General features: G+C 38.9%; 1 protein-coding gene across 1 annotated transcript; it reads right to left on the reverse strand.

Moving 5' to 3' along the window:
- Positions 1-8,822: 8,822 nt before the first annotated feature.
- LOC137261736 (uncharacterized) lies at positions 8,823-92,103 on the reverse strand. The gene is made up of 3 exons (XM_067799519.1): positions 91,605-92,103; positions 11,882-12,025; positions 8,823-11,514 (listed from the first exon to the last, which is right to left on the reverse strand). The coding sequence occupies exons 1-3, from the start codon at positions 91,654-91,656 to the stop codon at positions 11,279-11,281; spliced, it is 432 nt and encodes a 143-aa protein (XP_067655620.1). The 5' UTR covers positions 91,657-92,103; the 3' UTR covers positions 8,823-11,278.
- Positions 92,104-144,179: the final 52,076 nt, after the last annotated feature.

The raw sequence follows: 144,179 nt of genomic DNA on the forward strand, positions 1-144,179 counted from the left end.
TGTATCAATGGGGCAGTATATTTACTTGCTGTCTATCGACCAAAAAGGTAACATTATGTCTCATGCTTTACATCCTATAAAAAACCCAACTAACACGGTAACACTGTAAATGTTGTGACTCCATCCTCTGAACTGGAACATATGAAGCAGGACCTGAGTGGTGGACAGACAAGAGTCCCACAAGACAGAAGCCCCACAGGCAGAAGCCCCCATATATATCTTGTGCGGCTTTTGTCTGACAGGTGTACATGTGGGGCTCCTGTCTTGTGGGACTTTTGTACACACATACACACACACACACACACATACATACATACATAAACAATTTAGATTCCGTAAGATGTATTTACATCAATAATCCACAGCACTAACTGATACTTGTCACATCATACAGCTCTAATCCTAATTATCCATGTACAGTACACTGCCTGCTGCTAAATGCATCTGAGAATTCCCTGTTGCAAAGACTGTCACACGTTCAGATGGACCTGTGTCAGAGTCGTGGATAAGGAAAGGCCTTGGATTAGCACCACCCGTCATGGTTCATTCTCCTTCAAAATGAAGATCTGTTGGAGACGACGGCTCAGGGGGCATGGCTGCTGATTGATGACGATTAATGGAGCGCTTAGTAGAGTCAATGCTTCAAAGTTTGGCTCGGACTTCACAAGATGCTGACTGTACTGCCTTGGCTAGAATTTGACCAGGTTTACCAAGGGAACTTGGAGCTTGTTCTTTTTGCGGAACCTTGCGACTTCTACTGCTGTTGTGTCTGCAGGGTGACTGTGCTTACATGTCAGCTGAGGATTCTCCATCTAAAAATTAACTATTACATATTCTATGAATATTATGAATAAAAAAACATAATTAAGGTAAGGTACTAAATTATTAAACGATTTAGAGGTTTATAAAAAGATGAACAAGTACATAGAGAGTTTTAAGGAAAGAAACTTACCTCCAATATGGTACTGTGCTCTCCATTACAGTTAAATGCTTTCCTGCGTGAACAATCCCATCGAATGGTCGTCTTATTTGCACTCCTTTTAGTGTACATAAAGCCCTGAAAGCTATGTTTGACACAACCTTTGTTATTCCTTAAGATTTCCATTTTCACTGGTGGTAAATGTCAGCCGCATGTTAGATAATCTTGAGTTTAAAGTCAAGACATTGAGCAGATCCTGTTAACACTATTTTAATTGATCCTTCCTCCTTACGACCATCATTGGAAAACAACACTTGACACTTGTTAAGTGTCTTAATTAGTCCCCAAGATCATAAGAGCAAGCCCCTCCACCTTGAGAAAACGTGGAGCTGCTGTCTCATGCGTGTTTTTAAGCTATGGGGGCTTATGTCTGCTGGGGCTTTTGTCTGTGGGGCTTCTGTCTTGTGGGGCTTTTGACAGGCAATCGCCTGAGGTGAGATATTTGTTTTCCTCTACAGAGAAAGGGAAAATGTAACCAAGTTGATCACAACAAGGCTTGACGGCAAACAGATGGTGCAAAGGGTGTTTGCTCTATTTTAGATCTCGATGTCGGTGAATGAGAAGAGTCCTAGTTCATTGACTGGCACAGCATCTTTGCCATCCTCGTCGTCCCACACACTCTGCATCATAATACAAATATAATGCATACAATGCTTAGTTAAACACAAACTCAGCAAAGACACGCGTATGCATATTCAAATGTGATTTTGACTAAGACAAAACGGTCTATTCTACGTATTTAATTAGTGTTGACTTGCTTTTGACCAAAGGCTAAACGAATAAAGACATTGTACTTTTTGTAATACGGTCTGTGAATCAAATGCTTGAAAGAATGATTCTTTTAGAAATGTTAGATGTGTCAATGCATTGTAAGGCTTTGGTTTGATAATTGATTACAAAACTTATTTACACAAAGTTAAAGGATATGTAATGATGATTTTAATGATTATAAAACGATAAGATAGATGAAATAGGATTGTGATAAGTACCTGTAGATTTCTGATATTTACGCTATTTTTTATATATATATTTTTATATTTTACGCTAAACACTGTGTAGAGTTATATACGTCATGTTTTATGTATGGTTGTGATAAGTAATTTATCAACATATGTACGCTGAACACAAAAATGGAGATGACAGTCAACTCGTGTCTTTCTTTGCTTGGTCATCTCCTCCGTGGTCACCAAACCTCCCCACCAGGCCGTGTGGGATTAGTAAACAAACATCCCATGTCAGACTGACAAAAGAGGACACCATCCTTGACACTGAGAAACATATATTTGAGTCCCTAATTCAAAAAGACCCTTAAGCCCTTAACCCGTAAGAGCCCAATGTAGTCACGATGCGTACTCACATTCACTCTGCTGATTTCCACCTTGAACGGTGCCCTCTGATGTCGGCAATGTAAACATATAACAACATGGCGACCGGATCACGTCCATGTGAGAGACGTCCTAAATCATTACAAAGACAGACAAGTGATATTTCGTGTCTATAGTGTAAGTTTGATTTGTTGTTAAATGCTTAAAGCTATTGCCAAAAGGGAACATTAAATTTAGATTTAAAAAAATACCAAAAAAACAACAACAAAAAACTAAAACAAAAACAAAACAAAAAACCTCCAACAAACTGTATTTCCAGTGAGTCTTTGCGAGACGCGGTTTGACGGGAACAGAAGGTGTAAGCGCTCATACAGACACATAATGTTTTCACATAAAGATACCTTCACATCCATAAACCTTCTTGTCTAGTGCTATTCGTTTCTAAATGGCGTAGACTTATTTTATTCAATGGAGACATTGAACAGGGATCAGTAAACAAGCCAAAATACCTTTCCACTATAACAAATGAAACAAAATACATGGAACACGCTGCTTCACTTAAAACCTGAAACATATAATTCTCTTATATTGCAGAGAAGCATTTTGGGGAGTTGCGGAAGAGGCGTGATGATTTGAAGAGGCAAGATCACACAGAACAACAATAAAAGAACCAAGTCTGTAAATACATCTGTTTAAATAACATTTAATATAAAATGTTGCTCTTTGTCTGTGTATCTATTTTAATAATAACACTTAATGTAAAATGTTGCTCTTTGTCATCACAAGGGCTAATGACAGATGATTATTTCTATGCATGATCAATCACGACAACTTGTGGGCGGGGAAAACAAATATGCGTCTTGAAATTTGAAGAATATTTTCTTTCTCAAAGGAGAGTTGCTATCCAATGTTTAAGAGTATACTGACATTTCGCTCATATACATGTTTGGAAACTAAATTCAGAAGCTTGCATCAAACAAGTTCAATATGGACTGATAATAATATAAACTTACAAAACATTCGCGTGAAAACAATTCTTTATTCAAGATACGTTTTACCTAGTACAATAGATCTCTGAAATGCTTTACCAAATGACGTTAAAATGATACAATCCCAAAAAATAATTTATTGAAAAAATAACCCCACAAGCTGGACATACATTTGGATTTGATGTGAATTATGGAAATCGATTTTGTCAAATTATTCACTGCAGGCTGATTTGAACTATCATAAATTTGAATGACATCTTTCAAACGATCCTTCCTCTCCTTGTGGTGCTCATCGTGAAGATACCCAACGCTATCTACTTGTCTGTCCAAATTAAACTGTACTAGGAAATGATGGAGAACATTTCAAACATGGATACCTCTTAAAAGACAATCTTATATGGAAATAGTGAGTTATCTTGATAAACTAGCCATCTTAAAATCTGTCTAACTCTTCGTCACTGATTCATCTAGATTTGATACTAAATATGGTTGAGAATTACTAGCTCAATTGGTTATTTTTGAAACATTAACCATTAACTAGTTCCATGTGCATTTACCTTGTGAATTGTAATGTGACTATCCTGTATTAGAACTTTGGTTTATTTGACACCCATGAAGAGCCACCTCCTCGTTGTGGGTGCTGGGTAACGCCAAGTGTTCTTCTCCCGTGTGGACCCGGGGCAGAATGTGTCCACAGCACCCCATTGCTGGTCGTAAGAGGCGACCAAATTTGGGCAACCTGTTTGGTGTCGGTGGAGGACGGGATCCTGGTGGTTGAGGGCATTGGGCTTTTTAACTGCGTTCCATTGCCCAACACACCACTTTGGCCTTTACTTCACCTAGACGGGTGGTTGTATGGGCCCGATTCAGCCAATCGGCTAGTCATGCCAAGCCCTGTGCATGGACTGTATATGTGTCATTGCACAAATTTGATTTGGAATTGTTTTGAATTTCGGCTTTGGCACTAGTTGCGATCTGTAAGTTTTTGATTGTGAATTCTAATATGAACTTTGCCAGAAGGCGATGGCTCATGGGCCAATCTGGTAGTTTAATTATTTAGAATTCTTCTACTGAAGTATATCATCCGGATATCCTTGGTGCTGCAAGCTGGAGGCCCGCTTGCTTTAGCATTGTCCTTGTGATACTCCGTGGTGGGTGGGGTGCTCGGATGATGAACCATATGACACCAACCATGGCTTATGAAGTACCCCCCACAAAACAACAAAAAACAAAACGTCCACTTGAAATTGATCCTGTTGATACTGACCACAGACCGTCTCTATCGATTGAGTATTGGCCACGTTTCCTTGTTATTGAGACTCCGGACAAGACACCATTAAAGCTGAACCCTTTCGCAGTATCTAAGTGCATTCAAGGTATTGCTGGGGATGTTAAGAACATTCGACGCTTACGTTCGGGTGCGCTACTAGTTGAATGCGACAAGAAACAACAAGCATCCAATCTGATGAGTATAGAATCTTTTGTGGGCATTCCGGTCACGGTCTCTGCTCACATGACCTTGAACACTAGTAAAAGTATCACCAGAGATCGTGATGGATTGTTTGTTGATATGTCCGAAATTGCCATTGCATCAGAAATGAAAGATCAAGGTGTGCTGTATGTGAAGTGCTTTTCAACCCGACAAAACAATGAAACATTCCAAACTAATACCTATCTGTTTACTTTTTCATGTATAAAAACTCACCAATCAGTGAAGGCAGGCTGTTGTAACATACAAGTTGATACCTACATCCCCTACCCGCTCAGGTGTTTTAAATGTCAGAAATATGGACATGGCGTGAATACCTGCACATTGTTGTGTGTGCTCAATGTGGCGAGAAAACACACACAACAGAAGATTGTGACAGTGATTTGAAAAAATGCACCAACTGTTCAGGCGATCATTCACCTTCCTAAACAATGTCCTATTTGGAAAGAACAAATGGAGATAAACAGAATAAAGTTTACTCAAAATATCTCCTTTTCTCAAGGAAAAAAACTGGTAAAGAGGTCTGATCTTCCAGAAAGTTAAGCTACAGTAGACAAAACATCATCGGAGTCTACCTCTAAAATAACAAAAATCATTCACAGGATGTCAGACTACCTTGACTTGGGTAAACTGTGATTCTCCACAGCTTTTGTACTCTGCTATATCATTTCAGACTGAGGAATCACTTCCTAGTACATCAAAGTCTTCTTCTGATCACAAATCATCATCATCTCAGTCACACTCAAAGTCTCAATCGACAGCTGATAGTCAACAAACTGTGCAATGTAAACCGAAGCCTAAGCCTGATGCTTCAAAACAACAAAGTGACAGAGCTCCTAAAGGGTAACAAAATAAATTCAGTTGTTTAATAAATATGGGTCTCTTGGAGACATGGACGTTTCTGAAATGGTTCCAGCACATATTTACACCCTGCTACAGGGACCTATTCTGCTCTCGACTTGTCACCCATAAATTCAGAACTACTAAATGAATTTGAATGGTCAGTCCACGACTTCTGTGGAAGTGACCATTTTCCTACTATACTTAAATCTGTCACTCCAACTGATGTTCCTCCATCATCAAGGCGGAATTTTAAAAAGGCTAACTGGGCTTTATATGAAGCACTGTGTGCTGAAAAACTTAAACCCGCACGGTTTATTGACATTAAGTGTTTTTCTGATGAGGTGAATTCCATAGCTGATGAGTGTATACCACATTCTTCTGCAGTTCCACACATTCGAAAACCATGAATGCAAACTAGCTAGGAAGCCAAGGAAAAAAGCACAACATTATTTCCGTCGCCATCCTATGGTGCATGATATAAATAAATTTAAAATTTTAAATGCTAAAGCGCGGCGTACTTTTAAACAGAACAAACGAAATCTTGGCAAAATTATGTATCCAAAATAAATTCTCGGACACCCATGTCCAGGGTATGGAACATGGTCCAGAAAATTAAAAGTAAGGGTACTAAATCTAGTTTCCATCATCTTAAACATGGAGATCAATTACTTACTGATAAATCAGATATTACGAATAAACTGGGTGAAACTCTCGCTAAACATTCTTCCTCTTCTAATTATATACCTAAATTTCAGCAGTATCAAAAACAACAAGAAAAGAAAACTATTAATTTCAATTCTGATAATGGGGAAGATTATAATGAAACGTTTTGTATTCATGAGCTCCATACTGCTCTTGATCATGCTCATGACACTGCTACAGGAGCTGATAACATACATTATCAACTCCTGAAGCACTTACCAGAATCCTGTTTAGAGACGCTCTTATCATTTTTTGATGATATTTGGACTTCCGGGAAATTTCAATCTTCATGGCGTGATGCCATAGTAGTACCAATACCTAAACCTGGACGTGATCATACGGATCCATCCAATTATCGTCCGATATCACTAACTAGCTGTGTTTGCAAGACCATGGAACGCATGATAAATAATCGACTAGTTTGGTACTTGGAAACAAATAACCTTATAACAGATATACAATGTGGTTTCCGTAAAAATAGAAGTACTGTCGATCACATAGTGCGTTTAGAATCATTTGTTAAAAACGCACTGATCAATAACAACACGCCGTATCTGTCTTTTTTGATCTTGAGAAGGCATATGATGCAACTTGGAAATATGGCATTTTAAGGGATTGACATGACTTCGGCTTGCGAGGTCGTTTGCCTGAATTCATTGCCAACTTTTTAAATGACAGACAGTTCCAGGTCCGCGTAGGTTCTACCCTGTCTGATCATTACAATCAGGATCAGGGTGTTGCACAAGGCAGTATTTTGTTTGTCACTCTTTTTAGCATCAAGATCAACAGTTTATCTAAAGTTTTAAACGATTCAATTGATGGATCGTTATTTCTGGATGATTTTAATATTTCTTGTCCTGGAAAAAATATGCATACTAATGAACGGCAACTGCAGCTGTGTTTAAACAAAATAGATAATTATAAATGGTGTCTTGAAAATGGCTTTAAATTTTCTAAATCAAAAACCAATTGTGTACACTTCTGCCGTAAATATAAACCCCATAAAGACCTAGAACTATTTCTAAGTGACAACCCTATCAAAGTTGTCAAGGAGGCTAAGTTCTTGGGACTTATTTTTGATTCACATTTGACCTTTTTGCCGCTATTAAGTCCCTAAAAGGCAGATGCTTGAAGGCTCTTGATTGATTAAACTTTAAGTTTGTTTCTAATTAAAAATGGGGAGGGGATCTGACTACCCTCATTTATATAGATCAGTCGTCCGCTCAAAACGTGACTATGGCTCCATCATATATGGTGGAGCTTGTCAAAACAACCTAAAACTATTTGATCCTGTGCACCACCAAGGCCTAGGACTTTGTCTCGGTTCTTTTAGAACTTTAATCGACAGTCTATACGTCGAGGCTGATGAGCCTTCTCTCAACCAACGCTGTATAAAACTATCTTTACAGTACATTACAAAACTAGCTTCGAATGAGTCTTATCCTGCATTTATTTGTGTCTTTAAACCTCTTTATGAGGATTTGTATAACAATAAGTCTTCCCTTGTTCCGCCTCTTGGGCTCCGAATTAAGCCATTTCTTGCTGCTTCTAGTATTGAGTTGGAAAATATAGCTCCTTCCCGACTTCTTTCTTCTCCTCCTTGGCAACTGGTCAGGCCCCAAGTGGACCTAACATTAACTACATTTAAAAAATCAGAAACTAATGAATTACAATACAAACAAGAATATAATAAATTAAATCATAAATATAGCAAATATAAATCCTTATTTACAGATGGATCCAAGGACGGTGGCGCAGTGGCTTGTGCCACTGTCATTGGATCGAGAACAACATCTTCTAGATTACCAGACAACAGCTCTATTTTTATAGCTGAAGCTAACGCCATACTAACGGCTCTTAAATATATTCATCCTAAACATAAACAGTATATAATCTATTCCGACTCTAATTCTAATTGATATTATTGAATTGTGTAATAATCTTGCTACTGGCCAGTGCGACATTGTCTTCTGTTGGTTACCCAGCCATGTAGGAATCTCTGGTAACACATTGGCTGCATATGGTGATCTACTTCCAGGCGTTGGAGATCTATAGTCTGTTTTTATATTGTTTTGTCCAGATAGTGATATTAGTTTTAACTTTCCACACTAGTTTTAAATTGTAACTGTGATATTCTAGTTGTTTTACTGTCCTTTGACGACAGGTTTATTTATGAAATACATATCTTCCATTTCAGTATTAAATGTTCTCGTCACGATATGGCTGAAATGTTGCCGTTGTCGTACATTTGGCGATACGCATGAAACAGTATTGCAGTCATTTGGACGTGGGAGCTTAATGTGGGGACAATTCCAAAGTGACTGAAGATTGGATAAGATCTAGAAGCAAGAGTGTGCACTGAGAAACTGTGGTTCACATTATGAATGCCAATTTAGGATCAAATTGAGAAAGCTGGAATACAGTGAATTAACATGTTTACTGCTTCGTCAAAATATTTTTTGTTTCCAAAGTATGTGACAACGAGGAACACGACAAGAGTGTTATCACTTTATTTACAAATGGCGACAGATCACAAAACCAGGGCTCCTTCTGTTGGATCACAATGGATACAAAAGTTGATTGTCCAATACATATAATGGGCTAAGGATACTATAAAACTGTTGACGTGATTATATACATCAATATAAATAGTTTACCATAAAACATATGTCTGAGAATCTCGTAAGTGATCCAAAGCAGAGGTTTCGTCACTTACATAACTTAAGAAAATCATTTGTCTCCCATTTCTGGCTTCACTTTCAAAGTGTTCACAACCTTATTGGAGTTATTCTAGCTGGGTTTTATGTTTTTTAACACCAAAATACACCTTTGCCAATGCTCAGGAAAATACAACATTCCAGTGGAGAGGTATCCACTACTCAAATTACAATTAAAGCGACCAAGTCTTTGATATGATCACAAGGAAAAGCGCTCAGACTAATTTCAGTAATCGTTAAAGGAAACTGAAGACTGACACTGTGCTATGCATCATGACTTGCTACTTCATATGGCTAGTTCTTTTCAAACGGAGGAGACATAGTAAAGCAGAACATTTACACAGAGAACTTATATGAAATGCTGACGATCAAATGGATTCAGAGAATTTGTGTATACATACACAATGATAGACGTACAAAACACGACAAATCTTTACATCGCACCAATATTGCCACTTCTGCTTCACTGATACACCCCGTATATCCGAACTTGTGGTGCGAGTTGAAGGTAACTAGCTCCCTTTGAATTAAATACAAGATTCTCAAAAACACCGATTCAAGTCAATTTCCATTCGCTTAGAAACACAATGAATGGAAGTGAAAAGTGAAAATACGCCGTCAATAGCGCCAAGACCAATATTTCTAGTGCATTTTATGTACCATCCAACGTTTCATCTTGCAGAACTGGATTGCTTGTATTTGGTAAGAACATGCATTGCAATCACACCCGGGGAGTAACCATGTATACAACTGCCACACTTCTAATTAACAGCCGTTATATAGTACACCTTGAGATGAAATGTTAATGTATAAAAGATGTTATACTTCTCATATGGACCATGTCATCCTTTGAGCTAGCATAAGGCGACACTTTTCTGAGTTTATGTAAGTTCAACTGATGAACCTACTCATATACAAGATCAGTGGCAGAACATCCCATTTGATCACCTGCCCAGGTGTAATCTCGACAACCATTCAAAGAACTCCTCACGGCATTCCATACTGTAAGGATATTGACAGGAGCATATAAACAGTTTCATATCTCCTTTTGTAGTTACATTGGGTGGACATTTGTATACTGCATTCTAATACCCACAAGTTACGCGAGATACGGCGTTGCGGTTATTATACATTTATGTAAGTAATGTAGATGTAAAAATCGCATTGGAAGAACAGGAAAATACACCCAGAAACAGTTAACAGTGATAGAAGCACACTTGAATACATCCGGTATCGAAAAACGAAAACTATTTCAATGTACTTCATCCAGATTAATTAGCATGATCACATTCAAAATAGAAAGCATAACTTTGTGGGAACAAGACTGCCATCAAACGAGAAAATAATGACACTCAAATGCCTGATTATTACCAAGATGACATGCGTGAGTTTGAGGAAGCCAAAGAAAATTCGCCCGATAATAATAAATGAAAAAAAAAACATGTAAATTTAAGTACGTCAGTGGTACAATAGAAGTTGTTTATAAGCAAACATATGTACTCAGCAAACGTAGAAACGTGACCAGGGTGTGTGTCATACACTGACCCTTTCCACCCACTTGAACCCGACCGATCACATTTTGAATCAGCTGAGAGGAGGAGTGCAAAAGCAGATGAATCGACTATAGGCCTTTTTGTTGGACACTGATCAGACATTCTATGAGGTGAACGATGTTTTGGGGTGTTTTTGGCATCGCAGATGTCCTGGGAAGTTACAGTTCTTAATGATGACTTCTTTTCCACATGGTGCGTGTGTGTGTGTGCGTGTGTGTGTGTGGGAGGGGGTGGGGAAGGTAGGAGAGCGAGAACGAAAATGTGCTTTATCCATTGGGCCAATGGGTGGGATTTTTGACCTTTGAACCCTGATCCTCGAAGTGAGCGCTTTAACCACAAGACTATCCAACGCTCAACATCTGTACTAGGACGCCTAGGGTAAGTGATATATGTATAGGAATAAACGAAAGCCATTGCTTGATGTCACAATACATCAAAATGCAATATCCATTTGAATCGGGCAAGACGTTCAAGACAAATTACAGAGATAATCCATGAATAAACTGCCTCTTTCAGTTTTATTTGTAGTTCTTTTTTTCAATGGTTTGTCAACTTACTACTCTATATTTTTTGCCATGTCAAGGTTGGAGCTTTACTTACACCTGTGATATATATTGTTATCCGTTGCGAAATATTAACATACATAGATACTATTTAAAAGGAGACAACCATGTTCCTTTCTCAAGACCACAGGAAACTTTGCATAAGGATGATAACTGCACTTAATATTAATGTAAAGGTAATTGCTTCTGACGCAAGGCCCTGCTTACTGCCTACATTGCACATGTCAGTGTCACAAAAGCACATGAGAGCAGTAAAATTGTCAGTGGGGTTAGTCCAGTAGTGACAGCCATTGGTTTCGTTGATCCCAGGTAGGGAACCGAGATGGTAGCAGCTCCGTATGACGCCAACCCAACCTGAAAGAAAATCACCAATATCTGCTTTGTTGTTTGTATAACTCACATCATTTCAGTAGTGTTAATGAAACAATTACTTTTATTCCTCAAAGCTGGCTATTTTGCATTTTGTTCTCCTAGTATTACTGTAAAATGCCGATGACTCTTACATTTTAACCCAGTGTACTCAATCGATCTATTTTTCACTCAATACTGCCGTCCTTGTGTATGGCCGTCTTACATTGCTATCTGTAACTGTGTGGAAAACACACCTTACTGGCGTTAGTATGAACCTTACACCAGGTAAGGAATAAGGGTAAAAAGGAAAACACACACACACACTCACACACATATATATATATAAGTAAATGAAAATGTTTAGTTGTACCATCTTCCAAAGGCAACTGGGTCTGTTTGCCGCATTTCATGCTTTTGCCAACACAATCGTAGGCTGTAAACTGGTACGATTTAAATTCCTCTCCACACGCTCCATTCTTGTCGTTGTCACACCTGTAACACTTGATACAAGTACCTGGAACAGAGGAAAAGGTACAGTAAAACTTCACAATCAGAAAGCATTTCCGTGAACCAACATTGTGCTTTATGCATGATGGTGGTTAGGAATAAATTCAATAAAGTCAAGGTACAAGATTTCGAGCTCCAGGGGCGTCATGTTTATGTGTATATGGAGACTTCAAACCAGCTGCAAGAGGTATATTACTATATGTTCCAAGGATATGGGTATATATCTACTGCAACGATCTGACCTACCCATGCAGATCCCTTAGTGACAAAATAGGATTAATGTTGTGTGTAAACAGAAACCACGAAAGCTATTCTAGATCTTCAGATTTCACTTGCGGAAATGCTCCATGAAAGAGGACACATTCATGAAGCATTGTGATTGTGTATAGCATAACCCCTGCAAGAGAATGTAGCCATAAATACCTTGCAAGCATATCTGCATTGTGGCCATCACAAACAATGGTTTGATAGCAGATGACAGATGCGCTTTAAACATCAAAGACCCCGTGAAAACTGCTAAACAGCCACACACTCTGTGGATGCATTCTTGGTCCTTCATGTTGAGGAGAAGTTTCCAGTGGTCAAAGCACAGAAAAGTGAATTTACATACTAGACCCTTGCCAGCTTGTTTGGAATTTCGTGTTTTGGACTCGGCGTTATCAGTGGCTTTGACAACTTTGTGTAACGTATATGCTCATTGTCCTTCTATTTTACCACTTAAAATTCAGCTAGGTTTGAGTTCCTGTCAAGATGACCTGAAACTTTTTCACAAGCATAAATCCCACTTTCCCTCTCAGACACTGATATAATGCGGAATGTAACTCTACACTTTAGTATATTGATTTCATCACATTAATATATTTACAACTATATTAGTGAATGCCCATTGGATCCTTCACATATTCTGCAGACACGTGAAAGCTGCATGACAGTCAGCGTACTGTTTACAAACAGGACTTTGATTTCGTTTGACTAATAGGTCCAGTTTAGTTGAGCAAATGTTGATACTGGACGTACATAGGCAGTAAACAGTGTTTAACTGCCACGGGTGTAGAGTGTTTACATGGTTAACATGAAATGCGAGATTCAGGTGAGAATGTACTTAAAGTGATTAGTTCAACAGATGCCTGGTGATTGACGTTACTGTACGATTCCCACACTATGACTATTGACATAACAACCTTGATAGCATATGCCACTGACTTCACCACAATTTAGACTAGGTATTGCAAAATATAGTATACTACGAAGATATTGGTAAGGTATCAAAATGTTTCCAAATTACGTACCAGGGGTTTTACCGCAGCCATTAGGTTTTCAAGTGAAGACTCTTGGCTTCTGGCACAATAGATCCGATAAAGAGAATATCCACATTGTGTGCAACAATAATGATGAAATTATGAAATTAAGGGGTCAAATAACAGCTACGGGTCTGAAGGTTTCTGTGATGTGTTAGAACCATAAGTGGCCTCTTGGGCCATGACATTGTGCTGCGAAGTCCAGACACCCATGGGTCTGAGCGGATGCGAAAAAATATATTCCAGCAGCAATTATCTTCATTGTTTCCGCATCAAGGGGTTTGATATGTGTACCTACTCACCCCGGGAACCATTCAAACTGATAAATTGTTTGGGGATTAGCCTGGTGTATAGTGAGCTGAAACCGCGGTTAACAGAAGTACAAGTATATGTAATACAAGGTAAGCCACCTTGGTTTGAGTGAACATTGATGGGAGACCATGTTCGCATCATGGATACATGTAAACAAAGCTGGTGATCGTCTGACCGCCAATAGATCGTCAAGTGAAGTATCAGCTTCAAAGGTCAGTGTTGAGTGGTGAAATGAATTACCAAATAATTATATTCTGTGAAAAAGTACCTGCTGGGAAAGATCGACAACTTTTTCTGGTCATAAATTTGCAGTCACACATGATATAATTTCATCTTTACATAAACACAACCCATAAAGTAAGCGTCCTTAAGTGCTGAATAATATAGTAGAAGGCTGCTTTGAACAAAAACGAAATACAATAAATTTTAAAAAAAAAACGTAGGGAATTGCCACCAAACATTGAACATTAAACGGAATGAATAGTCATGTGTGGTGGAGTCATACCGTAACTGGATATGTGTGGTTATGTCCGATAGGAGGGCACAAAATGCTAAAATCGTACATTCCCGATCCTAGATCAGCTCTGATTCTGTTGTCCGCATCATGCCCTTGCCCGATACAATGGTTTGGAGTAAAGCGGTGATTTATATGAAACACTGTGCAAAATGGCCGACACAGACAGTGAGATATTAGCTTTGGTCATTCAAAGGTTTTACAATACTTCAGCTCCCTTTGAGGGTACAGCCACTAACAATCAAAGTTGATAATCCAACCTATTATTTATTTACAAAACATTTACCAAATTTCATTTACCAAATCTGTTTCCTTTAAAAACTCAATAATCAAATGATTAACATTATTTTAAAAATCCTTCATTGTTTTGAAAGTGAAATATAAATGCTTCAAAGCCAAACAGAGGTGCAATAGTCGCTGCATCAACATTTTTAACTGTTTGTGACAATAAGTAATGTTCAAATCGTAATCCACTTTTGTAGATTATGTGCAATTTCTGAAATGATTGAAGTATATTGACTGTTGTTGTAGAAAATGGCAGGCCCTCTCAGTCATTTCACGAAATGACCGATTTCACAATCTATAACATATATAACTAAATAAAACTATAAAGCTCATACTGTAGCAGACTGTCATCTTCTCTCAATGTTCCTTTAGTTTTCAGTGCCCTGTATATGATGAGCTGGTAGGAACTGGGCGGATGAATAGAAAGATAGATGGATACGTCAGCACGTACGAGGGGTGTATGTCTGTATTCCTGAAATGTGCTTCTTCATAACGAAAGAACCTCTTCCACCTTCACACTGAATTCCGTCAGACAGATTCAGTAGATGTACCTTTCTCTTTTCCAAGCAACATGATATTACACACCAAGAATCTAATCTACCTTCGCACGGAATTCCTGGCAGCAATTGCAAATGTCCTTTTGCAGCTCATAAAGGATCTTCGAAAGATAAGAAACTGATCAGTCTCTGTGCATCAAACGGATCCAAGTAGATGCTGCTGCACACAAGCGTTTCTGTGATGTGTTATAATGTCATTTGTTCTCCTTCAAGTTCTTGGATAGTGACTGTTTCCTAAGTCTGGGATTTCCCTTGTGTCCATGGGCTGAGCCACGACATGACGCATAAGTCCAGATACGAATTACACTGAGAGAATGGCATGTATGTCGTAAAAAGAGTAAAAGGTTGAAAGTAATTATCTCCTTTGTTACTGTTACCGCTTCAAGGGATATTGTACACACGGTTACTCTCTCCTCTCGGCTACTCTCTCTCACTCCCTCTCTCTCGGAACCATTGAGAGCATCAAGTCGTTGATTGGTTTGGGGATTACGGCCTTGTATTGAGACACATGGCCCGTTAGGAATAGACGTATAAGCATATACGATACAAGGTAAACCACCTAGGTTAAAGTGATCATCAGTTCTGGGACTCTTCTATCCTGCATAGTATAACAAGAAAGCTGCGAATCTCCTGAGCTTCAAGTGAGGTATACGTTTGATAGCTCATTGTTACAGGCGGAAACAAACTTGAGGACACGGATGATGCATATACAAATAACAATACTGTCTTACAGTGGATTCTGGTAGTAAGGGCAAAATCAGTATTGCATTCTTCCAAAGTGAAACTGTATATTATGGAAATGCCCAGCAAGATTTAGAGAGGTTCGGTTTTTATTCTTTTGGCTTTCATACAAGAGTTTAATTTGACGTGACCATTGTCCTTATGCAGTAAGCAGTATTACCCTTGTGGTCTAATGAAAATGAATTGGTTTCTTTAGTTGTTTGTTTTCTTTATGTATCACCTGGAAGACCCGTGCTCGATTACCCACATGTTTACACTGTGAAGCCCATTTAAGGTGTTCCCTGCTGTGACTTTGTAAGAATGTTGCTAAAAATGCCCTAAAACCAAATTCACTCACTCTTCTGGCTCACCGTGACATAACCGGACCACTGTTGAAAGTGACATGCAATAAACTGCACTTACTATTAAGTTCCAATACCGGTACTTACACTGACACATCATACAATTTTGAAACAGTATCCCACCTACTATAAAACACTTTCAAACCAGGTCGATTGAGATATATATTCAACGGTATATTACTTTTTGAGAATAAAGCTAAATCTCTCGAGATGAAGAAAACAATTCTTCCCCCGAAGTGAAAGAGAACGTAATATTCATCAAATCAAAGAAGTAGATAAAAATAAACTTGGCATGGCAATCGCGAGACTCACTCCTTCACAACTGAGAATTCAATTATGGGCAAATCGAACCAGCAAACAAATATAACTGCAAAACTCGTAACACACACGCAGTGTAATCAGCTAATCCTTTTAAACCTTAGATAAAACCCTACGATTCTATTAACAGAAGTGGAAATAGTCACCAGTTTCTTGCCCTTGGCATCAAATGTCATGATATTAATATATTGAAGCCTTACAATATTAACAGAGGTATTTCTGCAAAACGCAATCATGACAGATATGTACCAATCATTGTCTACTTCACATCGCGTCGAACCATATTTGCTGAGCGATTATACAGGAGTTTGGAAATACTGCATACACGTTGGTAATGGAGCAAGAAGAGAACATGTAATACCCCCTTCCTTTGTCAGCACTCTACTCGCACTCGTGCGTTTCACCAGTGTTGTAAATATCTATGACTGCATATCACACGTCATAGATGTGACGTGAGTGTGGCATTTCAGACTATTCTATGAATTGTTGTCATACAGTTGTCGTTGAAAAAGGTTTTCAAGAAATGATTACTTTGTTTTTTCCCCTTTATTACCATTATTAGGTCCCCACACAACGATCTGGATAAGACAATGCAGTGATTGATATAAGAAGCTCTTGGACGCAAAACATTACATTACCTGGATACATTACCTAACTAGAATATGTAATACATATACGTCTCTCACGACACCTCTAGTTCCACACGGAAAAACTGTCACTGATGCGAAAAGATTGTCGATACCAGCAAAACGTGATAATGCAAAACCAGACAAGTTAAAGAGTGTTATCTATTTGACAATGATGGACAAAATTAACTTCTATGAATGACCGTGTGCAAGGGAATGACTGACAGCGTATATGGTCTCAGTTCCATGGTGAAAACAATTTTGTTACATTTCAAGTTGAAGCCGAAACCAGTCGATGTTGTGCAAGGCAGAAAATTGAACATTTAACAGCCTTATGTCGATATTGCTGGGTGTCAATTCTTTAGTACGACATTTTTTATGTTTCACGAAGCCGAACAATTCAATTCAGAAGTAATGATCCAACAGCTCATATTGTTGGTATTGATCCACGTCAGTAATTTGCATTGTTACGATGTTAGCTCTCCAGCAGAATAGAATACCAAGAAATGACGACTCTATAAACTGTCGCTGTAAACATGTGGCCACAAAAAACATATTATATCCTCCCCAATCTGGAGTTTAAAATAAGGTATCTGAAAATATCCAGCTTTATTCTTGCTTTATGTGACGTGTGTGTGTCAATTCTTTCCGTTTGGAAAGCATGGCGTAACGTCAGTGTTAAATATACTCTGGCTAAATTTACGTCAGGAATAGATTAATTGGATTCCACAAGGGTGTCAGTGTAACACATCTGTCTCCTTTTCGAGACTTCATCGAGAGATATTTGCATGACCTTTGGGCTTGACAAATGCAATGACCTCTATCTAAAACTTGGCATGGCTGAGGAATTCTCATAACAGCTAGAGTTGCGTTACATGGGAAGAAGAGATTGGATATTTTCAGGGACAATGTTTATATCGCCGAGAAACATTGGGGTATTACACTATTTATATATGACATATCTTCGACAGAAAGTGTTGACTTTAGTGCTGTCAATCAGTTCAGAGTCGCGAATGAATATGCCACCCCATCCTTATTATTTCTGGTGTCAGTGAATGCAAGAAACAAGAAATTTCAAAGGATTTTACCCACTAATATTCGTTTGATCGCGGATGCGAATCTAGGATCGCCATAATTTTATTCGTGAGCACCATACTGTTCCTCGGATGCTCCTACAAAGGCCAGAATTTGTGAGACCCACAACACTAGGGGATTTTCTTCCACACAAAGCGGACACCCCGTCATATACATGGAATGCTGAAAGTCCTCGTTGTTAACATCCATAAACAATATCAGGCTAGTTGGCATCCGCATTGGCATCGGTTCAGCTATCCCTTGTGCAGATCTGTTTCTTTATGTATTATAAATCCAAATGTCAGCTCGAAATGACAAAGTCGAAACGAAATAATCTGTCCCAAAGGTTATGTACAACATGTACGATCTATCTGAACTAGAAATAAATGAGCCCAGTGGGACAGCCTCATCCGTTTGTAATTTAGATCTGTTCGTAAACATTCAATGTGACAAAACCTGAACTCTTCGCAATACCATGTGACAAGAGGGAAGACTTCAACTGTGCAATGGTCGTATGTTTGTCTTTATTTTGTTTGGAGCTTTATTGAAGTATCGTCAGCCTCAGGAGATTGCATTTCACAACTTAAGGGATACTTTTGAACCTGCTCTTTTTACCAAGATTTCAAATAGCGCCATATCGATAATTGATTCACTCAGAGGATGTGTTTATCATGTTTGTAAAGCGACACAATCCTATTAACACCAATACTGGATCCCAAGTATAGGTAGAAAACAGAATCTGACGTGTTATTTATGAAAATAACAACACAGGATCATGTGGTGCATACAGCATTTACCGAAACCTCAAATTTTGATTGATTATAAACGTTCTGAGCAAGAATTTCAAGTCACGCTTTGAAATCTTCAGTTGAAAGAAAAAAAATGTGCATTTGATTGAGCCACCACAGGCTAAGAGCAATAGTGGTTTTGAATCACGTACTTGTGGCACGGATATTGAAACACATTCATTAATTTAAGAAAAAAACATATCATTCTTACAACATGTTCCTTCATCATCAGATCTCTACAACGTAAAATCATCCACACGACGAATTGGAAATGTTCTGACACTGTTTCAAAATGAGTGTGTTTAAATCAAAATAATTGTTCCACGTGATGATTGGTCAACGTAAATCGTTCCAACACACGACGACGATGAAATCTTTATAGATAATGTATTTTGGTTCATAGTGTCAACGCAACAAACTGTCTTGACCATGCATGATAGTTTAAAGCGTGGTTGTTATCTCATTTGATCTGGCTTGCCCAGTTTCGTTCCACCCGTGAATATCCGGGTTAGAATTGAACTTCAGCAACCCATAAGGAGTGATTAAAGGGATCAGGTGGTCACATGTCATATCATTCCAAATGATCGATGCTCATGCCGTCTATCACGGAGTTGCCTGGCCCACTGTTTGCTGATTCATGAGTATAAACCACCTCATGTAATGAAAGTACCGCCGTCGAGGATACTTGCAACCCGAAGGTAAATCGATTTTCAAGCAGTCTATTTTAAAATCGTCCCTCCCATTTTTTTGAATACCTCAGATATCAATCAGTACGATACATTGTGAATATGTGAGTGAGTTTAGCAATACACCAGCATTATTATGACAGGGGACATCAGAGATGGGCTTCACATATTATTCCCACGTGGGGAATCGAATCCTGATCGTCATCTTGACGTGCGAATAAAGCACAAACCTACCCAACCACCCCAGTGAATATGCAAAATGTATAGCAGGTGTATAGTGTTTAATATATTTGACTGGTTGTGCTTATCTATTCAATCTGCTGTACTGAATTCCTGATTTTACCTTACTGATATGATGTACATGTTAACGGTGCAAATCGTTCACATTACTCTTTGGATGGTGCTGATTCAGACACTCTCAATATAATTTACGAAATGCTACGTGTGTCCAGTGGTTTGCATTGTCACTGCTCGAGAGGGTTCCTACCGGAACAACCTGCAGGAATCCTTGGCAGAATAAGCATTATTACTGCCGGAGCACTTACGGAATTCTCATTCTAGGCTTACACATGTAACAAGCACTAGTATAAAACTGAAGAAACGCTTTAGGCATTTGTCAGGCGGTATGCTACACTATGCGCCATATTTTGAGTGGGTGTTTGTCTGGAGTCTTGTTATATGGAGGTACTTACGTGTTACCTTAGAGTCTGTGATGACACCATTACTCATCATTATAAGAGTCTTTGACTGCTTCACTACCCCCGGCATCTCGGCGCTTGTAAGTAGCAGGTTACCACTGCAACCAAATGGGCCGGATAACATGACGATTTAAGCGCTTGGCGTGTTAATTGTATGCCCTTTGCAAAATACGACACTGTGGCGCATGCTGTGAGTGGTGTGTTTGTGAATATACAGTAGGGTATTAGGAATGTGTGACGCTAAATCTGAAAGTAGATACAGGTTCTTGTCAGCCTTTAGCAAATCACAAGTGGAAATAAATTGACGGTCATTTGTAATTGATGTGCATATTAGTGTTTCAGGATAATACATTTACCAGTGGAGCCACATCCGTGGTGTAGTGGATAGATTGTCTGAACAGAAGGTTATAGGTTGGATGTTCTGTCTGCACCGTACCAGACAGATTTCATTATGGGCCACTATAATGTCTTGGAGGGATATCCATCAACCTTCGAATGATATCTCGGTATTCTAGTACAAAATGTGTTTGTTTGTGGATTAACCCAACACTCAGCAATATTTCAGCTGTATGGCATTCGTGTGGACCAGACAATAGACCTCATTTCTTTAAGAACTCATATTTTTTCTGTACTTATTTTAACCATTACATGTGAGAGACTTGTCATTAGTTTTAAGCGGAAAAAACGTGTGGTTAAGGGAAGTTGGCTGGTTCAGTTCACTCGCATGAAACGACTTTTTGTGGCGTATACACACACATGAGCTGTATTTAGGAGATAAACATCATGTGGTGGCTAATTTCCGGGCGTTATTGAGTATTTGAAGCACGGGAATACATTTGGAAACGACGGCGTCTGCAGCTGGAGGTTTCAAATGAAATATTCCCGTGAAATTGGCCAACGCATGATGTTTATGGACATTGTAAACAAAAATGTAAACCAAAGGGTTTTACTGTTGGCACTCGTTAACATCGAGTACGAGTACTGCAGTGAATTGTCGTGAGCTGGCCGTTTGAGCTGGTTCCCATGGTAGCATCTGGAGTTGCTCATTTGTGATGTAATTCTAACTTTACGTCACAATATGATCTGAATGACGTCACCACTGTTGATGACACAACAAAACAATTGTTTCTATGTGTCAATACACAGTGAATAGTCTTGCAGTTTCCGAGAATCTAATACCATTTGATCATGTTTTTCAACCAATCAGATTACAGAACACAGTGACTTTTGGTTTACAATTCGTTTTCGACTTTTGTAGGGGTGTAGCGGTGGGGATTTGCCACAATGGGTTCGGTTGTTTATACAAGGACCCTAATCCTAGAGGAAGGCGACAACCACAAGACGCCTATGTTAATTTTATTCATACATATGTATAATTCTAATAATAACTGACTTCTTAATCATTATCATGTGTTACAAAGTATCATCTGACATGTAAATCATCGCATCATCTTATAATACATTTCACTCAAACAAGGAACAAATTTCATATCCACTCTCCTCCCGAATCATTACAATATTTACAGAGTATCGTCTAACATTTCAGTTTTAAAACATAAGAATCATGTGAAAATAATTAAGGCATAGCATGTTAAAAATGTAGTGTATATACTACAAACAAAATGTATGGGAACACCCTAAAATTCGATAGTCATGCATAGATTTAACGTGATTGCTCATTTATACCTCTATGGTGAATGAAACTTTTTGTGTGTCAGGTCTTGAAGTGAAGCAACTGATTCAAAAAGTCGGTCTATAGACAGTATTAAAGCCACACAATTTCTTCTACATGCCACAGCACAAACATGGGCTCACGTAAAAAACAGGACCAGTGCATGGTTACAAGATAATGAATATTTAAGAACATATGTCATATTTGGGATTTCACTTTCTTAGTAAAGTACAAATTCTAGTACTTTTTTCGGTTGAATCCCATCCGGGATTCGAACCCGCACCCTCAGAGTCAGGCACCTAATCGCCAGCACACAAAGTCAGCCGCCTAGCCCGCTCAGCCACCGCGACTTCCACTTGTGGCGATTAGGTGCCTGACTCTGAGGGTGCGGGTTCGAATCCCGGATGGGACTCAACCGAAAAAAGTACTAGAATTTGTACTTTACTAAGAAAGTGAAATCCCAAATATGACATATGTTGCATTTGACCACTTTCTAAATGGCATCGTGTAATCAATATTTAAGAAGTGTCATTCGCCGCCCACAGTGTGAGGGACAGATTCGCCAAAAACTGTTTATGAAATCGGTGTCAGCATGAACGACCCAACACCTGTGTTCACGTCCAAATATAGTCGCCATCCGTACGCTAATCCACCGTTAATCCCCAGTAATCCCTTATATAAACATTACTGTAACAACACTAAACATCAAAAGTGCCCTGTTTCGCCTTTGCGCGTGATGTCATGTGAGGAACTATTTTCAGTTAGTTGCATATAAAATGTGTAAATCGTCAAATGTGTAAATCGTCAATGTGCTCATTCCTCGAAGTAAACAAGGATGTGCCGAATCTTTGTGCTGACGTCAATTACTCCCAGGTATAATATTTCCCACGTACCCCTCAGTTTGTGCTAAATATGTTGTTTCTGAGTGCGAAGCGAGCGTTGTGGGAGTCTGTACGAATTAAATCGGGTGGTTTGACACCTACCTTGCCTCCGAGATAGAAGATGTTATTTAAAATTGTTTTCATCTACATGAAAAACTCAAAACGACTTACTAGTTGTAGTAAATGATTGATGACAAAAACGATTTGGCATGACACTGCTTGTACCAGAAACAGGTATAACCATTATGACAAACGATTTTGACAGATTTCTCTATGAAAACAAGTTGTATCTCGGAAAATAAGCAGGACACGTGACAAGATTAAATGGTAGTAGAATATGAAAACATAAAGCCTTCACTTTTCAAACCAATTGTCACGATTGCATGTTTAAGAAACCTATAACAAGATAGTCCACCCACGGAATTAAACATGAATACTACAGCAACCTACATATTTATACGTAACATTACGTCATGGAGGCGCGCCCCTCTGATTGGCTGAAATTTCGTTCGCGGGAGCGAAATGTCCACTGTTGTCAAAGAAGTCGACTTAAGGTAATTAAATGTCGAAATGAGTAGTTTCAATGGCGGGGTTTCATCTATAACGATGTCAATAACTGAATTATGTACTTTTATCCCCTAGGGTATATGTGATCTTTTATGTTCATGTGCATCTGAATCTTCACTCTTGACATTAAAATATGACTAGGTAGTTTTGTTACGGATATGCCTATAAACGAAATTAAACCTGACCTTCTCTCATCTAACAAGAGAAGTTCTTATGTCTGTTACTTCGTGCAACGCATTGCAAACATTATTCCTTTCGTCGTCATTGAAAATCACCTGTATAATTCTGAAGTAGAAGCGCACTATTGTTGACGTCATGTTTACATGTCGTCTGTACAGTGTGGGAGAGTGCTAAATATACTCCCCGGTATAACGTTGGTGGCAGTCTTTCGTCATTTGCAAGCACTGTGAAGATTCGGGATAGAATTTATCTTCTGTAACCCATGCCTGACGTATGAGGAGACTTACGGGATCGGATGGGAAGAATCGCTGTCATAGGTTCCCAGTCCCGCAGATCTGTGCTGTTGATCACTGGACTGACTGGTTCAGACACTATTATTTACAGACCGCCGCCATATAGCTGAAATATCTATGAATACACCCTCTCATCCACTCTCTATTTACAAACATCTATCAAACATGTACCTAGACGACCCTGTGACCATACATACAGCATATACGACACGTCACTCAACAGGTCCATTAAACACCACCACATACATTACATATTGGTTGACAGTTGTATGTGCTATTTCAGTTGTATTCTTCCGTTTCTAAAACCAACAAAACATATTCTGTGTTAGTGTACATAAAGTATCCGTGACGTTTTAGTTCAACACAATTAGAACTACACATACAGCCATCCAAAGCCCTTATCGAAAGCTGGCGTTTCAGTTGCACAGGACAGTGAAACAGTGTCATTACAAGGTATAATTATTTTATGTTTCCAAATAGGTCCTGGGATAACCAATAACCAGTTTACTTGGAGTAACCTTAATGTCCGTTATCTGAATGTATTAGAGATGTTTCCGGAGGCTACTTTTCATCGATTAGAACGGTGTTGAGATTATTGATAAATGAAAGTCCGTGCCTAGATTCTGCCTTGATTCGATAGCATGGGCTGTAATAAGCAAGATTGTCAATCCCTTGAAATGATTGGTATAATTCTGTTAGTTTTCGAAGGAGACGTAGGATAAATCCTTTCGATTTATAACAGCTCTTAAGAGGCCTAGTGCTCAGACATTAAACGTTTGAGTAAGCTCTGAGATCCCGCAAATATTTCATTTTATGAAGAAAACGAGAAAGCAGTATGGTGCCGTTTCTCAATTCTGAGATCATGAACTTGAAGTGCTTGATTTACGAGAAAGATCCGTTTGATTAATCAGGTCATCCTAAAGTGATTCAGTGCTCTGGCAGTTCCATTATAATGTATGGATCCAAATAAATCTGAAAGGAAATGGAGTGAAAACCCACAGAAAACAAACCGAGCATTTCTAAAAGTGCGATGAATAAGATATTTGTTTTTAATTGATGAAGGCTGTTGTCCGTGGGGAATACGCCCAACTCACTTTAAATATTATTACTTTCACGATAAAATAATTTAGACTATTAGTAAACATCATCAACTAGAAAACATACATGTCCGATCTTTGTTTTCAGGGTAGCGGATAGGTGGGCCAGGATTTATACACAGTGCATGGACGAACGGTCATTTTGTCATTTACCGCGACCTTTTCTTGAACGCTGATCAGATTTAGAAAATGGCTTCACACACATTGTAAACCAAAAGTCACTGTGTTCTGTAATCTGATCAAATGGTATTAGATTCTCGGAAACTGCAAGACTATTTACTGCGTACTGACACGTAGAAACCTCGCAAACGATTGTTTTGTTGCGTCATCAACAGTGGTGACGTCATTCAAATCATATTGTGACGTAAAGTTAGAATGACGTCACAAATGAGCAACTCCAGATGTTACCATGGGAACGAGCTGAAACGGCCAGCTGATGACACTTCACTGCTGTACGTGTTCTCGATGTAAACGGGTGCAGACAGTAAAACCCTTTGGTTTACTTTTGTGTTTACAATGTCCATAAACATCATGTGTTGGCCAATTTCCGGGTGTTATTGAGTATTTGAAGCACGTGAATATTTTATTTGAAACACCCGGAAATTGTCCAACACATGATGTTTATCTCCTAATTGTACCCCCGTGGGAATCGAACCCGTGTCGTCGGCGTGACGAGGAAACGCTGTAAACACTATGCTACCCCATCGCCCAGCGCCAGCTAGAACTTCCGTATGTCAGCACAGTATGGTACAACATTACATAGTTGACAAAAAGGACTAGAGAAAGGATCCTCAAAGATTGTGAAGACCCCTGGCTTAAGTGTATGCACCGAGTACTATTCCTGACGGTGATTTTTTCCTTTTAACTGAACCTCGAGAAACTTCATTTTTAAATAAAAGAGGAATGTTACTTGTTACTTGAGATGTCTTGTGTGATACGATCCTAACTGCCAGGATCAGCTGTCCGAATAGTTTATTCAGGCCGATTATGACCTTTAGTCTACCCGATACCTGTTGTCATAATGATACGGGCACCCGTGGCGAGCCACCTCCTCGTGGTGGGTGCTGGGTAACGCCAAGAGCTCGCCGACACCCCCGTAGTGGACCCGGGGGGATATTTGGTCCACCAACCCGTTTGCCGTGGGTTGCGTCCCGTGTCGGTGGAGGACGGGATCCTGGTGGTTGAGGGCACTGGGGCTTTTAACTGCGTTCCATTGCCCAACACACCACTTTGGCCCTTACTTCACCTAGACGGGTGGTCGAATGGGCCCGGTTCGACCAATCGGCTGGTCATGCCAAGCCCTGTGCATGGAGTATATATATCATTGCACAAATTTTATTTGGTTTTTTACTTTCGGTCTTGGCCTATTTGTTCATTGAGCTTTTCGAATTTTAAAATGCATTTTTGAAGTTCTAAATTTTTGCCTAGAGTCTTATGCCCAGAAGGCGGTGGCTCATGGGCCAATCTGGTAGACTAATTATTTCTAATTCTTCTGCTGGAGTATATCATCCGGGTATCCTTGGTGCTGTAAGCTGGAGGCCCGCTTACTTTAGCATTGTCCTTGTGATACTCCGTGGTGGGTGGGGAGCTCGGATGATGAACCGTATTACACTAACCATGGCTTATGAAACTCCAACCAAAAAAACAAAACGTCCACTTGATATTGACCCTGTTGATACTGACCATAGACCGTCTACATCGATTGAGTATTGGCCACGTTTCATTGTGATTGAGACTCCTGATAAGACACCTTTGAAGTTGAACCCCTTTGCTGTATCCAAAGGTATTCAAGGCATTGCTGGGGATGTGAAGAACATCAGACGCTTACGTTCGGGTGCCCTGCTAGTCGAGTGTGGGAAAAAGCAGCAAGCAACAAATCTGATGAATATTAAATCTTTCGTGGGCATTCCCGTCTCGGTTTCTGCACACAAAACCTTGAATACAAGTAAAGGTATCGTGAGAGATAGAGATCGATTGTTTGATGACATGTCGGAACTTGATATAGGATCTGAAATGAAGGATCAAGGTGTTCTATATGTCAAGCGCTTTTCAACTCGCAGAAACAATGAAACCGTCAAAACAAATACGTATCTGTTTACTTTCTCATGTCCAAATGCTCCAAAATCAGTGAAGGAAGGCTACTGCAACATACAAGTTGATACCTACATCCCCAACCCGCTCAGGTGTTTTAAATGCCAGAAATATGGACACGGTGTATCTACCTGCACGTTGTCTGTTGTGTGTGCTCACTGTGGTGAGAAGACACACACAACAGAAGATTGTGACAGCGATTATAAAAAATGCACCAATTGCGCAGGCGACCATTCGTCCTTTTCTAAACAGTGTCCTATTTGGAAAGAGCAAATGGAGATCAATAAAATAAAATTTACACAAAATATCTCTTTTGCGGAGGCCAAAAAACTGGTAAAGACATCTGATCTTACAGAAAGTTATGCAACAGTAGCAAAAACATCATCGGTTTCTAGCTCTAAAACAACATCAACCACAGGCTGCCAAACTACCTTGACTTGGGTAAATTGCGATTCTCCACAGCATTTGTGCACTGCTATATCATCACAGACTGAGGAATCACTTCCTAGTACCTCAAGGTCTTATGATCACAAATCATCATCTCAGTCACACTCAAAGTCTCAATCGACATCTGATAGTCAGCAAACGGTGAAAAGTAAACCGAAGCCAAAGCCTGATGCTTCAAAACATCAAAGTGGTAGAACTCCTAAAGGGTCACAGAACAAAATTCAATTGTTCAATAAATACGGATCTCTTGAAGACATGGACGTTTCTGAAAACGTCCATTCTAGGGCACATAGCTTGTCGCCCTCTAAAAGAGTGCGGGGTAGATCCCCAATAAATCCCCCCAAAAGATAGTTTATTCCAATAATATTGTACAGTGGAACTGCAGAGGATTGAGGACTAATTTACACGAATTACAGCTATTAGTCCAAGATTTTACACCTTCAGCGTTATGTCTCCAAGAGACATATTTAAAACAAACAGATACATTTGACCTTCGTCACTTTAATACATATCATTGTTTTTCACCTCCGGGTGATAGAGCCACTGGCGGAGCATCCATTCTAGTCAGACAAAACGTTATTCAAAGCCCCGTTTCACTTAATACTAATATGCAGGCTGTTGCTGTGAGAATTACTTTACATGTAGCATTTACGCTATGCTCCCTCTATATTTCGCCATCTTCGACATTTGCCAAAACTGATCTTCAAGCTCTATATGACAAACTCCCAAAGCCCTGTATTATAATGGGAGACTTAAATGGGCACAACCCACTCTGGGGTAGTGTAAATATAAACACTAAAGGGAAATTGTTGGAGGACTTTTGTTCTGACAATGATTTGTGTATTTATAATGATGGTTCCAACACATATTTACATCCTGGTACAGGGACTTATTCTGCTCTCGACTTGTCAATTACAAATTCAGAACTATTAAATGAATTCGAATGGTCAGTCCACGATGACCTCTGTGGAAGTGACCATTTTCCTACTATATTAAAAGCTGTAACTCCATCTGATGTTCCTCCATCATCAAGACGGAATTTTAAAAAGGCTAACTGGGCTTTATATGAAACACTGTGTGCTGAAAAACTTAAACCCGAACGTTTTATTGACGTTCCTGATGCTATTAAATGTTTTTCTGAGGAACTGAATTCCATAGCTGATGAGTGTATACCAAAGTCCTCTGCAGTTCCACATATTCGAAAACCATGGTTCAGCGATGAATGCAAACAAGCTAGGAAGGCAAGGAAAAAAGCAGAACATTATTTCCGTCGCCATCCTATGGTGCATAATTTAAATAAATTTAAAATTTTAAATGCTAAAGCACGGCGTACATTTAAACAGAATAAACGCCAATCTTGGCAAAATTATGTATCCAAAATAAATTCACGGACACCCATGTCCAAGGTATGGAACATGGTCCAGAAAATTAAAGGTAAGGGTACTAAATCTACAGTCCATCATCTTAAACATGGAGATCAGTTACTTACGGATAAATCAGATATTGCGAATAAACTGGGTGAAACCCTCGCTAAACACTCTTCCTCTTCTAATTATTTACCTAAATTCCAGCAGTATCAAAAACAAGAAGAAAAGAAAACTATTAATTTCAATTCAGATAATGGGGAAGATTATAATGAAACATTTTCTATTCATGAACTCCATACTGCTCTTGATCAAGCTCATGACACTGCTACTGGAGCTGATAACATACATTATCAACTCCTGAAGCATTTACCAGAATTCTGTTTAGAGACGCTCTTATCAATATTTGATGATATTTGGACATCCGGGAAATTTCCTTCTTCGTGGCGTGATGCTATAGTGGTACCAATACCTAAACCTGGACGTGATCATACGGATCCATCCAGTTATCGTCCGATTTCATTAACCAGCTGTGTTTGCAAGACCATGGAACGCATGATAAATAATCGACTTGTTTGGTACTTGGAAACAAATAACCTTATCACAGATATACAATGTGGTTTCCGTAAAAACAGAAGTACAGTCGATCACTTAGTGCGTTTAGAATCATTTGTGAAAAACGCGCTGATTAATAAGCAACATGCTGTGTCTATCTTTTTTGATCTTGAGAAGGCATATGACACAACCTGGAGGTATGGCATTCTGAGAGATCTACATGATTTCGGTTTGCGTGGTCGTTTGCCTCATTTCATAGGCAAATTTTTAAATAACCGACAATTTCAAGTCCGCGTGGGTTCTACCCTGTCTGATCATTACAATCAGGATCAGGGTGTTCCACAAGGCAGTATTTTGTCAGTCACACTTTTTAGTATAAAGATCAACAGTTTATCAAAAGTTTTAAACGATTCCATTGATGGATCCTTATTTGTGGATGATTTTAATATTTCTTGTCGTGGTAAAAATATGCATACCATAGAGCGGCAGTTGCAGTTATGTTTAAACAAAATAAATAAATGGTGTCTTGAAAACGGCTTTAAATTTTCTAAATCGAAAACTAATTGCATACATTTTTGTCGTAAGTACAAACCACATAAAGACCCTGAACTATCTCTAGATGGCACTCCCATTAAAGTTGTCAAGGAAGCCAAGTTCTTGGGATTAATTTTTGACTCACACCTTACGTTTCTGCCTCATATTAAATCTCTGAAAACTAAATGCCTGAAAGCACTTGATTTGTTGAAAGTGGTATCAAATTCTAAATGGGGAGGTGATCAAGCTACCCTTCTCCATCTATATCGATCACTTGTCCGTTCTAAACTTGATTATGGCTCCATCGTATATGGTGGAGCCTGCAACAGCAACTTAAAAGTATTAGATTCTGTTCATCATCAAGGTCTAAGACTTTGTCTTGGGTCCTTTAGAACCTCTCCTGTTGACAGTCTATATGTTGAAGCCGATGAACCATCTGTTACACAACGTCGTATAAAATTATCTTTACAATATATCACGAAGCTATACTCTAACGAATCTAACCCTGCATATAACTGTGTGTTCAATCCTCTCTACGAGGACTTGTACAACAAAAAGTCTTCTCTTGTTCCACCTCTCGGGCACAGAATTAAACCCTTTCTTTCTTCGGCTGGCATTGAGCTGGAAAACATAGCTCCTTCCCGTCTTCTTTCTTCTCCTCCTTGGCAGTTGGTTAGGCCACAAGTTGACCTAACATTAACGACTTTTAAAAAATCAGAAACGAATGAATTACAGTATAAACAAGAATATAATCAACTGAAACATCAATATAGCAATTACAAACCCTTATTTACAGATGGATCCAAGGACGGTGGCGCAGTGGCTTGTGCCACTGTCATTGGATCCAGAACAATATCTTCTAGATTACCAGATAATAGTTCTATTTTTACAGCAGAAGCTAACGCCATATTAACAGCTCTTAAATATATTCAAAGACACCCGAAACGTAAACAGTATATAATCTATTCAGACTCTCTTTCTTGCCTTCAGGCTATTAAAAATCTTTCTTGTAAACATCCACTTTTAATTGAAATTATTGAACTGTATAATAATCTTGCTACTGGCCAATACGACATCGTCTTCTGTTGGTTACCCAGCCATGTAGGCATTTCCGGTAACGCAATGGCCGATCTTGCTGCCAAGGCAGCACTCAACAAATCTGTGACACCACTTCTTCTTCCCTACACTGATTATAAAGCTACCATTAGATCTTATATCCATGATCTGATGCAGAAGAAGTGGGACACCCAAGTTGGTATAAATAAATTACATGAGATAAAACCTTACATTGGTTATACCCACTTGGGTTGTCAGTCCAGATTTGAAGAGGTCATACTACGACGATGTCGTATTGGCCACACTAGATATACTCATGCGTACCTGTTAAAAGGTGAGGATCCTCCATTTTGTATCCCTTGTGATGAGAGAGTCACGGTCAAGCATATTCTGCTTGACTGTGTCGAATTCTCTATCACAAGGGATATGTATTTTACAGTTAAAACGATGAAGGATCTTTTTACCAGCGTTAGTTTTCATTTAATTATTGGTTTTTTAAAAGAAATTGATTTTTTGATTGAATTGTGAGCAATATGTTTCTGTAGAAAGATATATTTTAATAATTGGTAGTTTGGATTCGTAACTAGAATTGTTAGTGGCTGTACCCTCAAAGGGGGTTGAAGTATTGTAAAAATATTGTCCTCCTGAGAGGGTACGTAAGTCCAAAAACATTCATAGTAAATTTAATTCTACCAGGCTTTTAATCGTAGTATTCCTGTTGTTTTAATTGTGGCTAGCATATTGTACACTCGCCAGCGGCTGAAGGGATGGTGTAAATCCAACTAGGGTCCATGCAGGTAGCAAAGGTACTGTAAGTCCCCATGGCCCCTAGTATGGTGACCTACCTTCTGTTGCTGGCGATCTATAGTCTGTTTTTATATTGTACTGTCTGAATATTGATATTAGTTTTAACTTTCCAAGCTAGTTTTAATTCAAATTGTGATACTGTAGTTGTTTTACTGTCCTTTGTCGATAGGTTTTATAACACACATTCGTTTTCAGTGGTCTGTTCCCGTCACGATATGGCTGAAATATTGCCGATGTGACATTAAATATTAACTCACTCACTCACTCACTCATAATGATACGTGTTAACGTTTCACAACTGACCTATCTCCCACATATTGACATATTGTGATCTCTACATGTAACAGAACTATATTCTTAATGTGCCCCCCCCCAAAAATAGAAATTCATTTACAAAACGCCTGATATCCATCTGACTCGAACTCACTGGACGCTATAATCAAAATTTGATTATTATTATGTATCACGTGTGCTTCGTTGTGGGGCAGGACTAACATCCTACGAACTCCCCAGACCAGCACCATCACGCACCCAAAGGCTCTCCGTGCTCAACGTTGTTTAACGTCAACTGATTTGGGACCCGAGTTCTATGCACGATGACCACATACCACCACACTACTGAAATATTGAAATAAAATAAAAAATGCCCTAAACCTTAACAGTGGTACGTGGGAGTGTAATTCTGTTTGAAAAGGTAATTGTCTGCACTGCTATTGTAAGTGGGGGCGGTGTGCTAGTTACTACATATAGATTCCGAGTGAAGGACAATGCTGAATTATCTACCGTACCTGGATTGGTCAGTCCATCATGGAACAGAACCTCCCAGACGTTATTGATGCCATTTTAGTGTTACATGTGCATATCTCACCTCAGTTTACTTCAAACCCATTCTTGGAAGTTTTACTTCGTTGTTACCAAGTTAATATTCTTATGACGGATGTTATTGCCTATGTCTCTGTTTTCAAAGCTGACACTGTCATTGAAAATTTATTGTCAGTCTATTTCATATTTTTGTACTGTTATTTTCAATTGCGTTAATATGTTCATTCAAAAGGGGTTATTTATTCAATTAGTTTACAGGTTTCTGGTGAGCCTATTTTTCAACCAAGAAATCAACCGTTAAACTACAGAATGAATATATAGGAGATTCGTATTAACGTTTCTATTTACGTAACCCTATTCATCACATGTCCGTATCATGTCTGTCTAAAACGCAACCTAATTAAAGGCACTTCTGGATGGAGGGTATTTTGATTGCGTTGATTCTTTATATCACGAAACCTGCAACAATGCGCAATGCGCTCCAATTAACTGACATTCGATGCTCTTGTCTTTAACGGTTCACGATATTACCGTGCTCTGTTCAGTTGCCGTGAAAAGACATGGTACCACCTTGTGATCCCCATGACGGGCCAGTCAGTGCGGCGGCTGTACCAGTCGATAACTCAACTCCAAATTAGAATACACCACACTCCACCAGTCTGTGCAAAGTAATGAAGCAACAAAACATCAGGTGATCATGTAAATTACATTGCATTCATAGTAAAACAAAGTCAGGCCACTTTGTGGTGCAGTAAAGACACGAAAGTACATCCGACAAGAACTTTGGTCACTGATGAAGCACACTTTGAAATTTCATCCACATGTTATCTAAGAACATTTAGAAAACGTTATCATTCCCAGTGTGTTGAATAAGAATCGGACATTGCGATGGCGTTCTAGGACCGGGGGCAGTAATGCACGCAACGTCAATAGCAAGTAATGCTCCTGGATACAATTGTCATATAATTAATATATAAGCGGACTGGCACCCGTGAACGGCCACCTCCTCGTGGTGGGTGCTGGGTAACGCTGAGAGTCCTTCACCCCCGTTGTGGACCCGAGGGATGTTTGGTCCACCAACCCGTTTGCCGTTGGTGTATCCCTGTGTCGGTGGAGGAATGGACCCTGATGGTTGAGGGCATGGGAGCAGGACCATTGTTCCTATTGCTCAACACACCACTTTGGCCCTGTCTTCACCTAGGCGGGTGGTTGAATGGGCCCAATTCAATCAATCAGCTGGTGATGCTAAGCCCTGTACATGTACATTTTGCTGCATAAATGTTTAGAAATTATTTAAGACTTTTGTCAGCTGTCATGGTCTCGTGACCATAGATACATCTATTCTGTGATTGTATAACTCCGATTTCTTACCTTGCCTTGAGTCCTATACCCAGAAGGCAGTGGATCATGGGCCAATCTGGTGACATAATTACTTGTTGATTATTCTGCTTGAGTATATCATCCGGGTATCCTTGGTGTTGCAGGCTGGAAACCCGCCTGCTCTTAGCATTGTCCTTGTGATACTCCGTGGAGGTTGGGGAGCTCGGATGACGAATCCATACTAACTTACCATGGAATACCAAAACCCAAACCAAAAGACGAAAAACCAACTCGATAATGATGACGATGAACAGCGACCCTCCAAATCCATTGATTACTGGCCTCGTTTTCTGATCCTTGAGACTCTCGTTAATACTCCCTTAAAGCTGAATCGGTTTGCGATATCTAAGGGTATCCACGGACTAGCAGGAGACATTAAAGATGTGAAACGCTTGCGTTCAGGATGTTTATTACTTGAATGCAAACAACTAACCTGTTGTCCACTGAAACGTTTGTTGGAGTTCCGGTTAAGGTCTCTGCACACAGAACTCTGAACACCAGTAAAGTTATTGTAAGAGATCGAGATCGCCTATTTGCAGATATGGCTGAGATTGACATTGCATCAGAAATGAAGGATCAAGGTGTGATGTATGTAAACAGATTTTCCACTCGGAAAAACAATGTGAGTGTTCCAACTAACACATACCTGTTTTCTTTTTCTGCACCGAATCCGCCCAAATCAATCAGGGCTGGTCACTACCGTGTAAATGTTGATGTATACATCCCCAATCCTCTGAGATGTTTCAAATGCCAGAAGTTTGGACATGGAGTGAGCACTTCTACATTGTCTGTTACATGTGCTCACTGTGCTGAGAATACTCATGTAACAGAAGATTGTGAAAGTAGCTAAACAATGTGCCAACTGCCTGCCATGGAAATCACTCAGCCCCACTTGGAAAAAGCAGATGGAGATCAAAAGCATCACTAAAACTATCAGTTTTGCTGAAGCCAAAAAGTTGATACAGTCAAGGGACACTAGTGAAACTTATGCCTCCATCGCCAGGAAACCATCAGAAATCACCACCAGAGAAAATACTTCTCCAGTCATTACTTTGTCACACGCCTGGCAAATAGACTTGACATGGATAAATACAGACACTCCTAAAAACCTTTCTCCTGCGCAATCAGCACAGGCAGCAGAATCACTTCCTGATCAGCAGAACCTCTCTCAGCAACAACCTCTATCACAACCAGAGAAAATGAGAAGCAGACAGGTGAAACAAAGATCAAATCAAGATCAGACACTTCTAGAACAAATCGAGCCCCTAAAGGGTCAGACAAGATCAAATAATTTAATAAGTTTGGACCACTGGATGTGTCTGATAACATCCAACCTCGGGCAATACCTTGTCGCCCTCTAAGAAGATGCGGGGTAGATCCCCAATCAACCCACCACAAACATAGTTTCTTCCCAAAATATGATATACAGTGGAATTGTATAGGATTAACTACAAATTTTAATGAATTACAGCTATTAGTCCAAGATTGTGCACCATCAGCTTTCTGCGTGCCTACATGAAACTTACCTCAAACAGACAGACAGGGCCACTGGAGGATCTTCAATCCTCGTTAAACAAGATGTTGCCCATAGTTCTGTAGCTCTTACACCAACCTCCAAACCGTTGCAGTGAGACTTACTTTTCACGTTACTTTTACACTATTCTCTTTGTATGTACCGCCTTCCTCAACACTCCAACAATCTGATATTCAAGGTCTCTATTACCAACTTACTAAGCAATGTATCATAATGGGTGATCTCAATGGCCATAACCCGCTATGGGGTGGTACAAACACTAACTCGAAAGGTCAAATACTGGAAGACGTTTTCTCCAATAATGACTTATGTTTACACAATGATAATTCAAGCACTTATCTGCACCCTGCAACCGGCACCTACTCTTCTCTGGATCTGACTCTTGCAGACTTTTCACAACTTAATGAATTTGATTGGTCAGTCTACAACGATCTCTGTGGAAGTGACCACTTTCCAACTGTATTATCAGAACTTAATCCATCTGTCTGTCCATCATATACGAGATGGAATTGTTCCAGGGCAGACTGGTCCTTATTTCAGACTCTAAGCTAAGACCCGAATATTTCAGTGACATAGCTGATCCTATTCAGTGTTTTTCAGACGTTTTAAATGAAATTGCTGATGAATGTGTACCAAAGCCCTCTACAACTCCACATATACGGAAACCATGGTTTAATGCAGATTGTAGACAAGCCAGGAAAGCGAGGAAAAAATAGCAGAAAACTGTTTCCGACATCTCCCATCTGTCCACAACTTACATAAATTTAAGATACTCAATGCAAAGGCACGCCGTACCTTCAAACAAAAATAAACAGCAATCTTGGAGGAACCAAAATTATTTCATGTACACCAATGTCCAAGGTATGGAACATGGTTCAAAGAATTAATGGCAAAGTTTCAAGAGCTCCTACTCACCATCTTATAGATGGTGACAATTTAATTACTGACACATCTAAAATTGTAAATAAAATTAGCAAAACCCTTGCCAAAAGTTCATCATCGGCAAATTATATTCCTGAGTTTCAGAAATACTAGAAACAACAGGAAAACATGAAAGGTAATTTCGAATGAAATAAAGGTGGAGATTACAGAGAAGTGTTTTCATTATATGAGTTACATACGGCTCATGAGCAAGCTCATGACACTGCAACTGGTGATGATAATATCCATTCCCAGCTTCTGAAACACTTACCTGAACCATGTCTGACGACATTTTTAGATATATTTGATCAAATATGGACGTCTGGGGAATTTCCTCCTTCATTGCGTAATGACATTGTAATCCCAATAACAAAGCCTGGTAGGGATCATACAGATTCGTCAAACTACAGACCGTATCTCGGACTCGGTGTGTCTGTAAAATCATGGAGCGTATGGTGAATAATAGATTAACTTGGTATCTTGAAACAAATAACCTGCTCACAAATATTCAGTGTGGTTTCAGGAAAAACCGTAGTACCATTGATCATTTGGTACGTTTAGAATCCTTCGTTAAAATGCTATAGTAAATAAACAACATGCTATATCGATTTTCTTTGATCTCGAGAAAACGTATGATACAACCTGGATCCATGGCATTTTGGAGGATTTACATGAGTTTGGGTTGAGAGGCCGTTTGTCTCTTTTCATATCAGAGTTTTAAAAGACAGGCAATTTCAAGACCGAGTAGGTTCAACCCTGTCTGATCATTACCATCAGGATCAGGGTGTCCGCCAAGGCAGTATTTTGTCTGTCACTTTATTTAGTATTACAATCAACAGTTTATCCAAAGTTTTAAATTATTCAATTTGTGGATCACTTTAAATTTATGTGGCTGATTTTAATATTTCCGGTCGTGGTAAAAATATGCATACTATTGAACGGCAATTACAGTTAAATAAATAGAAATGGTGTCTTGAAAACGGCTTTAAATTTTCTACGTCCAAAAGTAATTGTATACAATTTTGTAGAAAATATAAGCCGCATAAGGACCCTGAACTATCTTTAAATGGCACACCTATCAAAGTTGTAAGAAAGCATTGGGGTTCGATTCTCATTTAACCTTCTTACCGCACATTAAATCTCTTATAGCTAAATGCCTGAAGGCACTAGATTTGTTGAAAGTTGTTTCCAACTCAAAGTGGGGAGGGGATCAAACTACCCTCTTCGATCACTTGTCCGTTCAAAACTCGATTATGGCTCCATCGTATATGGTGGAGCCTGCAACAGCAACCTTAGACTTCTTGACACTGTCCACCATCAAGGCTTAAGACTTTGTCTTGGGTCTTTCAGAACTTCACCTATTGACTGTCGTTACATTGAGGCTGACGAACCATCTTTTACACAACGTCATACCAAAATTATCCTTACAATACATTACTAAATTACACTCTAATGAATCTAACCCTGTATATAACTGTGTGTTCAATCCACTTTATAAGGATTTCTACGACATGAAGTCTTCTCTTGTTCCGAATCTAGAGCACAGAATTAATCCCTTTCTTTCTTCTCCCGGCATTGAGCTGGAAAACATGACTCCCTCCCGTCTTCTTTCTTCTCCTCCTTGGCAGTTGCTTAGGACATAAGTCGACCTAACATTATCTTCATTTAAAAAATCAGAAAATAATTACTTACAATATAAACAAAAATATAATCAATTAAGAACTAAAAATAGAAATTACAAACCCTTATTTACAGATGGTTCCAAGGACGGTGGTGTAGTAGCTTGTGCCACTGTAACTGGATCGAGAACAATACCTTCTAGAATTCCAGATAACAGCTCTAGTTTTACTGCAGATGCAGACGCCATATTAACAGCTCTTAAATATATTCAACGACACCCTAAACATAAACAGTATATAATCTATTCCGACTCTCTTTCTTGCCTTCAGGCTATTAAAAAAATTGTCTTGTAAACATCCACTTTTAATTGAAATTATTGAAATGTATAATAATCGTGCTACTGGCCAATACGGTATCGTGTTTTGTTGGTTACCCAGCCACGTAGGCATTTCAGGGAATACACTGGCTGATCTTGCTGCCAAGGCAGTACTCAACAAATCTGTGACTCCACTTCTAATTCCATACTCAGACTATAAAACTGCTATTGGATCTTATATCCATGATCTGATGCAGAAGAAGTGGGACACCCAAGTAGGTATAAATAAATTACATGAGATAACACCTTACATTGGTTATACCCACTTGGGTTGTCAGTCCAGATTTGAAGAGGTCATTCTACGACGATGTCGCATTGGTCATACAAGGTATACATAAGCATACCTGTTGAAAGGTGAAGATCCTCCGTTTTGGATCCCTTGTGATGAGACAGTCACGGTCAAGCATATTTTGCTTGACTGTGTTGAATTCTCCATCACAAGGGATACGTATTTTACAGTTAAAACAATTAATGATCTTTTTGCCAGCGTTAGTTCTCATTTAATTATTGTTTTTGTAAAAGGAAATTGATTTTATGGTTGAATTTTGAATACTATGTAAATAGATGTATTTTAATGATTGGTAGTTTGGATTAGTAATTTGAATTCTTGGTGGCTGTACCCTTGAAGGCGGTTGAAGTATTGTAAAATGATTGTCCTCCTGAGAGGATACGTAAGTTCAAAAACTTTCAGGTCTATGTGAACTTCCCAGGCTTTGTAAACGAAGAATTCTTGTTATTTTAATTTTGGCGATTCTTTCGTACAATCGCCATCTGCTGAAGGGATGGTTTAAATCCAGCTGGGGTCCATGTAGGTAGCAATGGTACTGTAAGTCCCCATGGGCCCTAGTGTGGTGATCTACCTTCTGTTGTTGGCGATCTATAGACTGCTTTTATCTTGTATTGTTTAAATAGTGATATTAGTTATAACTTTCCATGCTAGTGTTAATTCCAATTGTGATTTCTAGTTGTTTTACTGTCCTTCGTTAACAGGTTTTTAATGTACATATGGTCTTTTTCATTGTTGAATGTTCTCGTCACAATATGGCTGAAATATTGTCGATGTGACGTTAAATATTAAACCACTCACTCACTATAAGCGGACTATTATTACTATTGCTATATTGGGATCTTGTAAACATGTAAACACTGATCTGTACGCGTTAAGCAACAACCACAGCCTTTAAGAGGATGCAGACACCATCGGCTTTTGAGATTTCTCAAATTCGTCAACATCCCACCCATCATGATAGAGTTATCTGCTACTTTGTAAGAAAAAACACAAATGTCATCGACGAGTCACACCCCATGATCATCACCTATCTTTAATGCCTTTATCCATGTCTCAGTTTCAAATTAGGATAAAGTGTTGTTTGTTCACGCCGGTTTACAGATAAGTCTGGACTTAGCTAACCATGAGGACGATCCATGCTGTCCGTCAGAGGACGAGCACATATTAGTCTCGTTACAGAATCAGCAATAAGCAGTAGAAAGGTGCACTAATCTGAACTCTGAGTCCAGAGGCAGGCAGTTGAATTTTTGCGGTATATTCTTCACGGTCATCAGAAACACCTCATTCACAGCCAGCCTTGTAAAATTGATGGCGACATCAAGTCCACACGATGTTTGCACCTTGGGATTTGTATAGCTTTATTGACAACGCAGTTGTGTTTGAAGGGTCTGACAGTTCCTGTCAGAAACAGAGGTTGTTGTCAAGCTGAATCGAAATATTTGTCAAACTGTCAGTTACCATGAATCTTTAGCATCTTTACTCAAAGTTATTTTAGCATAGGAAGGAACATCAACAGTGTACATGTAATAGTTGAATGTGTTTGTGGGTAGACAGAGACAGCAGACGATTATGCAAATTGGTACATTGCTCATCTCGGTGGCAACAGAACGGCAAGGAAGTCTTATACCAATCAGGTACTAGTGTGAAAACCAACAATCTATCCCTTATAAACTCGTCTATGCAACCTCCCAGAGTATGGCTCTATTACGGTAATGTCAAATGTTCGCGTCTGAATCAAGGCATTACATGCCCAGGCACAATTCTGTTGGTGCGGATATCCTGACAGCAGGAAGGTCATCTATTACCGTCTGGCACATCTCTGGACTGGCTAATAATTAGGGAATGGTCATTGTTGGGATACATTTATGATGTGCAAGTAATAATGATTGGGGCAATGATTATATTACTAATTTAGCCACAAGAATAAATACCCATATCAAAATCGTTGACAGATATGAATTACCTTATCAGCGATCGATTTTAAAGACTCTGCTCCAGCCACTTTGAACGGTAAGATACCAGTACCAATAATTATGTACTTAGTAAAACAAGATTCCATTTTGTGAGCAAAACCCTCCGTCAAGACTGGTGACATCCTCATTTTACCCTATATTGGCGGCAACTGTGTATGTTGCTAAACCATTCTATCACATTTGTAAATGATATTGCATGCGTGTTTTCGATGAGTTGATATGTCAACAAATGGTGTAATGTATGATATATTTGATAACTTACATTATATCAAGATAATACTTTGCACTGCACCACTCCTATTGATAGTAAAGATGGTCCCAAATTTCAAAACAATCCATTCATGTGTGTTAAAGATATTGATTGAACACTAATTCCCATGAATATCAGTATTCATCTCCCTCTAAAGAAATACTGTTGTCCCCAATAATCCAGCCCACAAGTTATTGGTTGAATAAAACGTCTTCAAATACTGTACTCACAGTCCTAAATAATAGAAGCAAAAAAATTGTTTCCACACTGAGAAATCTGTGCCAACAACAGAGTAGATTGTACAATTATGAATATATCATGATCAAATTATTTGTATCATAATGTCATATGATGCCGGTCCGTACATAATGGGTCAGACCAGACGAACCCGTGATTAACACCAAAGCAGGGTGACATCGTTAATGGGGTCAATCACCGGAACCTCACATAACTCTAACCAGTGAATCATTCGTCTTTGGTCATATTGCCTTAAAGAATGTCATATACGTCACTTGCACGGTTAATGCTTCGTTGGAAATGTGGGTTTAAATGATACCATTTTCATGATTGGAGTTCTTAGCATACACATTCAGCGTCAGAAATGACAATTTGTCCTTCCTAACTATGACAAAAGACATATGGAACACCAGAAAAATGTCAATGTTAGACCAGTGAGACGAATAAACACAAAACGTAACTAGGACGCGCTGTTTATTTCCCTCTTACACGAACAGTCTTGACAATCTACGTATACTTAAACCACTGACAAATGAACTTAATTGTGAACCATTGCGCTTCAGGGATAACATTACCACTCACTCATTAACTAACTGGTACCGTATACGGAAGGAAGGAAGCCTAAATCAACGACTTTCACTTTCTTAATATGGTTAATGGTTCAGCAAATGCTTAGATGCAAAACAGTGTCTTCAGGTGAGACACACACTAGATCACTTTCAAATTACGTTGAAAATATGTAGAAGTTTCTAACAAACACTGGTGTCTAAGGAGATAAAGGTTCCTCAACTCCAGCCAGTTGACATGGCATATCCACTCTACAGCGTTTAAACACATATACATATTCAGCTGTGTCAGAGTGTTGAGTTTAATTTAAGCTTCTTGCAGCATTCTTCTGCAATATCACGACGAGTGACACCAGAAATAGTCTTCATGCATTGTACCCTTGTCTGGAATCGATCCCGGATATTTAGCGCGAAGAGCGAACGCTCCACCCATTACATTACCCCACCGTCTCTCATACTCGGAGAGTAAAGGACGCTCTGTCAATGTTTCTTATGAACAAAGACGTTCAAGCCATTTGTGTTTCTTGTTTGGGAGCTGTTTGATCATATACCGAGAATAAAACGTTAAGCGCCAGCCTATTTCAAAACTAAGATGTGAAGCTGAGGACATGTTTGGCTGAACGTATTGGGAAGAGCAAACTAGAAGGTTCGTCTGGTAACTGGTTTAGGGATGTCATTATCATTTGCATTTACAATTAAAGAAACGATTGTTACAAATATGATGATACTGCTTATAAATCAAAATAACTATTCCTTTTGTGCTTACACAAGACTATTAAATATAGCTTTCACTATTTAAAAATGACAATCATGTGACCATATAACAGTCATTTCTGATTTTCACTTTTCTTAAAAGAAGGTAACCTTTTCGAGGAATACAAAATGCATGTTTTTCAAAAGCGCATGTATCCTGTTGAAAGTAAAAGATAAGTTCCATTACGGATTTGCTATCAAACTGAAAGTACTAAACCAAATTATGATAGCTCGTTTTTTCTGAAAAATTTCCTATGTGCCCACCTATATTTTTGCAAAATATACTGAGTGGCGCTTAACTTTTTATTCACGTTATAGTTGCCATACATTCTTGCCAGTATTAAACATTGCCTTCTTTGAAACACACAACCGACGTAGATTCCCGACGTTGATTCAATAGAATGTTCACTTATATGGCAGTACCTTTCACTTTTGTACATAATTATGTCATAGGTTTAAGGTTTCATACAGAAATGAAGGAATCAATGTAAACGAGAATAACCTCGGAAAAAAACAGTCCCATTACTCATAATAAGTGAGGTTATTTTCACGCCAATACGTTTAGCAATAGCCCACCTTCACACATTTTTCCATTTGCATAATGGAACCCGGGTCCTCGAAACTTGCTTACCTCTCCTCTACCCAGCCGCGCCTTCTTAATGAGTTCTTAACTGTTCAATCAAAGTTCAGTGTGAGGTTCCAGCTACCAAACGCATGTGCATATGAATCTCTGTGCACTAGAGACGATGACAGGTGCGCGCACATTGTTGGAAGTCCAATGAAAGAATGTATCTAGTAGTCCAATGAAAGAATGTATAGAGTAGTCCAATGAAAGAATGCATATAGTATTATTAATCAATGCATACCTGTATAAAATGGATGCGTATTGTAACATATACAAGATGAACAATCCTAGTTTGGTCCGTGTGAGGTTCCATGCATGCCCCAGTTAGTCTCTGTTCACTAGCGACGATAACAGGTATTCGCAAATTGTCCGGTGAAAGAATGTATAGAGTATTAATGAATGCATCAATGCTAACAAAGAATTCAAAAGTGAACATATACACTACAACTGCATCAACAGACAATGCATACAGATGTGGCAAAACACTATCGCGACCTAAAGGTTGCCTCTAACCATTGTCAGAACAAAAGTGCCATAGGTTGCAATTTTGCCGTGCTCTTTATGATAACCTAGGGCGCAACATCAAAGCTATGTGACCTTTCGCAGCAAATGTATCAAATAGGATCGAAATGCTGAGACGTCTGCAGCCTATTTTGACTGCAAGTTAAATGCCGATGTGCGCTGGGCTTGTGTAAAGATGGTTCTGGTTTGTGAACGACGCCAAAGTCAAAATCTGCGATAATGGATACAATGTCAGATCAATTGCTAAAATGGTAATCCTTTTCAAAGCAAAGCGCAGTTTTCGTTACCGTCAATACCTCATAGGCAGTCTTGCATTTAATATCCAATGGTGTGTTGTCTCTCATCATTAGCTGAAATAAGGACTTGTTGGCGATCATTCTGTCACAGAAATGAGGAATTATTGGTGATCACAAAATGAATGCAACACAAGTATTTACGGGCTAATGTTTTGTGATAACTGAAGTGAAGCGTATTATACAAGAAATTCAGATTATGCAGCATGAAAGGATATCAAAGAAAACATTTAAAAACAAATCCATCGCATCCGCATAGTTTCATGAAAAACGTTATAAATGTTATAACAATTTCAAGTATTGTTTTGAATATATTGGACTTCAAAATCAGATATCTGAGCCCTCTGTCCCGCATATTTACTATTACTGGATATTATTCATGTGATGTTTAATGCCTTGCCCAGCACCATACACGCTTCACTTCAGTCTGTAAATAACCGCTGAGACAAGCCACAGATTAACAAATTAACATCGTGAGCATCATGACCAATTGCAAGTCAACGGTTCTAACCAATCGATTTCGTGTAACCCATTTTTGTCGTAAGAGGCAACTAACGGTATCAGGTGGTCAGGCTCGCTGACATGGAGTGATAAAATCCCAAATGCGTTGATCGATTATCATGCTCATGTTGTTGATCACTGGATTGTCTGCTTCAGATTCCATTATTTACAGACCGCCGCCATATGGCTGGGATATTGCTGAGTGCGGCGTTAACCCACAAACCATCTAAAATGTATGCTGCTTAAGATCAATTCTGACTAAATTGAATTCAAACATATTCCATTTAAAGACACACAATGAAATGACTGCTGTGCATTCGGATATAGTGTTGATTTCTACCTCTAGTTTCCGGTTATAAGATAAGCCGTGCCCGCAACACTATGTTATCCGCGATGATACATCCGACTCCTAAATGTCTATTTCCATGTCAACAAATTCATGGAACATCTTCTCAAGGAAAGCTGGCTGACTCACCTTCAACTAAACAGCAAAGTAACAAGAAGAGAAATGCCACCTGACGGACATACGAAGTGTGAATTGAATATTTCCTGTCGCGGTGTTTACGTCAATACAAATTGTATTTCTGGAAAAGCAATTGAAGGGAAACGTGCTCGGAACGCAGTCGGAATCTGGAAATTGTGCAAATAAATTTTGATTATCGGAAATGGCCTCCCCAAAAGTATTGAGAAATTGCATTAGCTCACGTTCACTGCATACTAAATGTGAAGGATTCTGGCGTTGAATGTCAAACATTTGTTGACATCAATTTGTGGACGTCATGCTGCAAAATGTATTCTCTACAGAGGTAACACGGCAGGTTTCTAATTTTATTGGTAAACGTTTCCAGTGTATGTCTCAGATTGGCTAAAACATACATTGCAGAAAAAACACGGTCACTAAACATAAGGAATCTTTTGAGTGCAAATAATTGTAATCTGTTTAATGCAAATAATAATTGTAGTCTGTTGAATACAGATCGTTGAATTGTGCTAAATGCAGATAAATATTGTCTGATACAAGCAGTTCATTATAATCTGCCTGTTAAATCCTGATCACTGTAATCTGTTGAATGCAGATCCTGGTTTTCTGTTTAAAGCAGGGCATTAAATGCACCTTATGTAATCTGCTAAATGTAGATCTTTGTAATATGTTCACATCAGACTGCAGATCGATGTAATCTGTTCAATGCCGATCTCTGTAATCCGCCTAATGCCGTCTATTGATTGGTTAAATGCAGATTAGTGTAGTAAAATACAGATCATAGTACGGCTGTAGCCTTAACTACTGCATGGAGCATTCAGTAAGATAGGCGTATCCAATCCTACTCGAGGTACCCGTCACAAGCACGTGAGGAAGGAATCGTCTTAACATTGACGAGAATGTATGGTGTAAGAAAACAGATCAGATACCACCGGTGATCATTTTAGTGCGTACGATTAACGATATCGTCCATATGGCTGTGTGTGCCCTTGAAAGCGTTACCAAGGTCATGGATGGTGCATCGCTGATCAAACATCTTTTTGCTCTGGGGTGTTTGTGAGCTTCGTAGAAAGAGCTTGTTCAATTGTACCTAAAACATTGCGAAATGTACACACCTGCACTGTACATCTAAACTAGCATCGGAGCTGATAAAACCTTGCTCGATATGAAGGAACAGTCGATCTTAGGACGGTAATCACTGTTGTCGTAAGTCTCGTAGATGGCTGTCTTCGCGCTGAATATATTTGCTAAGATCTAAAAATGGAACGCTGACATGTTTTAATTTTAGCTCAGTTTGGTAAGCTGGTGGAAGGAAACACCACACATTGTGCAAACGGAGGAACCTTCTGAGTACCTAAATGCCCTCTCCACAGATGCCACACAGTGGTTATCTGTATAACAACCATATGTGGATCCTTATCCTACCCAGGGAGGAAACTCTGACTCTGGATGGTATCATATTTTTGTTAAAGAGGCAAATACTTGCTCAGTCAATCATTATCACTGAATTATATAATGGGGAGAGAAATGTATGAAATGAAATATTAAATACATAAGTTAAAGCGGACAGACAACATATAGGCGGTTGATAAACAATCCTTGACGGAGGAATACACATTATGATGTGTACATGGCGGTTGTTCTATTTATGCACATACCTCGAGAACTGGTTTCCTAAGAACGGGAAGACAATGCTGAAAATGTTACTTAGAAACTAAGGCCTTAACTTACATGTATGCCTTCTAAAGTGGTTTGAGCGATCCTGAGTATATTGGAATATCTCTAAACGTCCCTGTGCACGAATGATACGGGCAAACAGAAAGAGATTTGCCCCACTGTTAACAAAGTAGTCCACTTTGTTGGACGTGGCATATTTTCCAACATTCATTTTGAAATGAATGCTATCACACCTGACCAGTTCAGCCAATAAGAATGCAGAACACCATGACAATTTAATCACATCTGAAAGATTAAGACGCTTAACCATACCATTGAGTAACGTAACACGTACCAGGATCCTATGCAACAATGATATATATGGGAAAATATCCGTACATTGTCCTAAATGTTTAAACAACACATTGACTGCGGATAGTATGTGCTGAAAAATTGGACATCCTATGCGTCTCACAGCGCAACTTTAAGACTAATTAAAGAATGAAATTGATGTTGCTCTACACTTATTGTGTGACTTTACATATATAAATGAATGACGTTATACATATTCAGAACAGGTGATATCAGGCCATGACCTGATTCTTTTACGATATATTCGAATGTAGGACATGGCATTTCATAAGGTGAAACGCTGGTGTATGAGACACGTTAGCTGAGCAAAGCAAAGGGTCATAAATTGAAACATTATTTCATTTCCAATCTCGGACAACGATAAATTGCCATCCCATCGACATCTTTCATCTGAGATTGCACAGTACTGATACATCCCATCTCCCAGTCTGCAATTGGCGATTCCTTGATTGATATGCCTTGGGCATAGACTCCAAGGCAGTCTCCTGGGAATAGTCGGTCTTCTGTAATAGGATCATGCTATTCCAATGTTTCAAGATTTTCCGAGTAGGGACAAATCGTAAAAGTTATCAAGGTTGGTTCCAATGATTTATGGATATTATTGCCCGTATATTCTGGCACCAGAACGGTAAACCTTCACGGTATATTTGTGTGCTAATAACACTTGGCGGATGCGAAGTAAGATCGTGCCCTCATTGATTGTCTACGTTTTATTCAATTTGAGTCAATTTAATATAACCTACTTGTGGCCTTTCGAAGCATGATGAGTCGAAACAAAATGTCTGACTCTAGCAGATGCACATTCTGATACACTGAAGGAACTTTTGACATACTTTCAATCCAAGGAAATAGATATGTGTGTATACATTCTTCCATGGCACATGATACGTTTGGTACCCCCTGTTGCAAGTTCCATTATTAATTACAGGTCATAACAGTTAACACCAATAGGAATGTGTTTCTGATGATACCCAAGACTTGGCATTCTTTTGAACTGACGTTACATATTTAGTTCATCTGGGTCGACCTTTCTGCACTTACGTCGACGATATTCATCATATGATGTGTAGTAAGTTTAGTCAACTACAAAAGAAGTGTTTGATCCGAGACATTAAAAATTATCTCAGTGTGTTTAAAACAAATGTACTTCCTGAACCTTTTTTCTATCCTCGTAAAACTAAACACACTCACTAACCCACTCATTATATGCCTCGTAATTCAAAATTATCTAAATCGACTTTCCGTTCCATTCTATATTTATATTAAATTATGAATTTTGTCGTGTTGTAATGTAATAATGTCATTCATTGTTTTGAAATCTACAAAAGCTATACGATATCGAAGTATTAGGACTGTCTTGTAAAATCACAACAATGACATAAAGAGATTTGCATGATAATGTCATTACTTGGCCGCCGTGATATTCCAGTTTAGTGTTGTGAAGTTATGCAACAATATACTGAATCACCAAAAAGCAATCTGTTTAATATTTTGGGGGAAAATCTATTTTAACATTCAGACCTAGCCACCATTATATATCACAATACAGAAATCACATGAAAAGGCCAAGACGTCTTTTTTTTTACCAAGACGTAAAAGGTACCTGATTCTGAACGGAATTGTCTTTCTTTAATGAAAGATGATATAGATGCTGGACAGTAGGAATTCTCACTTGATAGAGGGTCAGTGAGGTAAAGAGGTGGTATAGGCAGCGGTCTCTCGTCACGCCAAACACACGGACTGTCTTCCACACGTGAGTACAATGTATGAAACCCATCCGAGAGGTACCCCGTGATTACATCATTAACTGTCTGAATGAATGAGGGCAGCGACTTTCGGAGCTCACAAGTTCACACGGAAGTATGCTCAATCGTGTTTCATTTATTTAGATACACTCTCTCTTGGATGACAGTCTTCTGGGAAAACTGCAGAAGGAACAGGGATATTCGCTGACATGAAATTGAGATTTCAAGCATCCAGACAAACAAAAATACACACAGATATTTTACTAGTTAGTTTAATAGCGACAATATCTCGAGTCTTTAAAAAAATTAGAAACTGGGTGACTGTCAACATAAGGATTATTGACAACAGTTTCCTTTACACATTCACAGATTTCCATGGCTACTTAAAGCTTCTTGTCGATTCTTGAGAGGAATGACAAGACGGTATTACATTACGCATACAGAAGACGCCAGTTTAGTTGAATGTAGGTGAAACTAACGAGCTATGAGATTCTCCCCTTTCATTGAAGAAGGAAATGGGGAACATGACAGCTGTTTAAAGTTCTTGAATGCGTTGAGTTGAGTTTTACGTCACACCGACACTATTCCAGAGATCAAGTTAGCATCCATTACCATTTTAAGTACGTGGTTTAGCTTTTATTTTCATTTCACCACCATTTAAAAACAGAAGATGTCATAGCATCGACTACAAAGCAATTCGTTATTATCTCTATGAAACTACAATTTATGATATAAGTCGCCCCTAGTATGGTAATCTACTTTCAGTTGTTGAAGATCTATAGCCCGTGTTTCATATTGTATTGTTCTCTTTAATTGCAATGTTTTAGCTTTCAATGTTAGTTTTATCTTCATATCAGTGATAGGCTATTCTTTTACTGTCCTTCGATGGCAAGTTTTACGTTTTCAATTAATGCTTTTAATACTGGCATAAATTAAACTGTTCTCGTCACGATGTGACGATATATATTAACTCACTCACTCACTCATAGGTCAACTTCCTTCAGGAACTTTACGATCACAGTCAGGTGCCCGCTCGCACGGGAAAACAGATCTTTCAGATTTCTCGCAACACCATTGGATTTCCTTGGAGTTGAAACGTCCACACAGTCAAGCAAAGCATGCTTGATGGCGAACACCTCATTGCAGGAGATACACATGACACCCTCCGTTTACAGAAGATACTCCTGAGCAAAACTACTTCATCACGTCTTATATACGTGATGCACATAAAGAAAGATATATGGTTACTTCTCTGTTGGAATATACTTATGGGGAACTATATTCCTACTGAAGGAGTAAGCATACATACTGATCCTTGGTCTACAAGCTCTCTCTGCGCTCATATATATAGTCGCAAATTGATGTTAATGAATGGCACTTACGACTATCTAAGAGAGCTTCGGAAATCTAGACCTTGTTCCTGATAATACAGAAGACATCCATGAGGTAAAGAAAACGTACAAGCTATTGGATTTATACAATAGATTCATTGAGTTGGTATCGGCATAAAAATACAACGGCACATTCACTAGGGAGGAAATCTCAGTGATCATGACTCACTGATGCGTTGGCTTCTCTTGTGTGTCCATTCCAATATACGACAGGTCTTGAGGTACTGTTTAATTAGTATCTGTGAAAAGAGGCTAGTGTTACGGGGCTATGCTCACTTGAAGAAGAGCTGTAGTTCTGGTCGGTGTAATTAGGCTTCCGTTTTAACTTGCGCTGCCGTTTTATGATGATGTAATTATGATCACATACTTCCAGTTATAAAACTGAGTTAGTGAGCGAGTTAAAAGTAGACTCAGTGATCTAACTTTGTAAATTAACAACAGCACTTATCAGTCCTAAATCACATTCAAACCTTTAGTTTAGGAATGGTATCCAATGCAGTGGTGTAGTTCTAATATTCATTGCTTGTTCGTGGCCATTTCTATCCCGCTGCAGTTTTTAAGCAAATGTAAATTGAACGAAACAAGCTGAATAGAAAGTTCCAAGCTGAAAATGATTTTCCTTCGGATGGTTGAGTAATGGATTCTTTTATTCTGTCTTGTCAGTTGTCTAAAGATGTATTACCATGTACTGAATTAATTCTGGCCTTTACATAAATCATGCATTTGTATAGAGCGTATTAATGAACCTTTCAGGAAATTCAATTGATGTTGAATGTAAATTGCCTTCAAATAATTACGATTGTATTTTTACGCTGTTATTTTGTAGGAAATAGGATCTGATATTAAAACATCCAGTGTGACAATTCAATATCGTATGGTAACCGTTACGGATATAAAATCAATTCTTTTGCATTGTATTTCACTAAATGCAATTCCATTCCAGATTCAGATGTGGACATAGGGTATTCATAGTCGTAACATTCATGAGGGATGTACTTTGCTCTATATCTTTTTTTGCTGTGATTGATTATTTCTGAGACGTCTAAAGACGTCTTCGTAGGCATGTGTTTTCTATATTTAGATTTGAAACATGCTACGGAATATATTATCCTTTCACGCTCTTGTATTATTAAAAGAACAATACTTTTTACTGACTATAATGTTTCATGCATCCACTTTGGAATATTAGGTGTTGAACCTTACTGAGTCTACCTGCTCAATATTAGTTAGTGTAAGTCTTGGGCGCAACTGTACAATCAGGATACTCTTCCTACTTATTCACGCATGATGCCAAGGCTTCAAAGTGAATGGTCAGTATATTGTAAACATTTCCAACTTGAGTATCTGGACAAAACGTTTTAGAAAGATTAAGAGTGAGTGTCCTTAAGAACAGCCTCGTCTAAATATATATCAACATATACCTTTGCTGATGATGCCTTCAGCAAAATGGAATCTTTTCTAACAAGGAACATGGAGAATATAGTGAGGCCGACCACTTCTGGGACACCCCTCGTAAAAGGGTAATTTTGATTCTTGGGACCATGAAATTGTATCGAGATATCCAAAATGTCGAGACATGCATATCGAGTTAAAAGAGCTTGAATAATGATAGACTAAAATGGTTTTGCCGGGACCTATATCATATATCGAGACAACCGAGATCTCAAGGTATCAGAGTTCGACACAAAAGTGCTAAACTGTATGTGTGGGTACATCGAAGAAAGTAAAATGAAGATGGAATACTACAGCAACCTACATATGTATACCTCTCAATACGTCGCGGAGGCGCGACCCTCTGATTGGTTGAAATTTCGTTCCTTGGACAGAAGTGTGTACTGTTGCCAAAAATGTCGGCTTAAGGTAATTAAATGTCACTGACGGGGTTTCATTTGAAACATCGGACATCGAGCATATTGTGGGGCCGACCACTTTTGGCACACCCCACATATATACCACTGCTTTGCGAGTTGTAAGTTTCATTGTTTGTTATTCACTGTTTTGGTTTTTTGTTTGTTTGGTTGGTTTGGTTTGGGTTGGGTGTTTTTCGAACGCTGGTCTGTATACAATTCAGAAAAAGTAGGAATATTCAATAAAAAAGTGTCACGAATAGTGACATATAATTTTGAAACATTAATGATATAATTAGGTGAACAGTGTAAATGGGTCAGTTGTGCTTTATAGCCGCGACTGCATTTCAGTAAAAGCTAAAACTGTACTTGTCTCGACTAACACTGTACCTAAACATGTCACTTCGATTTACTGTAAATCAATACACAGTCAGTATTTGCAGACGGCTGTTCTCAAGTATATTATTTGTCACAATCTGTGACAAGAATATTGTATGGGTCAATAACAGTTTTTCTATCGAGACGTTAAGTTACTGGTAAAATTCTTTTCTTATATGGCATACTGCCCCGAACGCATCGAACAGCAAATCGTAAATTTCGCGCAATCATGGAGTTTCTTTCTTTAGAAGCATGTGGAGGTTACACTATCATCAGAATCGCCAATTTCACTGATTGAAATAAATGTTTATACATGCTCCCATGTGGATGTCTAGTAGTCACTTAGATTCCCCCCTTGCATCCTGCGTATTACCCATTGATTGAACACGGGCATCAGCTTGAGATCCAACAAATAGGATGTCAACGACTTGAAAGACGGGATGTGATACCCTCATCCAAGAAGTGTTTGTTATAGAGAAGACCTGATAGTACAAGCATTGACTACAAATCCCCAATAATGACAACTGTTTATTCTACATGTTTCCATTTCCATCGCCAAATGGATGTTGATCAGACTTTTGAAGCACCAAGTTCAATTGATGCTGATTGTTACTGATCATGACGGAGTCTTTTAAGGTTTGTTTGTGGAGTTATAGTAGCCCGAGTTCTTGCTTTATGTGGATGCTGCTCCGTTCATTATTCGGCTTATTGTGAAACCTTTGTGCTTCGAAAGGCAGTGCATTGACGTCCAACGATCAACTTAATTGCTCAAAGCATTTAGGCTATCTACACCCAGCACCAAGAAAAGGACACTTTAGGTAATCGATAACTTTTGTTTTTAGCGGTTGCATTTAGAAACTTTTGGTTATAAAACCAGCTTTCGGCATTTGAGCAATACATGTTGGGTTTTGCTGACGGTATGTTCTTAACTACAGGCACTCAAAGGAAAACCGTTTTGCCGTATAGACAATGGGGAACCAGTTTTAAGATAGGGGAGTGGGTAGGGTAAGTTTAAAAGAAATGATCATTCCACTGTATTACAGACATAAATTCAAATACCTTGGAACAGAAAATGAAAAATAAAAACCTTATGTCTTCTGTTTTTGAAGACAAGAATCCAAGGAATGCAGTTCGCTATTTTAATTATTAGAAAAAAACGATGAGATCCCTTGTTTTGTTTGAAAATATAATTCGGTTCCTAATTAAAAGCACAAACTACCAGCTCACTTCTGAAAATCAAGTTTTTTTTTTTTTTCGCACACCGTTGTCAGTTCATCGTGAAGGGTTGTCACCTTAGCGTCCTTCAACAGTCTGCAATGAACATTGTAAACACTTAAACGTATTACCGTGTAAACCAAGCGCCTTGAGAACGGATTTTAGGAACACTCAACAACTACTCTCCGCTCATTTATGAGCTGGCAAATACCTAGCGATGACACACTAGCCACAAAACTAAGCTGACAAAATCTGTGCAACGAAACACATTATTGAGTTGAAGCACATTAATCTGCCGTCTTACGCCAAGAGGAGATCTGTACACCGCCATGTTTCCTAGATATTGCATCTGGGGCATTTTAAACACGTGGATAAATTGATGCAATTATTGTGTCACACCGGGCAGGATTTTCTGTCTGGAACACCATCTTGAACCCCAACCTGCAATAATACGACATCGAGGTCCAGGCGGTTACAACGTAACAAGGTTTCCATGGCCTCAGTGATGGACCAGTGATGCTTTTGGCACCTCGTGAAATGCAATAAAACCGAGGCTTGGGAAGATACGATACATATATATATATATATACAGTAGCAGAGGTTGTAATGATGTAATACAATGGCCTAGTTGTAGCGATGTAACACTTTGGGCTGGTTGTAGTGACGCAATGATCGACCTGTGATGCATTTAGCACCGCAAGCAATGCTATAAAACCGAGGTTTTGTAAATAAAAATGTAATGATGTAAAGCAATGACATAGTTGTAATGATGTTTCAGTTTGGTCTAGTAATCGACCAGCGACACAGTTAGTGGCGCTTGGAATGCTATAAATCCGGGATGATATATAATGTCATATGAGCTTGTAATGTAACACCGTTGCCTGGTTGTAATGATGTAACACTGTGGTCTGGGTATAATGATTAACACTGTGGACTGTAATGATGTAACAATGCACCCTGTTTGTAATGTAATACTGTGACCTTTTAGTTATGATGCTACACTGTAGAGTGGTTGTAACGATGTAACACCTTGACCTGCTTGTAATGATGTAACACTGTGGCATGGTTATAATGATGAAAGGCATTAGCCTTCTTGTAATTGTGTAACACCTTGACCTGCTTGTAATGATGTAACACTGTGGCATGGTTGTAACGATGTAACACTGTGGCATGGTTGTAATGATGAAACGCATTAGCCTTCTTGTAATTGTGTAACATCTTGACCTGCTTGTAATGATGTAACACTGTGGCATTGTTGTAATGATGTAACACTGTGGCATGGTTGTAATGATGTAACCTGTGGCATGGTTGTAATGATGAAACGCATTAGCCTTCTTGTAATTGTGTAACACCTTGACCTGCTTGTAATGATGTAACACTGTGGCATGGTTGTAATGATGTAACACTGTGGCATGGTTGTAATGATGTAACACTGTGGCATGGTTGTAATGATGAAACGCATTAGCCTTCTTGTAATTGTGTAACACCTTGACCTGCTTGTAATGATGTAACACTGTGGCATTGTTGTAACGATGTAACACTGTGGCATGGTTGTAATGATGTAACACTGTGGCATGGTTGTAATGATGAAACGCTTTAGCCTTCTTGTAATTGTGTAACACCTTGACCTGCTTGTAATGATGTAACACTGTGGCATGGTTGTAATGATGTAACACTGTGGCTTGGTTGACATGATACCTTGGCCTGGTTGTAAGCATGTAACACATTTGTCTATTTGTAATAATGCAACACCATGACATTGGATGATATGCTATAACACAGCGATCCTCGTTTTAATGCCGTAACATAATGGCTTGGTTTTAGGATGTAACAAAGTGGTCTGGTTGTAGTAATGTATTGTGGTGGCCCTGGTTGTAGCGATGTAACATCGTCGTCGTGTCCATAATAATGTATCGTCGTAGCCTTGGAAACTATGACAGAACACAGTTTTCCTGCGTGTGATGATGTAACATAGTGGGCCTGGAAACAAACATGTGAGATCCTGGTCCGTCCTTTAACAGCGCCGTACTGATTGTAATTCTGTTACCGTGTGGTCATGGTTGTAACGATGTACCGTCGTAGCCATCCATATAAGATAGGCTACCACTATAAGTCTAGTTGCTGTATTCTGACAGTTGTTTTTAGCTCGCATTCGGCTGCATCGTTCAATAAACCTGTCAGTGGGAACGGGCTGACATATTCATATGCGCAGCGAGAAATATAAGTTTTAAATATATGGGAAAATACAAAAGATTAAAACTGCTGTAAACTGTCATGGCAATAGGAGTTATTCAAATGCATCTTGAGAGGATCTTAAAGTGATTTCCACATCTACCGAAAATAGAATGACAATGTTAACGCAGTTTCAGTGAACCCTCGGGCCAAAGCTTGAGGCATGCTACCTCTAACCTTTGGGGACGATTGGGTAGCCGAGGGGGTGAAGCGTTCGATCGTCAAGATCCGGGTTCGATTCCCCACATGCGTACAATGTGTGGTTCACATTTCTTGTGTCCCCCTCAATGATATTGTCGGAACAGTCGTACAAACTGCGTAGAACCATACTCACTCACTCGAACCTATGATTTGAAAAGCGTTTCCAGACTTCAACGAACAACGCCAACAAACGTTCAGTCTAATACAAAATGTAAATGCTACGTTTTGAATTACATGTTGTCGCAGTTTGGGTACAATCTGGTCAGTGACCAGCACCAGTAGATCCATATCGGATCACGAACACGTATTACACTGTGATTGATTACAGCTATTGAATTGTAACATTTGAAGTACGCCGTAGAGTATCTGTCTCAATGAACCGATCAAAAGTGATCTATATTCTGTTGCGTGACGTAGTTAGATAGATCGGCAATGACAACCTAGTGCAAAGAGTGTATTAGTGTGGTTTTGAATAGTATTTCGATTACATGACACAGTGGACTTGATCGATGTGGGAGGAATGATCTTTGACGTAATTACCACCGTATGGAAAGGCACACATCAACTTTGAACCATAATCAGAATGATTTCAACCCACAGTTGGTAGGGTAGCCTAGTGGTTAAAGCGTTCGCTCGTCCTGCCGAAGACTCGGGTCAAGCAAACACATCTTTGATGAGCTTGAAAGTTTAATTAATTAGATACCAGCATGCTAGCTGCGAAGACGTGAGGTATAACAAGTCATGGTTTCCATCTCTACAGAAAACAGAATCGCACAAGTATTGACATTGTAAATAACATCAGTTTCAGAGAACGCTCGACGAAAACCGTGGCACACGCTTCTTCTAACATATGGTGGCGGTGTGGAAGAGCAGTGGTTAAAGCGATTGCTCGTCACACCGAAACCCGGGTTTCAATCCTCACGTGGATACAATATAAGTTGTTCACTGGTCAATGGGCTCATGTACCCTCGAGGTTTGTTTATGTTCCCCGAGCCCTGCCCATTAAACAAACCTCGAGGGTACATGAGCCCATGGACCCCTCGCGACCAGAGAACAACGTATTTATCTTACCGAACACCTGAGATTCAATTTTGAACTGTTTGAAACACTTGTGTTGAATGCAAGACGAATCGCCATTTTGCAGACGACACAAGGTAAACAGATTTAGAGTTATCTCCATTCCATCGATTTTCAATCGCAAAACATCGGTAATTTCCGGTAAATCACATTTTTTATTAGTTCGCATTTTGTTATTTATCCATGCACAAAAGAGCCTTCCACTTACACAACTGTTCCTTAAATTTTTCTGGGCAGTATATGTTCTCATCTGTAGTAATAATAAATCAATGGCAGCAGGGTGGTATTTGATGACAAACGTGTATTGCGTTTACATAAAGTCATGGTAACGACAATCTGTCATCTTAATAAAAGCGACAAAACCTTCCCAGAGACACATGAAAGAAGCAAGTGCCGTAATACAGAACACGTGAACATTGAATTATCTACAAATATGACAGCCTAGACGGGTTTGACAAAACTCAGTTGTCCATCTCAGTGCGGTTGGAGAGGCAAAAACCGTGCCATAATCACATAACCCTCACTGCTGAAAACAGCGTGTTTCGTATTCCGACAGAATTGCAAACATGCGATATGTCTCTTAGTCCATTTCATACTTGTTACTCCACAACGGAATGCTGTCGACAGTCAGTAGTCATGGGGTCCCAAACTGATTAACGGAAAGATCGATTCCCCATTCATCTGTGATATTGCTTAACGCGTCGTGAATATGTCCGTACTCGCTAAGAAATTTATTTACACACATATGGCAATATCAAAATATCTTGATATGTTTGACCGCTCTCCGTAAGCAGGAGAAATGGCAGCATTTCTCTACATGAATGAAAGTTTGTTTCTTCACAACGAACGTGTACTGGAGTAGGTCAAAAGCAAAGTATGACATTTGGACACGAAATGGAAGCGACAACCCTTTGCACATGCTAAAAGCATCGTCTAATGTACAACTGTGGCTACACCATGCATATGTATGTGCATGCGTCTATATTTCAGCAGTATTTCAGCTGAATGACGTTGTTTGTAAACAAATCGAGTCTGAACCACACCACCCAGTGATTATCGCTATGCAATACTGTGAGAGAGCATGTGTTTATGAATCACACTGAAGCAATAATGATATCAAGTGTTCGCGAAAAGGTGAACGTGTCCTGCCCCACAGGTGGCACCCGTCATAAACATATGCAATGTCTCATCATTTTGTTCACCTGAAATAATTCGGGAACGTATGGTACATGTCAAATAGGAAATTAAATCTGACATCATTGGCATCAAATTTCGAAATTTAACCTTTTGAAAACTTTACTGAGTGTTGTAAAGGAAGGGTGGTATGACACCAGAAATGGACTTCACACATTGTACCCATGTGGGGAATCGAACCCGGATCTTAAGTACGACGAGTGGACGCCATAACTAATAGACAACCCCATCACCCTCAAAATACCGGATACGTTCAACCTTACGTCGCATAATCGTTTTTATAGCATTTTCATTATTTGTGATCCCGAAAATCTTTTAAGCTCTTTTTGGAAAAAAATGTTTTAAGTCCGTCCTTCACAAAAGATATTTGTCCAAATTCGGTAGCCGTTCGATCACTGATATCATCAGTCAAATTGCTACATGTGTATTGATCCATCTCTACGACATTATCACCCAGTAATGGGAGCTTCCTTATCGATATCGTTTCTGCCATGGCGTGCTGGGTTTGATTCCACGAAACACAGATTTCATGATGTACGTGACTGCCACGCCAATGTCGTCATCCGGTTTTCGTTTGAAACAGGAAATAAGTATGACAGTTAGCGTCAACCAACTGGGATTTAACCCGAATTCATGTCTGTATAATATCTTTTCTGTCCGCTTACTCTCCACTCAACCCCTGAACTGATTCCACACGCTCAAGTCCCCTATCGCATGGAGAGACAAATGTTCCATAACATTTTATTTTGAGGGTATCCATTAAGAAAATGTGATAAGCGTGAAATCGAAAAGTACTCTTGGTTGCACCGTGAAATCTATGTGATCGACGACACACAGAGAGCAATAGGTTTAGCGCAGGAGCGTATCGAGTGAATCAACACATGGTGATGTGTACTCCATGGAAAAGTGACAACTACGTAAATCCTCGGGAGGGTGAGACGAGATCAAAGGCAGATTGTAGCGTTGCCAAATATTGACTACGTTTTTGTTTACCCAGCGGAAACTGAATTTGTTGTACACTTTCTGATGAATGACCTGTAACTGTTTTTTGCTTTTTGTTTCCGAATTAGATGTCTTATTGGTGTACGCTAATCGTGTGTATATTATTAGGGAGCATGCAACCTCAGAGATGACAGAGATTGTAGGATTTACAAAAGCTCATCTAACTATCTCAGTACGGTTGGACAGACCAAATACATGAACGCGACAAAAGTGTTTCATGATAATGTAACCATGTGTGTTCATAACAGCATGTTTCCTATTACCATTGTACCATAAGCATGGAATATAGCTCTGTTCCATTTCATACTGAGGAGTCACGGAACCGTCAATTAATTTAAGCGACGATCGATTTGCCCATTCATCCGTGATATTGCCTGTTGCTTCGTGAATATGTCCATCACTTCAATAGTTACACTTAATATTTGGCGATATTCAAATATCCTCATCTGTTTCTACGCCTGTCAATAAGTATGTGGCATTGCAAACATTCCTCTGAAAGCTTGCTTTTTTCCCACTTTTTATTTGGATTGGCACAGTTATATCATTCATATAGGACACTGCTTGTAAAGGAAGCACAATGAGAACAAACAGGTAGGTTATGTGTATAGATAGGTCAGATACGTTATGCATATAGGTTGTGGAACTTACTGTAATTGCATGAAAGTTTGTTTCTTCAAAAAGAGTATGAACACAAGCAAATTGCATATATGTACAATTTCTCGTATAGACACATAAACACAGTGTGAATTCTACAGTGAATAAATAGGAGTTTACGCTACCTTCAGTAACATTCCAGCAATATCACTGCTGGGATACCAGAGACTAACCTCCATCATCGTACATAGAATAGAAACCGGGCTCCCCACTCTCTGACTGACTGGTTCAACACTAATACCTATTTTAGTCATACCTCATCATACAACAGAAACAGGAATAAGAATGATCTGGCAATATGAATGATCCATAGACCGTGTTCGGGTTCATTTGCCTTATCATCTGTACTCCTTCCTGGGGCTATACGAATATAGCACAAAAACCATGAGCAAGCATCCAAGCATTTTAAACTCCCAGATCGATAAGTTGATGTCATACATTCATTTAAAAGTAACATATGCCCCCGTCGTCGTTGACAGTTTTATACGAGCACAGTTGGCAGATTTGTGCAGGAAATGATTTGCCCTGGAAATTGTTTGTCAGATGCAACCATCAATGTGTTCTTTTTTATAAAAGAGGAGCGTTTTAACGGTAACATTAAATGGATGATTTACCCTCTATTTTACAGATGAAACATTAGTTTGGAAATCCTATTGACAGATTGTTTTCAATGAAGATTTAAATGAGAACGTGTAAAATACATTGACCTCAGAAAAGGAAATCCTTCTCCGTCACCTAGAACCCGATATTCCCTTACGAGAAAGTCCCCTGGATGCCATTAATTTTTTTTTGATTTGCTACACTTTCTAATTTTTTTAACTACGCTTAGTCCTATCCCAAGATCGTAGTTCGTCATAGGAATGACAAAAGTGGAGAGTAAAAATGGTTGCGCAATCATGTTGAATGTCGTGAAGAGCAAAACAAAAAATCTGAGCCTTGGCACAAAATACGAGCTACAACAGTTATGGTGAGGTCATAACTTTTAGGATCATCAAAATATTTGTAAATGTTAATGGTTGCAATTGTTATGGATATTAATATATCGATTCTCATTGTGGGTTTCGACCCGCGGCACATCTGACAAGTGGTTGGAAGCCATGTCCACAAGAAAGGAGGTTAAGATCGTCAGACCAAAGATTTCCCAGCGTCTGTGGACTGCCTCATAAAACCTCGTCCACGGAAATCACGCAACAGGGCGTAGAGATGCATTATGAAGCGTTCAATATGATCAGACTCTGCCACACCTAGGACACCAATAAAGCGGTCATAACAGATTTTTCTGATTGGGAACATTAACTCTCTGGGTCTAATACAATGTCTGACGTTGTGTCCACATGACCGAAGCTGTTAAACCCGTCATAAAGCGTACAAGGTATCAGTGCCATATGGGGATTGAAACAACGCCCTGTTACACAGGAATACTAAATGTCATGATGTGAGACCAGTACATATGCACCGAGGATATTCAGAAAATAGTATTTCAGCAAAGATTATTGCTGTAATCAAGATTGTCGCCATTTTTGTATCCTTTGAGGTCCTGAAAATTGTCTCCTCAACACTATTATACCCACAAAAGGAGCTCACGTTATTTAATCTTCGTTTCTTTTTCTCGTGGACTAATACATCTGTCAAAGAGAGACAACAGTCCATCTCAAATCTGGATAGTGGATGAATTAATCTTTCAGGATGTTTCTCCTAGTCGCATTATGTTTTTTACAACGTTTTGGATCATGCAGAGACATGACGTCGGGTTCCTCTGTTTGCCAAGGACACGTTCACTAAGATTACGTTCATTCCATTCCTATGGAAGTAGTGAGTCCTGTTTCCTCTGTTCATGGTGAATGTTTAAAGGTGCAGTGTCTGCAATAGCGCGTATACCTGAATTACAGTCGCGACTGAACGAGCAAACCAGTGATAGACAGCACGAGCAGTGTATGAAATCGGGTCACAGTGCGTCTAAATTGATACATAGTTATCAAGCTCTACTCCTATGCACTCTAGCACTTCTTTTGTGTGAGAGCGGACCGACGGGTGGGAACGTTTATAGTAATTATATAACTGCTTACTATATACATATTCCAGTTTTTTAGATAGATGATCATGCTGTTGGTCACTGGCTTGTCTTGTTCAGCCTCCATCATTGCCACGAATATTGCTTAGAACCGCAAACAATCAAACGTCAGCATTTCGTCAAGCATGGGGTATTGCGGGTATACTTGGATGCAGATTAAATTTCTACTAGTTTCATATGATCGACAAACAGCATATGTCTGATGCTCACGGTGCGCTGGTGACGTGGACGTAAAGTGTTACCGAGAACCACCAAGAGTAAGTCGTCTGGTTCTACCGATGAAATTCATAACGTGCAGTAAAACAATTCATTTGTTATTCATTTGAAAAAAAAATATCTCCTAAGATCATTACCTTAATTTTAACATTAAATTTCACAAAAAAATCAGATTCCATATGAGCCATGAAAACCGGGCGTCTAATTGCCACAAAACAGATTCCGTACACGCAGAGATTGTCCCTTCGTATGAAGGTTTTGCAAGATGTAATCTCCTGCAAAAGGTCGAATCAATCTTTCTTGCAGGGACATGGCCGTGGGCTACCATTTCGTTACGCCCGCTCTGCCCCAATGTTTCCAACTTCTATTGCCCAGATTGCCTGGGGCTCAGCTAGAATAATGTTCAATTTCCGTGTGTGCTGTCGAGGTAGCTAATTATAGCTTCAAAATCCTCCTCACAGCCCTTAGTATTTGTAGGACAAGAGTTTTGTCTGGGAATAAATTGTAGGTTTTTTACCCAGTGATCCTCTAAATTTTATGACAGCAAAGTCCACTATGCTGTGATTTGAGACCATAGACATAATTTGCCGTAAACTTGTGCTGCGTTGTGCCCGCGTAAGTTTAAGGCCTTTTATTAGCGATTTGTATTTTGCTTTGACTTTCACTGATTGACTTAGTGCTGGTGCATATCCAGCTTCTGAAACAGTTTCAACCTTGTCCCTCATGGTAGTGCAGCCATTAACGTTCCATGGTGCCCGCAAGCGATATACACATTGTGGACAGATTCAAAGAGTGAACACCTTAGAACATAATGTGACCTCAAAGCAATGTCTCCAGGCATTTTCGTGTTAGATATAATACACACATTTTCATGATCAAACTGGACGGGAAGACAGAATCTTAGAACACCTTGACGCCCAGTAAGCAGTTATAATGGTCTGCAAATACGTTAAAACTCCTGATTTAGACTGCACCAAGTGAATCTTTAAGCAACAAGCGTTAAGCCATCACCCTACCATGCCAGTGGTAATGCTGTCACCGTCGCTGCCATGTTAAAGGTCACGTTTCACAAATATGTTAACATTATGATATCAGATTCAGATTTGCTTGATTTATACAAACAACGCAAAGGAATAATTCCTAATTATCTATTATACTTAGCATTTCAATGTACACGAGTGTTACTAGCTTATTCGCAATATTCATTTTACGATGCATTACTGGGTAATACCTTGAACAATATAATGTTGAAAGACTAATTACCCAATCCTATTCAAAATACAACTTCAAGTGAGATGATTTAATTTACCTTATCCTGTGTGTGCAACTACATTACCCCCAAGACACATGGACACAATATACTCCTCAAGACGTAAATAGCAAATTATCCGCGCCAGACTAGGGCTCTCAGAAACACTTGAGTTCACGTGCGAGTAAATACACAGAGTGAAGGGACTCTGGCCAGGTCACCCTTCCGTAACCTGGCTAATCGAATTCATTTGTTCAAAACATGGCCCTACTGAAGACGACCCAACTTCAGAAATCCGGGCTGATTTATAGGCAATTTGGCCAAGACACAAAGTCTAACTCAACAAAGGGGATTTTCTTATTCCCAACAAGAGGATTATTCGTGGTTATAAAATTCATTTGAAATGTCCACCAAGGGCTGTATTGCTCCTAAATCGGTTAAAATGGCCCCGAGGAAGTATATCCTGATTGAGATGCGAATCCAGAAGACGAACAAGGACGGTAACAGTGGTGAAAATTGTTCTTCAATTGACAGAGTGTTGGATCTGCAGTCCGATGAAGCGTGTATATGCCATCTGTTAGAAATGAACCTACTTTGGGATACAACGATGTTGGGGAAACTCAATCCCATTATATATATATAACATCAATGTCTGTCATAATATTATTTAGATTTGTGCGTCAGTACTCTCACAGGGACGGTGAGGCTGTGCAGTTGTTGAAGTCTTTGTGCCTTCTCATCGAAGATCCGGAATTTATACACGGATTAAACGTGAAGGATATTCCGTGTTGCACACAAGTGGAACGATGGAGCATTGCTTAAATTGCTTGTACCTTAAAATACTGGTGACTTTTACGCCTCCCTCTGCATTTATCCAGCTATATGGCGGCTCAAAATACCGGTAGAGGCAGTGGTCACTCATGGCACACCGTGCAATTCTACTGTTTTCTTCTGTTGATCAGATTGCTAGATGACATTCTGACCGCAACAATGTACACTCATGTCAGCCACGAGTGAGTGAGTGAGTTAATATTTAACGTCACATGGGCAATATTGCAGCCATATCGTGACGAGAACATACGTTACATAAAAAAGAAATATATCTGCATATTATGAAGAGCCTATCGCCGAAGGACAGTAAAACCACTACACTATCACAGTTAGTATTAAAACTAGCGTGAAAAACATAATGGTATCAATACTTGGACAGTACAATATAAAAACAAGCCATAGATCGCCAACAACGGAGGGTAGATCACCATACTAGGGACCATGGGGAATTACAGTACCTCTGCTACTGTCAGATACTCGCATATCTTTCGTAGTGTTACGAAGTTAAATGTCAACACAAACATGACCAGTCATTTTTCATAATATCTTCCTCTGCGGTTGTTCAATCGCACAACAAGACTCACTTTGACCTCGACATGAACATAGAAAAGTGCTTATTGGAAACCATTCAAGGCAAGTCTTGAAAGTCTATGAAGAAAAGCCAGTGAACTGTTCTGAGTTAGTGAGTTATCTCGCTGAAAATCGCAACCTTGAAAAGTTAGTGAAGGTAACCAAAATCGACTGGACGCTGCGCCTTCCCTAGATATAGCTTCGTGTCGAACACAAAGCAAATCCAGTGAACAGTTCTTGAAGTATCTCGCTTCCAAGCAAAATATGCTGAAATCTTTAAAGTGTCGCTGTGAACTTGAAAATTAAGGGAAGGTCGCTAAAATCTACTGGGCCCTCTGCAAAATCTGACTGTTGACTTTCATGTGGAGAACCTAGGTACCGAATATGAGAAGGAGCTATTCAATGCCACTTCAGATATTCCATGTCATACGTACGTGGGTATGAACGGACGGAACCTAACACTACTTGCCCTGCTTCGCGTTAAACGCATGGTGGGAGATAAATACAAATATGTTACTCTTTGCATGGAAAAACATCACCATAGTTTCACGAATATTATGTGAAAGCTTAACGATAAACGGATCATCCAGGGTGGCTATACTGCGTATTAGAAATGAAAATGCAAACAACGGACAATTCTATTGTAAAAACATGAGCAGGTAAAGCATGATGAGGAGAGAGACGCTCCGGATCATCGTTGAAAGGTATTCAATCCCATGTCATTATAAGGCAAGGCGATGCCATGCTGTCCATTTGCCCGGGCGTCTGCAGAATCAAAGCTGTCAGTAAATAAAGTGCGGACAAACCCTGCCCTCAATTAATTGACTGGACACGAGGGACAGATGAGTTTGGAACCAACAAGGACTAGGCTTTGACAAGTGTCGCAAGACTATATGTCCCCTGAAAGTCAAGCAATATCTGTATAAAATATCTGAAGCATATATATATATATATTGGACTTGCGATACATGCCACGAAGAAGTAATTAACTGCCCTGCGACTCAGTGAAAAGAGTATCTGACACTGTATGAGACAGATCTCCATATATCTCGGATTTCCGCTGATTATTTCCAGGCTATTTGTTTCGAGTTTGAACATACTCACTGTTGGGGAGTTCATAATTGTAATGAAATGAATACGTATCTTTGGAGTAATTAGCTTTCCTGCTTTGGCTGATTGAATTCCTCATAATATGGATGGAAGTCAAATTTTTCTGATTACGATCTTGCCCCCAGTAGTATAATTAATAGTGCCAAGAGACCATATGCTACTCCCCCACACCGGGAGATCTAATGAAGCTTCTATTATATACATGATGCAGGTGAAAAAAATGATTGAGTTTAGTTTTACGCCGCCTTTAGCAATACTCCAACAGTACCACGATGGGGAACGCCAGAATGGGCTTCACACAATGTACGTATGTGTGGAATCGAATCCCGGTCGTCAGTGTGAGCAATAGCTTTAACCTGTAGGTGACCCCACCGTCCAAAGATGAAGTGGAAGCTCTTGTTAATTATAATGTCAAGTTCGCTGTGTGAATAAATAACAATGAAATACAAGTAACACAGTGTTTCTCCCTCCACAATAAAAGCGACAAACCTGTTCCACCTCCATAAAAACCTCTGCTAAAAGACAGTCGATTATACAACAGTGACCATAAGATGAGTATGTGTCATGAGTTTTCAGCAGTATTACAGCTGAACGAATCTAGTCCACACCAGACAATCCAGTGATTGTCGCGATGCAATACGATGACAGAGTATGTGTTTAAGAATCAATATGAAATAGTAATGATACCAGGTGTTCGGGAAAAGGTGAACGTGTCCTGCCCCACTGGTGGACCTATAACCACACATATATACGGGCAGGGCATGTTTATACTTTTCTTGAACACCTGGTGTCATCAATAATTTTCAGTTATCGAGATCGAGACTTATCTGACGCTGACGCTTCATGTTTTCGTGAATGTGAGTAGGGGGTATTGTGCACAGATCTGACTGATATATCCTTTAGATAAGAGTGACACTTTGAAGATATGTCTAGACGTGCTAATGGGTGAATTGTGAAATTCCCTGGTCACAATGGTTGACATTTATTGCATGATACATCCCACGCCCATTTTCCGCATCCCACACAGTATAAACGTACACTTATAACACTCTCCCTTGGCTCGTTCCATAACTTCTTTCTCTCCTCTCTACACAGCTAGATCGATATTTCTGCTACGAACACTTCTAACTCACTCACCAAACCTGACTGGAATAATCACTGGAATGCAGAAATGAACTTTAATGTGGGTGTTTCATCCGTCACTGATGGCATGTATTCTCAAGACCTTCACACTTTAACTCAGCCTGCATTCACTGTTTGAAGTTGTGCTCGGTTACACCGAAGGCACGACATAACCTTATTGTTTTTCTTCCACAATACAGCCCCGGTTTATTAGTCAGAACTTTAGCTTTTGAAGTGAAATACATTCTGACTCCCTCTACATATATTCATGACAGAGTCCACTGACAGGTTATAACTTTCTTGTGGAGTGATGCCTTGGGTCGAAGGTCGTGTTTCTTAGCGGAACTTACACTACAAATGTTTATGTGTCAAATTGTTGTATGATGACTTAAGTTTGGGATTTGTTTCGTAAACGTGTACCATCCCAAATATATTCATCAGGGGGAATGGATTATACTCAGCTACAGTTGACAAAGACTGATGAATAAGTATGCGTAATGGTTGTACTTTCTTTCTTCGCTTGTAAAAGAGATATGCAGACTTGCCACCTCTGCAACCGTTCTCCAGCCTAAGTACAAAGGTGAAATATCCCTTGAGCGAGATGGAAAAAAAGATACAATTCTCAGCCCGCAATATGACAGATTTATGTCATCAACATCTGCCTGCGAAAAACTATATGGATTAGATAAACCAAAGGTTTGACAGGCCACATAGTTTCAATTTGGTTAGTATTTGAGAGGCCGTTGAGCACAATGACATTAGTCAAACCGTCTGACCCAAACCCCTTCAGTATGTCTTACGCACATTAGTGACTTATTTCATCACGCCCCGTGAAGATCCGGACCCCAGAATACTTATTTTGTAGCAAACCATTCTTGTCGTAAGAGGTTACTGATAGGCGCAGGTGGTCAGTTTCGCTGACTTGGTTGGCATATGTCATCGCATGCCAACTGCGTAGATCGATGTCCATGTTGTTGCCACACTGGAATATCTTATCCAGATTAGATTACTTACAGACCGCAGTCATATAGCTGCGATATTGCTGAGTGTGGCTTTAAACTCAACTCATACACTCACTTTCTTACTCACTAATTCATCCTACTGGTTGTGTCTCTCCATGAAGGCATTATGTCCCTTGGCTGTTACAAACTTTGGAACAACGCAAGGGAACACCAGAAATGGATTTTATATCAGCGGCTGATTATATACGAAAGCCAGCCGCGAAGACTGAACTCTATTTCCAAATCAGTCATCCTTGGAACCTAGTCTCAAAACAAAATGAATTTCTAGTGGCATATTATCCCGACGATGTCATAAAAGTCTCGACAGCGATATTTCTCGTAATGTATTGATGTCATATTTGGAAAAATATAATTTGATTATTCAGTTCAATGTATAAAGGAGAGAATATTTGGATAAAAGATCTAGAAAGACCAAACCAAACGTCGGGACGAGCACGGATTATGAAATCTTTCATTTGATTAAGGACCATTACATTGAGTGCATGGCCATGTATGGTGGATCATAAAACGTGTTATTTGTTGTGGATATGTTTCAAATCTATTTGCAACATGAGAAATATCCACCATGTCACATTAATCGATATTCGTCCAGCCAAGGGATCATAAAAAACCGATTTGTTGGGACACTATGGTACGTTCCTACATAAAACCACTACCGGGTTAATGTTATGGATCATTTGTCTGTCACAAATGGGTATTTCAGTGAACATGTAACATGACAGATTGTTTATATTTCAATATATGTGTGTAAATGTCTTTCGAAAAGGGGTGCTTCAGTGAACATATAATAAATGACAGATTATTTACATGTCAATATATGAGTATATATGTCTGTCAAAAAGGGGTGCTTCAGTGAACATATAATATGACAGATTGTTTATCTTTCCATATGTGTGCATACATGTCTGTCACAAAGGGGTACGTCAGTGAACATATACTATGGCAGATTGTATGTATTCCAATATATGTGCATATATGTCTGTCACGAAGGGCTATTTCAGTGAACACATAATATGACAGATTGTTTATAATTCAATATATTCGTATATGGTACAGATTGCGAAATCAGTCATTTCATGAAATGACAGAGTGGGTGAGCCATGTCGCATCATTTTGTGTAACGACAATCAATAACTTCAGGTATTCCATGAAATTTCACTTAATAACTTAACCTACAGTGCTGGATCACAATTTCAGCTAACCGTCAAACCTATTGCATTGTTGTATTTTGGCTTGGCTTTGAAGCATTTACGCGTATTTGTTTGACTTGCCGTGTCCAGAGCAGGCCCACCTCTCAAACCCCTGTCCACCACGTATGGATGAATTAAATTTCACAAAATGACAAGCGAATTGCTTCATGTTACACAAACTGACGTGAAATTGAAATGGATGACTTATTATGTTTTTGTCATTTCACCAAATTGCTGATTTCACAATCTGATTGCAACATAAACATCCTGCAGTGTACATACACCCGTGTTACCATGATCCACACACCACATGTCCTCACTCAAACACCTTCTGCCACTTATCAGTACAAAATGTATTATTACCTTAGTTTGAAAAATCATTCAACAAATATTACAGTCTACAAGACTCGTGTTCGTAAATTTAATTACATGTTCACATCATGAGATGTTATATAGTTTTTATGATTTGTGAGATTTAATGAATATTTACATATTACGCATGTAACGCGTCTTTGGATGCATCGGGTCAAATATTTTCAGTATTAGCGTTTAATATTATTTCACCAGTGATTGCAAGTGGAAATAACAAGTCACAACTTATTTCTTGACTTACAAAAGTCCAGAAACTCTCCACACTGTGGCCAATCTCTCACTAGGAATTTGGCAAAAACAAACATGCAGCCGTAATGAGTATGTGCTAAGAATGAAACATTGAAAACTATTTTTTTTGAAAAATCAAAATTTGTGTCAAGATAGTCATAATGTAGTTTCGTTCATCTACATCCTCCAAAACATGGAACAAGATGCATTTGAAGTAAAAGGAAATATTCTCGCCTTTGGGCCAAATGTTGTTCACTCATGCGCAAGATTTGTTTAAAAACCGCTCTAAATTAGCTCAGTTAAATCAAAATGAATTCCATTTTGTGCCAAGATACTCACGAATATACCGTAATTCATTTGCAATGTGCAAAACAAATGGGGGAAAATGTATTTTGAGTAAAATTAAATATTCTAGGCCATGGGCCAAAATCTTTTTCTCCCATGAAGATTTTTCAGTGTCGCTCTCAATTAGCGGAATTAAGTGAAAATGAATTGAATTTGTGTCACGATACTTATAAACATACATTCATTCACTTACAACCTCCAAAACAGCAATTCTGGACAAAATTAAACATTCTCGCCCATGGGCCACTGTTATTTTTGTGACATCCCCTGTGAGAGAGTGCGGAGACTTTCCGGACATTTGTGAATCCAGAATAAATAATCATTTTTCCATATTCTTTCTGAACAAAGGGGCGGTTTGGTGGAAGAACGGCTGAAGCTTTCGCTCGTTCCTGATTAATTCAGCTGGAGTCAATATAGTTCCTGTCGAAACATTTGCAAAATAAGCAACAAAAATAGCTTGTGCTTGCTATATTTCTTTCAGAGTTGTCATTGATAGACTGCATGGATAAATTCCTTCTTTCTACTCCCTTTGTCTCTGAATGTATGGAATTCCTCCAGCCTCTATGTTACATGGTAAGATAAGACCTTTAAGAAAATACGCTCGTAAGTTTCTTCATGCATCTGCCTGGGACTTTCTGTTCGGACTGTGAAAATCCAGGCAAGAGAATTTGACCCAAACATTTCACTTAAAAACCGAAAAACAAAACCAACATTACATCAAGCATGCCCCAGCACTACATCAATTAAATTGCTAGACAATGTCTGTTTCCCCGTGTTCTGCTCACGCTGAGCAACTTCACCGCAGCTGTTTGTATGCTAGTAACGAGCCTCATTCACAGACTCGCAGACCAACCAAAATATGCCAGGAAACGAATGCATTATCATCAAAGGATAAGACAGGAAGGCTATATCTGGGTACCATTAATCCCACGTGGCCGTTCGTGAAACACTAGGAGATTTGTTACGGACATCAAATGAAGAATATTTTAGAGATATCTGAAAATCGCTGGATTTTGTTCCAGCGGAACACAGAGTAACAATAAACTGTAATCCAGTACTGTTTAAGTAAAACAGTTTGTTTCCGTGTAATTATGATGTGCATCCTCGTGGGTAACTTGGGAAGAACGTATCGTCAGGGCCCTTAGCCTGACCACCAGAGTCCGGTAGTTGCCTCTTACGATGAGCATGGGTTGACTTTCATTGGATAAACTAAAGTTCGAATTCGTCATTGCTATTTTGCTTTAAAAATAAAGCCATTGAATAATATCCTTGGACTAAGAGGATCTTAGTGAATCTAAGTTAAGCACATAAAACAAAATGTTCATGCGCATGCGCTTCCATAAAACGATCCAGAATACGGGATTGCATTCATCCAGATTTGAATGTGGAAACTGACGATGAAGGAAAAGATTATAAATGTAGATGACAATAAAATATTGTGAGCATGACGGATTTCGTCATTAACCTGCTAATAAGAAGAACATATTCATCAGACCATAGTTTTACTTAATTTAAAAGTTTATTATGATTTAACAAGTCGAAGAGAGTGGTATACTTACAAAATGATCCCACAGAAATTCAAAAGCCAGTTGGACAAGTGACTGTGGAAATTTGCTTGCCCAATTAGATTTTTATTAGGCACGGGCAAGCGGGCCACTGGCTATAACGCACAGGGGTTCTGACAGTGCTGTACATCATCTTCTATTATGCATTTTGCATTACAATAGTCTTACATGGCGTGATTGTATGATGATTATTGGACGATCTAATTCTCATAAACCCTTGTCCTTTAACGAGAACATCATCACGAACTGAGTAGTGTGATAAGCTCGTCTCCAGTAAACACAAACAATTCATTATCAGACTGCACCGTATCGATTAGATGGCAGCAAGGGTTTCATGAATTGATGGATTGCTTTGGCCACAGCTTGTCTCACTGCGGACATGGCAACACATGGAACGATAACAGTCAGATTGTGAAGTTTGCTTCTGAGTTGTATGAAACTATTTGTGCTCTTGTTGACATAATCACCTTGGAAAATCTTCTGAGTTTCCCTGGAGTATCTCGGCTTAAGACTAAGCCTACAATAATTCATAGACTGTCATCAGGAGGAGACTGATGATTGTTTTGGTAAGATTTTGTGATGTGTTTCTTGAACTGATTGTGTGTCATCACACCTCAACAAATCCAGGTGAAGACCCAGGTTGGTATAGGTCCTCAGCAGCCAATACTTATGGTTATGGTTGTTATCCTGTCCGATGATGTTGATGCAAGTCATTGTGTTACTATTGGGTAGATGGATGTTCATATCAGTCAATCTGGTCAAGAGTCCAATATTTACATACCATTACTTACAGTCTAATATCCCTGTGGTGAACATTAAGGGCCCTACGTAAACACTTCGACAAATCCGATTTGAAACGAAACACAAATGATTTATTAGTGAATCTCAATGAACCAGCCTTTCTTTAAGACAAAATTTAGTATCAATCTACCGTTTTGCTGTACAAAACAGATAAGCACGCACACACACACACACACACACACACACACACACACACACACACACACACACAAAATCCTAACAAACTACTGCGTGGAGAAATAAATATATACTGAACGAAAAAAGAAAAGCAGTTTAAGAAAAAAAATGACATCTCTTTAAAGTAAGCGGTCGTGTTTACGTCTCCTATTTCAAAACTTGACAGACAGCCATAGAAGCGTTTCTTTTGCTGTTCAGTATAGTTGTATATTCACCATATTATTTTGTAAACAAAAACCTTGACAACGCCTTCAATGCACTCGTAGGGTAACTTAGTGGATAAAGATGACGCCCACCTCACTGAAGACAAGGGATCCATTCCAGACATATTTGCAATGTGTGAAGAGCATTCCTGTAGTCCCCGACAAAATATTGCTAGACGTTTGCTAAAAGCGGAGCAAAACCACACTTGCAGTCACTCACTAATGACGAAACACAACCTTATATATACACACAAGCTCATTATTAAGCAATCCAGTACAATCACCAGTGGCTGAGAAGATGGTGTAAATCCAGCTAGTTTCCATGCAGGTAGCTAAAGTATTGTCCCTAGCCTGGCCCTATTGATCTATCTTCAGTTGCTAGCACCCAACAAGTCGTCTTACTGTATTTGTATTCCGTATGCAGTTCTAGAGATATTTGGTAATTTAAATTCTTTTTACTGTGGTATTCTAGTTGGTTTTACTGTCTTTCGTCGACAGGTGTTTACACTTTATATATTTATCATGCAATATTGTGACTATAAAATTTACCTCACACTCACTCACCTTCTTAAACTCTTTCAATAACCAAGAAACTCCTATTTTCCTCTTAACCATATGATAAAGGAAAATCCATGATGAGAGGCGCCGTAGGAGCACGGACACTGACAGACATAGCATGGATTATTGTCTGTATATCAAAGATAATCCTGAAGATAGAATATATCATGAAACGTGTAATAGGTAGAAGTCAGGCGCGGATGTTGCACAAAGGGACGAATGATCTCAGTACCTTGCAGTGTAATGACCATAAACTAGATGAGAGCACTCGATCCCAGTAGTGGGAAGTGAGGGCAACTAATTGCATGTGATTGATCCGTTTAGTGTTTCAGCGCATCACATCGAACATGGATCCAGTATGAAGAGGCCAAGATGGAATTTGTCCTGAACATGACATAAAGCCACGACAGGTTTCACAGATAGGAATTTCTCGTTGGTAAAATAATATTATCATGAGATCCCTTTGCGAGACCCAATACACATAAAAATGTAAGTATATAACTGGTCTTCCGATCTTCATAAATGGAATCTACAAACGGATGTTCTGGTAAGGTGTTTTGGGGATGATTTAGATTATCAGTTATATCACTGCATGTAAGCCCAATGTCTGAAGAAAGCCCGAATTTTGTAGACGTTCATCAAAGCATCCGGCGAAAATGGCACTGGGAGGCAGCAGTGCTCCTAAAATGGGTAGATTGGGTTCTCTTGTTCTTGGCAAGTGTTTGGGAATGAGTTCATTGAGGACACTGTCTGCCGGTTTTCAGATACAAATGTCACGAGTGAAGAAAGTCATTTTAACGACGTCATTAATATGCAGTACTGAGATCGCCAAAGCGCCCATAACACTCGCATGGTTTGGTTTGATGCTCAAGGTTGCGTAAAGGATTCGTCGTGTGCTTGACGGGCCCTGGTTCGATCTGCAGGTAACACCTTTACAACGGTATAGAATTATGGATCGTTTCGTCGACGTTGTGGTAACTTGTTTCTTGACAACACCGTCTGAAAAACGTTTTTTGAACGACAGTAAGATATTTTGGTAACCCTTTACAGATGCCATGCAATTCATCAGCAAGTCTGTGCTTGTATAGTTGTATAATTTGATAAAACACGATTTTGTTTTCCGACATATTGGTTGGATTTAACCTCAGTCAGAAAGTAAAGTAGCTGCTCTTTGATGTTATCCATTGTTCACGACGATGTTCATTGTTACTGCAAAGGGCGTGCACAGCACTGGTTACTTTCCATTAGTTCTTGAGCAACTAAAGACAAACGGTTTTCATTCCATTTACTTATTCTGACAATACTACGTATCTTTTCAGAATAAACCATGAACAATATACACAATAATCACTGTAAAAGCTCAACGACTTGGGAAGTTGAAACTCTGGCTATGTAGAAAGATTAATCTGGTAGTGTAAACTTCACTTGACATTGATGCTTTCAGGAACATTGTTGTCATGTTGTCATGACGAAATATGTATAACCGCCTAGCTTCCACTGTATTTTTGTTTGTTTTGTATGTAATCTAAAATACATTTAAAATTTAATATGTACATTCAAGCGTTGTCTTTCTATTTGAGTCCCGTTCGATCTGTACGTTTTTGAGCAGTAGTGAGGACAATGTAACATGACCGTCAGTTCTAATGATGCTTCTTATTTATTTCAAGCTGTATGTGCGCACGGAAAGAGATTACTTTTTTATAATGAACATGTTATATACATCTTGGGTATTATCAGTTAAAGATCAAGGATAGTCTCTGAGATGAACTTGGAGCTCATGTCGTCAAAGATATCCGGCAATTCGATTGGCTCACATGGACACCCTACGAACCTAGGGTCGTTTGAATTCTCGTTCGCCACAAGGACTGTTTTCAGGTTTGTCAGCGCGAGGTCGAGGTTTTTGTTCTAATGGTAAGTGTCTGAGGTCCGCGTCACTTCAGACGTCAATGAGACACTAGTTAATATAACTCAAATATTGTTTCAGACGGTTATTAATCCAACTCACCCACTCACTTGAACCGTGTATAAGTATAAATGGCTTCTGGCTATCAGAATCTACCCTGGATATCACCAACAGAAGGTCAATTTGCAGCTGTCATTAAGACAATATGTTTGGACTTTACGTCTTCATTGCAAGCAAAGTCAAAGGTACACAATACCGCACGAGGAAACAAAATTCACTTTATCAGAGACCGTCTGATACTTACAGTATGGTGGGTACTGCAGTCACCCCATACTGCAGTGTTCTATCGTACCTGGATACTGAACACAGACAACCCCAAATGCATCTCCAGTTAAACGAAATAACTGTGGAACTGGGAATATAAAAGGTTTTTCATAAAAGTAATTATTTCATATACAAACTTCCTGTTTGCTTTAATGCTCATGTTGTTGATCACTGGATTGTCTGGTCCAGACTCGATTATTTACAGACCGCCACCATATAGCTGTAATATTGCTGAGTGCGGCGTAAAACTAAACTCACTCACTCACTCACGATATCACAGACGAGGAGAGAGACAAGGGAATAACACCTACTTCATGATAAGTATTGTTCAGGTCTTTCACGACAGCGAATCCATCAGAGTTTAGACATGGTCTAACCTACTGGCAACCTATTGAGACGGATTCCTATAAAACAATTTCAAAATTACCATGGCTTGGCCGAAAATCTAATTTATCAACTTCAGGATTTTGTGATGCAGCAAAATGCTTGATTCTTGTTTTCATAACGTCTCTTGGTGCGTAATCACACAATATAAGCCCTTCACAAGCATGTACCAGTTCTGGCATGAAAACGATACGTAATGCGATACGCTGATCGAAAATCGGTATCGTGACATGCAGTCCAAAAACTTCGTAAGACTCGGAATTCTTCGAATATGTTAAGTTCGGATTCAGGTTGAGTTCTCCATTTTTGTCCTAGGGTTTCGTAATCGTGTTTTGGATCTGAATTTTTAAATATTTACTCATTAATGACCAATGATCTCTGATGTGTCCTGACTAGGTCAAGTTCCTGTCTAAAATTTTAGGGCTTTTTATTGGAGTGGAGATTTGCCCTATATTATAGGTTTCTATTAAAACTCAATCAAGCATAGTAATTTTGTTGTGATTTAGTTTTATCAAGCATTAACTCAGTTATAAGTAGTTACAAATGTTCTTGCAATGTATTGCATTACATATCACAGTATATGATTTCGCATCGCAATATATTGCAATATGCAAATTCTCTGCAACACCCACCAATAGTTTTTTTTCTTAAATGGGTAAAGCTTCTAGGGAAACTAAACGTTTGCATGTTTATAAAAGACGGCGCTAAATCAGTGGTGCTGTAATTTCCTTTTCTCCAAAAGTTAGGATCCTTTGTCCATGGTATTTTACATAGTGCATAGCATCTGAAATGGCTTTCTTGGAAGCTGCTGGGGTTACAAGCGTGAGACTTGGCTTGCGTATCTAAACGATACTTGTGTTACAAAATCGATGCCGTAATTTCTCTTTTTTCTTCTTCAGAGTTACACTGCCTTTGTATGATTTTTCTACCCTGTTTGCAGAGCATGCTTTTAGAAAATAGGCACTAAGGTGAACCAAAACGCTTTTATGGAATCAACAAAAGGCTGTATGTGCCTTGTGGCGAATGCCTGTGATAATGCTGTTTACATGTTCCAACCTAACGAGTCGTGATTTCGTTTTCACACACAGGAGAGATACCGCATGCATTTCGTGATGGAATTACTTTAGTCGTATGCCCGTACGTTTCAAATGTATCGTTTGAGCGAACACTGATGAGCGTAGATGATCACAGACCAGGAAACAGAATGACGACCAAAAAATGAATTCTGTTTGTATTTCTTCAAGGGCAGATAATCAACGTTGTCCGAACCTTTAATGACGCGAACTTATGGTACTTACGAAACCCTCTATTCGTTCTTTATGCGTGTATGTTTCGGCTCTCCCAAACTAAGAATAATTCGAATCATTTACGTAGGTCCCGTCAACTTCGACAAGTTTGTATTTCAAATTCAGTGGATGTACACTGACTTAAATGCTTTTTACCACCTGTACTTCTGAAGCACAGACTCAATAACAATACACACACCATTCCGAATATGAGGAATGGGATATTCCTTGTAATTTGATGCTACCGGGCTTGTTGTAATTGCTGTCATTGAAACATGAACATTGCTTGGTATTTCTAGCTTTAGCCTTTGAAATAAGCGAGTGAGTGAGTGAGTGAGTTAATATTTAACGTCACCTCGGCAATATTGCAGCCATATCGTGACGAGAATATGCTTCAAAATGAAAAGGACTATATGTTTATTGTAAAAACCTGTCGACTAAGGACTGTAAAAACAACTCGAATATCATAATCTAAAATGAAATTGGTGTGGCAAGTTAAAACTAATACCAATATTTGGACATTATAATATAAACATAGTCTATAGATCGCCAACAACGGAAGGTAGATCACCAGACTAGGGACCACGGGGGCTTACGGTACCTTTACTACCTACATCGACCCTAGTGGGATTCTTTGAAATAAGAATTGATATTGTTATCGTTTTATACTGAAAGAAGGCTTGATAGTGATATCGTCTTCCGTTGACAGAGGGCTTGATATTATCATTGGATATTTATATAGCACACATATTCATGCAACTAGTACATGCTCGAGGAGCTGGTATTTTTCCCTCGAAGATTGGATGCCAGTCTCAACGGCACGTCGTATTATCAGTTTCAGCTCCCCGGGATCACCCTTGCAACCTCTAGGTTCACCGGGTTACCAGAACACCATGGTATTTCTATCGTTATTTATTACCTACAAGGGCGAACATATTGGGTTCACATTTTTCATACGATGCCCTGGGGCAAAATATCACTTTGTCATGGTAACGTGACGACATAACAATGCTATGGAGTCACGTTCCTTCTGTGACGTTGCGTTCGACATGAGGCGACGGCGGGTAGCCTGCCTGTGTTTGAAAGCAGATATGGGTTCATTTTCCTCAATTTGACGACTTCGGTAATACACAGAATATTATTTTCGTGCCCATATCATACCATGTTTACTACAGTCGTGCCTAAATATCGTTATATCACTCGCTCTCGCTCGGGAAATACCAGCATGTAAACGTAGTATGAGATGGGCACTCCTATTATATCCTCTATATATTGAGACGCATCTTGAGACTGGAACGGTCATCCGTTAAATAAGGCTTGATGTTGGTACTGGTATATATTTTCATTGATACTAGAGGTATCCGTATATATGATATAAGGTGTGATTGAGATCTAGTCATCCGTTAAATAAGGCTTGATGTTGGTACTGGTATATATTTTCATTGATACTAGAGGTATCCTTATATATGATATAAGGTGTGATAAAGATCTAGTCATCCGTTAAAGTAAGGCTTGATGTTGGTACTGGTATATATTTTCATTGATACTAGAGGTATCCTTATATATGATATAAGGTGTGATTGAGATCTAGTCATCCGTTAAATAAGGCTTGATGTTGGTACTGGTATATATTTTCATTGATACTAGAGGTATCCGTATATATGATATAAGGTGTGATAGAGATCTAGTCATCCGTTAAATAAGGCTTGATGTTGGTACTGGTATATATTTTCATTGATACTAGAGGTATCCTTATATATGATATAAGGTGTGATTGAGATCTAGTCATCCGTTAAATAAGGCTTGATGTTGGTACTGGTATATATTTTCATTGATACTAGAGGTATCCTTATATATGATATAAGGTGTGATAGAGATCTAGTCATCCGTTAAAGTAAGGCTTGATGTTGGTACTGGTATATATTTTCATTGATACTAGAGGTATCCTTATATATGATATAAGGTGTGATAAAGATCTAGTCATCCGTTAAAGTAAGGCTTGATGTTGGTACTGGTATATATTTTCATTGATACTAGAGGTATCCTTATATATGATATAAGGTGTGATAAAGATCTAGTCATCCGTTAAATAAGGCTTGATGTTGGTACTGGTATATATTTTCATTGATACTAGAGGTATCCGTATATATGATATAAGGTGTGATAGAGATCTAGTCATCCGTTAAATAAGGCTTGATGTTGGTACTGGTATATATTTTCATTGATACTAGAGGTATCCTTATATATGATATAAGGTGTGATTGAGATCTAGTCATCCGTTAAATAAGGCTTGATGTTGGTACTGGTATATATTTTCATTGATACTAGAGGTATCCGTATATATGATATAAGGTGTGATAGAGATCTAGTCATCCGTTAAATAAGGCTTGATGTTGGTACTGGTATATATTTTCATTGATACTAGAGGTATCCGTATATATGATATAAGGTGTGATAGAGATCTAGTCATCCGTTAAATAAGGCTTGATGTTGGTACTGGTATATATTTTCATTGATACTAGAGGTATCCTTATATATGATATAAGGTGTGATTGAGATCTAGTCATCCGTTAAATAAGGCTTGATGTTGGTACTGGTATATATTTTCATTGATACTAGAGGTATCCTTATATATGATATAAGGTGTGATAGAGATCTAGTCATCCGTTAAAGTAAGGCTTGATGTTGGTACTGGTATATATTTTCATTGATACTAGAGGTATCCTTATATATGATATAAGGTGTGATAAAGATCTAGTCATCCGTTAAATAAGGCTTGATGTTGGTACTGGTATATATTTTCATTGATACTAGAGGTATCCTTATATATGATATAAGGTGTGATAAAGATCTAGTCATCCGTTAAAGTAAATAATAGAAACCCAGGATCTGTTCGAATTCTCATTCACTACAATGACTGGGTTTGTTAGCGCGGGGATGAGGGTTTCACTGTAACGGTAAGTGTCTGGGATCCGCGTCTCTTTACTCTGTCACCTCCCACATGTTTGCAATGCACACCGCTGCCACTGGCAACTCATTCGGTACTTCGTGACTTCGAATAACATTGACTCACTAATGATTTACGAATATTACCGATGTTTTTCGACTTCAAGGCGATGGAAGGGAGCAACTCTAAATGTGTTTTCTTCTGTCGTCGGCAAAATCTGATGATGACTACGAACTACGTTCGCTAAGTGCACGATGTGATATCTGTGCTTAAAACAGTTCCAAATCAACATCGAAATGTTCAGGGAACGTGAACAAACATCGAAGGCACATAACCCCTTGGTGCCCTCGTGAGCAGTGAACGAGTCGCTATATAACCCTTCAGTTCTGATTGGTTAATAGTCAAAGCATACAAAACCACATAGGCGCATTTGCTACACCCCGTCAAATGTATCCCGTGAGTGAGTGAGTGAGTTAATATTTAACGTCACATCGGCAATATTTCAGCCATATCGTGACGGGAACATAACACTGAAGTGGAATATAGGTGTATCATAAAAACCTGTCAACAAAGGACAGTAAAAGAACTAGAATATCACAGAAAAGAATGTAAAACTAGTAATTATACCTAAAACGATTTATATATTGAGGACAATACAATATACAAATGGGCTGTAGATTGCTAACAACTGAAGGTAGATCACCACACGAGGGACCATTTTTGTTACCTGCATGGACCCTAGATGTATTTACATCATCCCCTCAGCCGTCTGCTGAAATCTAGCCATACAATAAAAATACACTCATTCTACGATTAAAAACCTGGAAAGTTTGAATTTACTTTGAATGTATGTGGACTTACGTATCCTCTCAGGAGGACAATAGTTATACAGTACTTCAACCCCCTTTGAGGATACAGCCACTAACAAGCACAGTTGTGAATGTAAACTGTCAATAATAAAATATTTATCTATTTACAATTCAGTTAATAAATCTAATTCTTTTAAAAATGCAATGATTAAATGAAAACTCGTGTTATTAAAAAGATGCTTCATAGTTCGTGAATTAAACTACTGATCCCTTGTGATGGAACACAGTCAAGCAGTGATCGCACGATGCCATTTAGGAAGTGGTCAAATGGAACATATGTCATATTTGGGATTTCACTTCGTCAATAAAGTACAAATTCTAGTACTTTTTTGGTTGAGTTCCATCCGGGATTCGAACCTCCACCCTCAGAGTCAGGCACCTAATCGCAGGATATGCTTGACTGTGATTCTTTCATCAAAAGGGATACAAACGGAGGATCCTCACCTTTAAGCAAATATTTATGTGTATATCTTGTGTGGCCAATACGACATCGTCGGAATATAATCTCTTCTAATCTGGACTGACATCCCAAGTAGGTGTGACCAATATACGGTTTTATTTCATGTAATTTATTTATACCTACTTGGTTGTCCCACTACTAACTTCTAATGCTAGCTTTGTAGTCAGAGTATGGAATAAGAAGTGGTGTCACAGATTTGTTGAGTGCTGCCTTGGCAGAAAGTTCGGCCATCATGTTACCAGAAATACCTACGTGGCTGGGTAACCGACAGAAGACGATGTCGTACTGGCCAGTAGCAAGATCATTGTACAGTTCAATAATTTCTAGTGGATGTTTACATGATACATTTTTAACAGCCTGAGGACAAGAAATAAGAGTTTATGTTTAGGGTGTCTTTGAATATATTTAAAAGCCGTTAATATGACGTTAGCTTCAGCTGTGAAAATAGAGCTGCTATCCGGTAGTCTAGAGGATATTATTCTGCATCCAATGACCGTGGCCCAAGCCACTTCGCCACCGTCCTTGGCCCCGTCTGTGAATAAGGATTTGTAATTGTTATATTTGTTTTCTAATTGACGGTATTCTTGTTTATATTGTAAGTCATTTGTTTCTGATTTTTTAAATGATCTTAATGTTAGGTCAACGTGTGGCCCAACCAATTGCCAAGGAGGAAAAGAGAGAAGACGGGAATGAGCTATGTTTTTCAGCTCAATACTGGCCGACAAAAGAAAGGGTTTAATTCTGTGCCCTAGAAGTGCAACAAGAGAAGATTTCTTGTCGAACAAATCCTGATAAAGTGGATTGAACACTTAGTTATATGCAGGGTTAGATTCATTAGAGTATAATTTAGTATTGTATTGTAAAGATAATTTCATACGATGTTGTGTAAGAGATGGTTCATAGGCCTCAACATAAAGACTGTCAATAGGTGAAGTTCTGAAAGACCTAAGACAATGTCTAACACCTTGGTGGTGGACAGAATCAAGAAGTTTAAGGTTGCTTTTACAGGCTCCACCATATACGATGGAGCCATAATCGAGTTTTGAACGGACCAGTGATCGATATAGGTGTAAGAGGGTAGCTTGATCCCCTTCCCACTTCGAGCTGGAAACTAACCTTCAACAAATCTAGTGCCTTCAGGCATTTAGCTAAGAGATTCAATATGGGGTAAGAAGGTGGTTAAATGAGAATAAGTTTAAACTCCAAGAACTTGGCCTCTTTGACAACTTTGATGGGAGTGCCATTTAAAGATAGTTCAGGATCCTTATGCAGCTTATATTTTCTACAGAAATGTACACAGTTTGTCTTGCTATATAAAGCCATTTTTAGACACCATATATTTATTTTATTTAAAGATCACTGTAATTGCCCTTCAATTGTACGCATATTTTTACCACGACAGGAAATCATGCACAAAAAGTGATCCATCGATTGATCCATCATCTAAAACCTTGGATAAACTGTTGATCATAATACTAAAATACTGCCCGGAGGGACACCCTGTTCCTGATTGTAATGACCACACTGGGTTGAAACTACTCGGACGAAAAATACAACCCCCCCCCACACACACACACACACACACACACCAGTTTTCATGCACAATGAGGATAAGCAGGTACCGCCCTACATTCACTATTCAATACCATCCACTTGCATTTATACAGGCACGCAGCCTCCTCCTCGCAACGTTTGCGTATGTCGAGCCCATCAGGAGCATAGATATGGCTCTCTCACGTTTATCTGCCGATAGCCTTGACATATCTGTGGTGATCTGTTTTAAACTGCAAGTGTAATCTTGTTATACCCTTGCTGCATGTGAAACTCTGACATAAGTACAAATTATGTTTTATACAACTGACCACTTCGACGTGTTATTCACGACTTTGCACTTGATGCCACTAGCAGTATCGAATTGCTACACTGTGGCGACATGTTTTACTGTGTACTTTACCTAAAATATACTTTCTTATGCCGGTCAGTTTATATATATGATATAGTAGTATCGTCATATATTGATGTGGACACCTCCACGTTGATCTGTTGAGACCTGGCTTGGTAGTGGTATCCTTAGATGCTGATGAAGATACTGATATCAATATATATTGACATAAGGCTTGATATAGCTATCCTTACATATTCACCTTCTTATCCGCCTCCAAATCATCCCACAAAGAAACACATACATCGAGGTGAGTTACAGGATTTTCCTTGGAAGTTATTCTATCTCTAAATGTCACAGGAACCTTTTGACATGACGCCAACAATGCTCAGTTGTGGGAGAATGAATTGCGTTCATGGAAAAAAAATGTAAGATCATATTCCCAAAGTTTTCATTCAAAAGTGACATTTGCATTTCAAAAAGAACCATGATCGGGCGTCTCACAAACGGCAGTTCCAGCCTAAAATACCACTAACAATACAGAAGGCTAAATGGCACAAGGAACGTGTGTGGCACATCAGAGTTTACCAGTATGTCTTGGAACAACTTCATTTCAGCCGGCGTGTCGTTCTTAAAAATCTGGGTCGTGTATCAAACTATGAAGAGGGTGAAGTCACATTAACATGAAGCTGCCGTTTGGAATCCTCGTTATGCCATTACCTTGCAGATGACCGCATAAACCAGTAAGAAGATACCAAAGTACTGATCTTTCAAATTATATTTGTATTGTTCAAAGCAGAAATTCTGCTGATGATAAGTATTATAATACACAGGATGGAAAGATCAGTCTTATAAAGTCTTGTGAGGTTTCGACATTGTTTATCTCTATGATCAGATAAATGACAGCAAATGAAATCCATGGTAGGGTCGTTATATCCAATATTGAAGGTTATATCCAAACACTGTTACTGTGCTACTTTGGAGCTTCCTTTCACAAACACTTGTGGGATTCCGAGCAGAAATGTGTCCATACAAGCTGGGGCTAAGTGTGAGAACGCACAATAATGGCAATCCTCGGCCAACCACTCTTGCTTATTGCACTGCGTGTACTGCAGAGATACCTTGGCCATGCTGATGACCCACTAGTTTGTCTAGCCCCGGCGGAATCTACAGATATAAATGTTCTCCATCATAAGGGATAAGTATCTTACTGTAAAGACTATAATGGATCTCTTTAACACAGTTAGTACTCATTTAATTTTTTTTTAAAAAAGAAATCGATTTCATGGTTGAATTTTGATTGATATGTTATGTAAATGGATGTATTTTAATGATTGGTAGTTTACATTAGTAACTAGAATTGTTAGTGGCTCTACCCTGAAAGTGGGGTTGTAAATTATAGTCCTCCTGAGAGGGTACGTAAGTTCAAAAACTTTCAAGTCAACGTAAACTTACAAGGCTTTTTAAACGTAGTATTTTTGTTATTTTAGGTTTGGATAACATTCCGTACACTCGCCGGCGGCTGTAGTGATGATATAAATCCATCTATGGGTCCATGCAGGTAGCAAAGGTTCTGTAAGTCCCCATGGTCCCTAGTGTGGTGATCTACCCTCAGTTATTGGAGATCTAGAGCCTGTTTTTACACTGTATTGTCTTTATTATGTTATACTCCTCCAAAAAAGAAACACAAAGCCGGATTGTATGGTAAATTTCAAATTCATATAATTCAGAAATTATTAGCAGTAAGAATGCGAAATTGCACAGACTTGAACAACATGACGGCACCCTTAGTTAGTGGCCAGTACAACTCCCAACGTCACATGTACCATCCCACACCGTCAGTAACGGGTGTGAGCCCCTGCGCGGCAATCACTGCTTGACATCTCCTGCCCATAGACATCAGATTACGGATCACATCATCGGGAATTGCAGCCTACTCAGTGGTCAACGCCAACTGTTGCAGTGTCTGTGACTGGGGTTGTCGCCGTCGCACATGTCGATCCAATTCGTCCCAGACTATAGGGTTCAAGTCGGGGGACCTGGACGGCCATGGCATAACGTTGACATTGCTGTTGGCAAGGTAGGCTGTGATGATGCGTGCTTATATGCGGCCGAGCATTGTCCTGTTGAAAAACAGCGTTGACGTTGCCCATAATGTCGCAGACGGTTCCGCACAGTCTGGTGCGAGATTCTACGGTGACCTGGTATTGCCAAGGCAGTAGAGGTGGCAGTGGTCATTCTTTGGCGAAGGTGGCGCAACAGGATGCAGCGGTCCTGGGTTGGAGTAGTCACCCTTGGTCTGCCGGACCTGGGTCGGTAATCTTAGTGATTCCAGAGTCTGGATATGGTGCTAGGGGACACATTGAAGAATCTGGCAACCTCAGATCTGCTTACGCCCACTTCCACTCGCCCAATAGCGTTGTTCCTCTGCGCTTCAGTCAGTCTTGGCATTTTTCACGTTGGGCTGGCAGATGTAACCAAAGTGCAGGAAATTCGGGAAACCTACACTTTTATAGAGCTGGTTGTGCATGTTGCACGTGCAGAACATGAACTGGCTGCGGTGACTCAAACAGACACAGTTGCTTTTTGGCGATTTGTCACTTTTACACATGTCTATTGGAAACATGTGACCTTAACGAACACTGTTTGATGAAAATACATTCTTTAGGCTGTCTCGAGTCATATGTTCAGCTTTTGTAACACAAACTTTCCATTTGCATACATTAACCGGATGTATTTCCCTTTTGCGTTTCGTTTTTGAGGAGCTTATTAGTTTTAACTTTCCACACTAGTTCTAATTGTAATTGTGATATAGTAGATGTTTTACTGTCCTTTGACGACATTTGTTTGGTAATGTATACATGTTTCATTTCAATATCAAACATGTCCTCGTCACGATATGGCTGAAATATTGCCGATGTGACGTTAAATATTAACTCACTCACTCACTTACTCAAAGATATAAATGGTACAGGTGATCAATACTGTGACGTGAAACAACACACTAACGTGATTTAACTGGAATACTGTTCAACCCCATTAAATTTAGTGGCATGCCTCAAGGGCCAACATGATGCATTACTTTGGACGTGCTATTGGTCCAGGGAGCGACTACGGGTTTAGTAGATGGTCACTTCTGAAGGATATTGTTCAGATTCCGGTTAGGGCACCAGTACTTACCATGTGTTGGAATCGGCAGTAAGGGCATGAAAACAGAGGTAACTCTTCGTTAGAGTGTTCTGGCTACATTAGTTCACAACATTATCAATCTTTATTAGCACTTAACACATATATACACACCCGCGCAGACACACACACATATCTTTATTTGCTACGTCTTGATCGCGTTATATCAGAAGACGTTAAAACAAGGAACTTGATGATACCGTGCCTGGTGCTCAGCATTGCAGGAATGGGACTAAAACTAATTGAAGTAGTCAGTATATTGCATCTGATTAGCATTATTGAGCTGCAGCATAGCATCTCCGTTTTTCTCTGTTAAAACGTTGCACAGTGTATGTACACACACACACACATGCAAAGACGCACACACACACTCACTCACTCACTCTCTCTATCTTTCACACAGAAGTATTAAGGATCTAAGTTCAGTAATTGTAGGCGTGACGCCATCTCACCCACATGCTTCCTCTCCTTGTTAAAACTGGTACAACATATGTTTTAACATTAAAAAACACCTCATATCACTTCCGTATTGCCTGACAGATTGTCTCATTTGTAGCAGAGGAACAGTTGCATCACAGCACAACAATGCTATCATCAGAACAAGCCGATAGTCCCACTGCTTATTTCTGGACACATGGTGCTATTTCGAAACTCATTAGTTTCCACTGAAATCCCTGTGGGGTGGAATACCAGTGTTGTTTTACACCTTGTTGTGGTGGCATGTAGGTACTTATCATCAGGGGCCGGACAGTGCTTCTAATGAGACAGGCGTCACTTCAAATAACGTGGTCATATTACCAGAACACTGCAGAGTGTGGATGTGGTATACCAAAATTGCTTAAGAGGATCAATTTTCGAGTTCAGTTATTTTCAACTGCTTTCATACGAAACCAGTGAGATGAGTTTATCATCAGTTAGTCATCTGTTAACGCTATTGTCAAGGTAGCGGGCTGAGGTAGCCTAGTGGTTCAAGCGTTCGCTCGTCACACCGAAATCCCAAACAAGATTCTCCACATGTAGTGTTCCCCCTAGGCACATTTAGGAGGGCGCAGCGCCCTGCCCTTTGATTTTTGCGCCCTGCCCTTTTTATTTTGTGCCCTGATCTGGTCACAAAACTGCATTTGACACAAATTGGCAGCAAAACCGGCCCTGGCTGAGGTACTCAGAAGATGACGAAGTGAAGGGAAAGATGTTTTGTTCATTATGCTCCAAGTGGAATACCAAGGGCAGAAATGGATCTCAGGTTTGGACAGAGGTTGGATGCGAGACTGTCCGACTTGATAAGGTTTCCCTCCATGAGAATTCTCAAATGCTTCAAGATGCTGTCCTTATGGAAAAGGATGACAAAGTGTCCATTGAAAACATTTTCTAAAGATACACAGAAAAGGAAACTGTCGCACTGGAAGATGCACAGAAAGTACTGTTTTTCCTTATTAAGCATAACCTACCACACACAACTTTATATCGCCCTCTTATTGACTTGTGCATAGAACTTGGTGCTTCAAACTTGGCAATGCTGAATCACGGCATCAAAATGCATCACACACTGGATACAGTACAGTACAGGAGTTCATAGAATGCCAAGCTGAAGTTGTCGAAGAAACAGTTATTGGGAAGATGAAGGATAGCAGTTCATTTGGATTAATGTTGGATGAGTACACTGATGTCTCAACCAGAAATTGAAATTAAAAGACAGTTCGACTTCATATACATTTTGTTATTTTTTCCAACATGCCCTTTTATGTTATGAAGTGCCCTTTTCCATGAATTTACCCTGCCCTTTCTGAACCCTAGGGGGAACACTAGACATGGGTACAATGTGTGAAGCCCATTTTTGGAGTGCCGTGATGTTGCTGAAATATATAGTTAAAAGTGGCGTAAAACCATACTCACTCACTCAAGATTAACCGACTTTACTGACTTGGTTGACACATGTCATTCTATCCCAGTTAAAACAACAAACAAAGAAAAGACTACGTTGTTTCGTACAAGCCTGGGTCGTAAGGGGCAGTACTATCCACAGAGAGACTGTTTTCCTTTAGATACAGACTTCAACTGCACTAATCTGTTTAATTAGACCGAAAATTGAAGTAATGGGCTCTCTGGATGGTCTCAATTTTTCAGAATAAATATTATCTGTTTCCTTTAACCCCACGCATTCACGTGCGTTTTTGCAGTAATTGATTGTAAACATTCTCATCAGGCTTCAATAATCAATCTCGACAAGTGTTTCTATGTTAACACCGTAAGAAGACACATCAGTCAGTGCAGAGTTTTATGTCAATTCAGCAGGATCGTTATTTATCTTCTGTTATTATCAATTCCATAGGATGGGAATATATTGTTTAAGCTTAAACGTATAAAGAAAGCTACAAATGCCTGCCCCAAGCTATAAAACATAATATCGTTGTAGCAACCGAATCGGTATAGAATTAATTTGTTTGCAAATGTTCCTTTCACTTAGGAGAAATATAGAAAATATCCAAACATATATATCAGGATAGTATTATCTTCCAAGAAACATATGATGAGGTAGTATCACAGCCGCAAAGTATTAATGGATATATTAATGGATATTTTATTCTGCAATGTAACACTGGACGTAAATATACAACGCTCCAGTTATATATTTTGTGCCTGTACGGTGATATATTATGTGATAAGCATAACGAGCAAGCCCTTACCATATACAGTAGTAAAAGAGTCCTAATCCAATTTAAAACAAACGTATGAATGTCCAATTAGATCCTCAGCGCCAAAACGTAACTTCAGTCTTTCCGAAACAGATTTCATTGGGCGTAAATGACAATAACACATTTGTCCATGCACACTCAAAGCAGGTTTTAAAAATGTCATGTATTTCCCATGATTACATATGATAATTAATAGCATGTGCTTTTATATTACAAAGTACAACCTATGTGCTACCTTTTAATGTGTAGCTACAGGTTTACCTCGTAGTTAGTAGTATTCCAGCAGTATCACTTTGGGGACACCAGAAATGGGGTCAACTTTTTACCAACGTGGGGAATCGATTCCGGGTCTTCGGATTGACGAGCAAATTCTTTAACCTTTAGGCTAACCTGTTGATATTCGTGAGAGGTGAGGTCGGTGTTTGGTTGAAGGGAAGGGTTTGTACAGTGAACTAGAAATTCCTTCGGCTGAAGATGCAAAGTCACATACTATTTTCTTTCGTCCTTGCGGCTGAAATGTTTCTCAAAACGCAACCCCAGAGTAAAGTCTCGCATTGGTTGGCCAATGCATGTGTTGCAGTACGGAAGAACCTATATCCCACAGTAGTAATTAGGAGGAATTGGACTGTGAATATTACACAGGGTCATTGCCCCTGGGCCACTGTCGACCTCGTGAAATGATTGATGTCCACAACAGAGGTCTAAGATGGACGTCCCCTCAATACCATCATTTACTGAACCACATACTAATTTTATCTTGAATGGTTCTGATTTGGCTGTCCCTATATTTAGCTCTGGAAAACACTCCCGACGAGCGGACATCATGTATGCCATTTCTGTTTCATGCTTTGTTACATACGCCCTGTGAACTGGCAATTCAAATTCAAAGGACAGAACCTTGGAAGCTTGAGAGTAAAATATTAGACTGGGAAACATTGTCGGATATTTCGCTAGAACACCCTTTGATTACAATAATCACTTGCAGATAGGGGTCGCATTAGGAACCTTACAAACGTTACATTTCCATTAATTTTATACAGTGACAAATGTAATATACCATGAGTGTTCGAAATATATCCGGAACTTTGGAAATGGGCATTTCGGACAGCTGTTGCTAGCTTATCGTCCTGTTTTCGCCGTATTTCCTCTACTGTATTTGGACTACTGACGATACCTTGCTGTTTTGACATTGACCTTGATATTGCACGTTCTCGAGGTACTCAGTTGAAAACACGGATATTTTCATCTTTTCCAGATTTAATTTCGATGGCAATAAAGTCATCCCGTTGTGCTGATATATGTTAGTATTACAAGGAAATGCATATTTTCAATATCTTACCATGATCTTTATATATAAGAGACAATGTATGCTTTCCCGAGATTATGTGAATGGCTTCTTATGCTTCGTGCTTGGTCAGCAATTTTGTACATGGCATGCAGGGGGTGTGACTTACTGTGTGCATAAATATTCAGGTGTGCACTTGTATGTGTGTATGGACATTAAATATTGTACATGTTACTCCATAAAAATCATATCATGACTAGACCCCAACTTTTATAAAGATTGTTGAGGATAAACTATAACCCCAAACTATAACTTTTACCCCAACATAGTACTGATATCGACGATATCAAAAGATCTGAGAAAGTGTTGGACTTCAGCAACCCATGCTTGTAAGAGGCCTCTGACTGCATCGGGGGGTCAGGCTCGCTGACTTGATTGACACGTCATTGTATCCTAACTGATCAATGCTCACAATCCTTGGGATATTTAGCGCTGACTCGATTATTTACAAACCGTCACATAGCGAGGGTATCGCTGTAGGCAGAATAAAACAGTACGTAACGATAAGTACTGATATACGATACTAACTACTGCTGCATCAGTCAGTTTAACAGTATATGCATATCAACGATTCAAGCGTTACTGGAAAGGGATTATTGGTAACCAGGTAGTGGAAAGAGTCCATTTCAGGGTCGTCTTCTTCAAAAGTAAAGCTCCTCCTTGAAGCAACCTCAGACCCACCTTCGTGACATTGCTGCAATACCTGTGAAAGCGATGGGAACCCAGCGCGCATCACATCAATAGAAAGATCTCAGAAAAAACCCCAAGAGAACAAAATATCCACTTACCTAGGGAAATCAGCGCAAAGTAAATAACCCCGCTCAGGCACCAGTCCCGCATGACGCTAGATGATCATCACAAGTTCACGAAAGAAGTTCTGATCTTCTGCCCAGTGCTATTGAATCCTATACTTCCTCGGAATCTCGCATAACTGCCAGCAACCTTTAAGATGTTACAAGATATAGTCCTCGTGTCAGCAGAATTAATACACTTACACGGGTCTTGAAAAAAGGACGTGGCCTTTTATATGCGAACGTTTTCCAAAGGAGTAAACAGCGTGATTTATGTGATCAGCTAATGATTCTGAAAACACTCTTTGCTACTTTTTACAACGTGGTAGTGGGATGTCCCCGCTTCCTGTCTCTCTTCTTGCTTTCTCTAACAATGATGGTAGACCGTTCTCGGAGAATCAATCATTGGCGGCTTGAGAGAAGCCTCGGCAGAACCAGTGTGTTTGGGGAGTAAGACTGTCGCACGTCAGCGCTAGCCACATTTCGGACAGACTTCTGTAAATATTGCTGTCAGTGAATAGGAGGAAGGGTCCATTCTCTGCGTGGGGGAAGAGGGAATACGGTTGATAATCTACAACAGAAAATGCCAAACGACGATAAGATCAGACGTATCTAATTCTTGTGAAAATAAGTTCTATGTTATAATTAAGCCGCAGTATTAATAGCGCGTCCGAAGGAGACAGATACACCGTTTGGATAGTAACTACCTTTGTAGATTATAGGATGGAACTTGATATATACAGCAATGGTTCATCCTTTCACTAATAGATGGTATCATCAGTAATTGAGATCCATAAACGCATCCACGTGATATATCTAGAATCGCTGAATCCTCTGCTTTTAATCGCGATTACATGTGACCACAGTAAGCGTTTTGCAATGTCTGTCTAAAGCAGTAGATTGAGAAATGTGTAATCTATCAGTACATATGGGTTTTATTGAAACTGAAAAATAAACGTAATATATTTGGATGGAGTGCGGTGTTACTTTGGTTAGTATAGGCCTATTGTAAAATCTGTTTAGGTGAGTGAGTGAGTGAATGAGTGAGATATAATTTAACGTCACATCGGCAGTATGTCAGCCATATCGTGACGAGAATAAACATGATTATAAACAGTATGTAGATATTATAAAACCTGTCGTCAAAGTACTTAAAATAACTAAAGTATCACAACTCGAGTCTCAAACTAGCGTATGAAGTTAAAACTAACAACACAATTTGGACAATACATAATATAGAAATAGGCTGTAGATCACCAACAACTGAAGGTAGATCACCATACTAGGGACCAAGGTATTTAAGTGTTTTGGAAGTTTGTGAGCAGCAAGAAAAAATGCCTTATGAGAACAATATCTTTGTTATATGATGTGATGTTTATTTATTTATTTATTTATTTATTTATTTATTTATTTATTTATTTATTTATATAACGGACGGATATATACACGTACTCGCTCATGCTCAAGGTTCTTAATTTTATTCTCAAGTAATAGTGTATAATAATATGGTAATAAAATATTAGTACTATTAGTATAATCCATCAAGTGTCTTCCCTGTTTTATCCAATTAAACATATCCAGAAACATATTTGTCAAGCCACTCTGTTTATGTCTTAGTCTGTCATTTAAGAAGTTCATCCGCCAGTGTTGGGAAGTGTAAGTTCTTAATGTGTTTACGATTTTATGTTTGACCCTGTTTGCTACGCCTGATAAATAATCGCGGTATTAGTCTAACCATGCATTTATTAGTCTAACCTTGTATTTATAGCTTTGTGTTTGGAAAACACCAGACATAATGGTTATGACCCTCGGTGTCGACAGTGGTTAAAGTAACACTCTGTGTAGGCAATTTCAGTACTGACACTGGGGAAAGTAATAATCAATGTCGATAGTGGGAAAGGTAGCACTCAGTGACAGCATTTGAAAAGTAACGCTCAGTACTGGCAGCGCTGACGCCGAATATCACTGCTGGCAGTCGGGAAAGGTAACACTACGTGTCAGCAGTGGAGAAATAAAAAAACTCTTTGTTTTTCCCGTGAAGAAAGTAACACTTAGTTTTGGCAGTTAGGAAAGAGTGAAGAAAGTAACACTTAGTTTTGGCAGTTAGGAAAGTAACACTTAGCGTTAGCAGTGGGGAAAGTAACATTTAGTGCTGCCAGTTGGAAAAGTAACACTGGGTGTCAGTTGTAGCACTCATTACTGACACTGGGGATGATCCATGTGGACAGCGGGGAAAGTAACACTCGGGTTTGCTTGAGTGAGAATGTAACATTCAGTGGTGGCAGTGGGGAAAGTGACACTTAGTGTTGGCAGTTAGGAATGTAACTCATTGTTGACAGCAGGGACAGTAACATTCAGTGTTGACAATTTGGAAAGTAACACTCAATGTTGACAGTTCAGAAAGTAACACTCAGTGTTGGCAAAATTTTTAGAATACACACTGACAATGAAATTGTTGTAGCCGAAAGACCTACAGAAGACGAGATTGTGACGTCAGTCAGCCACAAATTTGCCACGCCCTCTGTCGCACCTGCTCGCGACTCGGACAGTGAAGATGATGAACCTCGTCCGAAGCCATCATTTGCTGAGGCCAATGCAGCATTAGAGACACTGCGTCATCTGCTTGTGTGTGAAGGATGAGACAATTCTACTTTTGACTCTCTAGCAGATGTGTGTGCAGCAGTCAACAAAATGAAATCGGCAGGACGTGGCGTGCAGAACAAAATTGTGGACTATGTTAAACGCAGTAAAGTGTTATATTGTTGAAATTGTTGTGATTGTTAAACATGATCTAGATAATGTATTTGAACAATGAAATCAGAATTTTAATGTCAATGTACAAGAATAAAAATATGTAGCCCATGTATATACGTGTCTCTTCATTTCTATAAGCCAGTATGGCGGTCAAACGTGAATAACGAACAACGGATATAGCGAACTAAATTCCTTGGTCCCTTGGAGTTCGTTATATCAGTGTTCTACTGTAATTCATTTAACTGGAAACAAATATTAATCAAAATGATTTGATATACCTAAGCACGTGTATACTGCAACAATACGCTCCTTCAAATCCTTGCACACACGTTGTACCGCGTGCCCTGTCGTATTGTGATATCAGCCAAAAGCAAACCGTGGAAATCTCAAAACGAGGCTCTGCCGCCCCTAAATGTTTTGCGGACTGGTACGGAAATGATATTAGATCAATCTCATTGTGCGTTACAGAACCACACTGAATAGGCTCAAAACAATACATAACAGGTATAACCAATGGGCCAGATGCATTGTGAATCATTTTACGACCTCATCAAACAGGCACAGCCTGTAACGTCCTAGTTAAGGTGATGCTGCCTTCACCTCCCCATAATGTGCGGGGTAATGTAACATTTTAGTGTTGACAATGGGTAAAGTAACAGTCAGCGTTGACAGTGGGGAAAGTAATGCTCAGTGTTGGCAGTGACGAAAGTGACACTTTAGTGTTGACAGTTAGGAAAGTAACACTTGGTGAAAGTAACATTCAGTTTAAGCAGTTGGAAAAGTAACACTCAGTACTGACAAAGGGTTAAGTAGCAATCAGTGTCGATAGTGGGGAAAGTAGCACTCAGTGACGACATTTGGAAAGTAACGCTCAGTGCTGGAGGTGGGGATTGCGAAAATCAGTGTTGGTGGTCGGGAAAAATAACACATCAATGGAGAAAGCGACACTCTTTGTTTTCAGCTGGGGAAAGTAACACGTAGTTTGGGCAGTTGGGTAGTAACACTTAGTGTTAGCAGTGGGGAAAGTAACATTCAGTGTCGACTTTGGGGAAGTAACACGCAGTGTCGACAGTGGAGAAAGAGACACATTGTGTAGTGAGGAGTGTAACTCACTGTTGACAGCAGGGAAAGTAAGGCCCAGTGTCGAACGTGGAGAAAGTAACACTCAGTATTGTCAGTGGGGAAAGTAGCACTCGGTGAGCAATGTAACACTCAGTATCGACAGTGTGGAAAGCTTGACTGCTGGGGAGGTACATGTATACCGTTGTTTTATCAGCATGGGCAGTGATATCAAATTTTGGCATTTGGAGACAGTAATTCTGAATGTGTGGAGTCATCTGTGTTGTCGTCATTGCATAAAGTGATACTTACAGACGCCAGTCGGGAACACAATACTCGTTGTGTGCTATGCAGAACGCAACACTCACGGAAAATTATTCAACGAGTCTGCAGTACAACGATTTATCCAACGAATTAAGCGCAGCAGTGTGGTGTCGATCACTTATTGTGTGCACGTTCAGCATTCTTCTCCGTCGTTACATGCAAAATTCATGAATAATACCTCCAAATGGCGAATTACATTCGTGACATTTATAATATCTACATAAAGACTTCTAAAGCAGACTCTGCCATAAAACGAACGTGCTTATCTCGGCACCCGCTAGGTTTAGATGTTTTTGCCCCTCCATTACGTAAAGGCATTTGCAGGGTCCTGTTATCTTTCTCTAACATTAAAGTAAAACTACATATTGCGCATTACTAGAATCATGGAAGCTCCATCACAGGATGTTATCCTCATGCGAGGAGTTGACATTTATTATATTTATCACTCGTGAATATTCTCCAGCCGGGATCGTGTTTCTCGATCTCACCAGTTACAAGAGAACCCTTTCGGAATTTAATAAAATTGTAATACATTTATAATACAAGTGCATGTGTTTATTTGGTGGAGTTCGGGTGGGTCGGGTGTTTGTGTGGTGTCTGGTGTGAATGTATGTGTGTATTGGATGGTACTCGGGTGTGCGTCAGTATGACTGGAGCCCTTGTTGGCGTATGTGACCCTCATGGTGAGGCTGACCTCTGCAGAACAATCAGAGACCAAATCATGTTTCGTCCTCTCTGCATGACCATGAAACATGGTCCACCCACCTGAGTGTGCTGACCTCAAGGGCCCCTGACCCAGATAATTGAATGAGCGCTTAAATTGTTGCCTTGGATGTGTAGCCTCCGGCAGAAAAGCTACTCAAACCTAAACTATTTCATCTCTCGACACTAGAGAACGCCGTGTATAACGTGCACTAAACACACAAGTATTTGTGCGAGTTAATTCACTGTTAAGGAGAAACAGCAGTGGCAGCACTAAGAGGATGCCCAATTGGAGTTTCCCTGCTCAGTACAGTAGCAACATATATTAGCACATATTTTCGATGGACAATGTTCAGTACTACTATACCCTAATGTATTGAGCACAAGGATAGTTACATTGTAGGAAAAGGGTCTTTGGATTCAAAGGAAGGAATTTTAAGTTTTAAAAAAACAAACTCTCTATAGTTAGAATTATTTCACATATACAAAATTAACAGGACAGAGCACATTAGAAGGCTGCCTTCAAATTCTGTTCTAAAGATAACATTGTGATGTGCAGGCCATCTTGATCGGACCACCGTCATAAAGCTGGACTATTGAGGACTTCGGGGTTAAACAAACCAACCAACTAACCAACCTTTCTGATGGTGAGGACCCGCCAAGGTTAGAATATTGGCCTTCTGTACCCCATGCTTGTCGTAAGACGCCACTATTGGGATCGGGTGGTCAGACTGACTTGGTTGACACATGTCATCAGGTCCAAAGTTAATCACTGGATTGCCTGTCCAAACTCTATTATTTACAAACTGCCGCCATATAGCTGGAATATTGCAGAGTGTGGTGGAAAACTAAACTCACTCACTGAGTCACACGTGATAGAGAAACCCATGAAGATCCGGATTGGATTTCATCTTCCGCAACCCGTGCTTCTCGTTAGAAGCGAGTAAAGGGATCGGTTGGTCAAGCTCGCTGACTTGGTTCATGTCATCATATATTTGAGCATGTTGACGCTCATGCTGTTGTTCGTTGAATTCTATGGCCCTGAATCGATGTTTTTCAGACCGTCGCCATACAGGTGGCATGGATTTTGGAGCGTTCTTGGATGCGTGACCGTATTTGTTAGTTTGTATGACTTCAGTCCTGCCCCACAACGAAGCAGATGTGACATATTTCGCGAAGTCAGTTTGCTAAATATTGCTTCTGTTCACACTGCAGAAAATGGGCACCCGGTTGGATAAAGTCATGTGAATAAAACGCTTAACTAGCGCCTAACAGGCAGCTTAGTTTATCCGGGATAATATTCATATTCCGATTACAACGTCCGGTGAGCAACTAGTTAGATGGAAACTTGGCGCAATAAAAATGATTTTTTTCTTGCACTTTTTTTACAGATTGAAGATAATATGCAGCAGAGAGGGTTTGAGTGATAACGACACAGTCAGGCTGGTAAGGCCCAACATCATCTTCTAGCCCATCTACACGCAGCCCAGACAGTGAATGCGACACACAGGAAACACTGTCTAGTCGAACTCACCAAGAAGGCATTTCATGTTAATATTTTCTCTAAGAAAGGTTTGGTTTTCACCTCCCTTTAAAGCTATCCTTGACAAGTGTCATAGCTGGCGTTACACCCAGAGACGATTGGACAAAGCACAGTGTTAGATGACATATTTAATTTCTGATTTTCATGTGTGTCTTTCTATGCAGAGTACTTACGAAGTTTAGGAAATTACCAAAAATAATCCAAACTTGTAAATGGACAGCAGGACAAAAAAATAATTTTGACCAATATTAACCTTCTTACAACCGAATGGTACGAGAAAGAGCTACATATAGCTATGTCATAGCTAGGATGTCAAGTGTTTTCTTAGATGCAACAAAATGTCTTTGGACAAACGAGTTTATAAGTACTCAGATGTCATATGATCCAACAATTTGTCTGAACCATATATTTTTTGACGAGCCCGATGCTACCATAAACGCGTTTATCAAGATTTGTAGTTCGTTTTAGAAGAACCTTGACGCCACACACACATCTCAAAGAGGTTCATTTCATCCCATTACCGAGTTTAATTTTCTTCCACGAACCCTGCACGCCAATATTACTTCGGTGTCACATGAAACACAGTTTTGGGAAAGAGACGCTTTAGACGAGCTGTGTCTTTAACATATTCTGCGGATAGCAATTTTCGTACTTCCAAAAAAGCCCAGTGTATGTGTCCTAATGGAAAAAGAAACTACTTCTGGCATGGCGTCACAATTGATGCATTTCTTTGCTTTTCTGTACTCATGCCTCAGGATTAGGTAGCATTAGGTAACTCTTCTAATAAAGAATAATCTAGGATTTTATTCTACCTTCAGTGCGAAAGCGCATTCCTTCTTGGAAGGGGAACAAACTCCTTTTGAGGCAGGAAGACCAGATATGTCCAGTGGAAGAACTTATACTATACTAGAGAGTGAGTGAGTTTAGTTTTACGCCACACTCAGCAGTATTCCAGCCATTTGGCGGCGGACTGTACATAATCGAGTCTGGAACAGACAATCCAGTGATCAAGAGCATCGGTTTGCGCAATGACATGTGTCAGCCAAGTCAGCGAGCCTCACCAACCGATCCCGTTAGTCGCGTCTTACGACAAGCATATTCACCTTTTATGGCAAGCATGGGTTGCTGAAGGCCTAATCTACCTAGGGACCTAAAAAAAGTAAACGCAGCATGTTAGTTTTCAGTGGGGCAGTTTCATCGTCTCTCTTAGCAATATAGATCTATTAATTTTGTCCCAGTCATGACTCAAGAGTAACAATATACTCGTTCTCGTTACCAACAGTTTAACGGTCTTCATCAGTTTAACACCGCGCTTAATATGACTGAAGTACTGGCCAAGGAGTTTTCTAATTAAATTGAAACGTACGCACTGCTTCTCATGTGGTTCACATCACATTTATATGTGTTTGTTTTTTTGTTATTTTTTCCCTGAATCATTAAATGGCGCCAACACCTCTGAGAAAGAAAAAGGGTGACGTTTAGAAAATGTCTTGTTTTTATGTTATCTCCATAGTCTAGAGTTCCTTCTGAAATAATTATCTTTTGGGGGGAATTAGTGTACTGCATCTTTGTTCCATCTGCTCATCTCAACTACATTCATATACTGTATGTATGTCGCTGATTATAAAAGTATCACGTATAACTTGTTCAAAGATCAGTTTCTGAGGACTAGACATGCAGCCGCCAGATGTGAGTAATATATCAAATTTTAATAAAGTCCTTTTTCAGAAAATACTATTTGTGCAAAAAGAGCCAGTTTGCTCACAGTAACTGCAGATAAACCTGAGACCCTTCTTATGTTTCTCGTTTTATGTCATGTAAAATTTGGTTTGAAGGGAAAGGGCGCCTTGGTGTTTGAAGTATTATCCCGTCACTTAAAAGATCCAGGTTTGAAACTCCACAAGCGTACTGCCAACAAATACATCAGCTCAGGGTCAGGAAGTATCTAATCGTAGTGAGTGAGTGAGTGAGTGAGTGAGTGAGTGAGTGAGTGAGTGAGTGAGTGAGTGAGTGAGTGAGTGAGTGAGTGAGTGAGTGAGTGAGTGAGTGAGTGAGTGAGTGAGTGAGTGAGTGAGTGAGTGAGTATTTAACGTCTCTTCGGCAATACTTCAGCCATATCGTGACGAGAACAGTTTTGAAATTGAAATCTGATATGTTTTGAAATCGGATATGTCTATATTATAAAAAACTAGCTTTATTCCACGTAATTTATTGATACCTGTTTGGGTGTCCCACATCTCGTGCATCAGATCTCGGATATATGATCTTATAACGGCTTTATAATCAGAATAGGTTATGAGAAGCGGTGTCAAAGATTTGTTGAGTGCTGCCATAGCAGCAAGATCGGCTATTATGTTACCAGACATTCCATCATGGCTGTGTATACAACAAAGGACGAATTGATTATATTTTTGTTTGTATTGTAATTCATTAGTTTCTGATATATAAATAGTAAGGCAAACTTGTGCTCTAACTAGTTGCCAAGGAGAAGAAGAAACAAGCGCGAAGGAGCTATATTTTCTGTCAGCAGGAGATAGAAATGACTTCACGCTAGGTCCAAAAACCGGAACAAGAGAAGACTTGTTGTTGTACAAATGCCTATAAATCCTTATACAGGGAATTGGAGACACAATCATATGCATGGTTAGACTTATTTGAATACAGTTTACTGAGATACTGTAAAGATAATTTAAGGAGAAGGTTCGTTCTCTTCAGCATATAGACTGTCAACAGGAGAAGTTCGGAATAATCCAAGACAAAGTCTTAGACATTGGTAATGGGTAGAATAAAGTATTTTCAGGTTGCTTTTACAGGCTCCACCATAAAGAGTGGAGTGGTAATCTTTGACCGGATGAGTCACCTGCATAAATATAGGAGAGTTGTTTTGTCTCCTTCCCACAATGTATTTGGAACGACTTTCGACAAATCGAGCTCCTTCAGGCATTTGCGTTTTAGCTATTTAATATGTGGGTAATAGGTTAAGTGTCAAATATGAAACCACGCAACTTAGCTTCTTTGACAAGTCTGATAAGTCATGGTCTTCATTGTGGGCAGAAGTGAATGCAGTTTGTTTCAGATTGCGAAAATTTGAACCCGTTCTCCAGGAACCGTTTATGAATTTTGTTGAGACAAATTTGTAACTGTATCAATGGCTCGCATGTTTTTGCCATGACAAGAAATGAAGAACCATTGACTGAATTTTAAAACTTTTGAAAGGCTATTTACTTTCATACTAAATAGACAGACAAAGTATTGCCTGGTGGAACACCCTGATTCTGACTGTAACGATCAGACCGGGTAGACCCCACTCGGACTTGAAATTGTCTGTCTGTTAACAACTGTAATGTTAAATGAGGCAAACGACCTCTCAAACCAAATTCATGGAATTTTTTTAAATACCATGTTTCCATGTGGTTTCATAAGCCTTTTCTTGGTAAACCATATGGGTACAGCATGGTTCTTGACAATAGAATCTTTAATAAATGATTCCAATCGAACCAAATGGTCACTAGTGCTTCTATTTTACCGGAAATCACACTGAATGTTCGAAGTACGATTACTTGTCTCCAAATACCACACTAAACAATTATTTACCATTCGTTCCATAGTTTTACAAACACATCTAGTTAATGATATAGGTCAATAATTATCTGATAATTATCTGATAATGCATCTGAATAGTTTTTACCAAACTTAGGTATAGGAACCACGACAGCATTCGGGAAGGAAAGAATGCTCATGAAGTCCAAATTTCATCAAACATTAATTTTCTAAAAGCACATTACGACATGAATCAGATAAATGCTTCAGGGGCTAATAGTGAACATTATCAGTCGCTGTTGCTATATCATGAGCCTGCACTAGAACAGTTTGTAGTTCATATACGGAAAATACTTCGTTGTAGTCTTCACTATGGTCGGAATTGAAATTAATGGTTTTCTTTACCTCCAACATCTGGTATCACTGGAAGTCGGGAAGATAGTTTGATGAAGACGAGTGTTTACATAATGTGGGGATTTACAGATGACATAGGAATTGATTCGGTCGCTATAGTGTATCTGAAAACAATCGAATGGGGTCAGCGATATTCTGGAACGTTTCATGTTTACGTTCCTCGGTACACAATGACCAGTTAGCATTTGCAAAAAAAACCCACCCTCCTTGATGAGGATGGAACATCAGACGGGTTATTGACTGAGAGACGTGTAGGGAAAAGGTCATTTCCACATCAGTCATCATGAACTGACGTTGAAAATGCATTCAAAAAGTTTGGATCTGTGAGTGTAACGTCGAAGGCAGAATAGCTACCTGTAGCAGGGCGTAAAGAAAACTTCATAAAATGAATAATGTTTCTCTGATGATACATCTATGTATGCGAAATGGGATCCCTATCTTTCGACTCTAGAAAAATGTTAGCAAAACCCACTCAAACCCACCTATTCGTCGTGCAATTGACTTTCGTGCCACATCAGGTTTTGCACGTGCAGTCGATCACGTGATCCTCGCATCGAAGGTTTCTTCATTTGCGCGCGTTTGCATTGGCCTCAAGAATTGAAAAAAAGAAAAACACTTTTAAACCACAGTTCTAACGGTACTTTAAAAGCCACGATTTTCAAATGTGCAGCGTGAACGTGCCGTTGGAATGTTGCAAGCGGGAAGATCAGTTATTGACGTCGCAAGAGCAATGGGATGCAGCCGTCGTGCTGTGTATGACTTGCGAGGTCGTCTACAACAAACTGCCACCACTCCTGACCGCCCTAGGTCGGTTCGTCCACATGTGACGTCACGAGCAGACGACCGTCAAATCGTCCTACGGCACCTGCGTGACAGATTTCTGCCGGCTACAAGAACCTGGGCTGAGATGTTTGCAGGTTGATTGCCCTCACAAACCATTCGAAATCGGTTGCGGGCTGCCAGTCTCCATTCTCGACGTCCATATCGTGGGCCATATTGGCGCCATTGCATCAACATCAACATCTGTTGTGGGCACAATGTCAACTCCGATGGACCCAGAGAGACTGGAATCGAGTCGTTTCTAGCAATGGATCCAGATTTACCCTCAGATTCGCGGACGGCAGGCATAGAGTCTGGAGACGATGTCGTGAACGGTATGCCCAATGTTGTGTACAGGAAGTCGACAGATTCGTGGGCGGAAGTTGCATGGTGTGGGATGCTTTCTGTGGGAAGAACCGTTCCCTACTTCTGATCATCCGTGGAAACCTCGCAGCTGCTGCTTACCGCGACCAAGTCCTCACCCCTGAACTCGTTCATGGCGGCTCATTTCCCAGGTCTACAGTTCCAGCATGATAACGTTCGGCCGCGTAACGCGATGTTGACACGAAATTTCCTTCAAAACACTGGAATCAACGTCATGGGCTGGCTATCGAGGTCCCCTGACCTTAATCCAATAGAACACGTTTAGGATGCACTTGGGAGAAAGCTTTGGGGTCTGAGGGACCAGCCTCGGAGTCTGCAGGAACTTGGCGCTGCCTTGCAAGAGCAATGGCGCAGAATCCCCAACCACGTGTTCACAAGCATCATGCAGTCGATGTGGACACGGTGTTTGGCAGTTATAATTGAGCGGGGCGGCCATACACAATGTTGAACTGAGAAATTTCGAATTCTTGTGACTTGACATTCTGTATACCCTTGTTTTGGAACGGCGGTGTAGCCTAATGGAACTGTTTCTGGCACTGTCACTGTATCAAGTACACCCCACAGAACTCAGCAATGAAATCATAACAATTTAACCATCTCACCATCTCTTGTTCCTTTATAGTGCCCTGAAGGAAGAATGTGAAGTTTCTTTCTGTATTTGTAGCATCAGTAACTATTCAGAGACTATTATCAGAATGAAAATCTTCTGTTACTTTACCCTTGGTATTGATAACATTACTTACCCATAAAGGATTATGCCCTTTCAAATCCCCCATGATTATGCAGGGATGAGGAAGCTAATCATATAGAGATTGAAGGTCGGAGTGTTTCCGACAACACGGCAACGAGCCTTTATATATACAGTCAGCATTTCCTGAAACTTCAATCACATACGACCATCGCCAATAACGTAGAAGTCTCTCGGCCAGTCTCGTGTTTACTTTCAAAACATCATCAAAGGGAGGTAACTCTAGATAACGACCTCAAAGGCCTGTCGATAAAATACTAATAATACTGAGTATTTATTATACGAACTGTGACCAATAATAATTATCACTCAATTAGTAATACAACAAATGTGGAGCCTCCACTGGATTTGTCAGCCGGAGGAGAAAAGGAATGGTGAGAGCAGTACTGACGTAAGTCAAATATATCCATCTGTTTAAGATATGTTTCCTGGAGACAGAAAACTGATGGTTGAACATCTTTTACTAATAACTGTATTTCATTTAAGTTGGTCCTAAGGCCTTTGCAGTTCCACTGGGTAAGTGTATTATTGTTGTTACATTAGGTGGAAGCACAGGGGATCTGGTCCTGGACCACGGCGATCTTTGTTGGCACACACGGTGGTGAGGGGTGACATCCATTTCTTACAGAAGTTGATATGTATTAAATATTTGTAACTGATTCCGTTAACTCTTTGGAAGTCGGTCCGACATTTTTGAATAGTTCACTGTCTTGCTATCATTTGTTATATCAGGAACGAAATTGTGGACGAGATTGTGATGTTGTTTGCGTTGAAGCAACAGCTTACATTACACAGAATATTTCTCAGGATTCTTCCACGTGACTTCAGTCTGACATTAAACTGACTTCACAGATTTATTAGCTTGACGGGTAACAGCTGTAGATTATGGCATAGCTGCAGTTGGAGTGTTATCTTGTGCAACCAAACGTTTAGCATCTGCAAAATAAGTTTTTTTCAGTTTCACAATCTGATGTTGTATTTGCCAGACAGGGCAAGATTTCGATGAGGCAACGTGATTGATTTAAGATTGTTTGGACAGTCTAACGTGTCATGTGCAAGTTCTCCATAGCGATAACATTTCTTGCTGTAGGTGCATGATTTGGCACCATGACCAAATTTTGACACGAGTAACATCGATGCATGTTAGGTATGTACTTATCTACACTGATATTACAGTAGCCAGAAAGGTTGAGATGATACGAGTTAAACTTAACAATCTGACCATTTAGTTCGACTTGTAAAACGTTTTACATCTGTTACATCCTGGCCTTTTAGTTCAAAAGCTCATCTTCAGACATGTCTAAAAGACAACGTTCTTTCTCTCGGTTAATGCTATTGGAACTGTTGAGAGTTTTGTGTTGGGACACAGTAACAGATGTTTAACAGCTGAGATTGTAGATGATTGAAACGCTGATTTGCATTCAAGCAACATATAAACCAGGTCGCATCTTTGTCTTTGACATAAGGTCACCAGCATTGCCATAAATTGCTTTTGACAGAGCAAACGGTGGCGTAGTGGCTTGTGCCACTGTCATTGGATCCAGAACAATATCTTCGAGATTACCGGATAACAGCTCTATTTTCACAGCTGAAGCTAACGCCATATTAACGTCTCTTAAATATATTTAAAGACACCCTAAACATAAACAGTATGTAATCTTTTCAGACTCTCTTTCTTGCCTTCAGGCTATAAAAATATTTCTTGTAAACATCCACTTTTCATTGAAATTACTGAATTGTAAAATAATTTTGGATGGGATGCTATGGACCTTGCTGACCCGGGTCCAACACGAGGAGGTAGCTTATCCTGGGTGCCCCTACTCGTAACTGAAACAGAAACCATAGAGCAGTGTGCATGGGATTTACATCATCATTTGCTATTGTGTTCCAGTTTAACCAACCATGAAAAAAACACATAATCTGCGATGACACAAAATGAATGTAATCGGACTTACATACTCTCCTTCCACACCAACGTCACATTTTGTTACTTGACTACTGTGATACTTGTTGAATATGCTCAGGATGTGCTCAACCTTTCTCGAACAATTTGTATCATGGTATCCCATTTTCATAATAATTCAAGAGCTCATACCTCCGTTGAAATTTGAATCGTACAATGGACTCAGATTTAACCTGTTATTTCTTATGAATATGGAAAAGTTGTGCCGTTTGTATTTATGAGAACTCAATGGTCACAAGCCTGTTAAAATACGGACCCACTCAATTACGGGCGAGACTTGAGCCACATCTCATCTGTAAGTGTCAGACAGGCTCATTGAAGGGTGGCATGGGGAATTTAAACAACTGCCGCTCGCTCTCAGGAATGCATATATGAAACACAAATAACAAGAACTGCATGTGTATGACAATAGGAATAAATAACGAAGTCCCTCTGGAGTCTTCACGTAACACAGTGTTATATGTGTACACCTGGGGGTACCATTACGAGCATTTCATTATGTGTTTGAGTGAGCGGTGGGTTAATGCTGTCTGAGGTCTGCACGATTTTCAACAGACAAAATCATCTTCCTAGTTTTGTTACAGTTCTAGACAGAACGTTATTGCTCGCCTGTGTAACGTCGCTTTCGACATTGTTCCAGTTATATCAAGAAGTGGCAGAACTACATGGAACGAACACATGAAATATAATACTTTACAGCTAAAATGAATGTAATTATCATTAAAAGATAGTTGTATGCCGTTGCCTGTTTTGTTAAATAAACGGTGTATCCATTCCGCATGGAAATCGGACATAGGTAGAAGATATGACCCTCTCCAAAAATATTTACCAAGCCAATTGTTGATTTGATTAATACCCAAACCTTAACTGTTTCTCCCAATAGGATCGACTCATGTCTGAAAAAATCAGTGTCACTTGAAATCTGTTACTTGTAACTGTTTACATTTTTCTTTAAACTGATGAAAGCAATTTGTGAAACTGAAGCATAAGGATTTATCACAAGATTAATAATCACCAAGGCAAACCATTACGATTCATATTTGGACTTACACAATCATACGGAAGTTGGATGGATGCTGACTTCGTGTGTTGACGTTTTGGTGTTTTGGTGCTGCTCCGTGTGTCTGTGACTTCGAATCCCGAACAAAGCAAATTCTAGATCTGATACTCTATTTAAAAAAATAGTCACACCAGTGCAGCATGACGACTGTCAGATGAATAATTGTTTGTTTTTTAACTGAGCACTTAGCAATAGTCCATCTCAGCAGTGTGTGTCTGTATACATAATCAAGTGTGGGCTAAACAATCCAGTGATCAAATCATGAACATCGATCTACGCAATCGGTATGTGATGACATGTTGTCAAAATCAGCGAGTCTGACCACCCGATCACGTTAGTCGCCTCTTACGACAGACATGGGTTGTTGAAGAGCAGTTCTAAGTAGGTTATTCACATGCCTTTTGTGTCATGAGTAGTATCACTGAATTAAAGTAGTTGAGATTATTTTGGGCTAAAATATCGTTTTCCTCCGTGGTCTGTGCTTGGTTCGTCGCAATAAGGTTCTCGTTTTCAAACAACATCTCTGTCACTATGACATGTAGAGAGATTGCCATTTAAAAGAAACCTAATACGCCACTCAAGCTTTAATAACGCGTTTGCAATTGTACAGTATTTTTTAAGACATCAATCGTGACACTCCTACGAGTTATAATAGCGATCGCATTTGTTTTTGCCTATTTGACAAAGCATTATTTATGCTGAGTTGTCACATAACAGATCTAAATGTCAAAAATATCGGCTTGAGGGGTTTCATATGCGAATGTGAAACTCACAATTTGGCAATTGTCAACACGAAAACACGCTAGTGTTAGAACGTAAGACGTTATGAACTCATATCGCATAAGAGCAGTTTTCTTGCCATGACAAATGTTATCAATCACCCGAACCGTAAAGTTCGAGATCGACTTTGCTACACTTAATTACAGTCAGTGTCGTTTTGATCACAATCGTTAAACAGAATGACAGTGTCGGGTTTGTAATGAATCAAGTTTTATATAAGGCGACACACTGAACCAGATATTAAAGTAACGAGCAGAATGGGAATATAGACTTCACCAAACCAGCATCATTTCAAGTATGCTTCATAATATATTGGTGGCAGTTCGAACTTACGTGTTTCAATATGATGGTAACGGTACGGTTTCTTATGATTATCTAAATGATTTGGTCATTTTTATGAATACATGTTAAACGTTTCCAAATTAAGTAAAATGTTGAAGAAGGTAAACCTTAGGATGATTATAAGACATATATTACCTTCAGTAACATCCGTATTAACATGATTGGAATAATCTGCTTTACATGGAGATCCCGTCACTTTCATAAACACGTTAAACGCTCCCAAAGTTAGTAAACTATACACTTCACATAACAGATATGTTGTCGAAGGTGAACTTTGCTATGTTTATAGGGGAGTATATTTTCTTCAGTAGTGAGTGAGTTAATATTGAACGTCACATCGGCAATATTTCAGCCATATCTTGACGAGAACATTCAACAATGAAAAAGACCACATGTACATTATACAGTAAAAGAAAAGCTAGGGTGGAATGTTAGAATTAATATCACTATCTGGACAAAACAATATAAAAACAGGCTATAGATCTCCAACAACCGAAGGTAGATCACTATACGAGCGACCATGGGGACTTACAGTACCTTTGCTACCTACATAGACCATAGCTGGATTTACATCATCCCTTCAACCGCCCGAGAGTGTATGAAATGCTAGCCAAAATTAAGATAACATGAACACTACGATTAAAAACCTGGTAGACTTAAATATACATCAAATGTTTCGGGACTTACGTACCCTTTCAGGAGGACAATAATTTTACAGTGCTTCAACCCCCTTTGAGGGTACAGCCACTAACATTTCTAGTTACTAATCTAAACTGCCAATCATTAAAAAAGATCTATCTACAGAACATATTTCTCAAAATTCAACTATGAAATCAATTTCCTTAAAAAAAAAACAATGATTAAATGAGAACTAACGGTGTTGAAAATATCCTTGATAGTTTTGACATTGAAATGTTTATCCCTTGTGATGGAGAATTCAACACAGTCAAGCAGGATATGCTTGACCGTGACTCTCTCATCACAAGGGATTCAAAAAGATGGATCCTCGCCTTTTAAAAGGTGTGCATGAGTATATCTTGTATGACCAATACGACATCGTCGTAAAATAATCTCTTCAAATCTGGACTGACAGCCCAAGTAGGTGTAACCAATATACGGTTTTATGTCATGTAATTTATTTATACCTACTTGGGTGTCCCACTTCTTCTGCATCAGATCACGGATATAGGATCTAATGGTAGCTTTATAATCGGTGTATGGAATAAGAAGTGGTGTCACAGATTTGTTGAGTGCTGCCTTAGAAGCAAGATCGGCCATTGTGTTACCAGAAATACCTACATTTATCTTCAGTAACACGAGTATTGACATGACAGGAATAAACCGATTGGATTGTGAATTCAAAATTAACTTTGCTCGTCTCACTGGTTCATTTCCGGAAACATATCTGTCACAATGAGTGAGTGTGTGAGTTAGAAGTTAAAGTCACTTTAGCAATATTTCAGCCATATCGTGACTCAAAAGAGGTATATTCAATTATGTGTAGTCTTATATCCAAACACCTGAAGGACAGCAAAACTACAATATCATGAGAGCGATTATCCTCGAGAGAACTATCCAGCAGCCTGTCACAATGAAACTCACAGAGATTAACATGTATATGTTACGGACTATACCATTACCGGTAATGCATCATGTTATCTAACAGTTGTTTTCAAAACTTCAGTGGTGACACTGTTGTGATTTATCAAAATATTGACGTTACTCCCCTCTGTTTAATGGGTATTTTGAACTGATTTGTCTTAGAGGAAGGCGACTGGTCTTCAGGTGTCACATGACAGATTTAAATGTAAAATAAAAAAGACGATAGTTAGGAGATGTGAATGGAAAATCCCTGTTTTACAATAATTACTGTTAATAACTAAATATTAAATGTCAATAATAATAACTTCAGTCGTGACACTCTTCTGATTTATCGAAATACTCACTTTGTTACTCATTTCCACTGCATATTTAACTGATTCGTCTCAGGGAAATGCGAATGGTGTACAGATGTCACTTGACAGATTTCAAGGCCTAAAATATGATCGTAAGTGGTTTTGTATGTGAATGGAAAATTCTTGTTTTACAATAATTGTTGTTAACCCGAATCCACAGTGACATTTGCGTGTTAGTAAGTTCAGGTTTACACTGATTTTAGAACTATTCGAGCAATATTACGATGGGGAACACCAGAAATGTGGTTCACACATTGTACCCAAAACTTGCGAAAACTTGACCCACTAGGCCACCACACCAGAATATAACGACCTTTAAACACACTTGACCAATGTGCCAATATGTTTAGAGCAACATGTAGTTAGAAACGGATTAGGGATTAGGGATTCGAAAGTTTTTGAACATTTTTATCAGAATGTATGTATGTATGTATGTATGTGTGTATGTATGTATGTATGCATGCATGTATGTATGTATGTATGTATGTAGGTGCGTATATATGTGTGTGTGTATGTGTATGTCTGCATGTATGTCTGTATCCATCTCTGTATGTATCTCTATGTATGTCTGTATGTATGTCTGTATGTAACTCAGCATGTATCTCTACATGTATCTTTGTACGTATCTCTGTATCTTTCTCTGTATATATCTCTTTATGTATCACTGTATGTATGTCTGCATCTCTGTATGTATCTATGTACCTACGCATATTTCTGTGTATGTCTCACTCAGCTATGTATGTATGCATGTATGTATCTATGTATCCATGTATCTCTGTATGCATCTGTGTATCTATATATCTATGTATCTATGAATATTTTTTTCAGATTCGGGATTCAAATCTTAAAAACATGAAGACAAAATCCTACGTTTTTCCATATTTCAGCCTGAAGTTAGACTTTTCTTCACATTCGGGTTTCGTCATTTCAATCCCGAATCTGAATAATTTGTTTTCAGTTTCCGGATTCGAATCCCGAATCTGAATATTTTTTCAGATTAGGAGTTATGACCAACAGTGTCAATATATATTATTCCAACTCTTCTAAGGTACTAGGGGCCGGTTGTAAACCTGGGTATCGTAAAAACATGAACTCCCAAACGTACATTTTTCCATATTTCAGCCTCAAGTTAGACTTTTCGTCATATTCGGGTTTCGGCATTTGAATCCCGAATCTGAATACTTTTTTCAGATTCAGAGTTATGACCAACAGTGTCAGTATACATTATTCCAACCCTTCTAAGGTCACGTGCAACCAAAAACTCAAACATAATTAAAACACAATTATCACTTGTCGATGATATTGCCGACTGTGAACAAAAAAACAAATAACACAATTATAAGTGTAAAATGGCGATTGAAATGTGCTATATTTTGTAATTGAGTTAACTTCCCTCGAAACGAAACATCTGTGAGATTGAACACACACACACACACACACACACACACACACACACACACACACACACACACAAACACAGCCCCGGACACATCTGCCCACTTGGGGCGGCGTCTCTATCACCGCATTCTGCCATCGCGTCGTTCCAATAGAAATCGTGATTCATCTCGGAAACCAGTTTCTACGCCAATTCGACAGGTTCTAGGTCTGAACGTTGGTGCACCACTGAACTCGATGTGGACGATAGCATGTAAACCATCCTCTCTCAACCTGTTTCTGACGGTCTGTGTAGAAAGTCTCCTCAGTCCGGGTATTTGATGAGCGGCACTGGTCGGCGAAGCTGTTCGATGACGCAGGTGATGTACTCGGATGTACAGCGATCCTGTGCCGCAGTGGTCGCTCGAGGTCGCCCAATACAAGGGGCGTCTGCAGCCGAATTGTGTCGGCGATATCTCTGCCAGAGCTGTAAAACGGTGCTTTGGTGAACATTCACCCGTCGGGCAACTGCACGTTGAGACTGGTCAGCTTCAAGGAGACCAATTGGCATATGACGGTTGGCTTCACGTAGAGGTGGTATGTTGCGCTCGTCAACAATATGCCAAATACAGTGAATAATCGACAGACTGCGATCAACCTTTTATACACATCGTTGAGACTATTTGATCCCCAACGTTCACGTGCATTGCCTGTTAACTGGCTATTCTGTGAAAATACACGCCGATGTTGAAAATCATACTGTGAAATACGCCGTCGTTTTGTTTTGTTGTGATGTTTCAAGACATATGCACCATAGAACACACAGACAGAGCAAATCCTTTTGTAAAATGAATCACGTTTAATTCATTGCTACCTGACCTTGGTACCTCATTATGCTTTTCTTTCTGGGAGAGTAGATATGTCATAACATGCGCAGGCTGTATTGAACGGTGTATTGCTCATTCAGAAGATTTGAGAGCCCAGGTTCTTGTCTATAGACAACAAGTAAAGTGACCTGAAAAGCGATGTATCCCACAGAGTGAGCATCTAGATGTCTGTGCTAAAGGAAATGATATTAAATTCATAACATTTCCTATTTTACGAGGTTCAAAATTCAGACAAACTAAAACGAACTTTAAAATAACACTACTTCATAGATACGTTGGAAATACCATTCGGTTTGCATTTATGACGTAACATCTGTAATGATTTTTTTTTACATTTTGCACCCACCTACTTCCTACCTACCTAACTACCTACCTACTTGCATATACACACATACCTGCCTGCCTGCACGGGCGCGCGCACTCACGTACGCACGCACGCACATACAATCTACAAAGGAATCTACAAAGGATAAATGTGAACAAAAAATCAGACTCGGGATTCAAATGCCGAATTTGAAGATAACTCAAACTTGAGTTTGAAACATTGGAAAATTGCAGTTTAGTTGTTTATGGTTTTAAGATACCCAGGTTTACCCCCTAGTACCTTAGAAGAGGTGAGATAATGTATATTGACACTGTTGGGCATACAATAACAAATATTCAGATTCGGGATTCAAATGCCGAAACCCGAATATGAAGAAAAGTCTAACTTGAGGCTGAAGTATGGATAAACATAGATTTTTGTCTTCATGTTTTTATGATTTGAATCCCGAATCTGAAAAAAAATATTCATAGATACATAGATATATAGATACACAGATGCATACAGAGATACATGGACACATAGATACATACATGCATACATACATAGCTGAGTGAGTGAGTTAATGTTTAGCGTCACGTCGGCAATATTTCAGCCATATCGTGACGAGAACATTTATTACTGAAATGGAAGACATGTATTTCATAAATAAACATGTAGTCAAAGGACAGTACAACAACTAGAATATCACAGTTACAATTTAAAACTAGTGTGGAAAGTTAAAACTAATATCATTATTTGGACAGCACAATATAAAACACGGGCTATATATTACCTACGACAGAAGGTAGATCACCATACTAGGGACCAGGGGACTTACAGTACATTTGCTTCCTGCATGGACCCTAGCTGTATTTACGTCATCCCTTCAGCCGTTAGCAATTCAGGGAATCTAGTCATAAATTAGATATTCTACGATTAGAAACAGTGGAACGTTTTGATGTGCTTTAAATGTTTTGGGACTTACGTACCCTCTCAGGAAGACAATTTTACAGTGCCTTAACCCCCCTCGAGGATACAGCCACTAACACTCTAAGTTACTAATTCAAACTTCCAAGAATAAAATATTTATCTATTTACACTTCACTTAGCAAATCTAATTCTTTTAAAAATACAATAATTAATTGAGAGCTAACATTATTACAAAGATCCTTCAAAGTTCCTGAGTTACAAATTGTATCCTTTGTGATGGAACATGCCTAGGTAGATACATAGATACATGCATAGATGCTTAGATACACAGATACATGCGTAGATACATAGATACTTACGTAGACACATACAGGGATACACAGATACATACAGCGATACATACAGAGGTATACACGGAGATACATACAGACATACGTACAAGGATACATGCTGAGATACATATATATACATACAGACATACACAGAGAGATGCATATAGACATACATGCCAACATACATACATACATACATACATACGTACGTACGTGCATGCATGCATGCATGCATACATACATACATACATACATACATACATACATACGTACGTACGTACGTACGTACGTACGTACGTACATGCATGCATGCATGCATGCATACATGCATGCATACATACATACATACATACATACATACGTACATACATGCATGCATACATATATGATGCATGAATGCATGTATACATACATACATACATACATACATACACACATACACACATACACACATACACATACATACATACATACATACATACATACATACATACATACATACTGAAAGCAATGCTGAATCTAGAAAAGAAAACTCTTGAATGTGAACAGACATTCAAATTGACGATTTGAGTCCAGAATATGAAGAAAAAATTCAGATTCGATTCCAGAATCCCTTATTTGGTTCTAACTTCATGTTGCTTATGTTTACTGAGACAACTGATATTACTCGTGTAAATGTAGAAGTCGACTTTGAAGTCCACAGTGGGAGAATAGCTCATAATCGCCTGAACAGAACAACAGCATCATGCACTCTGAGTATTGATTCGAGATTGACCGCAAGTAATACTGTTAGAAAATATTAAAGAAACAAGGCAGAATGGACATAATAAGTTCGCCCAGCCACTTAAACGTACGTCAGTCAGTACACTAGGCATTTTAGGCTAATTAGAAATTATGTGTTTGAAGAAGCAATTACACTGTATTTGAGAAATCGTGCACGAAATATGTGACTGTAGTTATTAAAGCGTCGACTTGTCACCTAGAAGACCCGGGTTCATTTCCCCCACAACGGGTACAGCGGTACAACGAGTGAAGCCCATATTTGGTAAATCTTGACCTAATATTGCTGGAATATTGCTTAAAGCAACGTAAAACTAAACTCACTTATTCACTGACTGAGAAGTAAATATTACCCTTGCAGTCTTCATTGCTCTAGTCACCAGGTATTATCATAATGCCTTGTACTTTGTACTGTCACTCCATTTGGTTCAACGATAGTGATAGTTTGGTACTGATTAACGAACTTCGTCAGAAGTGTAATAATTACATCATATTTATTGCTTGTTTCGTTGTTTTACACCTGGTTCCTTTCATGGTCGATTCCCCGTTACATATTATGTATTTTTCTTTTGATGATGTGACGATACGTAATAACTCACCCACTAACCCTGCAAACATAACTGTTGAACAAGTTTTATTGTTATGGATACCTTCAATTTTGTGAGAAAAAAACAAACCAACAAATAAACAAAAAAGACAGGAGAGAGCACAAGAACTTGACGGTGTTTGATATGAATGTATTCCGAGGCGTTGTCACCGTGACTGACTGAGATTACAGGTACATACCCTAGACACGTTTTTCACACTTCTGTATTTCTTACCATAGACGTATTCTATACGTACTAGAAAAGCCTAAAATGTGTGGATACGTTACAATTTATGTTGACGTCGGCGTTATATCAGCCATAACGGACTCGTTAATTCTAAAATAACCAGAAATAGTCACCACACGTTAGAATGAGCAGGATATAGCCAACTGAGGGAATATACATTATGAAACGTTTTACTTCATTTGTTTAGATTATATCAACGCATGGTTGTTGCACGGGTGGATGACCACTGTAACATCAACAAACAGACCGTCTAGTTCACAGGATACCCCAATTCAGTTTTACCTTCCCACCCGACCTTTAAATGACTGTACGCCTTTGCATTGACAATATTGCCCCTCAGACTATGGTACCGTCTGTCAGGAGACATTGCGTTACGCTATTGTGTTGGTTGCTTGCTTGGTGCTGCACTCAGAAACATTCTGGCCATTGCTCAATTTTCCCATTCATTTCTATCCAATTATAGTTCATCACTCGTCCCAAGAATTCTGAGTTCAGGGCCCTTGTTTGGAGTGCGTGTGTTTTATTGACATTAGGAAAAGCCATGAGAGAAGTAATTCTTGCTGAGACCGACCCGCCAAGTTTCAGCCAAGCAGACATTTTGATTTTGAACAAATATGTTCAGAAGGTAGTAGTTTGTGCACATTAAAATGTGTTCGTGGTCAATATAAAACAGTACATGGAAGCACTCGATTGGCCTCAATTCTAATATGTCATCTCAGCCAGCATTGGGAGAAATCCATATTGTAATTGGTCAAGTGAGAAGCGTAAATTTGATCACTTGCATTCAAGGAGGTGTAGGGCATTCGTCAGATGACATTAAAGGTGCTTGTCTGCGATCTGCACACTGTTTTATATACGCTTCAGAAACGCAAAGGAGATAATGAGAATGTTGATTTTGGTTATGCTTCAATTTCAAGTGACAAATACAATGTTTTAAGTGATCACTGCTAAACACATGTCAATCACCTGTTCCAGTGCATGAGTGCAGCTTCTGTTATCTTGTATGAGACTGCACGAAAAATACAAGGATAGATCAATTATTTGTTGATGTTATTAAAAAAAAATAACTTTTCGATTTTTAGTCTTTCCATTGTTATTTCAAGTTTCGTCAAACATCGCAAAATTCGGTAAAACACGAACTGTCGAATATTTACGCATAACTTCGATTTCTTTAGCGAAACGTTGGGTTCGAAATGGACATTATGAGAACATATTCGAGATAATGAAACACTATGTAATTTCTTTTAGCATGAAGTTCCGAAAGCTGTCACTGTCTAATTATGGTAACTCGTAAATCGTTTTACATCTAATGACTTGCTTTGGTATAGATGCTCAATGCTGCCACTTTTGCAGCATAAAATGTCTTTCACGTTTTTTTCCACTATCTTTCTCATTACTTCAAATACTTTATTGACTGGTGGAATATCTCCCCATGAATTAGATTATTTTCTCGTTTCTTTGAGCTTCAATAAACTGAATGTCGAGTATTTCCCATTGCTTCGATTATTTTCTCCTTGCTTTTGACTTTTCTAAATGCTTCGATTATTTGCCCGTTCTTTCAACTATGTTGTTCGAAATTTAACGTATTTTCAAGCTGCGGAGAAAGAATAATGTATGATACAGGAGTGGCAGCATTAAGTTTTCGCACTTAGAAACATATCTAGGACACGAGCTGATTGATACCTAGTTAACTACTTATGACCATAAAACGTTCACTGTGACATTTCCACCAACTACGCGCTTTAATGTCTATATATAATTGGTCTCTTCAAAGGTTACTGTTATTTTTTCCTGCATTGTTAAAGTAATCAATCTCAAGTTTGAAATGCCATTGATATTTCTACAGTAGGACTGCGTCTATCTGCCATGTTTTCATGTCTTTTGATTTCAAACAAGACGGTAGTGAGGTGAGAGAGCATTAAGATTACAGATTACAGATAGATCTATTTATAGTATAAAAATCTAATAAGCTTTAACACAAGACGACAATACGATGTAAAACAGAGTGACAAAAAGTGAAGGTAGACGACCATACCAGGGACCGGAAGTGAAGTGATGGTGTTTAATTATTTGAACATAGTGCAGAAGACTGCTTCTTCTTAGTTACAGAAAACGTAAGCAGTATCTCCTTTAATGGCCGGTCAAGAAATTGACAAACAAACGTCAAGATAACTGGTTGGTTCTGACGCTGGATGAACATCGGTTGACCATATCCAAAAGATACTTTTCACCTCATTTTGAAGACTTGGACCATGCAATGGTTATTTTTATCTTACATCTGAGTGTTGAAGTGTTCAGTCTAAAAGTGAACTGAAAATGCTAACTTCAACAAGACTGTTTACTTGTGATGCTGCAGAGTTTAGGAAAACGTCATGAAAACACACGAGAGTCACGTATATGATTACGATCAAATGTAAAAATGTTTCCCTATGTTTACTGTATTGATCTCCGCATCTGTTAAGATGAACATACTCCGTTATATACCGCTGATTTTCAAGCATATGCTGTACAACAAATACATTTGATTTAAAATCTACGATGAACTCTACTTAAGGCAGACATTTTAATTTCGGATATGAAGAATGTTGTGTGTTTATATTCATATGTATCTATTTCAGTGAATTCATACGTTCATACTTTCTACATCCCAATACATAAGCATGGCAATGAACACACGACTGTCTGTCTACCAAGAATGTGAACAGTACAAACGGAATAACTTTTGTCCAATATCAGCAGTGGGAATGATAAACATTATTACCAAACGCTGGCCACACTATTAATTTTAAGTGTGTTGACACTGTTGTGAGAGACGCAATTCACTGCAAATGGAATGAAAGTGTAGCCATCCATATTTTGATTCGCTGTCGTCATAAAACGTTCGTGGATAAGTAGAAAAGTGATGCCAAGCTGCTGAAAGCATTTCGAAATGAATTGACAAAGAGCATCCTCATTCCGACACCCATCTTTGCTTTCATTATTTCACATTAAACTTCGGAAGTAGTATGCATTTGTATAATTGAGCTGATACTAATTCAGACTGTAAAAAAGAAACGCATAGGCGATTTGTATTTTAAAAATCTGTTAATTACCTGTTGTGTTGAAACAATCGTCAAAATATGTAACAAAAGTATTGATAACATGATTTCAAACAATTTCACAAGTAACAAATCGATTTTACCTGAAAATGTTGATTTTGATGAGATTTTCTTTCAAGGATTAGAAAGGCAGGTCTACAACGCAACAGAAATCACTTTCCAGTAGAAGGCAGCAAAGAGCATCCACTGCCTGGCAATACAGATCTAGGCTGCATTCAGAAATTGGAATTCGTTTTGAAGGAGCTTCAAGGTGAAAGAACTACGTCACGTCTTGACTATGTCACACGGAACATAACCACTAAAAGAATTTTTGCTGGAGATGATTTTCTCTTGGCAGGAGTCTGAATGTTAGTCTCATAATGATATCATGGCTTGCAGCCATGTCTTGCAGTCCGTTGCAACCAAACAGGTATAACAAATGAAAGTCTTGTACAGGCAGACCTTGAGTTAACACTGCAGCATACGATCGGTACGTCCGGGTACTACAGTTGCATGATTGCACTGCCACTGGTGAGAGAGCAGCAGCCAGATTGTCCTGGACTCCAGAGGATGCCCAGTTAAACCGTACGAAACAGGCTGAAAGAGATTGGTCTGAGAACCAGGAAACCCGATGTCTGGGTCGTACTACGTCGTCACCATCGTGCTCAAGGTCTTCATTATCTAGAAGCATCCACTTAGTTGCATAAAGATTACCCTCTTCTAAACTGCTGTAAAATTTCATGCACAAAAGTAATTGTTCTCCTGTGGACGAGTTATACATGTTTGAAAATACAACATTTTCGCAGTAGATTTTTACTCTGTGCGTTTCATTTTTTCATGTTGTATCATTGTGGACAATGTCGACTAGCATATCTTATTGTAATGTACATTATAACTTGAATAGTGATTGCTATATATTTGTTTTGATTACTTCCAGCGGGTCCATGATGATATCGAATATGGAAACTGCATATACAAGTACAATGCAAAATGCATTAGGCTATAAATGGTGAGTCCCTTTTGTCTTGTGGCTGGAATCGCTGGAATGTCCAAGAATCAGTGACTGCGTGTATACAAGGCTGGTTGTTGTGCTGACTGGACACCCGCGGACTAACAGTAATACGATAGGTCTGTAATCATTCGCCCTATCTACATCTGTCTGCCTCTTCACCAGCGTTCGACCCCCACACAAGAAATCTTGCTGTGAAAGATTTATTACAACTGTTTCACTAAAAAGCAAGACATTGGTGAGTTGATATTATATTTGGGACCCGTTACTTTAGACGTGACTCGTTTTAATTGTACTAAAATCCTCTATTGTGAACTGTTGTACCTTGCTATTTGTCTGCTCAATGCATAATATTTTAGACTTGTCTGTGTTATATTTTGCTGGTTCTGAGAGGATTTCTCATACCTTTTGTCAGGGCAAATTATTCACCGTAACAAAATTGGGGGCTCGTATGGGTTAGACTTCATTTGACATTTGAGATTTATTGTGCAATTTATTTAATTTTTTTCACATTTCCAACAAGTTAATTGTGAAACCAGAAAAATGTTGTTTGAACTTGAGAAGTTTGTATTGTCCCCTGACTCTGACACGGTCAGTTGCGCAAATCAGATTTGTCGCAAATTTCTTCACATCTCAAACTTGATGCCAATCCTGCAATGAGGAAATTTCAGATTTTGAAAACTGTTTTGAATCACTATATTGATGAGGGAGTTTTCGAACATGTGTTTGGGAAAGGTTTCAAGAGGAATGCTCAGATCAGTTGGAATTAAAAGTTGGAACACTTGAAATTCATGTACAAATTCAGAAAGAAGAAAATAGAAAATAGGAAGTACTGAAAAGGATGGAATCTGTTACAAGAGTATAAAATGTATTACTCATTAAGTGATAGCTATTATGGTTCACATTTCGTATCTTAAGTGTGCAGTGTTATTAGTATTTCAGAGACAGGCCTTTAAGGTAGTTCTTTGGAATTTTGACTTTTTGAGTATGTATTTTGATTAATTGCTGACTTCTGGGAGACTACGAGTTAATGGCCATGGTCGTATTGTGCTCGAATGCTCAAGACTCGGCAACACAGACACACACGGATTAATTGGAGTAAGTCAATCTTCCTGCTTCTTCATCAGGGCTTTATCTACACAACAGCTGACTGACCGCTCGCTGTGTAGAATTCAGTATAACTGTTTTTCATTCTCAATCCAAGACTTTGGTGAGTTGGCATTATATTTGTGACCCATTGCCTTTTATTTGACTCCTGTGCATTGTACATGAAACCTCTATTGTGAATCTTTGCTGAAATGTTTAGACTTGTCAGTGTTATATTTTGCTTGGTCTTATATTTTTTTGTCACGGCAAATGTTTAACTATAAAAATGGAAAGGTTTGAGATGGAGAAGGAAACAAAAAATCCTGAAGGGAAATGAAAAAGGCTGAAGTGGAGAAAGAAATGGGAAGACAAATAGAATTGAGAAAATTGGAGTCATGAGAGAACCTGAATTGAAAAAGCTTGAAAACCCTTCTCTGCCCACATATTCTCCCTCTTTTGATATTGCAAGGCATGGTAGACTGTGTCCCTTTTAATAAAAAAGAAGTAGGCAAATATTTTCTACATTTTGAAAAAGTTGCTGAAAATCTCAAGTGGCCTAGGAGCTATGCCACTGCAAACTGTTTTGAAGGGTAAAGCTCAGGATGCTTATTCAGGATGCTTATTCAGCCTTGTCTATGATCTGGTCAAAAGTACACTTTTGAAGGCTTAGGAGTTAGTGCCTGAGGCTTATCGTCAGAAGTTCAGAAATGCTCACAAAAGGTACAATGAGACTGTTGTAGTTTTTGTTAGAGAAATGGAAACATTGTTTGATGGGACATGTGGGTCTAAGGAAGTCACAAATTTTGATGGTTGGAGACAGTTTTGATGGACGACTTCAAAATGAGTGTTCATTCTGATTTTTAGACTTATTTGAACAAAAGGTTGATGAACTTTGTAAGACCTGTCATGCATGCCAAATTGTTGGAAAGCCAACACAGAAAGTGTCTTCTGCTGTGTTAAAAATATCCGAAAGCGTTTTTACATTGAAATATTTATCTCTTATGATGGAGAATTCAAAGATGAAGGATATGCTTGACCGTTGTTCTCTTATCACAATGGATGCAAAACGGAGGATCCTCACCTTTTAAAAGGTGTGCATGAATGTATCTTGTATGACCAATACGAAATCGTCGCAAAATAACCTCTTCAAATCTGGACTGACAACCCAATTACGTATAACTAATGTAGGGTTTTATTTCATGTAGTTTATCTGCATCAGATCGCGAGTGTAAGTTCTAATGCTAACGTTGTAGTCAGAATAAGGAATAAGTCGTAATGTCACATATTTGTTGAGTGCTGCCTTAGCAGCAAGATCGGCCATTGTGTTACCAGAAATGCCTACGAGGCTGGGTAACCAACAGAAGGCGATGTTGTATTGTCGTAGCAAGATTATTATACAATTCAATGATTCCAATTAAAAGTGGACGTTGACAAGAAATATTTTAACAGCCTGGAGGCAGGAAAGAGAGTCTGAAAAGATTATAGACCGTTATTGTGTCTTTGAATATATATAAGAGCCGTTAATACTGCGTTAGCTTCAGCTGTGAAAATAGAGTTTTTATGCGGTAATCCAGAAGATCTTGTTCTGGGTCCAATAACAGTGGCACAAGTCACTGCACCACCGTCCTTTACCCATCTGTAAATAAGGATTTATAATTGCTATATTTATGTCTTAATTGAGTATATTCTTCTTTATATTGTAATTCATTAGTTTCTGTTTTTTTTAAATGTGGTCAATGTAAGGTCCACTTGGGGCCTATCCAATTGCCAAGGAGGAGAAGAAAGAAGACGGGAAGGAGCTATATTTTCTACCTCAATGCTGGGAGCAGAAAATTAATGGTTTTATTCGGAAACCAAGAGGGGGAACAAGACAAGGTTTCTTATTGTATAAATCCTCATACAGAGGACTGAAAACACAGTTATATGCAGGGTTGGACTCATTGGAATACAGCTGTGTTACATACTGTAAAGCTAATTTTATACGTTGCAGCTCAAGAGATGGTTCATCAGCCTCGACATACAGTTGTCAACAGGTGAAGTTCAAAAGGAGCCATGACAAAGTCTTAGACCTTGATGATGGACAGAATCTAATAATTTTAAGTTGCTCTTGCTGGCTCCACCATAGACGACGGAGCCATAATCAAGTTTACATCGCACGAGTGATTGATAGAAGGGTAGAAGAAGAAGGGTAGCTTGATCCCCTCCCCATTTAGAATTTGAAACCACTGTCAACAAGGCAAGTGCTTTCAGGCATTTAGTTTTAAGGGATTTAATAAGCGGTAAAACCGTTAATTGTGAATCAAAGATTAAACCCAAGAACTTAGCTTCCTTCGCAGCTTTAATCTAGAGATACTTCAGGGTCTTTGTGTGGTTTGTATTTACGACAAAAATGTACGCCGTTACTTTTCGATTTAGAAAATTGAAAGCCTTTTTCAAGGCACCATGTATTAATCAAACACAACTGCAATTGCTGTGCAATGGTATGCATATTTTTACCACGACAAGAAATCTTAAAATCCGTAAATAACGATCCATAAATTATTGAATCGTTTAAAACTTTTGATAAACTATTTATCTTTACACTAAAAAGAGTGACAGACAAAATACTGCCTAGTGGAACACCCTCGCCCTGATTGTAATGATCAGACAGGGTCGAACCCACTCGGGACTTGAAACTGTCTGTCATTTAAAAAGGTAGCTATAAATTGAGGCAAACGACCTCGCAAACCGAAGTCATGTAATTTTCTTAAAATGCCATATTCCAGTTTGTGTCATATGCTTTTTCTAGATCAAAAAAGATAGACACAGCGTGTTGTTTATTAATTAGTGCGTTTTTAACAAATGATTCCGAGCGCACTAAGTGGTCGACTGTTTCGGATGCTATATCAAGTTCTGACATATCAGCAAACAGTCGATCACGATCTCTGACAATACCTTTACTTGTGTTCAGGATTTTGAGAGCAGAGACCGTGACCGGAATGCCCACGAAAAAATCAATACCCATCAGATTGGTTGCTGGCTGCTTTTTCCTGCACTCAACTAGCAGGACACATGAACGTAAACGTCCAATGTTCTTCACATCACCAGATACTGCAAAAGGGTTCAACTTTAATAGTGTCTTGTCAGGAGTTTCAATTACAAGGAAACGTGGCCAATACTCATTCGATAAAGACGGTCTGTGGTCAGTATCAACAAAATCAATTTCAAGTTGACATTTTGATTTTTGGGGAGGAATTTCATAAGCCATGGTTAGTGTAATCTGGTTCATCATCCGAGCTCCCCACCCACCACGGAGTATCACAAGGACAATGCTAAACGCAAGTGTGTCTCCGACTTGCAGCACCAAGATATACTAGCGAACACTTAGCGTTACCCAGCACCCACCACGGTTGCTGATACCACTTGGTCTGAAGAAGGAACCAGTGACGTACCAGTGTTAACAATGTCACATCTGGTCTTGACAGTGTCTAGGCTTACATGGGTGATGCCATCAATCACGACACTGAGTGGGAGGAGCATGTGGAAGGAACTCCTGCTTTGTTTGAAAGACTAGCTGCAGCAAAATTGACTGTGAACCTTGCCAAACGTGAATTTGGGAAGACACAGGTTCAATTTTTGGATATGTCGTAGGGCACGGCCAGGTACAGCCAGTTTGTGCTTATGTTGAAGCAACTGTACATTTTCCAGTACCCCAATCTAAGAGATTCTTAGGTATAGCAGTCTATTCTAGAAAGTTTTGTCAAAATACTTCATATATTGTATCATCACTTCCCAACCTTTGGGGGGGCATGAATTCACCAGCTTCGGAGGCGCCAAAGCATTTAAGTTGCAAACTGATGCAAGTGATGTAGGTGCACGTGCCTCTTTGTCACTATTCGGCCTACATTCAAGAAATTTTGCTGTGAACTCTCACAGTAACCTGGTATTATAATGACAGCAACACCTGAGGGCATTTTACTCATCGCACCCACTTTGGCATTTACCAGCTGTTGATGTCTTTAATTTAAGATGAAACATTAAAACTAAACTGCCCAACATTCACTGTTACAACTTTTTGAAGTCGCTAGTCATAAAACATATTGGAAAGATCCATTTCTCTTACCAGATAAACATCTTTGACATACTGTTAACACTGGTACATAATGAACACACATGTACAAACATTCCTAACATTTTAATGATTTGCAATATGACATTTTGTCTAACACAGCTGAACATTCATGAAGAGATTCCTGTGCCCTTCTTCGATAAATTGCTCTATAACATGGATAAGATTATGTCAAGATAAAAATAGAGATGTTTTTCGAAAAAATTGAAAGGACATTCAGGAGTTCTCCAGAGAAATATATTCCATCTGAGTGTCAGCAAAAGTAACAATACCATGCTTTAAATCTATTTCTACTCATTAATCTAAGTGTGCACTGATGTGAAAGACGTAGAGTCTGACATGCTATTTCATATCACACAGTACTTCACACCAGTACAGCATGAAGAGAGCCATATGAATGTTTGCTTGTTGTTTACCTTCGCACCAAGCCATAGTCTACTTGGCAGTGGTCTCTATATAATCGGGTGTGGGCTAAACAGTCAAGGGTCAGCAACATGAACATAGATCCTCGTAACTGTGATGTGATGACATGTTGTCAAACTAAGTCATCAACCCAGTCCACTCGTTAGGACAAATTCACCTATTAGGATAAATATGGGTTGTTGAAGAGCGATTCTAAGCAGGATCTTCACATGTTTTTTGTATTATGAGTAGTATAACTCAATTAATGTAGTTTAGATAATTTTGGGCTAAAATATCATTTTCCTCGGTCTGTGCTTGGTTTTCGTTTGTCGCAACAAGGTTCTAGTTCACAAAAACCAAAAAAGACCCCAACAACATCTCTGTCACTATGCCAAGTAGAGAGATTTCCATTTAAAAGTAACCTAATACGCCATTCATACGCCATAATAATCTGACAGTATTTTTAAAGATATCACTCCTGCGAGTTATAACAGCCATCGCTGTTCTTTTTGCCTCTTTGACAAAGCATTATTTAAACTGAGTTGTCACATAACAGATGTAAATGTCGAAAATATCAGCTTGGGGGGTTTCATATGCGAATTTGAAACACTAATTTTGGCAATTGTCAACACGAGAACACGTCAGCCTTTGAGGGTAAGACGTTATCGACTCACGTCGCATTAGAGCAGTTTTCTTGCCATGACAAATGTTATGAATCACATGAACACCTTTCACAACGTGAAAGGCCGGGATCGATTTTGCTGCACTGTTGTAAGAAATCTTTTTGATCGCAAATTTTAAAAAGAATTACAATGTCGTGTTTGTGATGAATCGAGTTTGATATAATCCGATACTGGGCATATTGAACCAGATATTAAAGTTATGAGAATACAAATTTCAACAAACCAGCATCATTCCTAATGATCATAGAATAGTGACTTAAAAAATATATATTTAAAATCTGAGGACAGTAAAAGAACTGGAACGTGGCAATGAGTGATTTAAAACTAGCATGTAACCCGTCACAATGAATGTCACAGAGATTACCATTTATATGTAACGGATTATACAATAACAATAGCATGGCGCATATATGATCTAACATTTGTTTTCAAAACTTCAGTCGTAACACTGTTGTGATTTATCGAAATACTCACGTTGCTACCCCTTGTACTGCATTTTTAAACTGATTCGTCACAGGGAAATGCGAATGGTATACAGATGCCACATGACGGATTTCAAGACAAAATATGTGATCGTAAATGGTTTTGTATGCGAACGGAAAATCCTTGTTTTACAAAACTTATTGTTAACCCGAACCCACAGTGACATTTGCGTGTGAGTGAGTTCAGGTTTACACTGCTTTTAGAACTATTCCAGTCGGGGGACACGAGACATGTGGCTCACACATTGTACCCATGTGAAAAATCGTGACCGGGTCTTCAGAGTGAGGAGCAAACACTTGAACCACTAGGTCACCCAACCCCACCTTAGCGGCCTTTAAACGCACTCATGCAAATGTAGAAGTCAACTTCGTCCACAGTGGGAGAACTCTTCTTGCTCAAATTATTGAATATAACAGCAGTATCGCGATCTCTGAGTATTGATTCGAGATCGACAAAAGGTGGGACCGTAAGACTTTTCATCCAGCCACTTAAACATTCTTTTTAACAGAGAAAACAGATGCATGAAATTGAGTGAGTGAGTGAGTTAATATTTAATGTCACATCGGCAATATTTCAGCCATATCGTAACGGGAACATAACACTGAAATGGAATACATGTGTATTATAAAATAAACTGTCTACAAAGGACAGTAAAACAACTAGAATATCACAGAAAAGAATGTAAAACTAGTACCTATACCTAAAACAATTTATCTATAGAGGCCAATACCATATAAAAATGGACTATAGATTGCTAAGAACTGAAGGAAGATCTCATACTAGGGACCATGGGACTTACAGTACTTTTCTACCTGCATGGACCATAGCTGGATTTACATCATCTCCTCAGCCGTCAGCAATTTTTGTGAAATCTAGCCATGCAATGAAAAGACACTTCTACTACGATTAAAAAGTTGGACATTTAGAATTTACTTTGAATGTTTGTGATCTCACGTACCCTCTCAGGAGGACAATAGTTTTACAGTACTTCAACCCCCTTTGAGTGTACAGCCACTAACAAGCAGTTACGAATTTAAACTTCCAATAATACAACATTTATCTATTTACAATTCAGTTAATAAATCTAATTCTTTTAAAAATGCAATGATTAAATGAGAACTTGTGTTATTAAAAAGATCCTTCACAGTTCGTGAATTAAAATACCGATCCCATGTGATGGAACACTCAACACAGTCAAGCATATCCTGCATGCATGCATGACTGTGATTCTTTTACCACACGGGATACAAAACGGAGGATCGTCACCTTTAAGCTAATATTTATGTGTATATCTTGTGTGGTTAATACGACATCGCCTCATGATTACCTCTTCAAATCTGGACTGACAACCCAAGTAGGTATAACCAATGTTGGGTTTTATTTCATGTAATTTATTTATGCCCACTTGGGTGCCCCACTTCTTCTGCATCAGATCACGGATATAAGATCTAATGATGGCTTTATAATCACTGTAAGGAATAAGAAGTGGTGTCACAGATTTGTCGAGTGCTGCCTTGGCAGCAAGTTCGGCCATCATGTTACCAGAAATGCCTACGTGGCTGGGTAACCATCATGTTACCAGAAATGCCTACGTGGCTGGGTAACCAACAGAAGACGATGTCGTATTGGCCATAAGCAAGATCATTTTACAGTTCAATAATTTCTATTAAAAGTGGATGTTTACATGATAAATTTTTAATCGCCTGAAGACAAGTAAGACAGTCTGAATAGATTAAGTATTGGTTATGTTTAGGGTATCTTTGAATATATTTAAAAGCCGTTAATATGACGTTAGCTTCAGCTGTGAAAACAGAGCTGCTATCAGGTAGTCTAGAAGATATTATTCTGGATCCAATGACCGTGGCACAAGCTGCTGCGCCACCATCCTTGGACCCATCTGTGAATAAGGATTTGTAATTGTTATATTTGGTTTTCATTGATGATATTTTTGTTTATATTGTAAGTCATTTGTTTCTGAATTTTTAAATGATGTTAATGTTAGGTCAACTTGCGGCCTAACCAGTTGCCAAGGAGGAAAAGAAAGAAGGCGCGGAGGTGATAACCTTTCCAGCTCAATGCCATCAGAAGAAATAGATGGTTTAATTCTGTGCCCTAGAGGTGGAACAAGAGAAGACATTAGTTATACAAATCCTCATAAAACGCATTGAACACACAGTTATAGGCAGGGTTAGATTCATTAGAATATAATTTAGTATTGTATTGTAAAGACAATTTTATACGACGTTGTGTAAGAGATGGTTCATAGGCCTCAACGTAGAGACTGTCAATAGGTGAAGGTCTGAAAGACCCAAGACAAAGTCATAAGTTTTGATGGTGGACAGAATCAAGAAGTTTAAGGTTGCTTTTGCAGGCCCCACAATATACGATGGAATCATAATGGAGTTTTGAACGGACCAGTGATCGATATAGGTGTAGGAGGGTAGCTTGATCCCCTCCCCACTTTGAGTTGGAAACAACCGTCAACAAATCTAGTGCCTTCTGGCATTTAGGTTTAAGAGATTTATTGTGTTGTAAGAAGGTTAAATGAGAATCGAAAATTAAACCCAAGAACTTAGCCTCCTTTACAACTTTGATGTTTGTCTGTTTCATAGGCATGTGACAACGTAATTACTGGTGAAATATTTTCCTTTCGGTTTGCTTCTGATGGTTTTCTGGTGGAGGAGGCATATGTTTCAGCAGCAGTTTCAGTTGACTGTGTTAACTGTTTGGCTTCTGCAAAACTGATGTTATTGGTAAATTTAATCCTATTGATCCCCATCTGCTTTTTTTGCAAATAGGACAATCCTTGGAAAAAGCTGAATGATTTCCATGGCAGTTGGCACATTGTTTGGAGCTACATTCACAATCTTCTGTTACAAATGTATTCTCAGCACAGTGAGCACCTGTAACAGACAATGTGCAAGTGTTTACACCATGTCCATATGTTTGCCGTTTAAAACACAGCAAAGGTTTGGGGATGTACAAATCAACGTTAACATTGCAGTAACCTGCATTTGATGCAGAGATCGAAAATTGATACGTACTAGTTGGAACAACCTCTTTATTTTTCCGGCTTGAAAATCTTTATACATGTATCACTCCTTGGTCCTTCATTTCCGTTACAATGTCAAACTCAGTCATATCTTCAAATAGTCTCGATCTCTTACAATACCTTTTTCTGGTGTTCAGAGTTCTATGTGCAGACACCTTAACCGGAACTCTAACCATATACATTACCTATGCCTACGGTTGGTTATAGAGCTAAAATGGAACGGTGGGATAGTTTAGTGGTTAAAAGTGTCCACTTGTCATATCAGAGGCCCGGGTTAGATTCCCCACATGAGTACAAAGTTTGAAACCCATAACTGGTAAGTGCTAAGGGAATTTAGCTGGAACATTGATAATAGTGGCGTAAAACTAAACTCACTCACTCGCTTGGATGTAAATATTACCCCTACAGTCTTTATTGCTGTAGTCGCCGCATATTGTAATAATATAATACTTTGTACTGTCACTCCATTTGGTTCAACGATAGTGATAGCTTGATATTGATTTGTGAACTGCGTCAGTAATATAATAAGACTGTTTATTGCATCACATTTCTTTGTTACGAAATAATCTCGTTATGTTACCACTCTGAGAGTACTTCCTCATTCCTTGGAAAGCCGTTCCTCATTCCCTGGGAAGCCCTTCCTCATTCCTGGGGAAGCCTCTGGGTAAACATAAACATTGTTTTCTTTGGTCTTGGATATTTAGCTAATATCGCCGTGAAAAAGACACTGATATGACCACAGATAAAACACAAAATAAACTAGACAATATCACAGTCAATATCAAGAGGAATGGCATTTAAAAGGAGGCATGTATAATGTTTTATATCACAGCTATATTAAACTGTAAAGGACTTAAAGGGGCACTGATGCGGAGCGAATAATGTTTCTCGCCAACGGTCTAATTACGAAACCAAACCGCAATTTGGTCAGCGCCCGCTCCTTCGACCGTGACGGACAAAGGAACTGGGCTCCTGTCCATATTAGCAGAATTTTTACACCTAAACAGTCAGGAGGCCGGATGCCCATTATATGCCATTTGTTTCAAAATATCCATGGTATTCCTTGTCCGATCGTAACCAAATATCCCAGCAGTGTAGTACTTTTAGGATGCTTGGATGGTATAGTTACTGATCCAATTTGATCCTATTTCTGCGTTTTTAACCTCGATATTTAATCATGTTACATCAAAATATGATGTCTACGGGCACGTAGCAAGCCATTTGTTTCAGTACGGAAGATTGCAAAGCTTTATATTTAGGTAGTTTTGAGTGTTGGTTGAGCTGTGATAGCAAATATCATACGTAAATTTTGGTAGCTATGGTAGCTACAATAGTTTCTTATTTATGATAATAAAAACACACAGTTGATTTATTTGAATTCGTAAACAAAAAACGATGGCTTTGCCTTTGGTAGAGAAATCTGAAAAATTTCTTACGTAAAAAACCCCTTATTTCACCTATTTACCAAAGTACACAGCAAATGCCAGTGTGTATTCCTTATGTAACGAAATTCCGTTGGTATCCTCAAAACAGTTTCGGCCCATAAGTGTTTTCAGGCTGCATGCGACACAGAGATTACACCTTCCTTGCTGTAACTCGCGCTTGATGGTGTAAATACACGTGTTATTTGTCATCATTCCCTGGATGGTCAATTAATGATTTTTTATCAGGTATAATTAGTAGTAACACCACTTCGGTTACTCAACAAAGGTTCCCATTTGGCATTTCTCCTATCTGGAGTAAATACTCAACATTATAAATTAAGGTCTGTAATGGCAAATGTATTGTATGTTATGTAATGTGGGCATGTAAGTGATGCAAGAGGTTTTATCAGCTGAGTTACAAAAGCAAACATCGATCAAAGGATTAACCGATAACACACTGATTGATTAATTACTTTTATCTTCTAGCGGATTTGTCAAAAGGCAGAGGGTGTAGATGACTACACCCTGTCGTAAAGTGTGAGTGCAAAAACAACATCCTCCCTTCAAAGAATTAACCACCCTTGCGTTGACTGATTGATTGCTCATTATTGGTTAACTAAATTACTTAGAATAGTGGACAACATACAATTAGTTGCCAGGTGTGCTATCTTGGGAGACCAATGAGAGGTTTATCTGGTTTTCACCAACGAAAGACGTGAAACGATGTGTTACTTTTTCGCAAATGAGACAGTTGTAAGACACGCGACACAGAGCAGGATGATTTACCAGCTGCAGATGAATGGAATACGATTTCTTTTACGTGGATATTGATGGATACACCCCTGAATAAGGTAGTAGCCTGACATTGTTGCTATACAATTAGTCTGTTTTACATTCATTATTTGCATTTTGTTTTAATTTATTTATTGTAGCATTCAGCAGAATCTATATGACAGAAAACACACACTAGATCGCGTATGTGTGTGAAATAGGATCCACATTGGCAATCTATACAATGTATAAATGTTGCTGTTATGTTAGATATTTACTATGAGTATAAGCAGATCGTGTGTTCTTTTATTAATTTTCAGAATCATACAAATATGACAATAAACTAATTAGGGTTATGAGGCAAAATATAGAGACGTACATTGGCTTCGTTATTTTTCCGTCCTAATAGTTTTTCACCATTTCTACCACTGGCAGATGATTAACCTTCAAAGTGTTTCATTTGTTTTCATAATACATTTGTAATGAAGTAAAAAATGACTTCACCTCAGTTGATCTGTCTATAATTAAACTATCAGTTGCGCCTACGGACTGCGCAGCAGAGGTCACGAACCAGTCACGAATTCTGGGATATCATCCGGGTACTCGCGGGAGAAAAACAATAACAAAAGTTTACACCAGTCCACGGAAATTGCTCCGCATTAGTGCCCCTTTAATGAGTAATAATGGCTGGTATGAATGATTTCAGCACTGATCTGTACAGTTTGCGGACAAAAGGTAGAAACGCTTCTCAGTGAAGTACATTGTCTTTGAGTATCTTATGCGCATGTATAACAACAAGAATCTCAGGAATAGCCAAAAATGTCTATTATTCCTCGCTGTAGTTAATAACATATGTATCCCAGATATGTTTTGAATAGACAGGCTCCCAACACAGAAGTGGACGTTACAAACTAAACTGTTTAAATGTTTATAGAATAGAGAGAGTGTTATAATATAATAATCGTCACTGGCATCTTTTTGTGTAAATATGTTCAGTGAGGCGTTCAAGTTAACCTAGTATCCTTGATGGTGCTGCGATATTCATACCGTTACACCAAATGAATATTTCTGTTGTGAATAACTGTGGGCAGAATTTCGGTTTCCTTTTACCTAAAATCTATAACAATTTCCGTTCTCTTTTTAACAGTTAGGGCCAGAAATTAATATTGCACCATTCGACATTTTTTTTGAACACCTGCAGCTTTAACTTCCAGTGCTTGATATAAATATTATCCGATGCGCTCTCACTGTTACTGACTGAGATAAAAAGGCACACATCCAAGAATTTGATCTAATGAAGGAATCATTTGAAACCATGACGAGAAATGATCATGCAGAGCACGATGGACTTACATACGTTCAAAAACACTACTTTCTTTGTTTCCAGAAGCAACTAACATGTCGAAATGAAGTCTGCAATACACCACTCATGGTTTGTGATAGTGGTATGCAAAACTTCACATTGATTTGTGGTAATTCATATTCAAATGAACATCATGCAGCAAAAATATGTTCATATTTGCTGTACTTGAGTGTTGACAGCCACAGGCCGATTTGAAGGAGTTGGGAAAGACATATTTTTTACAAGGATGTGTGGTAACGAGAACATTCAATCATAGAAATGCAGTCAGTTGGTCCGACGTATCCAATCGTATACTGCATTAAAGGACGCTTCTGAACACATTTGAGCTTCGGAGTGCCCTGTTGCCGTGGAATATGGATGTACGTCATCGGTGTTGATCTTCAGTAAATCATGTTTGTCCTGAGAGGTGTCTAACAGGATCAGCAGAGCGACTTCATGCATCTCAACACACCAACAAAACATTTTTTTCCAGCGAGTCAGGTTAGTTTCATGCAAACATTCCGCAGTAGTCCAAAACTGTGGTGGTGGTATGTAAATTATCGAGTCTTGAGGACCAGACATTCCAGTGATCAACACCAGGCGCATAGATCTACGCATTCAGAATACGATGATATGTGTCAGCTACCTCGGCGATCCTGACCACCCGATCCCTTAGTGGCCACTTACGACAAGCATGGTTTGCTGAAGATCAGTAATAACTCAGATCTTCAAGGATCAAACATTTACAATCTCAATAATTTTGAAACATCATGTCTCTCGTGTTAAATTCCCATTGAAAGTGACAAGTCTGTTAACCAAACTTTTCGTTCTTTAACTATCACCTTATATAATAAAAGTATCTGAAACAGTCATTCTACTTTTATGAAGGATTCCTGTATCTGCATAGCATAACTGGTGCCGGTGCAATGTCAAGTAATATCTGAATTGGCCACTTCGTAATAATCCCAACATCGATTTTAAAACAGCAACGATGATATCGATTGCCAAGGCCGAGGGGAAATTACATCTGAGCGTATCTAATGATAATGTGGTGTTTCTACAGAGCATAGAAGAGAGTTGCATCAACGATATTTCTGCAATATATTCAAATCCATCCACCAGATGTGTTTAGCGTGCCACGCAATTTCCTAACTTTCTCAAAGTTTATGCCTACATCAGCAGCTGGTTACTTGCTGACAAATCCGTGCTAGATTTGTGCGTTCAGCGTGATTTATATGAAATTGTGTGACAATTACACACAATATCATTGTGACGAAACATTACCCAGGAAGATAAACTGTCTTGCTCGAATGTATCATCATATCTGAAGACGTGTAACGTAAGCTTTGACCTGATGTTGTCGATTAGTGGTCAAAAAGACAATTCGGTTTCATTGAAACCCCCTCCCAAAATGACAAAGGGTTTCAGCGGTAAATAGACAGGTTTGTTTAGATGTAAAGGCGAGCCTTGCTCTTCCTGATGTGTCTCATCACAAATGTTGAAGGTTACTTAAAGCAAAGAGTTTGAATATTATTCTTCGTCGTAATGTTCGTAATCTCCCTATTAATGTGCTTAACTGAGTGAGTTAAAATTTATGGTCACGTCGGCATTATGCCAGCCATATCGTGACTCGTTAAGTCTAAAATAACCAGAAGTATTAGTTCATCCCACGTTAGAATGAGCTGGGAATAGCCAACTTAGGGTTTATATTATGCATTATAAAACGTTTTACTTCATTTCCTCAGAATGCATCGTCGCATGGTTGCTGCACGGGTGAATCGCCACTGTAACACCATCAAACAGACCGCAAAGGTCATTGGATACCCCAATCCATCTCTGCCTTCTCACCCTGACCTCATAGTGAGCGCGATCCATTCAGGTAGCATAAGTACTGTAAGTCCCCATGGTCCTTAGTGTGGTGATCTAACTTCCGTTGTTGGCGATCTGTGGCCTGTTTTTATGTTGTACTGTCCAAATAGTGATAATATTATTTTTAGGTTTCCACGCTAGTTTTAATGCTAACTGTGATACTGTCCTTCGTCGACAGGTTCTTCATGATATGCATATATATATTTCTTCTTTATGTCACGTATGTTCTCGTCAAGATATGGCTGCAATATTGCCGATGTGACGTTAAATCTTAACTCACTCACTCATTCTTAGTGAGTGTGCATTGACATTATTGCCCCTCAGACTATACTACCGTCTATCATGAGACACTGCGAGTCTCTATTTTCTTAGTTGGCTGGTTGGGACTCCACTCAGCAATATTCTATAGCTCAATGTTTCTATTCATTTCTATCCAATTATAGTTCATCTCAGATTTCAGGAATTCTGAGTTCAGGACTTGTATGTGGAGTGTGTGTGTGTATCCTCAGACAGTACTGCCAGCACATTGAGACGTGTTCCTGGTCAATATGAAACAGTACATGGAAGCACTCGACTGAACTCAATTCTACATGCCATGTCGGTCACCGTTTGGGAGACATCCATAAAGTAACTGGATTGGTCAAACACTAAGCCCAAGTTTAATCACTGGCACTCATGGAGGTGCAGGGCATTCGTTATATGCTTGTCTCTGATCTATTCATTGTTTTATATACACTTCAGAAACGCTTAGGGGAGAATGACAATGTTCTGTTCTAGTGCATGAACGCAACATCATTAAACTCCTGTTATCGTGTATGAGAATGCATGAAAAAATACGTGGATAGATTAATTATTTCTTGATGTTTAAAAACTCGACTTTTCCCATTTTAATCATTTTTATAAAGTTTCACCATTCATGCAAAATTTTATAAAAACACGAAAAAACTTTCGAATATTTACTCATAACTTCGGTTCTATTAGCGAAAATATTACGTAATTTCTTTTAGCATTTAGTTCCGAAAACTGTCACTGTCTGGTTAAGGTAACACATAAATCATTTCACATTTGATGACTTGCTTTACTATGGATGCCTAATGCTGCCACTTTTGCAGCATAAAATATGTCATCACGTTTGCGCTGATTGTCTCATTGAGCCTATTGTATTTCTCATTACTTCAACTACATTATTGACACGTGGAATATCTTTTTGTGACTCCAATTATGTTCTCGTTTCTTTAAGCTTCAATAAAATGAAATGGCTAGTGTTTTCCCATTGCTTCGAATATGTTTTTCCTCTATTGCACTTATTATTGCTTTGATTATTTTCTTGTTCTTTCAAATAATATATATAATATATATAAATATTATCTCGAATATTTTCTAGCTGCAGAGAAATAGTAATGTACGATACAAAAGTGGCAGTATTAAGGTTTCGTATTGTAGAAAATATCACATAAAAGATCCGAGTTGATTGATACCTACCTAACACCTTGTGGTCATAAAGATTTTACTTTCCCCCGACCATGTGCTTTAATGTCTGTCTTATATGACTGGCCTCTTCGAGGGTTACTATCATTTTTCCTGTATTGTTAAAGTAATCAGTCATGTCTTTTGATTTCGGACACGACGATACTAGTGAAATGAGTGAATGAGAGCGTTAAGATTACAGACTACAGATAGATTTTTTTCTTGCGTGACAATCTAATACCTTTTAACAAAAGAAAACAATACAATATAATACAAGGTATCGATTACCCCACACGTGAAGGTAGATCACCACATTACGGAAGTGAAGTGATGACGTGTAATTGTTTGAATACAGTGTACAAAAGACTGCTTCTTCTTAGTTACAGAAAACGTAAGTTGTTTTTACTTTAATGTCCGGTCCAGAAATCGACAAACAAACGTTGACTATATCCAAAAGTTCCATTTCTCCTCATTTTGAAGACTTGGACCCTGTAATGATTATTTTTTATGTTACAATTAGTTACAGTTGAGTGTTAAAGTCCACAGTTGAACTGAGATTGTTCAATTCAACAATAGTACTACAACTTTCAGGAAAACCTCATGAAAACATGAGAGAGTCACGTATATGATTACAATAAAATGAAAGTGCAATGATTCCCCATGTTTACTTTATTAATCCCTGCATCTGTTAAGAGGTATATAATCACGTAATATACCTCCGATTTTCGAACAAGGTATGTATTTTGTAACAACGCGGTTTTGGTGTAATTTCGATTAAACACGCTGTGTTGGAAAATGAGAGTATATAACGAAACTAAAATAACTCTAAATTTGATTTTAAAAAAACCCCATTACAGTATCTAAGATGACCTCTGCTTGGGGCAGACATTTTTTTCATTTCACGTAAGAAGCATGTTTTCTGTTTATACTTATATGTAGTGTTCTGTGAAGTCATACGTTTGCGTTAAATGCATTTTACATTACAATACATATGCATGGCAGTGATCACATCGCTGTCTGTCTAAGATGAACGTGCACACTACAATCAAAATAACTCTTGTCAATTATGAGTAATGGGAATGATAAACATTATTACCAAACGCAGGTCGTACTATTAATCTTCAGTGTCTTGCCACCATTTTGAGAGATGCAATTCACTGCAAATGGAATCAAAGTGCAGCCATCTATTTGTTGATTTTCTGTCATCATAAAACGCTTATGGTAGAACTCAGCTCAGACTGTTGCGCATCAACGTAATGTGCAAATAACAGTAAAAGCACGTCAACCAATAACATTTTGTATTTTTTGTATTAAGAATCGATACTGCATACAAACATATGTCATACCATCAAGTGATTTATTTACCATATATATGTGCATTTTACCTCCTCGTGATGGTAGTCCTGGCTAAAAGACTCTTAATACAGCTCCATAGAACCATAGCATGTCGTGGAGGCAAAGAACAGGGACGGTGCATTTAGTCTGTTAGAACTATACGGCGTTTTGTCAATATATTTAATTCCTATTACTGTCTGGTCTCGTTGGAAGGAGATGTCTGCATTTGTTTGATTTCATTACGTACACTCTGCCAAATGTATTTAGTTTCGATAAGCAGGTTCGTATGGATTTATTGATGCCATCTTTAGAAAAATTGTCATTTTGTTCATGTGAAGTGCCGAACATTTAGGTGTTATGTTGAATAACGTGCCGTGACAAAATGCAAAAGAAATCCCATCAGAACCAGCAAAATATAACACAGACAAGTAAAAAACACTCCACTATTTTACACTGAGCAAACCAAAGCAAGATACAAAGTGTCCCAATACAGGTTTCATGTACAATGCAACTGAGTCAGACCTAAAGTAATGGGTCACAAATATAATTTCAACTCACCAAAGGCTTGGTTAGAGGGTAAGAAACAGTAAAACCGAAATTTACGCGGCGATCGGTCACGCAGCGGTCATATAGGTCAAGCGCTGACAAATGCAGACAGGTTGATGTTCTCCAGTTACCTGAGCGCGAGTCCGCCTGTTTTCAACACGACCAGCCATACACAGTCATTGATTCTTGAATATCGCCAACTTTACCTTTATTACCTAGTATAACTGTGTTTTAATGTCTGAGACGAGCCTTGTCTTTTAAGACCGAAATAAATGTGATTCGTAATCCGATGTAGTCTAGACAGATTTCCTCCCCTTTTCAGGACTTTTAAAGTTGGGTCATTGCAGTAGCGGCGTATTTCCGGCCTTGGGTTATGCTTGGTAGAGCATTCTTTCACTAACAGGTTTCCACTGTAGCTTTAACAATTATCTGTCCTGAAGGTGACACGTTCTTGCTGGCCGTGGACAAGGACAAGCGATAAGGACAAGCAGATGCTTCTGGTTTCTGTAATATATCGACAAGGTGCCTCTGTACTTAGCAACTCTCACAATAACTTGGTATTCGAGAACGACATTCGAGTACTGTTGATGTCTTTACTTTAAGGTATGAAACATGAAACAACTAAGCTATCCATTATTCACTGTTTTAACGATTGACATAAAACATTGGAACGATGCATTTCTCTTACCAGACAAGCATCTTGGACATACTGCTATTACTGGTATATCACGAATACATGTGTACTACTGTCTTAACATTTAAATAATTAGCAATATGGCTGAACATTCCTGAAAAAATATCATGGGATCATGACAGAAGCAAAAGAGAGACGTTTTTAGAAAATTAGAAAGGACATTCACCAGTTCTGTAGAGAAATATATTCCATCTGCGTATCACAATACCCATGCTCTAAATCTATTGCATTCCGCCTATAAAACTAACAGGTAAATGGGGCTCTATGGTAACCTAGTGGCTAAAACGTCCACTTGTGGGAATCACCATTAGCACATTGGAAGTTGATGACATAATTTCCATGTGATAATATTCTTATGTCAACACAGACAGATTACATTCTCATTCACTGGGAAGCTCCTGGGTATTCCCCAACATGAATTCACACAGAAGCGCTGCTTCCTTCGATATTGGATATTAGCTTACATTGCCGTAATAAGACACAAATATAACAACCGATAAAAACACGAAGCAAATTGGTCCATATCACAGTGACGACGATGAATGGCAGTAAAAGTGTTCATGTATATTTATTATGTTTCATATCACAGCTATAGTAAACTGTAAGGTGATAATGTCAGGATACGATGTGTATATAGTTAAATGTTAAAAAGTATTAAACAGAAGATAACTTAAAGACTGGTATGAATTATTTCAGCATCGATGAGCGCAGTTGGCGGACAAAAACGTGAAAACGTAATGGTACACTGTCTTTGAGTATCTTATGTAATAACCCCAATATATGTTTATTATTGCTAGCTGTATGTCTAATCATATGTATTATAGATATGTTTAGAGCAGACAGACCTCCTAACCTGCAGTGGACGTTATTCCACTAAAATGTTTTATTTTAGAATAGAGAGAGAATCGTATAATCAAGGCTACAACACCTGGAAAATCATCGGGATTTGCATTTTGCTTTGGCAAACATGTTCCATGATGGCAGTCGCGTTAACGGTAATGGCGCCGTGATATTTATACCGTTACACCAAATCGGTAATGGTGCAGTGATATCGATACCGTTAGACCAAATCGATATGTGTTGTCAATAACTGAGGGCAGAATTTCGGTTTCATGTTTCCTAAAATCTATAGTAATTTCCCTTTTCTTTTTTTAACATTTATCACCAGAAATTAATATTGCACAATTCGACATTTTTTAAGAAAAATGTTGTTATGGATACCTTCAATGGTTTAAAAATACAGAAGAGAGAATAATACATTATGGGGTACCTGCAGCTATGACTTTCAGTGTTTGATATACATATACTCCAAAGATTTAACTTTAAGATTGGAGTTGAGGAAGTTCATACTCCAATGAACTCACATAAAGCGAGAATATATTTCATATTTGTTGGAGATTAGTATTGACAGACACACTCAATCTAAGCACAGATCGATTTGGGAAGAATACATTATTGACAAAATGTGTGTTAAGAGAACATTTCATCATAGGAATACAGTCAGTTGGTTAGACGCATCCAGCCGTATGCGGAAGTAAAGGAAACAGAGTGTTATTCGAAACAACGGTTCTGAATATTTTTTGTATTTTGGAATACAATGTTCCAGTGGAATATCATCAGTGTTATCCTAAATATCTCATACTTTTCCTGAGAGGTGTCTAGTAGACTCAGCATGGCGACTTCATGCATCTCATCGTCTCCCAACCGCTTCCACCCATGCTCTTCATGTCAGTAACTGGATAGACATGTCCGGTCTAAGTTTCTTTACAGATCGTCCTCATATAGCTGGAATATTACTGCGAGCAGCATTGACCAAGACAAAAAACAAACATTTAAAGTGAGTCAGTGGGGTTATTTTTACCCTACGCCCAGCAATATTCCAGCTGTATGGCGGCGAAATGCAAATAGTCGAGACTGAACCTGACAATCCAGTGACCAACAGCATGAGCACTGATATACGCATTTGATATACGATGATATGTGTCCACTACCTCAGGGAGCCCGACCACCCGATTTCATTAGTTGCCATTTAGGACAAGCATGGTTGGCCGAACATCAATTCTAACACGGATCTTCATGGGTCAAATGTTTGAAGTCTCATCGATACACAAGCGTGCATCAGTGATTTTCCGTTATTTTGGAAAATACATGCATCGTGTTAAATTCCCACTAAAAGTGATATGCCTATTAAGCAAGCTTATCATTATTTAACAATCTCATCATGTACTGAATTAGTGAAATAACGTTTCCACTTTAATCAAGCATTCTGGTATCGGCATGACTTAAACGTTGCCGGTGCAGTGTCAAGTTCTATGTCAATCGGCCACTCAGTGTCGAAATAATCCCACCGTCGATTTTCAAAGAAAAAACGAGGATGTCGATTGCCAAGGCCTAGGGGAAATTATGTCTGAGCATGACTAACGATGAGGTGGTACTTTTGCAGAGCATCGAAGATAGTTGCATCGATGATATTCCTGCAATGTACGTAAATCTATCCACCGGCTTTGTCTAGAGTGTAACCTAATTTCCCAACATTTTCTAAGTTTATGTCTACATCGGCAACTGGTTACTTACTAGTCACCAATATTGTGCATTTCTCAAAGGGTTTTATGTGAGAATCAAAGACAATACTTAAACGCAATTTTATTGTGACGAAGCATTTACTAGGAAGATAAACATCTCGCTGAAGACGTGTAACGTGAATTTTGGACATATCGGTGTTCTGATATCGTTCATTAGTGGTCAAATAGATATTTCGCATCAACTTATTCCGCCCATCAAACTGACAAAGGGACAGCGGTGAGTGGACTCATTTGTTCAGATGTAAATAACAACCTTGCTCTTCCTGATGTATCTCACCACAGGTGTTGAAGGGTACTTAAAGCAGAAGAGGCTGAATATTGTTCTTCGTCGTAATATTGAAAATCCCATCAACAAATAAATGCTCAAACTGGACGACGTATTCTATATATGCAAAAAAAGCCGAATGAATCAGTGAGTTAAAACGTATGGTCACGTCGACACTATGTCAGCCACATCGCGACGCGTTGAATCTAAAACAGCCAGAAATAGTCGGGAATAGCCATCTGTTGGTTTATACATTCTGAAACGTTTTAACTCATCTCCTAAGATTATATCGACACGTGGTTGCGGCACGAGTGAATCATCAATGTAACGCCAACATACAGACCGTCCAGTTCTTTGGATACCTCAATCCACCTTCACCTTCTCACCCGATCATTGAATAAGTAAACATGTATCCATTGACATTATTGCCCCTCAGACTATTGTACCGTCTATCAGGAGACATTGCATTTCTCTTTATTCCTGCTTGGTTGTTTGGTGCTATACTCAGTGACATCCTGGCTATAGCTCAGTTTTCTATTCATTTCTATCCAATTATAGTTCATCACACATTTCAATAATTCTGAGTTCAGGGCTTGTATTTGGAGTGCTTGTGTGTTATTGGCATTAACGAAAGCTATGACTGTAATAACTCTACTTGAGGGTGATCCACCACGTTTCAGCAAAGTAGACATTTTGATCTTGAACAAATATACTCAGTTGTATCAGCACATTGAAACGTGTTCCTGGTCAATATGAAACAGTACATGGACGCAATCAGATGGCCTCAATCCTATATGTCATCTCGGTCAGCATTGGCAGAAATCCATATGGTAATTGGATTGATCAAATGGGAAGCCTAAGTATAATCATTTGCAGTCAAAGAAATGTATGGCATTCGTTAGATGACATTAAAGATGCTTGTCTCCGACGTATACATTGTTGTATACACACTTCAGAAACGCATAGGAGATAATGAGAATGTGGATTTTGATTATTCTGATAAACTTCCATGTTACAAATGCAATTGTTTTAGTGATGTTATTTAACTGTTCTAGTGCATACATGCATCCTTATTAAACTTCTGTTATCGTGTACCAGACAGCATGAGAAGTACGTGGATGTATAATTATTTGTTCATGTCATTTAAAACATCGACGTTTTGGTTTTCATTTATTTTATCGCTATTTCAAGTTTCGTCAAACATAAAATAAACACAAAATAAAATCAGAAACTTTCAACTATTTAGTCATATCTTCAATTTCTTTAGTGAAATTTTGGATTCGAAATGGACATTATAGCGAACATATTGGAGATTAAGAAAACTTATGTAAATTCTTTTAGCATGAAGTTCCAAATCCTGTCCCGGTCTGGTTATGGTAACACGTAAACCGTTTTACATTTGATGACTTGCTTCACTACGGATGCCTAATGCTGCCACTTTTGCATCATAAATATGTTTTTCACGTTGCGCCGATCGTCTCACTGCCCCTGTTTTTCCTCATTACTTCATCTAAATTATTGGAATGTGGAATATCTTCTCGTGTCTTCAATTAATTTCCCGTTTCTTTAAACTTCAATAAATTGAAATGTCGAGTGTTTTCCCATTGCTTCGATTATTTTCTCCTTGCTTTTACTTTTCCCGATGGTTTGATTATTTCCGCTTTCTTTCATTTTTTTTGTTCGCAAATTAATGTATTTTGAAGCTGCAAAGAACTAATAATGTACGATACAAAAGTGGCAGCATTAAGCTTTCTTTATTCGGATAATATCTAGGGTAAAAAAGAGAACCGAGCTGATTGATACCTAGCTAACTACTTGTGACAATAAATGTCACTGGGACATTTCCGCCAGTGATGTGCTTTAATATCTATTATATATAAATGACCTCTTCAGGCGTTACTATTATTTGTCCTTCATCGTTAAAGTAGCCAATCACAAATATGAGTGAGTGAGTGAGTGAGTTTAATTTTACACCGCACTCAACAATATTCCAGCTACATGGCGGCGGTATGTAAATAAACGAGTATGGACCAGACAATCCAGGGACCAACAACAAGTGCATCGAAACAGGGTATAGCCTGCCAACAAGTGAAGATAGATCAACATACTAGGGGTCGGTAGTGAAGCGATGACGTGTAATTATTTCAACATAATGTTTGAAAGACTGCATATTTTTGGTTTCAGAAAACGTAAGTTGTTTCTACTTTAATAGCTGGTCCAGAAATTTACAAACAAACATTGACTATATCCAAAAGTTCCATTTGACCTCAGTTTGAAGACTTGGACCCTGTCATGAATATTTTTTATGTGACAGTTGAGTATTAAAGTGTTCAGCCAACAGTTGAACTGAGGTTGCTCCCTTCGATAGTGCAAAAACTTTCAGGAAAACCTCAGGAAAACATGGGTCACGTTTATGATTACGATCATATGCGAAGTGAAATGTTTCCCTTTGTTTCCCGTGTATAATCACGTAATATGGCCCTGACTTTCCAACTCGGCACCCGTGGTGAGCCACCTTCTCGTGGTGGGTGTTGGGCAACGCTAAGACCT

Source organism: Haliotis asinina, chromosome 14, assembly GCF_037392515.1.
Source record: "Haliotis asinina isolate JCU_RB_2024 chromosome 14, JCU_Hal_asi_v2, whole genome shotgun sequence".
Lineage (NCBI taxonomy): Eukaryota > Metazoa > Mollusca > Gastropoda > Lepetellida > Haliotidae > Haliotis > Haliotis asinina.

Bases quoted from the DNA above. Each gene is read 5' to 3' on its own strand.
- LOC137261736 (XM_067799519.1), bottom strand. From the start codon at position 91,656: ATGCGGGACTGGTGCCTGAGCGGGGTTATTTACTTTGCGCTGATTTCC. The intron at 12,026-91,604 runs GTAAGTGGATAT...CCTCTGTTCCAG, and splicing joins CTTTGCGCTGATTTCCCTAG to GTACTTGTATCAAGTGTTAC. The intron at 11,515-11,881 runs GTACAACTAAAC...ATTTTCTTTCAG, and splicing joins CCAGTTGCCTTTGGAAGATG to GTTGGGTTGGCGTCATACGG.